The sequence below is a fragment of the Phyllobates terribilis genome, unplaced genomic scaffold (genome assembly GCF_046119375.1).
Source record: "Phyllobates terribilis strain yellow unplaced genomic scaffold, ASM4611937v1 Scaffold_3__8_contigs__length_932513732, whole genome shotgun sequence".
In the NCBI taxonomy this organism is placed as follows: domain Eukaryota; kingdom Metazoa; phylum Chordata; class Amphibia; order Anura; family Dendrobatidae; genus Phyllobates; species Phyllobates terribilis.
Window position 1 is genome coordinate 534,742,490 of NW_027362763.1, and position 144,179 is coordinate 534,886,668.

Below are 144,179 nucleotides of genomic sequence, written 5' to 3' on the forward strand. Positions count from 1 at the left end.
CCCATCTCCTGCTCTCTCACACGTGCCTCCGCCCCCACTTCTAGAAAAGTCATACGTGGGTTGGCGCGCAGCAGCTCCCGAAAGGCCTGCTTCAGCTGCACATCCCTGAGGCCTGCCACAAACTGGTCCCTTAAGATCACGTCAGGGGGGCCCATTCCCAAATTCCCCATGTCGTCTTTTCTAGTGATATAGGAATGCACCCTCTGTAAGGCATTATCATACTGCGTCACAGTCTCCCCCTCCTGCTGCACTTGCTGAAACAGCCGTATCCTCAGCTCTCCTACATTAGTGGGATCCCCATGCATCTCCTCCAGTATCCGCAACACTTTTTCTACAGTATCCCGGTCATGGGGAGGGCGGTACATCACGGATTGTCGGGCCTCGCCGTCCAGGGCCAGTAAGGCTATTTCGGCTTGCATAGCTGGGGTCATCGGATGCATACGTAACATACTCCTAACTCTCTCAACCCAGTCCCACAGCATCATGTTGCTCCCGGTGAACTTTGGGAGATTGCTGAGCATGGCCCCCAGCAGCAAGCTAGATTTAGGATCTCCCAGGATGGGCTGCTCTGCAATGTCTGTGTCTAACGAATGCATCCTGCCGACTACGCCAAATGTAACATGGGTACTTTAGATGCAGCGACACAGAAACACAGAGCAGCCAATACAGGGTTAATAAACAGGGGAAGTTTATAATAAATCTCCACACAGTGAGTATCAGGGGAAAATATGGGGGAAAACAAGGGAAGTAGCAGGTAATAGTCTTTAACTGACAGTTCACAGTTTAACTAGATATAGCAGAGTCGAACCGGTTGTAAACGACAGTTTTTACTCTTAGCTGACTCTTTTCCTCCACAAGGCAGTTGCCAGCTGAGGCCGGTGTTGATTTCTTCAGGCTTCCCCGCCCAAAAAATGCTCCGTCTTCTGGCGGCAGTGGGCGGTCTCCGGTTTTACCCGCTGAGCCCCTAGTCCATAACACGGCACCTCACGTGCTTGGCTCCACGGACCCTGCGTCTCTTCTCTAGTTGGCTCGACTCCTCCGGTCCACTGCACTCGGCTCTTGCTCCCAGTCCTGGAGCCAGAAGCCTGGACCCTCTCACACTGCTCTGCTGAGCAGGACCCAGCTCCGCTTTCCCGAGCAAACGTCCTCGTCTCTTCCTCTCTCTATCCACGCCACCAGTCTCTCGGTCACCTGACCTCCCAGCTCACTCTGGACACGCCCCCAGCTTCCCAGTCACCTGACTCCTGTGCTCGCAGTCTGTCTTCCCCCTGCATCCAGAGGCACGGCCACGGCAGTTCCGGATGCCTTGCTCTGACAGTACTTACACCCCGGTCTTCCCCCTTACAACGTGATGCCTGTGAGCGGCCAGTGATAGCACCGCTCACAGGCAGAGGGACTCTAACTTCACACTGCACGAGCAGGGAGGGGGGCACATCTCTGTCTGCTGCCTACCTGCAAACTACTAAGTACTACTAAATTAAACCCTACAAGGTACAGCTGCCTGCCTTAAAGGGGATATTTTAGTAACCTAATACTTATAACCAGTTCACATGGCGGATCTTCAAGTAGTTTGGCGCGGACAGCCATGCCGATATTCTGCTGAATATTCATGGCGGCCGCCTCCTTTATGCCTCCTGTTCATTTCTATGGGAGACAGCGATGAGGATTGCAGAACAGCGGGTTTTAGCCGCAGCCGTGCCAAGAAAAGACCTGTCCGCACCAAAATTCTGCTTGAAAATCTGCCGTTTGAGCTGGCCCTTACAATCGAGCAGCTGCACACATGCCCAACCAGCTGCTCCGCTCATTTCAGGGAGAGATGAGATTTACGGGGCCCTGTTCTTGTTATCAGTGGGGGGTCCCACAAGAAGAACTTCCACTAATTCCGAGAACAGGGGCCCCGTAACTCTAACCTCGCCCTAAAATGAACGGAGCGGCTGGTCACACATGCGTGCAGGCGCTCGATTCATTTAACTGGGAGTTCTGAAAATAGTTGAAACTCGCACTGAAATGAAGCGGCCACACACGTCTGGCCAGCCGCTCCGTTCATTTCAGGGGGAAATGTATGCGACACATTCTCTTAAAAACAAATAAAAATATACCTAAAAAGAGTATTGGGTATTATAAGAAATGTTTAATAGGTTAGAGTAGAGTAGGGCCCGGCCAGAAGAGTCTACCTTGTCGTGGTGGCCAAAGCAAAAACTGCTGGCTATGTGTGTGATATGGTGTTCTATGGGTACTGTTAAAGTGTGATTGGTGAGGACATGGTGCAGAAGTGGAGTTTTTCCAAGAGTGGGCGATGGGACTGTGGAAGGTTGAGGGGTGGAGGTGGAGCCTGGGCGGAGTATCAGGGGCCTGAAAATTTTGCCAATATGGGACCCTGAAATTCCTGGTGGCAGCCCTGCCCCCCATGGGGCCCTAGACAGCTGCCTGCTACACCCACCCTGGTGCCAGACTTGGTGTTCTGAAAGAAGTTTCCAGCAGCTGCTGTCAGGCGTTGTGAGTAACTGTACTCCTAGGTAAAATCACATACTGCAGCATAAATGGGCACTATGTCAGTCCAGGTCCTCCGTATTAGTCTCCCTTCTAGTGATGGGTAGCTCCTGAACGAGCCGGCTCTTTATAGTGAATCATATGAGTCGGCTCCTGGCAGGGAGCCAATTGAAATTTAAACGGCTCATTGCCAGTTCACGTTCCACAGTCAGTCCCCTCTTGCCCCGCCCCTCCCGGCAGTAGTCACTCTGATCTTATCCAGGAGACTGAGAATGCCTGCTCCTCCTGCTGCTGCACATAGCACTGACTCACAGCCCCGCCCCCCTCCAATCTGTGACAAGCAAGCAGCAGTCAGGCACTTTATTAAAGGAACACTGACATCTGGATTTAGCCTGATTATAGTTATTTACCGCCAGCTTGTAAATCCTCGCTGAGCGAGGGAGAAACAGCGGATGTAAATGTGCGTCCCTTGTTCTCTCCCATTCACTTGAATGGAAGAGAACAAATGATCCAGCGATGCATATGGGCAGGGCAGATAAGGATCTCCTCTGCAAACATACCATCGCTGGATTGAGCAGCATCACTGGATCGCAGGCTCGGGTGCTGCATCGACTGTGTAAATGCACCATTAGCTAGTGCAACTTGGAATGGTTATGTTGTTTCTGGTATGTGAATAACCTCCCAGCAGCCCCTGTTACATGATAGCAGTGCCAATCTGAGGGACCAACTTCATGCTCAAAACTAGTACTATACAAGGCAGTACAGCACTCTCAAATCACATCCGATTTTGCATACAATTGCCAGTAGTGTTGAGTTAATTGAATTGCACTTGTTTGATTTCTGCACTTTTTTTTATCAAACATTTCTCGTTTTGTGCAGTGCTGGCAATTTCGAACACTTTGTGCGGTCCAATTTGAATGTTTAAATTAAACCGCATTGTGAATATACGCGATACTGCGGCTAAAATCGCTAATATTCGCTATTTTAGTGGCCGCATTGTGTTTATTTGCAATGCGGTTCAATACTGACCTGTACAAAAATGGCTCTCGGCCACTGTGAGACTAGTAGAACCAAAGCGAATGTACGCTCGCGATTATGAACGTTCGCAATTATGAACGCATGCTGTTGCGTTCGCAATTGCGAGCGTAATATAGCAAAACTGCTATCGAACAATGTTTGAATTCAATTCGATAATGGAATCGAACAATATTATGTTCGCTCATCTCTAATTGCCAGATATGACAATCGTATACATAATTACAGTGTGGACGCAGCCTCTGCTGCATAGATTGGCATTACTTGTGAAGATGTGGGCCCAGCCGAACCCAATTGTGCAGCAGCTGTTGCATGTGCCTGAGCTGTGAGTTTAGTGGCTTTTAATCACATGCAGGACCTCATTAATATGTCAGACCACTGTCGCACCAATGCAGGAAGCTGCCTGCCCATTTACATGAAAGTTCAGAAAAACTACCAAACTGGGCCCTAATGGTGACAGTGTTGGAATTAGTGTATCTGTCAATTCTTAATGTTGCTATCACATCTTCTTCTTGAGACCAGCATAAAAGTACCTCACAGGTTCCCTTTAATGTAGATGAAGAAGGAGCATGTGACCACTGACCAGCCAGTCACAGCTCACTGACTGTACTGTACTCTGCATCCTAAGCCTTGCCCTCTTGTGATTGTTTTTAAATTAACACCCACGCTGTGTTGCTGGCAGCCTGCCCTACCCTGGATGGACGTGGACGGATACAGAGTGTAACAAACAGTAGTGCATGCAGATTGAGGTGCGTGTCATCAAATCAAATCCTCCCAATTTTGCAACCATATTGGTGACGGTGAGGAACTTGGGTATTAATTTCCTCACAGACTATTTTTAAAATACCCACAAATAAATAAAGAGGGAGGTTGATAGCCTGCAGAGAGAAGAGGAGTGCACGTACAGTGGATAAGATGAGTGACAGCCGCAAACGAAGTAGGATTTGGTCGCATTTTGATTACATCGACAACACAAAAACAGAATGTAAAATTTGTAAGATAAAATTGTCATACCGAGCAGGGTCTACCACCAACCTTCACAGACATATTAGAGATGTACATCCAACAGTGCAGATTGAGGAACATGAAAGCACCACTGCAACTACTGGAACTGCTGCTGCAGTGTCTGCAACCACCTCTGAGGCATCAGCTAGACCACGACCTGCAACAACCCAGAGATCTATACTCCAGTTTATGCCAGATAAAGTCATGACCCCAGCAAGAAAGAGTGCAGTTGATAGAGAGTTGGCTAAGATGGTTGCAAAAGACTTCCAACCAATGACAATTGTGGAGGACAAGGGATTTAAAAATTTTGCCCATGCTCTCAATCCGACGTATGTTCTTCCAAGCAGGAAAACACTCAGCCAAACACTTATTCCAAAGCTATATGAAAGTGAACGTGCCTCATTATAAGAAAAGGTTCAAATGGCTGCAGCAGTTCGCCTGACAACTGACTGCTGGACATCCAGAGCCACCACGTCCTTCATGTCAGTAACATGTCATTTCATTGACAATTATAAAATGGTCTCTTGTCTTCTGGACTGTTTTGAGTTTACTGACAAGCACACTTCAGAGAACTTGGCAGATGAACTTCTAAGGGTGGCAAAAGAATTGGGAATTGAAAGCAAAGTCATTTGCTGTGTTACTGATAATGCAGCTAATATAACCAAAGCCATTAAAAACCTAAAATGGAACCATCACCCGTGCCTTGCACACACAATTAACCTAATGGTAAGAGATGCTCTGAAGGAGATAAAACCCACTGTGGACAAAGTAAAATCAATTGTGGAATTTTTCCATAGGAGTACAACAGCCACAATGAAGCTAAAGTCTACTCAACAGCAAATGGGTATGCCTGAACTGAGGCCCAAACAAGAGTGTGTCACAAGATGGAATTCCACATTTCATATGCTTAAACGGCTTCTGGAGTCCAAGGATGCAATCATATCTACCCTGGTCATTATCAACACACCTGTTGAAAATCTGAGCCGAGAAGAATGGGAAGTCGTGAGAGAGGCATGCACTATTCTGGAGCCCTTTGACCAGGTCACTGTGGAGATCAGTTCAGAAAGGTAGAGTAACAACTACTGTTATATTATTTGTATTGTTGAAAAAAAAAGACACACGTCCATCATTTAATCTTGGGACCTTTTTACACATCACAGTTTAACTTTCAGTCAGGCAAAAATGTGCCAGACTGAAAGATAAATTGTTCTGTATAAATGCATAAAACGATGGCCGACTGAATGACTACTAATCGTTCAGTGGGACATTGCTCTGTGTAAAGGCAAGTGGTTCCTGCTGGCTCATTACTCATGAGCCAGAAGTAATGACCTGCAGCGCTACCTCCCAGCACTCCCCTGGTATCTGGGTCCAGCTGTCGGAGGAGCAGGGCTCAGCGGCTTCTCCTCTGCCATGGCAACCCGACAAGAGCCAGCATGTGGACCCAGATACCAGACAGGACCCAGATACCAGGTGCTGGAAGGTAAATATCTTGTTGCACCCCAGGCCCAAGCTATCCTATGAGGCCATATTGTTTCGGCTCATAGGATAGTACAGATTTACTATAAACGATGTCTGTGCATGGAAACAGATAGTTTAAAAGCAAACGATGGGAGAAATTATTGCACAAACGATTTCTCTGCTCATGGATTAGCCGGGCAGCAGAGTTGAGGATAGATTGAAGGGGTGATTAGAGCGTTGGAAGGGAGACCGCCGAGGAGGGTGTTGCAGTAGTCTAGGCGGGTGATAATGAATTAGTTAGCACATTGTGTGGCAGAGTGATCTATAATCTCACTGCTCTTACAGTAAAGAATCCCCTGATGATGGTGAAACATTTTTTCTCTAGAAGTATAGGATGCCAATGCCACTAGTACAGGAGTAGAAGGCAAAAGATCAGTAGGAAAATCTCTGTACTGTCTATTTATATATCTGTAGATTAGATCGCCCCAAGCCATCTTTTTTCCAGACTGAATGACCCCAAGTTTCATAACCTGTTTTGTCAATGCAATACTGCAAATTATCATCATATAACTGTATGGTAGAGGTCAATGGCAGTAATACTACATAAGAAATAAAGTTCACATTACAAATTTCTGAGTAACTGTTTTATCCATTTGCAGCTATGTTACAGCCTCTAAAATGCTGCTGCTGTGCAGGGGTTTGCAGAGAGTGACAGCCAACCAGGGAGATGGAGCAATAAATACAGAGAAAGTAAAAGAGTTGGTAGCTGCCCTGTGTGCCTCTATGGAAAGAAAGTTCCAAAGGATGGAATATAACACTATACTGTCAGAAACTACACTACTTGACCCGAGGTTCAAAAAGCTGGCCTTTAGTGATAATAGAGCTGTTGATGAGGCACTGCAAAGAATAACAGCACAGCAGCGAGATGCAGCCTCACCAGCCAGCCACCTCCATCAGATGAAGATGAAGTGGGAGCAGGGGCTCCACAAGTACAACAACCACAAATGTCTGCTGTTTGGAGGGTCTTTGACGAAAGGGCAACAGGAGATGCTGCAAGAAGAAACCCCTCAGCAGATGCAATGCTAGAAGTAAGATCATATCTTGAGGAACCCTTGATCCAAAGAGCAGCAGACCCATTGACGTGGTGGGAGAGCAAGGCTTCAATATACCCACGGCTTGTCAAGGTGATGACCAGAAGACTGTGCATCGTAGTGACATCAGTCCCTTCAGAGAGGATTTTCTCCAAAGCAGGGCAAATAATAACAGAGAGAAGAAATCGGATCAGCCCATCCAAGCTCCAGCACTTGGTCTTTCTTAATGCCAATCTGCCCTAATGACAATCTTAACATGTTGCACTTTTAAAAATGGTTTTCTGCTGCTGTTTTGAGCATTTGTTATATTTTTGCACATTTTATATTTGTTAATGTTTTCATACTAAACAGAATACACAAAATGTTATTTTGGAAATTATCAGGTTTAAAGGGGTAGGCTCAATTCTTACCTTTCCCGGCTCCAGCGCTGCATTTTCTCTTACGCCCCTGCCTCAGGGGGCGGGGCCGGAGATGCGACAAGCAGTTCTGTGCGCAAGCATGACATGCGCACAGAACTCTGTGATTGGCCTCCGGGGACCGATCGCACAGCTCCGTGCTGTCACCGCCCGGCCCACAACGGGTGCTGCATGGTCCATGCGGTCAGTCAGCGAGCGCTGGCCGACAACATGATCGCATTCCGTGTGTCTTTTGCTGAATAGGGCTCCGACACAGGACAACTTCCATGGAAACCCATGTAAACAGTTACATAGGTTTTTATGGAATACCAGCAGGATTGAAGCAGAATTTTAAAATAAGTATATGGAGAATATACCTATTTTAAAAAGTTCTCTTCAATTAATGGCACTAATGCCCATGTGATCCAACCCCTTTAATGACATTATATTAGTGATGGCAAAAGACATTGGTCCTTGATGGGACACCAAAAAAACAGTCTTTTCCAAAACAGATAATAACAGAGGAAATAAACTGAATCAGTCCATCCAAGCTATGGCACTTAGTTTATCTATCCAATGGGCCCTAAAGACAATTTTAGGCTGCCTTCACACTTTGTGGATTTGCAGCGGAGTTTCCATGCAGATCATCAGCGTGGAAATTCCATGGCATTTACAGAAGCCAACAGAGGCAATGGTCTTTATCCAAAACACATTCTCACTTCGTGGAAAAATTCAGAATCTGACATGAGGCGTGAAATTGGCTTCAGCAGCAGCATGTCAGTATGTGCCGAATATCCGATATGCGAAATTCATTGCAGTCAATGGACGGGTGAATTCCGCAGCAAATTCCTTATCTAAATCCGCCTGGATGCAGATGTGACATTTGACACTGCAGTTTTGCTGCAGACTGTTTGCAGCAGACAGCCCACAGCGAACTCGCCAAGTGTGAAGTTAGCTTTAAAATGTGCCACTGATAATTAGGATCTTGTTGGTATTTTGTGTTTGTTAAAGTTTTTACAGCAAATAATATAAAATCTGGTTATTCTGGAAACTATTCTGTTTTATGTCATAAATTGGCACATGTGTAGATTTTTACTAAAAGGTATACAATCATGGGTTAAAACATACCAGAATCTGGCTTCAAATTTAAAATAGGAAATGAAGAGCCGTTTTGGGAGCCAAAAGAGCCGGCTCATCAAAAAATCGCATTTTACCCATCACTACTCCCTTCGGCCTCACTGCGCATGTCACCTGTGCTGGTAGAGTCTTCTCGCGGCTATGCAGCCCCTAAATACCACGTGACAACGGCGCAGCCGCAGTGTCGCCCTGCTCGCCAGTAAAATGCGGGATACTATACTATGTATTGGTATACTATATACGAGTATGTATTGGTATACTATATACTGGTATGTATGGCACTGTACTATGCAGGTGCCCTAGGAGACCTGCTCTACTTCCGGCCGCTTCTTCGTCCACCAACAGCCCTGCGTACAGTCAGTATAAGCTCCTCCCACCATGCCGGTCACATGACACGCACTTGTGTACGGCGCTGCGGTTGCCATGGGGACGCTGTGTCCCTGGGAGACGTCTCACTACATTACATTGGATGAGGTGTCTTCTACCTGAGGCCGAATCCGCCGAGGACAGGTGAGGCTGCCGGCTCCACAGCACTACTTTGGTGAGGGAGATGTCGCATCTTCCTCCTCCGCGTCCGAGGCTCGGGTCTACCCAGCTGACCGGTTCTGCAGAAGTGGGGGGCACTGGCAGAGCGCTGCGGTCATCACAGTGATGAACTGTCTATCAACTCCTATATGTGCCACTGTCCTATGTATCTGCATCGCCGGCCTTAGTAATGTGCGACCTATGCACAGGGCCACCTGACTGCAGGGGGGCGACAGCCCTGGATCCCTGCCCCCCACTGCTGTGCTGGCTGATCCACAGCTCTCAGCACATGGTTCTTCTACAGCTAGGAAACCTCTCACCAGGCGTGTCCCATAGGAGATAAGACCACCACCTTTCAGCCCTGATATACAGCATTCTATTATGCTGCTCTATGTATGCCCCCAATTTCCTGTGTATGTTCCTGTTTACAGGATTACAGGATGGGGGCCGGACGGGTGCCATTATTACAGGATGGGGCCGGACGGGTGCCATTATTACAGGATGGGGCCGGACGGGTGCCATATTACAGGATAGGGCCGGACGGGTGCCAATATTACAGGATGGGGCCAGGACGGGTGCCATTATTACAGGATGGGGCCAGGACGGGTGCCATTATTACAGGATGGGGCCAGGACGGGTGCCAATATTGCAGGATGGGGCCAGGACAGGTGCCATTATTACCATTATTACAGGATAGGGCCGGACGGGTGCCAATATTACAGGATGGGGCCAGGACGGGTGCCATTATTACAGGATGGGGCCAGGACGGGTGCCTTATTACAGGATGGGGCCAGAACGGGTGCCATTATTACAGGATGGGGCCAGGACGGTGCCATTATTACAGAATGGGGCCAGGACGGGGGACATTATTACAGGATGGGGCCAGGACGGGTGCCAATATTACAGGATGGGGCCAGGACGGGTGCCATTATTACAGGATGGGGCCAGGACGGGTGCCATTATTACAGGATGGGGCCAGGATGGGTGCCAATATTACAGGATGGGGCCAGGACGGGTACCATTATTACAGAATGGGGCCAGGACGGGTGCCATTATTACAGGATGGGGCCAGGACGGGTGCCATTATTACAGGATGGGGCCAGGACGGGTGCCATTATTACAGGATGGGGCCAGGACGGGTGCCATTATTACAGAATGGGGCCAGGACGGGTGCCATTATTACAGGCTGGGGCCAGGACGGGTGCCATTATTACAGGATGGGGCCGGACGGGTGCCATTATTACAGAATGGGGCCAGGACGGGTGCCAATATTACAGGATGGGCCCAGGACGGGTGCCATAATTACAGGATGGGGCCAGGACGGGTGCCATTATTACAGGATGAGGCCAGGATGGGTGCCATTATTACAGGATGGGGCCAGGACGGTGCCCTTATTACAGAATGGGGCCAGGACGGGTGCCATTATTACAGGATGGGGCCAGGACGGGTGCCAATATTACAGGCTGGGGCCAGCATGGGTGCCATTATTACAGGATGGGGCCAGGACGGGTGCCATTATTACAGGATGGGGCCAGGACGGGTGCCATTATTACAGGATGGGGCCAGGATGGGTGCCAATATTACAGGATGGGGCCAGGACGGGTACCATTATTACAGAATGGGGCCAGGACGGGTGCCATTATTACAGGATGGGGCCAGGACGGGTGCCATTATTACAGGATGGGGCCAGGACGGGTGCCATTATTACAGGATGGGGCCAGGACGGGTGCCATTATTACAGAATGGGGCCAGGACGGGTGCCATTGTTACAGGATGGGGCCAGGACGAGTGCCAATATTACAGGATGGGACCAGGACGGGTGCCATTATTACAGGATGGGGCCAGGATGGGTGCCATTATTACAGAATGGGGCCAGGACGGGTGCCATTATTACAGGATGGGGCCAGGACGGGTGCCAATATTACAGGATGGGGCCAGGACGGGTGCCATTATTACAGAATGGGGCCAGGACGGGTGCCATTATTACAGGATGAGGCCAGGACGGCTGCCATTATTACAGGATGGGGCCAGGACGGGTGCCATTATTACAGGATGGGGCCAGGACGGATGCCATTATTACAGGATGGGGCCAGCATGGGTGCCATTATTACAGAATGGGGCCAGGACGGGTGCCAATATTACAGGATGGGCCAGGACGGGTGCCAATATTACAGGATGGGGCCAGGACGGGTGCCATTATTACAGAATGGGGCCAGGGCGGGTGCCATTATTACAGGATGGGGCCAGCATGGGTGCCATTATTACAGAATGGGGCCAGGACGGGTGCCAATATTACAGGATGGGGCCAGGACGGGTGCCATTATTACAGGATGGGGCCAGGACGGTGCCATTATTACAGAATGGGGCCAGGACGGGTGCCATTATTACAGGATGGGGCCAGGACGGGTGCCAATATTACTGGATGGGGCCAGGACGGGTGCCATTATTGCAGAATGGGGCCAGGACGGGTGCCATTATTACAGGATGGGGCCAGCATGGGTGCCATTATTACAGAACGGGGCCAGGACGGGTGCCATTATTACAGGATGGGGCCAGGACGGGTGCCATTATTATAGGATGGGGCTAGGACGGGTGCCATTATTACAGGATGAGGCCAGCACGGGTGCCAATATTACAGGATGGGGCAAGGACGGGTGCCATTATTACAGGATGGGGCCAGGACGGGTGCCATTATTACAGGATGGGGCCAGGACGGGTGCCATTGTTTCAGGATGGGGCCACGACGGGTGCCAATATTACAGGATGGGGCCAGGACGGGTGCCAATATTACAGAATGGGGCCAGGACGGGTGCCAATATTACATGATGGGGCCAGAACGGGTGCCATTATTACAGGATGGGGCCATGACGGGTGCCATTATTACAGGATGGGTCCAGGACGGTGCCATTATTACAGGAAGGGGCCAGGACTGGTGCCAATATTACAGGATGGGGCCAGGAAGGGTGCCATTATTACAGGATGGGGCCAGGACGGGTGCCATTATTACAGGATGGGGCCAGCATGGGTGCCATTACTACAGGATAGGGCCAGGACGGGTACCATTGTTACATGATGGGGCCAGGACGGGTGCCAATATTACAGGATGGGGCCAGGACGGGTGCCATTATTACAGGATGGGGCCAGGACGGTGCCATTATTACAGAATGGGGCCAGGACGGGTGCCATTATTACAGGATGGGGCCAGGACGGGTGCCAATATTATAGGCTGGGGCCAGCATGGGTGCCATTATTACAGGATGGGGCCAGGATGGGTGCCATTATTACAGGATGGGGCCAGGACAGGTGCCATTATTACAGGATGGGGCCAGGACGGGTGCCAATATTACAGGATGGGGCCAGGACAGGTACCATTATTACAGAATGGGGCCAGGACGGGTGCCATTATTACAGGATGGGGCCAGGACGGGTGCCATTATTACAGAATGGGGCCAGGACGGGTGCCATTATTACAGGATGGGGCCAGGACGGGTGCCAATATTACAGGATGGGGCCAGCATGGGTGCCATTATTACAGGATGGGGCCAGGACGGGTGCCATTATTACAGGATGGGGCCAGGACGGGTGCCATTATTACAGGATGGGGCCAGGACGGGTGCCATTATTACAGGATGGGGCCAGGACGGGTGCCAATATTACAGGATGGGGCCAGGACGGGTGCCATTATTACAGAATGGGGCCAGGACGGGTGCCATTATTACAGGATGGGGCCAGGACGGGTGCCATTATTACAGAATGGGGCCAGGACGGGTGCCATTATTACAGGATGGGGCCAGGACGGGTGCCATTATTACAGAATGGGGCCAGGACGGGTGCCATTATTACAGGATGGGGCCAGGACGGATGCCATTATTACAGGATGGGGCCAGCATGGGTGCCATTATTACAGAATGGGGCCAGGACGGGTGCCAATATTACAGGATGGGCCAGGACAGGTGCCAATATTACAGGATGGGGCCAGGACGGGTACCATTATTACAGGATGAGGCCAGCACGGGTGCCAATATTATAGGATGGGGCTAGGACGGGTGCCATTATTACAGGATGAGGCCAGCACGGGTGCCAATATTACAGGATGGGGCAAGGACGGGTGCCATTATTACAGGATGGGGCCAGGACGGGTGCCATTATTACAGGATGGGGCCAGGACGGGTGCCATTGTTTCAGGATGGGGCCAGGACGGGTGCCAATATTACAGGATGGGGCCAGGACGGGTGCCAATATTACAGAATGGGGCCAGGACGGGTGCCAATATTACAGGATGGGGCCAGAACGGGTGCCATTATTACAGGATGGGGCCATGACGGGTGCCATTATTACAGGATGGGTCCAGGACGGTGCCATTATTACAGGAAGGGGCCAGGACTGGTGCCAATATTACAGGATGGGGCCAGGAAGGGTGCCATTATTACAGAATGGGGCCAGGACGGGTGCCATTATTACAGGATGGGGCCAGCATGGGTGCCATTATTACAGGATAGGGCCAGGACGGGTACCATTGTTACATGATGGGGCCAGGACGGGTGCCAATATTACAGGATGGGGCCAGGACGGGTGCCATTATTACAGGATGGGGCCAGGACGGTGCCATTATTACAGAATGGGGCCAGGACGGGTGCCATTATTACAGGATGGGGCCAGGACGGGTGCCAATATTACAGGCTGGGGCCAGCATGGGTGCCATTATTACAGGATGGGGCCAGGATGGGTGCCATTATTACAGGATGGGGCCAGCATGGGTGCCATTATTACAGGATGGGGCCAGGATGGGTGCCATTATTACAGGATGGGGCCAGGACGGGTGCCATTATTACAGGATGGGGCCAGGACGGGTGCCAATATTACAGGATGGGGCCAGGACGGGTACCATTATTACAGAATGGGGCCAGGACTGGTGCCATTATTACAGGATGGGGCCAGGACGGGTGCCATTATTACAGGATGGGGCCAGGACGGGTGCCATTATTACAGAATGGGGCCAGGACGGGTTCCGTTATTACAGGATGGGGCCAGGACGGGTGCCAATATTACAGGATGGGGCCAGCATGGGTGCCATTATTACAGGATGGGGCCAGGACGGGTGCCATTATTACAGGATGGGGCCAGGACGGGTGCCATTATTACAGAATGGGGCCAGGACGGGTGCCATTATTACAGGATGGGGCCAGGACGGGTGCCATTATTACAGAATGGGGCCAGGACGGGTGCCATTATTACAGGATGGGACCAGGACGGGTGCCATTATTACAGAATGGGGCCAGGACGGGTGCCATTATTACAGGATGGGGCCAGGACGGATGCCATTATTACAGGATGGGGCCAGCATGGGTGCCATTATTACAGAATGGTGCCAGGACGGGTGCCAATATTACAGGATGGGCCAGGACGGGTGCCAATATTACAGGATGGGGCCAGGACGGGTGCCATTATTACAGAATGGGGCCAGGACGGGTGCCATTATTACAGGATGGGGCCAGCATGGGTGCCATTATTACAGAATGGGGCCAGGACGGGTGCCAATATTACAGGATGGGGCCAGGACGGGTGCCATTATTACAGGATGGGGCCAGGACGGTGCCATTATTACAGAATGGGGCCAGGACGGGTGCCATTATTACAGGATGGGGCCAGGACGGGTGCCATTATTACAGGATGGGGCCAGGACGGGTGCCAATATTACAGGATGGGGCCAGGACGGGTGCCATTATTGCAGAATGGGGCCAGGACGGGTGCCATTATTACAGGATGGGGCCAGGACGGGTGCCATTATTACAGGATGGGGCCAGGACGGGTGCCATTATTATAGGATGGGGCTAGGACGGGTGCCATTATTACAGGATGAGGCCAGCACGGGTGCCAATATTACAGGATGGGGCAAGGACGGGTGCCATTATTACAGGATGGGGCCAGGACGGGTGCCATTATTACAGGATGGGGCCAGGACGGGTGCCATTGTTTCAGGATGGGGCCAGGACGGGTGCCAATATTACAGGATGGGGCCAGGACGGGTGCCAATATTACAGAATGGGGCCAGGACGGGTGCCAATATTACAGGATGGGGCCAGAACGGGTGCCATTATTACAGGATGGGGCCATGACGGGTGCCATTATTACAGGATGGGTCCAGGACGGGTGCCATTATTACAGGAAGGGGCCAGGACTGGTGCCAATATTACAGGATGGGGCCAGGAAGGGTGCCATTATTACAGGATGGGGCCAGGACGGGTGCCATTATTACAGGATGGGGCCAGCATGGGTGCCATTGTTACAGGATAGGGCCAGGACGGGTGCCATTGTTACATGATGGGGCCAGGACGGGTGCCAATATTACAGGATAGGGCCAGGACGGGTGCCATTATTACAGGATGGGGCCAGGACGGGTGCCAATATTACAGGATGGGCCTAGGACGGGTGCCATTATTACTGGATGGGGCCAGGACGGGTGCCCATATTACAGAATGGGGCCAGGATGGGTGCCAATATTACAGGATGGGGCCAGGACGGGTGCCATTATTACAGGATGGGGCCAGGACGGGTGCCATTATTACAGGATGGGTGCCATCATTATAGGATGGGGCCAGGATGGGTGCCATCATATTAGGATGGGGCCAGGACGGGTGCCAATATTATAGGATGGGGCCAGGACGGGTGCCATTATTATAGGATGGGGCCTAGGACAAAGGACATTAATGCAAGAGTGTACCACACAAGATAGGTTTAGCAGGCAATATCCACAAGGTTGGGTTAGGATATGTGCACACAGAGGTTTTTTAAAGTCCTTTAGTGCTCCAAAACAAAAAACCCACATGAAAATCAATAAAAAATGCATGAAATACTTGTTTTATTGCTTCTGCATATACCAATCAAAGAGCTTAATTTGGTTTTCCAATATTTAGATATTGATGGCATATCCTTATCTTTTGGATAGTCATCAATAGCAGCTCTTTTGGGTACTGATACCCATTATCCTAAGGCTGGGGTCACATGAGCTTAAGTTCTCTTGTGCGAGAGAATCGGGCTGATTATGCTAATGTCACTCAGCTCAAACTCTGGGAGAGTCTGATCCGAGTGTCATCTTAGTGTGATCCGATTCTGTCCCATGAGAGAATCACAGCACAAGTGCGGAGAAGATGGAGAATGTACTTTCTCCATCAGGGCCGGCGTACCCAGGCAAGTGCCGGGGTCTTGGACTATCAGAGGGGCCCACTCACTGTCGGGGCCCGAGCCGCAACCCGGCATCTGTGCAGGACCGCCGGAGCTGCTTGAATGCCGGCACTTCACCAGACATGGCCGCGCGCAGTTCGCTGTGTCTGGTAGTAATGACGCAACAGGGGCGACACTGCCCCTTCAATTGTGCTTGTGTGTCGCCCCTGCCGCGTCATTACTATCAGACGCAGCGAACTGCGCACTGCGCGCGGCCATGTCTGGTGAAGTGCCGGTAATCAAGCAGCCCACTTGAACAGGTGCTGGGGAAGCGGCAACTTCCTGAACAAGTGCCGGGGAAGCGGCCCAGGCCCCGACGGCGAGTGGGCCCCCCTGATGGTCCAGGGCCATGTCTGTGACACGCTGGCGGCCCTGCACTGCCACATACCTTTGGAGCTGCTGAACTGGACACAGGCTGGGGGCAGGTGCGAAAGGCTTGTTGCCAGCTTCCCCCCAAGCTTGCAGACATATAAAACAACAAGACTAGATAGTACTCTCCCTCCCCCTGTTCTTTCACTGGTTCTCCTCCGCTGCTCAGGTCTAAGTGTTTTGACATCCTGTCAACATCCCTCATTACCTGTGTAGCTAATCACTGAGCTCAGCGGCTCTGCTGTTGTAGACAGCACGAGTCTCTGAGCTCAGTGATTGGCAGTATAGGTGATTAGCGCTGTTGACATGATGTCACTGCTGCAGCCACACATTGAGACCCGAGCAGCGGCGGAGAGGAGGATGACTACTCTCTGGTTTTGTTACTTTACATAACTGCCACTGTTTGAAGTCCACAGTAATTAAAGTGAAAAGCCTCTTTAAGGGGGCAGTCAGTCGGCTGTGTTACATGGACGTCAATCGCATCGTAATGCTCAGACTGCCTGTCGGCTCTCCTAGCCTTTGTCGTGACCGCATGTATTTCTATACAGCTGTTACGCTTAGGTCTGGAGAGCCGACTGCAAGTCAGAGGACTGCGATGCGATCATCGTCCACGTTATACGGCCGTCTGACTGCACCCTAAGGGGAAGGTCCACTAATAGGTTCACTTTTCTTATTTTACTTGGAGGACTTTTCAGAAGGGTTTGAAGACCCGGGGTCTTCAGTGGGCGAAATATTACTACAACAACATAGGGTGAGTGTAAAACAGTGTGGCAATACTTTATTGAACCACAAAAGAGGCAATAAACAGACAGAACAGTCCAGCAAATACACGAGATGGTACAACATTACACAGTCTCACCCTTCCACTCCGCCCGTCTGGGATAGAACAGCTGCGACTTTGGGACTTCCACGGTCAACTATCTCAACCAGTGCCCCCCCGCTACTTGCTGGCACCCACAGAGAGAAGGTAGCAGCAAGCTTAGGAAGCTAGCAGTCCATCGAGGTACAAGGCCAGGAGACCCGAGGGTCCCACCCTGGCCTCTCTGAGAGTTTCTATGGGGCCAGATGACCGGCTGGTCCCAATCTGGCTTCTCCGAATGTCTTCTGGGCTCCAAGCGACCGGTGGGTCCCTCCTGGCAACCTCAAACAACATATCCATGGGGCTAGGTGACTTCATCGTCCCAACCTGGTCCCCCCAAATGTATCCATGGTCTCTCTGATGGTCACTGGAGCAGATCCGTATCTTTCCAGTCAGGGCTATAGACCCTTAGACTAGAATCATGTAGAATCCAAACCTGTGTCTCTTTGGGTAAAGCCATACTACTAAGCTGATGGTGTGAAGAGAGTGAGTGTACTCTTGCTTCTCCTTGATTCTCTGTTTTAAGTCTGACTGCTACAGAAGCACATGTCCTTTAAAATAATTACAGTTGTCCTTCAAGTACACATTTGCAGGTAAGGGGTTAGGTTGGGCATTACTCACAGGTCTCTGGTCTCATTGTTTGAGCTAATCAATTTACATAGTTGGTATACAGTGGGCTCTTCAAATCAACATTCATCTTGGCTTTTAGTACAATATGTAATTAGCATATTAGCAAACATCATTGTTTCCAAACTCAAGAGGAGATAACAATCAGGGTTATACAAATACTGGTCTGTTCTTATTGACCAGGCACATAAATACACATATTTGCAAGTCAACGCAAAGATAATAGTTTATTTCTCTTGGATTAACAAATCTAAACGTCTGGTTTATTAAGATTATAGGCTGTATCGTCACAAAAGGGGTTGTCCAAGTAGTGGTCAACCCCTTTAAATATAAACAAATGTCTTGAAGGTTGTTCATATCCATTAAATAGAACCTGTTAGACTTTCAAGGTTAGGGGGTGAAGAGCTAAATATTAATTAAAGGACCTTCTACTTAAAGGAAATTTGTCAGCACATTTTACTTATGGAAGTAATGATGGGACTATGTGAGTGTGACGCTGAGTCACTTTTCACAGCCAGGCCGTGAGGCGGGTTAGTCAAGTAGTCCAAAGTCAAAGCCAGGAGGGTACGTCATAAACAGAGGGAAGAGGCAAAGGCATAGTCAGGTAATGTTCCGTAGATCAGAATACCAGGAGGAAAGCAGATCAGAGCAGAAGGGGTTAAACAGACGGATGGTCAGAACAAGGTCCAAGGTCAGGCAACAGAAGATCACTAAACAAAAACGCAAGGCACAGAGCACAAACCACACACTACCTGAATGTACGTCTGGCAGAGATCTGGGGGAAACAGCTCAGTTAAGTAGCCAGGCATTCACCTGGGATAATGAACACCTGAAGTAATCCAGTGCTTCCCAGTCTCAGGTTGGACAGCCGAGCTGTCAATCACCACACTGACAGCTATTGCTCGCCCCTGTACCAGATTGGATGGTCGAGCTGTCAATCACAGTACTGACAGCTCCAGCACGCCCCTGTACAAGATTGGATGGCTGAGCTGTCAGCAACTGCGTCCCAGACACAGTGAGGGGTGGAACCGTGACAGTGAGCACTTATCCTCCAATAAAAATTATACTTTTTTTGTAGAGATCCAATGTGCCAGTCATGGGAAATTTATCATATAAGTCATATGCAAATCAAACTGGGAGTGCACTCTGGCCATGCCAATGCATTTAGAAGAAGCAGTCCAAGTGCACTGACACATCCCCAATGCACTTCCAGCCTGATTTGCATATTGCTTGTACGCCAGATTCGTTATGATTGGTGCACTGGATCTCTGCAAAAAAGGTATCATGTTGATGGGGGGATAAGCACCCATACAGTCATACCACTACTTCTATTTGTACAATGTGTTGACAAGTTTCCTTTAAGTAAGATGAAGGTCCTTTGATTTCCCTCTAGCTACCTTTCCCCTAAACTTGAAAATTGAATACTGAACAAAACATGTAGGTGTTTACATACTCAAGAGGAATTATCCACGTATAAGGAAAATGGTCAGAGACAGATGAATTGATCCTTTAGCTTGTTGATTATGCTGACAGCGTTCTCTTCTTTTCAGCAGCACCGGCATCATATTCTCTCTAAATCAATAAAGAGAAGACACAAACTGCAGCCATGACGTCCGTGTTACCCAGCCAGAAGGAGATGGGAAGTGGGACATATACTTTCTCCAGTCAACCCAGAGTTGTTCAGAACCGCAGGAAGTACAGAGGACCCCAGCCACTTATGTACGTAGAATATGGATTTATCTATACAGGCTGTATTTATTCCAAAGTGCGTTGTGGTGAGAATAGGGAAATTTGTTGAAGGGAATGAGAAATTCCAATGGCTGGAGATTTTCCATGAATATGCGCCCATTAGGTAGCACCTCAATGCATGTTAAAGGGGTGTACTAATCTCTATAAATGGGGCGCAGACCTTTGATTGCAATAGGATTAATTACTTAATGCATCCTGTATTCTGAGCTACCTCCGCTCTTCGTCTCCTTGGACACAAAAAGGTGGGAGAATACGTCATGGAGGACAATAACATGCACTCCTTCCCCCCCAAACCCTGGTATTACATAAATTCTTATTAGAAATATCTATATATTTTTTTTTATAGGGTTGAAGAGACCTACAATTATGGAAATATTATGTATGACCCAAGGGTGGTACGCGGCAGTACTTATGCCCAGCACATATTACCTTTGGTAAGTTGGACACACTTGACTTTGTCTGCATTTGTGCAATGTGTCCTGCCTGATTATTACCACTTGCTTTAATAACCATAATTAATAAAATTGAAGGAAAAATGAAATTAGCACGAAAGCCATTATGAGCTATAGTATTAGCATTAGGAACCAAAGAGATGCAGTAATCTAGTTTATAATACAGACATACAGGCCCGTTTCATCACGGCCGGCATTGTTCACACTGGTCTTGATGAGGTTTCATACGCTCCTGATTCTTTAAGAGGCGCACGCATTTTAGTGAATCAGGCGCGTCTGAAAAGTATCGTGTGTTTCCGTGTGCTTTTCCGGAAAACTTACTCCAGTCAGGGAAGAGTCAGACGAGCTGTGGTGTCATGCTTCAGCTCTGGGCATTTTGGCAAAATTGGAGTGAAAATTCCTAAAGTGACAACATTTTTGCTTAGTTCAGCGTTGTGCAAAAATTTTGCGACTTTTCAAACTTACAGTGGGTACGGAAAGTATTCAGACCCCTTTAAATTTTTCACTCTTTGTTTCATTGCAGCCATTTGGTAAATTCTAAAAAGTTGAGTATATGAGTGTCTGAGCAAAGGGTCTGAATACTTATGACCATGTGATATTTCAGTTTTTCTTTTTTAATAAATTTGCAAAAATGTCTACATTTCTGTTTTTTTTCAGTCAAGATGGGGTGCAGAGTGTACTTCAATGGGAGGGAAAAAAGTGATCTTTTTAGAATTTACCAAATGGCTGCAATGAAACAAAGAGTGAAACATTTAAAGGGGTCTGAATACTTTCCGTACCCACTGTATTTATGTCAGAATTCTGGGGTAGTGGCTTTGATAAATAAGGGCCACAGTGCAAAAAAAGTCTAAGACATTGTTAAAACTGACAATTTTTATGATTAGAAGCAACCAAATACTATAAATAAGTATTAAACAGTTCAGGAACGGGCCATTTTTTGCCATTCATGACCAGGCACATTTTAGTCTTTTATCGTTCCTACACTTTTAATGGTTCTAATAAATTTATATTCAATACATTTTTACCTCTTTTTTTTAACACAAGGGGCTTAATTTTAATGTAATTTTTGTTTCTTTTTTTTTTTTTTTGCTGTTATTGCAGGGAAAATGTAAAGAAAAATAGAAATGATGTGTCTATTCATATTTTGTTATACTTTTTTTTAAGACAAAAAGGACCCCTGGAAAATTCTGTAACATATTTTTAGGAGGGTCGGGGCAGGCCAGAAATAGTGACTGGTGGTGTCTCTCTTTTTTTTTTTTTTTTTTTTTTAAGTTTAGTTTTACTTATTTCTTTTTTCTTGCTTTTTTATTTACTTATTTTTTTTTTATTTATTTTACCCCAGGTAGTCCTAAAAGACCTTTAGTGGGAAGGGGCATTTTAATATATTAATATATTCTTTTTATTGCTGATTTCCCCTGTCTTGGGGCTGTCACATTAGGCGGGGAAATTCGGCCTCCGGCCTGCATAGTAGAACTCACTGGGTCTCCTAGGACCCAGTAGCTTCTGCTCTCTCCCCATGACCGCTGGGTCCAGAGGGGGAAGCACTGTTAGTGCTGTTTATACTGTATGCACAGCACTTGTTCAGCACTGTGTTTACAATGATTAGGAAGGCAGAGATGATAATAAACCCTGCCTTTTCCTATGAGGAGTCTGACCGTTTCTGACAGCCATCTTCCAACTACAACAGCTGCATGGATCTCGTGCAAGCAGAGTACTTTGCATTGATGTTTTAGAATACCAGTACAGAGTAAATTGTGGACTGCCCGGACTTTTAAGGTTTATGGGCTGCCTGGAAAAGGGGTTATCGAATTTTGGCGACTTTCTTTTTTCTTTAGCTTATATGCATGTATTTTGGGCTAAAAATTATTTTTGCTGCTGGGTTTCATTAAAATGTTTGCATCGCTTGCCTTCTATAACCTCTGGATTGCACTGTCTATTGCTGGTTCCAGAATTGATTAACTGAGAATCCTTTCGTGCGCTCATTATGACGGTTTGACGGGAGGGTTTGTAAAACTTTTGGATCTCTTATTTTCTGAGCTCCTCTCAGCTGATTTATGACCACAGACCACATCAAAGACGAATTGTCAATGAAACCAAGAGCCGGAAAAGACCAATGGTCCAAAATTTTTAATGAAACTCATTTGAAAAATGATTTTTATTCCCAAATACCTGCATTTGAGTAAAATATATATGTTTGCAAAGGTGAATCCCTTTAACTTTGGAGGGGTTTTCAAAGCAAGGACAGTTATTCGGTATACTGTGTTGTCTGCATAGCATTCTGCTCTGACTGCAGACAATAATCCATAGACACTTTTTGCACTTTCCCTTGCAAAAAGTGCGTCGTATAGTCTGAAAATTACTAACTACTGTTTTTTTTATTTAGTTGGCACAGCCAGATCCAGTAGAGATTCAGAGGAATCAGGAAGCTCGCAGGAGAGCACTTGCAAAAAGACGTGCAAAAGAAATACTGCGATCTAGGTCACCAGAACCTGTGGAAGGACGGAAACACATTGATGTGCAGACTGGTGAGAAGGACGATGTGACTTGTACTATTAAATGCTATTATGGCTATCCTTAGTTGTGACTGATATGAATTTAATCATTATGGCATAGCGGCATGTCTGAAGCGTCATGAAGATCCATGAATAGAACAGCCAGCACATGTTAGAATCAAATGAATCTAATGATTTACAATAGTGCTTAAAAGTTTGTGTACCCTTCAGAATTTTCCAAATATCTAAAAGTAGATAAAGAGAACCTAATCTAACAAATGAGTCAAAATACTAAACTTTCTCTTTTTTCCATTGAGGAAAATGATCAAATATCACATGTCTATTAGTGACAAAAGTCCAGACTTTTTTTTACAAATCTTTTACTGATGTCCTCAGAAATCTCCTTCAGTCGTGCTATGATATACGTCCACAAACATGTACTCTGAAGTTCAGACTTTGATAGATCTCTGTTCTTTAAATAAAACAGGTTGCCCACTCACACCAGATTGTCAACCCATTGATTGAAAATTCTAATTCTAATGGTTCACATACTTGATCCACTCACAGACATGTGATATTGAATAATTTTCCTCAAAAAAATGACAAAGTTGCATAAGTTTCACTCATTTGTTTGATTTGGCTATCATTATCTACTTTTAGGACTCTTTTGAAAATCTGATGTAGTTTTATGTCAAATTTATTGAGAAATATACAGGTTCATCTCACTAAATTAGAATATCATCAAAAAGTTAATTTATTTCAGTTCTTCAGTACAAAAAGTGAAACTCATATATTATATAGAGTCATTGCACACAGAGTGATCTACTTCAAGTGTTTATTTCTGGTAATGTTGATGATTATGGCTTACAGTCAATGAAAACACAAAAGTCATTATCTCAGTAAATTAGAATACTTTATAACAACAGCTTGAAAAATGATTTTAAAATCTGAAATGTTGGTCTACTGAAATGTGTGTTCAGTAAATGCACTCAATACTTGGTCGGGGCTCCTCATGCATCAATTACCGCATCAATATGGCTCGGCATGGAGGCGATCAGCCTGTGGCACTGTAAGGTGTTATGGAAGCCCAGGTTGCTTTGATAGCAGCCTTCAGCTCGTCTGCATTGTTGGGTCTGGTGTCTCTCATCTTCCTCTTGACAATACCCCATAGATCCTCTATGGGGTTAAGGTTAGGCGAGTTTGCTGGCCAATCAAGCACAGTGATACTGTTGTTTTTAAACCAGGTATTGGTACTTTTGGCAGTGTGGACAGGGGCCAAGTCCTGCTGGAGAATGAAATTTCCATCTCCAAAAAGCTTGTCGGCAGAGGGAAGCATGAAGTGCTCTAAAATGTCCTGGTAGACGGCTGCGCTGACTTTGGTCTTGATAAAACACAGTGGACCTACACCAGCAGATGACATGGCTCCCCAAACCATCACTGATTGTGGAAACTTCACACTAGACCTCAAGCAGCTTGGATTGTGGCCTCTCCACTCTTCCTCCAGACTCTGGGACCTTGTGGAGTGTGTCAATGACTGCCTTCTGGACATCTGTCAAATCAACAGTCTTCTACATGATTGTGGAGCCTACTGAAACAGACTAAGGGACCTTTTTAAATGCTTAGGAAGCCTTTGCAGGTGTTTTTTGTTAATTATTTTAATTTACTGAGATAATGACTTTTGTGTTTCATTGGCTGTAAGCCAAAATTATCAACATTAACAGAAATAAACTCTTGAAATAGATCACTCTGTTTGTAATGACACTATATAATATAGGAGTTTCACTTTTTGGTTTGAAGAACTGAAATAAATTAACTTTTTTGATGATATTCTAATTTGGTGAGATGCACCTGTAAGATTTTGTGAAGGGTTCACAAACTGTCACACACTACTGTTTGTTGGTTAATGTGTCTAAAACTTGGGTTGGGTAAAGCGGACATGGCAGATAGGTGACATGTTATCCCTGTACCATATTCATTGTAAAGTGCTGTGGAATACATTAGAGCCATAGAAATAGAAATTATTATTATTATATGGTCTATGTTTCAGAGCTTTACTTAGAAGAGCTCAGTGACCGTGTTGAGGAAAAAGACATTGAATGCCAGACAGATGCGTTCCTGGACAGACCTCCGACGCCCCTCTTCATCCCAGCCAAGACTGGTGCTGATGTTGCAACTCAGATCCTGGAAGGAGAAGTACATATCTATAACCAATTTAGTTTCTATAAGTTCTAAACAAATAATGTATTCTAAACCAGTAATGACCCTGTATAGGACTCTACAAGCTTTCTTTAATACTTTCAGATAGTGTAATACTGTATTATTTCAATTGCAAATAATTTAACAGCTTAAACTTTAGCTTCATCTTTTGTTTTTGCAGCATCCCAATCCTAAATTCCAAAGCCCAGTGTGTAAACAGTGTATGGCAGCTGCTGATATGTCCATGAAGATGGTGGTGGCCATATGATGTATAACAACCAAGAGGTATCTCTTAAAATATAACCTTTAATAAATCTCTAAAAAGAGTGTATAATAAATACCTCCGATATCTGATACCAGTCACTAATTACATCTTATTCACATCAAGTTGGACAAATATAACCTCTTAAATTACATCAAACGAGGCAGAAGATGTCAGAAACAGACAAATAGATCTAAGACATATAATGTCTAAACAGCCCTCTTAGAATGTATCCATATGACCCCAAAAAAAGACCAATAATTTCAAACCAATCCTGGTCAGTAAATGCAAAAAAACGGTGTTATCAAACGTTAGTGATATGTGTGGATCTCACCCATTTTTTGCATGCGGGCATCATCCAGGTTTCTTCATCCCATTCAATCGATTATTTCCTCAGAAAAAATCTACCCTCTCGTGCCCCTTGTGTTAGCTCCCGCCCTAACAAGGGCAGTACCCAAATATATCCCAAAACGTCACCCACAAAAAAGTCCCTCCCGACGCGTTTCTTCCTCCTTATATATAAATATATATAAATACACTCCTCCTTCATCAGGGAGTGTATTTGGTATTTTGGGGAGCACTAGCAATACAAAAGAGCAGAAAAAGTGACTCTGTGCCATAAAGTGCCAAGTGACTTAAAAAATGTAATGAACCTCACAATGGTGAGTGTCCATCTCAGTGGTACAGAATGCTGCTACGACTTTCCACAAATGCAAAATTGGGGGATCACTTTATGGCACAGAGTCACTTTTTCTGCTCTTTTGTATTCCTAGTGCTCCTCAAAATACCAAATACACATTTCCCTGATGAATCTCCCTTAAGGAGGAAGAAACACGTCGGGAGGGACTTTTTTTGTGGGTGACGTTTTGGGATATATTTGGGTACTGCCCTTGTTAGGGCGGGAGCTAACACCAGGGGCATGACAGGGTAGATTTTTTCTGAGGAAATAATCGATTGAATGGGATGAAGAAACCTGAATGAGGCCCGCATGCAAAAAATGGGTGAGATCCACACATATCACTAACGTTTGATAACACCGTTTTTTTGCATTTACTGACCAGGATTGGTTTGAAATTATTGGCCTTTTTTTGGGTCATATGGTTACATTCTGTTTAGACATTATATGTCTTAGATCTATTTGTCTGTTTCTGACATCTTCTGCCTCTTGTTTGATGTACTTTAAGAGGTTATATTTGTCCATCTTGATGTGAATAAGATGTAATTAGTGACTGGTATCAGATATCGGAGGTATTTATTATACACTCTTTTTAGAGATTTATTAAAGGTTATATTTTAAGAGATACCTCTTGGCTGTTATATGTTGTTAATACTGAGGGAATTTGTCTGCCGTATGTTAAGCAGATTATAGCTATTCTATTGGCCATGTGATGTCCCTAAAAGCGTTCAGCGTATGCACAGCAGAGTCTATTGCCTGTACCTGTGCATACCCTGACTGCTGTCACTGCCAGCGCAGAAGGGAAGCGGCAGCCGGATCTGTCATGTGGGTAAATTACCTGAACATCTCCTTTAACCACATGGATGCAGCGGCAGCCGTCAGCCTCTGTTTACACCCAGTGACTATGGGCAGCAAGAGGCCAGGAACTTGGATGCTGCAGTGAGGAAAGAGGTGAAGGTTAAGGTTTTCAGGTTTATGGGGCTTTAGGGATTTCAGAAAGCAACCAATGCCTTTTTGTGCATTTTTATTATTTCTGTTGATTTTTGGTGACTATTGACAGGCTGCCCAGTGCTTTGTACTAGAAAAGGGGTGCTCACAATGTAGACTTTTATAGCATTTCAACAGGTTATCTGGTCAGTGGAGATCCCACTTCTGGTATGATCTGAGATAAGATACGAAATGAAGAGTTGAATACGCTTTACATTAATATGTATAACAGTTATGAAACCAACCTACTTATTAACCAAATTTTTCCACTCAATATATTTTTGTCATATCTATACTGTAGTATCGGCGTCTCTGCCCCCTAAGAGGCAGAGACGCCGTCCCCCTTACCGCCGCGCTCCCGGCCCGACGTCTTCCGGCTCTCCTGCTGCTGCTGCTGCCGGCGCGCGCAGCTTCCCGGGCACTGTGCTTAGGGCGCACGCGCGCTCCCTCCGTCTTAAAGGGGCCGCGCGCGTCGTCCTAAAGAGTCCCCGGCCAATGGCCAGAGGACCTCCCATATAAAAGGCACCTCCTCCAAAATGGAGGAGCCCGTGCAAGGTTGTAGCTTTGTGTCCTAAACTCTGCTTCAGCCCTCAGGTCCAGTCCGCCAGCCTGACTACAAGTCCAGTCCGCCAGCCTGACTACCTGCCAGTCCGCCAGCCTGACTACCAGTCCAGTCCGCCAGCCAGACTACCTGTCTCCGCCAGCCTAGTGTACTCTCCAGCCCGACGGTCTGCCTATGATCCAAACCCGCCAGTCTGTCTATGGGCCTGGCTTGCCTGCCTACCCGGAGAACGTACCAGTTACCTGCTGTGCCTATCAGCCAGCCTACCTGGAGGCTCCTACCAGTTACCTGCCGTGCCTATCAGTCAGCCTACCTGGAGGCTCCTACCAGTTACCTGCCGTGCCTATCTGGAGGCTCCTACCAGTTACCTGCCGTGCCTACCCGGAGGCTCCTGACAGTTACCCGTGGGAGTCACCTGCTCTCATACAAGGACAGGCCCAGAGTAGCACCTGGTCCCTCTGCTCGGTCCTTCCCTGGTTCACGGAGTCGATTGAGCCGCCGTGCGACCTTGGTCAGTCCGAGTTGATACCTAGTTACGCCCCTCTGGTCCCTCCTTGCTCCGCAGCACAGGGGTTCCACCACCCGGACTCGTAACAGTTTGCAAGGGCCCTGGAACCTGGTCGCCCCCAGGCTCCTTCGCTTGCTGACCTGTACCAGGAGGTTTCTCGTCAGAGATCCCAAGAGGAAACCATCCTGACCTACCTCCGGTCTGTCAACTCTCGCCTGGACACGCTGTCTGTCCCATCTGTGCCCGCCTCGAGCCGAGCGACACATGCTCCCGTGGCGCCGCTGCCTACCAATACTACGGCATCCAGCCTAGGACCCTGGCTTTCTGCGCCTCCTCGTTTTGGGGGTGACCCCATCTTATGTCGGGGTTTTCTGAACCAGTGCACGCTGCACTTTGAACTTCTGGCTCATCAGTTTCCCTCCGACCGGGCCAAGGGGGCGTTCATCATGTCTCACCTCACCGGGGAAGCATTGGCATGGCTAAACCCTCTATGGGAGAGAGGGGATTCCCTGGTGTCCGATCTTCCGGCTTTCCTCACTGCCTTCCAGAGGGTCTTCGATGAGCCCGGACGAAGAATTTCTACTGCCTCCTCATTGCTCCGTCTCCGCCAAGGGAGTCTCACCGTGGGCCAGTATGCCATACAGTTCCGTACCCTCGCTTCTGAGCTTGCCTGGGACAACGATGCCCTGGTGTCCACCTTCTGGGAGGGTCTTTCCGGTCGGATTAAGGACGAGCTAGCCGGCCGGGACATTCCTACCACCCTGGATGACCTGAAGTCACTAGCTACCCGGATTGACATCCGTTTCCTAGAACGTGCTAAGGAGACTACCCGGGAGAGAAGATTTCCTTGTCTTGCTCCTGTTTTCCAGAAACCTGCCTCCCAACCAGCAACTCCCCGGGCATTCTCGCCCGAACCCATGCAGATCGACCAGACCAAGATAGTCAAGTCTCGCCAAGAAATACGCCGAGCCGAGGGGAGCTGTTTCTACTGTGGTAGTAAGGAGCACCTGATCCATTCCTGTCCGGTGAAGCCGGGAAACTCCAGTGTCTAGGACCGCTCGGAGAGGTCGTCCTAGGCAAGAGTAAATCCTCTCCGTTCTTGACTTTATCCATCTCTATTTCCTGTGGAGAGAACCGCTTCTTTGAAACCGCCCATCTGGATTCTGGAGCTGCTGGGAATCTCATTTCCCAGTCCCTTGTAGAGAAGTATCAGATTCCTACCAAACCTCTGGCTGAACCATTGGCAGTCGCTTCCATGGATGGAAGACTCCTTCCGGTGACCATCTTGCTCGTCACTGAGCCCGTAACCCTTCAGGTGGGAATGCTGCACGCAGAAAGGATCTCCTTCCATGTGCTTTCCGGACTCTCTCACTCCCTTTTGCTAGGCCTACCCTGGCTGCAGAGACATGAACCCGTTCTGAATTGGCAATCCGGTGAGGTGCTCCGTTGGGGGCAGGATTGCCATGAGACCTGCCTGGTGCCGTTTCGCCCGGCTCGACCTCCGTCTACTCCGGCTAATTTACCTGGTCTACCGGCACCTTACTGGTCCTATGCAGATGTCTTCGACAAGAAGGATGCAGAGACACTGCCACCTCATAGGCCATATGATTGCCCTATCGACCTGATACCCGGTGCCACTCCGCCCCGTGGGCGTATTTACCCGTTGTCGTTGGCCGAAACCCGGAGTACATCGAAGAAAATCTGGCTATGGGATTCATCCAGAAATCTACCTCCCCGGCTGGAGCCGCATTTTTCTTTGTAAAAAAGAAAGACGGTTCACTACGCCCCTGTATCGATTATAGAGGACTCGACCAAATTACTATCAAAAACAAATACCCCCTGCCGCTCATCTCTGAGCTGTTCGACCGCCTTAAAGGCGTGAAGATCTTCACTAAGCTTGATCTTTGTGGGGCGTATAACTTGGTCCGGATCCGCCAAGGAGACGAGTGGAAGACGGCATTCAATACCCGGGACGGACACTATGAATACCGTGTGATGCCCTTCGGCCTCTGTAACGCTCCAGCCGTCTTCCAAGAATTAGTTAACGACCTCTTATATTCTTGCGTGGTGGTGTACCTGGACGACATCTTGGTCTTCTCTCCGTATCTTCCCACACACTGGAGGGATGTTCGTCAGGTTCTGCTTAGGCTCAGGCAGATTCACCTATACGCAAAATTTGAGAAATGCCTCTTCGAGAAGACCTCTCTTCTGTTCCTCGGCTATATTATCTCTAAGACAGGTCTACGGATGGACCCCGAAAAGGTCTCTGCCATCTTAAAGTGGCCCCGTCCGGAGGGGTTGAAGGCGATTCAGCGATTCCTGGGCTTCGCCAACTATTACCATCTCTTCATCCCACATTTCTCTTCCCGGACTGCGCCCATCTCTGCGCTCACCCGTAAGGGAGCAAATCCTAAGGAATGGCCGTCCGAAGCGGAGGAGGCCTTCCTCTCCTTAAAACAAGCCTTCTCTTCTGCCCCAGTGCTGCACCGTCCGGATTGCAACAAACAGTTCTTTCTGAAGGTTGATGCTTCCGGAGCCGGAGCGGTGCTCACCCAGAAATCTCCGTCCGGGAGAATGGTAACCTGCGGCTTCTTCTCCAATCTCTTCTCCTCGTCCGAGCGCAACTACTCCATAGAAGACCGAGAACTGCTAGCCATCAAATTGGCGCTGGAGGAGTGGCGTTACCTGCTTGAGGGGGCTCTGCACCCGGTGGTCATCTACACTGACCGCAAAAACCTGGCATATCTACAGAATGCCCAAAGACTCAATCCGCATCAGGCCCGGTGGTCTTTGTTCTACGCCCACTTCAACTTTACCTTACATTACAGACAAGAACGTTAAAGCTGACGCCTTGTCCCGATCCTTCCTGTCTTCCGATCAAGAGGAGGAGCCTATGCATATCATCGATCCCTCCAAAGTGATGAATGTGGGCCCCTTAGACCTGTCTCGTCTCCCACCCGGTAAGACGTTTGTAGCGGTTCCGGATCGTAAGAAGGTTCTTCACTGGGGACATTCATCTAAACTAGCCGGCCATGCTGGCCAGAAGAAGACCTTCCTGCTCATTACCCGGCATTACTGGTGGCCTACCCTGCGCAAGGATGTGGTAGACTTCGTCACGGCCTGTTCGTCCTGTGCCCGCAACAAGGTTCCCAGACATCTTCCAGCTGGCCATCTCCTGCCTCTTCCCGTACCTGCTGCCCCGTGGCAACACATTGCTATGGACTTTATTACTGATCTCCCTGTTTCTGCCGGTTGTACTGTCATTTGGGTGGTCGCTGACCGCTTTTCTAGAATGGCCCACTTCATCCCTCTGCCTGGTCTCCGGTCTGCATCTGTGCTGGCTAAGGACTTCATCCATCACATCTTTCGTCTCCATGGCCTACCCCTCCACATTGTGTCTGATCGCGGGGTCCAGTTTACTTCGTTTTTCTGGAGAGCTACGTGTGGGCTGCTGGATGTCACCCTGGATTTCTCCTCTGCTTACCATCCGTAGTCCAATGGCCAAGTGGAACGTATCAACCAGATCCTTACCAGCTACCTCTGGCACTTCGTCAACGCTCACCATACCGATTGGGTAGAGCTCCTACCATGGGCCGAGTTCTCCTATAACAACCATGAGAGCGAATCTTCTTCCAAGCCCCCGTTCTTTGTGGTCTACGGTCAACATCCCCGGATTCCGTTTCCCGTCTCCGCTTCAGTGGACAACCCTGGTCTCTGGTCAGCGAATTTTCCACCATTTGGGAGGACACTAGATCCGCACTTCTTCAATCTTCCGAGCGGATGAAGAAACATGCTGATAAGAGACGCCTGGTCCCACCTCAATTCCGTCCGAGAGACAAGGTTTGGCTCTCCTCCAAACATGTTCGTCGCAAAATACCCTCTTATAAGTTGGGTCCATGGTTCATCGGTCCATTTGAAGTCCTCAAGCAAATCAACCCAGTGGTCTACAAGTTAAAACTCCCGGCCACCTTACGGATTCCCAACTCCTTCCACGTATCTCTCCTCAAACCAGTTGTGCTTAATTCTTTTTCCGACAATCCATGTACCTCCCCAGCTCCGGTCTCCGCTGAGGACGTCTATGAGGTAGAGAACATTCTTGCCACCAAGAGGGTAAGAGGAAAAACCTTTTTTTCTGGTAGATTGGAAGGGGTTTGGCCCAGAGGAGAGAACTTGGGAACCCAGGGAGAACATCCACGCCCCGCTTCTCCTTAGAAAATTTCTTTCCGGCCTAAAAAGAGGGGGCGTAAAGAGGGGGGTACTGTAGTATCGGCGTCTCTGCCCCCTGACAGGCAGAGACGCCGTCCCCCTTACTGCCGCGCTCCCGGCCCGACGTCTTCTGGCTCTCCTGCTGCTGCCGGCGCGCGCAGCTTCCCGGGCACTGTGCTTAGGGCACGCGCGTGCTCCCTCCCTCTTAAAGGGGCCGGGCGCGCCGTCCTAAAGAGTCCACGGCCAATGGCCGGAGGACCTCCCATATAAAGGGCACCTCCTCCGAAATGGAGGTGCCCGTGCAAGGTTGTAGCTTTGTGTCCTAAACTCTGCTTAAGCCCCCAGGTCCAGTCCGCCAGCCTGACTACAAGTCCAGTCCGCCAGCCTGACTACCAGTCCAGTCCGCCAGCCTGACTACCAGTCCAGTCCGCCAGCCAGACTACCTGTCTCTGCCAGCCTAGTGTACTCTCCAGCCCGACGGTCTGCCTACGATCCAAACCCGCCAGTCTGTCTATGGGCCTGGCTTACCTGCCTACCCGGAGAACTTACCAGTTACCTGCCGTGCGTATCAGCCAGCCTACCTGGAGGCTCCTACCAGTTACCTGCCGTGCCTATCTGGAGGCTCCTACCAGTTACCTGCCGTGCCTACCCGGAGGCTCCTGACAGTTACCCGTGGGAGTCACCTGCTCTCATACAAGGACAGGCCCAGAGTAGCACCTGGTCCCTCTGCTCGGTCCTTCCCTGGTTCACGGAGTCGATTGAGCCGCCGTGCGACCTTGGTCAGTCCGAGTTGATACCTAGTTACACCCCTCTGGTCCCTCCTTGCTCCACAGCACAGGGGTTCCACCACCCGGACTCGTAACATATACCAATATGATATAGACTTCTAAAGTGAGAATATGCAATCTTCTGTGTAAATCATGTCCATTGATGACCAATTACTGTGAGAAGATAAACTACAAATGTTATGAAACAGTTAAAACATGTCCAGACTACGCAACAGGAGAAATTATATCTTTGTTTTACGATCTACAATACTAAAACTATGTTTACAGCAGTCGACTTGCGGCGTTAAACAACCACTGATTAGCAACTCGCTTGCCGGTCATTTAACAACCTGTTTTGACAGGCAGACAACGCTTCAGATGTGCACAGAACGATCAGTAATGGATCGGTCAGTGCCGCACATGTACTCTTTACACAGGACATTGCTCTGCTGAGAACGATGATTTTTTTGAAGCCAGCTAAATAAAATTTCACCTGATGAACAAATGTTTTGCTCTTTTACTGGGTAACCTTTTTACACTGGTCAACCATTGGGAATGCTTGCTTCTGATAGCCGTGCAGTGTAAATGTACCTGAATACACTTAATGACAGTCTGCATCTAAGAGCTGCCCATGCTCTTTATTATTCTAGAGAAGGATATTTCCTATCTTATTTTTTTATATTATTCTTTCAGCTTTTTGACTTTGATCTGGAAGTAAAGCCGATATTGGAGGTGTTGATTGGAAAGACAATTGAGCAGGCTCTTCTGGAAGTGATGGAAGAAGAAGAACTGGCAAACTTACGGGCACAGCAGCGTGCCTTTGAGGAACTGCGTAATACTGAGCTTGCTGAAGCACAGCGACTTGAAGAACAAGAAAGACGGCATCGAGAGGAAAAGGTAATCTCCAAAACGTTAATTTAAAGCTTATTAAGATCATTGTCAAGAAGTCTCCAAGTATTGGAAAACTACAGTGTATTATTCCTTTTCTTTTCAGGAACGGAGAAAACAGCAACAGAGAGAAATGCTACTAAAAGAAAAGGAGACGGCAGAGAAAGTGGCAGCTAGAGCCTTTGCCCAGCAATACCTGGCTGATCTTATTCCTTCTGTATTCAGCAGCTTAAGGGACAATGGATATTTCTATGATCCTGTGGAGAGAGGTTAGTCAATGTCAAACAAAGCATTGCGTATTTATTATATTGTAGCTGTTGAAGCATAGGTTATATGCACACGACATCTTTTTCAGTTGCATCCGCTCCTGAAAAAGCACTGAACACTAAAAAGAATCAGCATATGCACTGCGATGTAAAAACGACTTGCTGTGCATGTGTTCAGTCTTTTCAGCTTTTCTTTAACTGCGCCAGGTTTCCAAAGCTGCAAAGTGGTTAAAAGAAGCAACTAGACCATTCTTGAAACCCGCTCACTATTTTATTCATACAAGTTAAAAAAAAAGCCCTTGCAAAAAACGGCCAAAAAAACATAAAAAAAATAACTCCAGGAAAAACACTACCAGCGTTTTCCTTAAAGTGTCTTATCCTTGAAAAACTCGGGATATATATGCAGGTGTCTAGAAGATGTCATGCCCATACCCTTAAGATGATCTCGATTTCCTTATACAAGACTTTTTTGTTCATTAAAACCAGTGTTAGTATATTTCATGGTGAAATATGGTCGATTGACTTACTGGTTGATTCATTGTACTGTAGGGACCCCTATACACATTAGAATTTTTATAGCCAAACATATCAAATTTGGCCAATCATCTGATGTGTATGGGGAAAATAATGATCAGGTGGTTGAATTTAATTGCCCTATCCTTCTGTTCTCACTGTAGATAAGCTGCCCCCCTCCCCACTGAAAACACATGAACACTTCATGAGTGGCATGTTCAAATATGGGGGGAGTCGGGAGAGATAACATAATGTTACCTAATTGTTATTGACTGTATACTGTTAGTCTGTAGTGCCTTTATAAATGTACACATTCAGCTTTAATCATATAATAATGTGTAGTTGGTATTTGCTTGCTTCTTCTATTCATGTTTGCCTTCTCAAGGTATGTGCACATGACGTCTTTTTCAAACAGATTTTGGCTGAAACCCACCTGAAAAACGCCCCAAGACCACTGCAAAAAACGAACATAAAAAACAGTAATGTAAAGACGACATGCACATCTTCAATCTTTTGTTACTTCTTTTAACCACTTCAGGGTTCGGAAACCAAGAAGCCTTTTAAAGAAGTAGCACGCTCATAGTGCCGGCAGCGTCCACTGGGAAGTGGCTTGTGGCATATAATTGAAATAATAGATAAATAGGTAACAACAATGGCAAAACCGGCAACAAAGATACTGCAGGTAAAAGATCACCAGTTTTTTCCTGAACGGCTTTGCCTAGGAAAACCTTTGTGGGTGCGCCGGCAACATAAAGACGTCATAGGCACATACCCTTATTGCGCATATTTATAAAGCTTTCCACTTACCAAAGTATTTATATGTTTAACAGATGTTGAGACAGGATTCATGCCATGGCTAATGGGTGAGGTGACGAAGGCACTAGAGAGGAATGAGCTGGGCAGGACGGTGCTTGACAGTAAGTTATGTCTTGTAGTAAGTATTTCAAGACAAATGTTTATTAGTTATGTAAAAGTATCCTTAAAGACTTCTTCAGACGTCCGTGCAATCTGTCCGATGACGGACCACTGTGCATAGACTGGCTGTGGCTCTCCTGACCCGATATCACAGCCCCATTGAGATATATGAGACTGTGATGTTCGGGTGATCTGCGGTCCGTCCATGCATTGCGGTCCATGCTGGGACCAATTTTCACGGACGTCTGAAGCAACCTTTATGGTGTCGAAGGAGATGTGGATGTAATACAGAGTGAAGTTCTTTGCTCGACACCCCCTGCATAAAGTGTTACGAATAATAACCCTTGTGGTAGTGAAATGTGATATATTTCAAAATAGTGAAGTATCTTTTGGTCTGCGCCCACTTTTCAAGAATAGCACTGCATATTTAGTTATCTACACAGTAAAGATCTAGTATGACATATTGATTTTTAGTTTCCTTAAATATCTTCCAAAAATCTAGTTTATTAGTATAATTTAGCTTAGTTGTCTGCACCAATAATAATCGATTATTAAAGTAAAATCCCAGTGCATGGAAAATGTAGTTTTTGTATTTTTGTTATTAATTCATTTTCTTTTCATTACTTTTAGTATTAATTCGTGAAGTAGTTGAAAAGCGGATTGATGATTACAGCAAGTTGGAGCAAAGTGATCTGACATGAAGAGACATCTGAAGGTATATGCTTGCTGTGACGTGACATAGAATACATATATCACCCTTCACCAAGTCCACATTTTTACATATACTCTGCCAAACAAGCAGACACTCAGGGTGGATTTGATTTAAATCTAACTGATTTAAATCACGATTTAAATCACGATTTAAATCAGTAGTCAGTAAGGCTTGATTTAAATCAGTGATTTAAATCAAAGTTTCTACCTAAACTAGTTCTTGCTGCTTTACTTTAACATGCAAGTAGATGAAGATTTTTAGAATCACTTTTTATATTACTTTTTTCTCCCCAGTTTAATGGGTTAATCATTCATATTTGGACACCACTGTTCTGTTGTACTTAGGAAGGAGAAAAATAATCCTGACCTTAATAACAATTTAAATAGATTTATTCAACTGAAACAATAACAACATTACAGCATAAGTTATTTGCTTAAACAAACATCCATGTTTGTTAACTAATTTGGCTAAACAAAATATATATATATTTTAAGAAACTTAGACTGTCAGCCCAGCCGACACATGAAAAACTTAAATACTACTGTCCCTGCTGTCCTCTGTAGCTCACTCGTCGTCATCTTCATCATCATCATCTTCTTCTTTGTTCCTATTCATAATCTGGAAAAGAAAAACAAGCTTTCCTGCTTTATTGGGTCCCAACCGATTTCTCAATTTAGAATGAATGAGTCCAAAGGAAGAGAATATTCTTTCAATGCCTGCAGAAGAAGCTACTGCTGTTAAAAGTGAAATCATTACTTGAACAGTCTCTAAATCCAAGCGCTTAAGTGACTTCCACCAGTTTACTGGTGTGACCTTCCTTAAAATATCTTCAGCAAACATATATTTCTTGAATGGTTCCCCTTTAGCTCTGAAGTTTATTATAGTTGGCATTAAAGATGGATGATTGCTGGATACCCATGTCATAGCTAACTCCTCTTCCTCAGCACTTAGGTTTTGACCCTGATATTGGATATTGACAATATTTCCCAAAAAATGAGCTGGAGTCAGTGCTTGTCCCATTCGTTTGTTTACTGCTTGTAATTTAATTCTGTCCATGTGTAGTTCTGTTTTTAAGTGTTTACTCAGTTCCTTCCAAATTTCAACAGCATCCGCAATAAAACAGCTATTTTTCTGTATTTTGTTTAAAGCTTGAGAGATGGGTTTCAGGAAGCTCAGCATATGTTCAACATTTCTCTTAAGCCCAATGTTGAGGATTTTGGCCGTGACAGTGCCATCTATTTTATCTCGATTTTCTTCACAAAGTGTCATCAGAATAGGCCAGTTTTTGATATACTGCTCAAAACAGTCCACCACAGAGTTCCATCTAACATCTTGTGGGAGCGTTAGCTTGGTTCCACCCATCCTTTTCAGAGCTGCTGCAGCAAAATGATTATTATGGAAGTATTTAGCAATTTCAACAACATTAGCCTTTATTTCTGGAACACTTAAGTCTTTGGCTAAGAGGTGCAGCAAATGAGCACTGCAACCATATGTTATTAGCAGCTTTGTATTCCCTCCCTGCTCTTCTAAATTTCTTCTCATCTTGGATACGTTTGCAGCATTGTCAGTGACCAAACTGCGTACTAGACATTTGAATTTTTGTTCACATGTTGTTATAGCTTTTACTGCCACTTCTTGTAAGTATTCTGCTGTGTGTGCATTTCCTGACGTATCAGTTGTTTGTGCAAGGAAGACTTTACCTTCTTCTGTTGTTATACAAGCACATACAATAGGATCATTGTGGACATTACTCCACCCATCAATACATAGGTTAACAATTTTACCCTCCAGAGCTGTTGCACATTGCTCCATTTCTCTGTCATACACTTGATCCAGCAGTTTCCCTGCAACATCAGCTCTGCTGGGTGGACTGTATCCTGGTCTCAGTGACTGAACCTTATTAATGAAATGTGGGTTCTCAGTCAGACGGAAAGAAGAGTTCGTTGCATAAATAAACTGGGCAATTTTTTCATCAATCAACTCTTTTTCTAATCTGCTAGTTCTTATCACAAACCTATCTATGGTGGTTCCAGGAGGTAAAGGTTTTTTCTTCCTTTTGGGTGATGGTGATATGTGGCTGTGGGTGTCTGATGATGATGCTGCTGCTAATGAAGCACTATCCTGGATGGATAACTCTGAAACTGTAGAACAGGATGATGGTGATCTTGGAGGTGGATAGTTTCCAGAATCCATGAATTCCCCTAAACAAAAAAAGTCAATGCTGTTATTTTATTGTTTCTACAATTTCTGCTTATTGTACACAACACATCACTGCCCCTGCCCCAAAAGGAATATTTGTTTTTCTTCATAACTGTACCAAATGACAGTAACATGCAGTAATAATAAGAAATATAATTTTTCTCACACATGACAGTTCAGTCTTTAGAAATAGGATTCAATAAAAATGTTTACCAACAGATCCTGCCTGTTCAGAAGTGTTTCTTTGGTCATCTTCATCACCGCACTTCTCATGATGTTGCCTCATTCGCGCCACCAGGCCTTGCATCTCTTTGTTGCATCGTTTGCATTTTGCACGCATGCCTGCCTTACCGATAGGCGAAGGAGCTTCATTAAAATATTCCCAAACTAGGTCTCTTTTACGGCCTGCTACCATTATAAGGAAAGAATGTAATAAACCTCAGATTGTACACACAAACAGATCCAGACTTGTCTGTCTGTGGCTATGCTGCAGTATTGTGCTCAAAGTTTCACTTTCATTTTCTTGTCTGCTTGCCCTTCCTCCTCCTCACACTTAGATTCACATTCTTCTTGTGTTGTGCAGATCTATTCCACTCCAAACAATCAGAAACATATTGTCTAACTTCTTGGACTTGGCACTGAAAGGGTTGATTCTGTATTCATAGGTTTGTAGAACAATAGGATTAAGGTCTTTTTCTCAACTCTGTTCATGTTGTAACATTTTTGCCCTGAAGAAGAGGCTGGGACCTCTGCGGAGTCAAATTCAGTTTTGAGAACTGCGTAAGTAAAGCGAGCGTCTGTGATAATATAGGCGAGAAACTGCCCACTAATCCTACAGAAACCTCTGGAAGAGCATGGCATTGTGAATGTTACACATATACAGCCTTTATTCTACTGAGTTAAACAACTCAGCTTTATCTCATGATGGAAGAACCTTTGGATGGTAAAATATTTTCCTCAAAAAGCAGTTTATTGAAAAAAATCCGATTTAAATAAAAAAAATCCAATTTAAATAAAAAAAATCCAATTTTTTTGATTTTTTAAAAAAAAACATTGATTTTTATCCACCCTGCAGACACTACAAACTAGGCACAGTTCAATCAAAATACACATCAGTCCAATACAAAGTTTGGTGGAGCAATTGTGGGTTTGAAAAAGGATAAGTTCTTCAACCCCAACTGCAAACAGAAAAACATTGTATTGTGAAGCTGTATGGTCACAGAAATAGGGATGCATCCCACTCAACACCGCTTTATGGTTCAGATGAAATGAACTTGATGTGGAAATGGCAGCAGGTCTCTGTATGTTGGTACTGATGTTGAAAAAATCTTCGACAGGTGTCTGTGCAGAAGGACTTAAGATCCAATGGAGTCATTGATCAAATATAAAAACCAAAATCGAATCCATGAAAGAGGACATCATGAAAATCCACCATTATTTGTATCTAAGTAACAAATACTTTATTAGTTATAGTCACAAATATAGATAGAAACTTGAAAATGAATAATCCATATACAACCACTTTGTGGCAATGCTGATTGATCAGCTCAAGACTGGGTTTCGTCTGCAATTTCAGCTTCTTCCAGGGCATCACATGAGGAAATTAGCAAGTTGAATGTTTTGTATCTGCAGCTTAAAGATTCCAGCAGATATTTTTGAGACAGGAGGTTGGCAAACACCCCAGATGGGACTTGAATTCACAATTCCTGGTTTAGGAGGCTATTGCCTTAACCATTAGGCTACTGTTGCTGGATGATGTAAAAGGGGATAGGGAAGTTCATTGTGAAATATATTGTCTGGGATGATTTACATCTCCAGTCCATGTAGAAGATTATTTGCCACTACCTTCATAACTTCATCAATTTAGGTTGTAGAGTTGCTGGTTGCAGGCTTATGCTATTCGGCTAGTTGTTCTCTGTATAAAAAAGTTCATAGACAAGTAGATATCCAAGGCAGAAAGTAGATGGATAGCTAGTGAGAGCCATATCTATGTCTTTAAATAGTAAAATCACTTTATTCAATGCATATGGACATAGGTGATATGTGAAGCTGTTTCATGCTGTCAGCTATATCTCAAGATGTATTTTTCAGCTGGGAGTCCACAAAATTGAGTTTAAAAGTAACCTGTCACTCTCAAAAATGCTATTTATCTGCAGGTGTAGTGTTAAAATCATGTTAGGCTGTCTTGCTGGAGCAGCAGCTATAGGGAAAATTAAGTTATGTTCTCCCTGCAGCCACTCGCTTCCAGTCATTGAGGTGGTTGAGGGGGCAGTTACAGTCACCACTAATTACACAATGAGAACACTGTGTAACATTGGTGGCTGTGGACCCACTGCGCCTCGGGCCAGGCTGCCCTGGAGGGGCGTGACTAAGTGTCTACAGGGTATTCACGAAAGCCTCTGATGGTGAGGATAAGCTTGGCTGCTGGTAGTCACCGGGTACAACTCCAGGGTAGTCCCTGGGTCTTCAGCAGCCGACCGGAGGGTCAGAGACACAGGCACGAGTTACAGGAGGGCTAATGCAGAGACGTAGTCAGACAAGCCGAGGTTAGGACAGGCAGCACAGGTTAAATACACGTAGCCGAGGTCAGGAGCGGAAAGGTCAGACAGGACGGGTAAACAAGCTGGGTCGATAACGGGAGTAACAATAAAAACAAGTGCAGGGCACTTTCAGATGAACTAGGAGCCAATATTCAGGCAAGAAGTGGTGGGAGGAGCTGCTTCAAATATACCCTACTCTCATGGGATATGCCAGGGAAAATAATCTCCGCAGGACACAGCAGGGTTAAATTTCTGCAGAGACTGGCAGCGTCCCCCTATAGCCAGGTGGAACTAGCAGGAAGAAGCTGCAGTGATGAGGAGTGCTGCAAGAGGCAAGACACAAGGAGAAGCAGTGCAGTGACTGTGGTGAGTAGGGCGGCACTGAGGAGACGTGCGGGTTACCACCGTGACACACTGTAATCACTTTACCTTGACTGATATCTTGCTCTGCACACACACACTGCGGGGACGGCTATCAATCAATGTGTGTGTGGGATTTAGAAGTGACTGTAACCACTCCCTGCACCACCCCGATTACTTGAAGTGAATGGCTGAAGGGAGAATATAACTTCATTTTCTCCTTGTATCTGTTCTTCTAGTAAACTAGCCTAACATGAATAAAGGGGAACCTTTCACCTCCAAAAACACTATTTATCTGTAGATTACCACTACACAGTGTCTGCAGGTAAATAGCGTTTTTGGATATGATAGGTTCCCTTTAAAAAAAAATAAAGAAATACAAGTGTCTGTGTCATAGTACATTGCGGTAAACTAGGTTTAAATCTGGTCGTACACAAGATAACTGAACATTTGTTTGGCAGACATCTTTCTCTCCTGACTCCCTCATACTCATGAATGTGTAGCTCTGCCGGAGTGGCAGTGACTTATCTCCCCTGAAAACAAAAGGATTGTTTGAAATAACAATGGCCTGATCCTTCTCTTCCTTAACATCTGTCAGAGAGGAGTCGGGAGGCTTCCATAAACATGTGATGGTCACCACTGTAGTTGATATCAGCATGTTCTACTGACTTTCATCTGGTTTGTATTTACTCTGCATTCACTTTCTTTTACTTTGCTTTTACTTTGAAATAAGTCAAACATTGGGCATGGGGAGGAGTGCCCACTAAGTTGCTCTCCTCTGCTCGGCTCTGCTTATTTGACAGGTATATACAAATAGAGAGAAACCTGTCAATCAACCTAAGCCAGTCTGGGAGAAGCCAGCGGTGAGCTGCCCAGTAGAAAACTGCATATCAAAGGGTCTAAGAAGGAATGAAGATTGACGCCCGAAGATAGTGGCACTCTTTGTAAATGAATGTTACCACTAAAATATGTAAAAGAAAAAAAATCAATGTGACAGGTGTCTATAGCCTTTAATGTACTGATCAGATATACAAAATGCAATTGACCTGACCTAATACACTAAAAGAATATCTTGATATACTCGTATAGAAAATGATACATATTCTGTAGTTCTAACATCTGTCCTTAGCATACAGCGTCATGAAATGAAGAGTTCATGAACAAAATGTTATGTTTTAGAATTAATGCAGCAAAACTATTAAAATCTGCAAGTCCTCAGTGGTTGATACCTTTGAATGGCTTACTGAAAAGATGGTAACAAATAGCAAGCTTTCGAGGCTACTCAGGTCCCGTCATCAGGCACAGTACTATGCCTGACGAAGAGACCTGAGTAGTCTCAAAAGTTTGCTATTTGTTACCATACTTTCAGTTAGCCATTAAATGGTATCAACTACTGAGGACTCTCAAATTTTAATATTTTTCTATTTACTGGGTAACACGGTACAAAGATATATTTTTCCTGCAGCAAAACTATAAGCCCTTACTATTATGTTATATGTGTTAAAATTGATAATAAAATAATTTTATGAATACATGTTAAACACAGTTTGCTTCTTTGCAGGGGACGCTTCAGCTACATATATGAAACATCAGGAAAACCATTAGACTTGCAGACAAGAAGTGCGAAGACAAAATATTTTCACAAGTTTGGCAATAAATAAAATTATATTATTTTACACATTTTATATATACTGTTGCTGTTCACCTTCAGTCTAGTATTTCCACCACTCAATTATGGCAGATCAGTATGTAAACCAAAAGCCAAGTCTGAACAGTACAAACCAAACTCCTTTAGATTTTGATGAAATCCGCCGCACGTGTTCACTCATGGAGAAGGCTCAAGAGCATATTAACACGATATTAGGATTAATTTTCCTGCGGGGACTAATTAAAAAAATGGAAAAATATTTTTAAAAATATTAGAAAAATCCCAAAATATAAAAGGTCAAATCAACCAACTTTTTCTAAACTACTAAATTATTGGTATTGCTGTATGTGTAGCTGTCTGAACAATAAAAAATTAAAAGAAAAAATATATTAAAATGGCAGAGCCACGCGCTTTTGATCATTTTGCCTCCCAAAAGAATGGAATAAAAAGATATCAGAACTATAGCTCGTACTGAAAACAAAGCCCATATACAACTCTACCGACCTAAAAAGTTATGGCTCTCAGAATATGGCAACACAAAACAATTTTTAAATTGTTTTTTTTTTTTAAATAGTAAGAATAAAAAAACGAAATAAATTTAGTAGGGTAGAAACCAAACATCAATGGTGATGTTGCTTATTTTTTCTTTGAATTCCACACCATTTGGAATTATTTTTCTATTTTTAGCACATTATATAGTAAAATGAATGGTGTCATTAAAAGCTTCAACTCATCCTGCAGAAAAACAGGTCATCATATAGCTATGTTGACAGATAAGTAAAGTTCTGGAAGATGAGGAACAAAAAATAGCCATGTCTCTAGGGTGTAAAAGGGCATTTGTGTACATGTTTTTTAACCCCTTAACGACAGTCTATACGCATTAAAATGGCAGCTGCTAAGGGGCCTTATTCCCTCATCGGCGTATTAAAATGGCAATCGGGAATATGTTTATAACGCCCCCAGAGTCAGAAAATCTCTGGGGTTTCAGCTATTGATCACGTGATCAGGGCTGGTTTTTACTGTTTCCAATCACATGTCACGGGTGTATCAGAGGTGACTGACAGTCGACCTGCAGTTGGTTGTAGGAGATCTCTACGTTTGGCATTACTAACATTTTCTTAGATGAGAGGCTGTCTCTAGGACCTAGCGGCTACCTCTGTCTGATAATTAACTCCCTGGCCTGGGTGTATATATACCTGGTGTTTCTGAGAGGGAGGTGCCGGCTATATTCATTTCTACTTGGCAAGAGCAGTACTTCGTCCTCTCTGGAGCTTGAGGCCGAGTTTCCATTTGTCTGGAGTCGTCTAAAGCTAAGCATTCTCCCCGTTTGTCTACCCTTGTTGTCTATAGAGTTTAGTGGAGATCGACTAGTGCTCATCTCCTCCCATCCATAGCGTTAGCCATACTCCAGGGAAAGACAGGGCGAGGCACGCGTGCGGCGATTGCTGAAGAGGCAATTTAGGGACAGTAGTTGAGACAGGGTGACACTAGACCAGACTAGGAGGTCTCCACTTACCCATTTCCCTAGTATCTGGGCTCCCTTTCCCTCTTCCCTCTGTGTTGCACTAAGTCTTTCCCACACCTGGCGTGACATCACATGTTCGCCATTATTCAATGAATAATGACAGTCACATAAAAAAAATGAAATTCAATGTAAAAATCATTTCTCTCTCTTCTGACATGATCTAATATGTCAGGGGATAGAGAAATGGTGTGCCCAAGCCACCCATGACACTTTGGTACCGGTACCGCCATCCCCCGACTTCCTCTCTTCTTCCCGATGTAAAATTGCGGATGCATGCACTGTGCACCCACCAACATCTGCCGGCGGCACCCGGCAACATCAGGAACCAAGTTCATTAGTTCCTGATGTTTGATAAGTGTGATAGCTCGTATCACAGAGACCAAAATCAAAAATGTTTATAAAACAAGACAGCACTTGGGCTGTACCTCTCTCTTCTCCCCTTGTAGTTGTTCTGGGAGAGAAGAGAGATACACTACGCTCAAGTGCTATCCTGTCTGAAGGAAGAATCACATTTCTGGATCAATTTCAACAAACCCTTCCCCAATCTCCTAATTCAGCCCCACTGATCATCTTCCCCCCATATCATCCACCTAGTCAGATTAAATTTTTTTTCTTAATATTAAATTTTTTCTCTCTTATTTTTTTGCCGCTAGGGTTTGTATTTTTTTAAAAGTGTAAAATGGCTGCCAGATAGGTCCTTGACGGGAGATATGTATCACCCAGGTTGGTAGCTTTGGTGATGTAAAACTGGGAAAGCATGCTCCAGCACATTTAGTGCTGAGAGGATTAATATGGTGTGTCAGGGCCATTTTTTACGAGCAGTCATAAGAGTTGGGCGGGATTGGCTGCTCACATATCCCCACCCCAGGGCCTGTGTATAAAATGGAGACTGAGTGTCTCATAGAGTGTCTGTGGCTGGAGGTGTGGAGACCTCCAGCGTGTCTGTGCTACAGGACACTGACTGACTGTGAGCGGGCGAACCCGCAGCACTGTATGGACTGTTTTCTTGTTTTGTCACTTTGTGCCTGACAAGACGGTGTTTTATTTACTTGGAGGGTGTAGTTTATGAAGTCCGAATAAACCTACCTTGAACATTTTAAAGAAATTGACTCCTGTGACTACCTCAAAAGCGGTTGAGTGAGTACCTAACCCCTTACAATTTGTGCTAGAAGTGCAGGCAAGATTCTAAGAAAACGTGTACCTGTCACAAAGATTGGTGGATGTTCTGGGTAAAGGCCGCCAGCCAGCCAGAGATGTCCGGCAGCATGGAGGAGCTCCTCAAACACCTGCTGCAAAGCCAACAACAGCACCACTTGCAGAACCTGCAACAGCAGCATCGGGAGCAGCAACAGATGCAGCAAGAGACTAATAAACTCCTGATGCAGCAGATTCAGCAGCAACAAAGGCAGATGGAACTTCTAGCGGGGGAAGTTCGCAGCTGAGAGGCTGCCCCTCCCCCAACTCCAGGTGATGATTCGCAAGTCAGGAAGACGGTAAGAAGAGCATTGCAAAAGATGACATCGAGGCGTTCCTGACGGTCTTTGAGAGGGTGGCGGAGCGGGAGAGATTGCCTCCGGAGCAGTGGGACGACGTGCTGGCGCCATATTTAACGGGCAAGTCGCAGAAAGCCTATTATGACTTGGCCCTGCAGGACGCAAATGAGTACGCCAAATTAAAAACAAAAATTTTGGCGCGCTTGGGAATGACTCTGACTGTCAGGGCGCAATGAGTGCACCGCTGAGCCTATTGCAGTGACAAACCTCCCCGGTCCCAAATGTTCGACCTCCTACACCTTGTTCAAAAGTGGTTGCAACCTGAATCTTCCTCCCCAGCACAGATGGTGGAAAGGGTCATCATGGACAGGTTCATCCACTCCCTTCTGAGGTCGGTGCAAGCCTGGGTTGCCCAGGGAAATCCTCATAATGCCGATGACCTGGTGAGGTTGGGGGAAAAGTCCCTAGCGGTGGAAAGTTCCTTGGGAAAGCCCGGGGTAGTAGCGTCTCCATACTGGGGTTCCCAAAAGGTGGCGGACACCCAAAAGAGGGGAACTAGGGCCACATCTGGGGGCGCCCCTTAACATAGTATGTTGGAGATTTCAAAGGTCCCGCCCCTTAACAGTATGTTGGAGGTGTCACACCCTAGGTCATATAGCCACCTGGTGCCCCATGACAACTGAGCCAATGGACTACAGTGCAGGACGGCGTTGCTCATATTTTGCTTATCTTGCCTGCAGTGCTGTCCCTCAACCAGACGAGGGACCGCAGGCATGCTTTGTGTCGGTGAATGGTATGCAAGTGACTGCTCTGTTAGACTTGGGGAGTTTAGTAACCCTAGTGAGGGCCACAGTTCTTCATCGGCCTGGAAAAAGGTTGGCATCCGTTGTATCCATGGGGATGATAAGGACTACCCTGTGGCCCGAGTGGTCATAGACACACACTGTGGCGCTGAGTCCCATGAGGTCGGAGTAGTCAAGGACCTTTTGCACACTGTTATAACAGGGCGTGACTTTGCCTTGTTTCGGGACTTGTGGGAGAATTGGAGGAAGCTGGGTTGTCCGGACAACAACCAAGTCGCCCCTGAAGAAACCTCATCGAAGGCTGCAGCCAACGAGTTTCCCTTTTGTGTGCTTGTTGGGGATGGGGATGAGGATGAGGCAGCATCCCCGGAGGCCCACATCCCTCAACTGGAAGCGTCCGGGGAAAACTTTAGAACTGCCCAGCTCAGGGACTTAATGCTAAAAGGGACGTTTAATAATGTAACTGTTCTTATGGGGGCTGACACCCGATATCCGCACTTTGCCGTAAATGTGGCGTTACTATATCGGGTCACCAAGTTCAGAGGGGAGGTAATTGAGCATTTACTAGTGCCAGGGCCGTACAGACGCAGGGTGTTAAATTTGGTCCATGCACATGTGTTGGGTGGTCATCTGGGGGTAGAAAAAACCCAGGAAAGGTTCCTCCAGAGGTTCTACTGGCCTGGGTGTCACAGAGAGATCGTGAGTTAATGTAGGTTATGTACCACCTGTCAGCTCACCTCCCCAGTGGCTCACTTCCGTGGCCCTTTAGTGCCTCTGCCTGTCATCGAGATCCCATTCGAGCACATCGCCATGGATCTAGTGGGACCCTTGGTCAAGTCCGCCTGAGGATATCATTACATCCTCATCATACTGGACTATTCTACGCAGTATCCGGAGGCCGTGCCACTACGAAACTCCTCAAAGTGTATAGCCTGTGGGTTGGTCCATATCTTTTCCAGGACGGGGTTGCCTAAAGAGATTCTAACAGACCAAGGGACTCCGTTTATGTCAAAGGTGATGAGGGAGTTGTGCAGGATCCTGAAAATCACTCAGGACCTCAGTCTAACACCCACAGACAGATGGCTTGGTGGAGCAGTTTAATAAAACCTTGAAGGCCACGTTGAAGAAGGTCGTAGAGAAAGATGGCCGGGACTGGGACTGCCTACTGCTGTACCTACTGTTCTCCATCAGAGAAGTCCCACAGGTCTATACTGGATTCTCCCCTTTCGAGCTGTTGTATGCCCGACAGCACCGTGGACTCCTGGACGTAGCAAATGAGGCCTGGGAGGCTTTGTCTACACCCTACAGGCGTGTAGTCGAACATGTGGCACAGATGCGAGAGAGGATTGGCGAAGTAATGCCCATTGTGAAAGAACACCTCAAAGCACAAGAGGCAAAGTCGAGGGTGTACAATAGGTCGGCGAGGGTGAGACACTTCAACCCTGGAGATCGGGTACTGGTGCTGGTACCTACAGTGGAGAGCAAATTCCTGGCTAAGTGGCAGGGCCCCTATGAAGTAGTGGAAAAGGTTGGCGATGTCAATTATAAAATTCACCAACCAGGGAGGAGAAAGCCCTACCAGGTGTACCACGTCAACCTGATCAAGCCATGGTGAGATAGGGAGCCCATGGAAGCTCTGTGTTTGGTGGCGAAGTCTGAAGCCGATGTGGAAGAGGTTAAGGTGGCTGAGTCGCTGTAACGTGCCCAAAAGCAACACCGCCCGAGAGTTGCTGCAGTGGAACAGGAACCTGTTCTCCGAACTACCAGGTTGTACCCAGATCATAGAGCATGAGGTCCTTACAAAGCCTCATGTCCAGGTAAACCTGAAGCTGTATCGGATTCCCGAAGCCCGCCGAAAGGTAATCTTGAAAGAAGTGAAGCGGATGCTAAGTCTGGGAGTCATTGAAGAATGCAAGAGTGGCTGATCCAGTCCCATAGTCTTAGTGCCAAAACCAGATGGAGAATGGCGGTTTTGCAATGACTATAGGAAACTGAATGAGGTCTTTAAGTTTGATTTGTACCCAATGTCCAGGGTAGATGAACTAATTGAAAGGCTAGGGCTGGGCAGGTACATTACCACCCTTGACCTCACAAGGGTATTGGCAATTTCCTATGGCCCAAGATGCCAAGGAGAAGACAGCCTTTTCAACTCCAGATGGGTGTTTCCAGTACACCAAGATGACGTTTGGGATGCAGGGAGCTCCAGCTACCTTCCAGAGAGCCATGAACCGGATCCTAGCTCCCCACAAGAAGTATGCCGCGGCCTACCTGAATGATATCATGATCTGCAGCCAGGATTGGGGAAGCCATTTGAGCAAAGTCCAGGCAATATTTGATGCTCTGCGGAAGGCTGGGTTTTCCATCAACTCGAAGAAATGGGCATGGAGGAAACCAAGTATTTGGGCTATGTCGTGGACAGAGGCGTGATCAAGCCTCAAATAAATAAAATTGACGCGACTCAGGGTTGGCCACAACATCTCTCAAAATAGGTCAGAGCGTTCCTGGGCATCGTGGGCTACTATCGCCGATTCATCCCCAACTTCACTGTGGTAGCCGCCCCTTTGACAGACCTCCTTAAAGAGACAAAGTCTGCTATGGCTAAGTGGTCTCCAGAAGTGGAGACGGTTTTCCAGCAACTAAAGCCGGCTCTGTGTAAACAACCAGTGGTGGTGTCTTCGGATTTCTCAAAGGAGTTTGTGGTCCAGACGGACGTGTCAGATGTCAGACTGGGTGCTGTCCTATTACAAGAGGTGAACGGGGGGGAGCACCCCATAATGTATTTAAGCCGGAAGCTGACATCCTGTGAGAAAAATTACTCCATAGTGGAGAAGGAATGTTTGGCCATTAAGTGGGCCTTGGACACAATAAGGTACTACCTGTTAGGCAGGAAGTTCAGGCTTGTATCATGCCCCACTAAGGTGGATGAGCGAGAAGAAGGGGAACAATGCTCGAGTGACCAGGTGGTTCCTAGCCCTTCAGGATTTTAGCTTCCTTGTAGAGCATAGGCCCGGGAAACTGCATGCAAATGCTGACGCATTGTTGAGTGTCCACTGTTTATTAGTGGAAGATGCCAAGCCCCCCGGCTTTGGGCAGAGGGGGGGTATGTAAGATGGTCGCCGGACAGCTTCAGTGATGTAAAACCGGGAAAGCATGCTCCAGCATGTTTAGTGCTGAGAGAGTTAATAGGGCGTGTCAGGGCCAGTTTTTACGAGCAGTCATAAGAGTTGGGCGGGTTTGGCTGCTCACATATTCCCACCCCAGGGCCTGTGTGTAAAATGGAGATTGAGTGTCTGTGGCTGAAGGTGTGAAGACCTCCAGAATGTCTGTGCTACAGGACACTGACTGTGAGTGGGTGAACCCGCAGCACTGTATGGACTGTTTTCTTGTTTTGTTACTTTGTGCCAGATAAGGCGATGTTTTGTTAATTTGTGCCGGACAAGGCTATTTTTCATTTACTTGGAGAGTGTGGTTTATGAAGTCCGAATAAAACCCACCTTGGACATTTTAAAGAAACTGACTCTTGTGACCTCAAAAGCGGCTGAGTGAGTACCAAACCCCTTACAAGAGTTACAAAAGAAAAAAATAAATAAAATAAAAAAATAATTTAAAAAAAGTACTAGACTAGATTAGATTAAGGTTTACTAGTGTTAGATTAGATTTAGGTTTTTTTTTGTTAGGCAGTCATAAAATATAATAATGGCCCCAAGAATGTTTAATTCCGGAACACCCTGCTTTGCTTTGTCAGTTCCGGGAGTTAAACAGAATTTGCTGCAGAAGCAGAACTGTTTTTAGCCAGTGAAGACTCCTCTTCCTCCATGGAATCCCACAGCCTGATGGTAGATGCAGTCAGTCATCACTGCCAAGATCCGCAGTCAATCTTCCATTGTGGTTTCCAACAATTCCTTTTCCCTTCAAATTCCCCCTTTTTTTTAGCAGCCGCTGGTATAAAAGTTGATGTCAATAATTTTACCCTCTTTGATTTTTTCCAAATTTATGTCACCCAAGAAATTTTACAATTAATTGCCCATCAAACAAATTTATTTGCCGACAATGCATTTTCCAAAAACCCACGGCCTTTCATTCCCATTCATGGATGTCCCTGAAAAAAAATATTTGGGGGTATTACCCTAAACATGGGTTTAGTAAGAAAAAAAAAACACTCTCTGCTCCTACAGGGCAACAAAATCTGTCCACAGTATCCCTGTATTTGCAGCTGCCATGTCCTGAGCCCATTATTAAGCCTTAATGAGATCTCATTTTAAGACCATTCCCAAGCCCCCCAAGAAATTACCTGAACTATGATCTCCTTAATAAATTGAGACCCCTAATTTCCCTCCTAAAAGATTCATTTTTAAATTCCTATATCCCTGAGCAAAATGTTGCAGTTGACGAGCCCTGAGTCCCTTATGAGCTTCAAAGGCCGTCTGTCTTTCCACCAATTCATCCCCTCCAAGCGAGCCAAATATTCTGTCAAATTATGCAGCATTTTTTATAGCAGAGCCTGGTATAAAAAGGGTAGCAATGTACCTCATCCAGATTGCTACCTACAACAGATTTGTTTACTACAAAAAGTCTCAGGGAGCGCTCACTTTCCCCCAGTTCTAGAAGATTGTCAAGTGTTTCCTATTTGACTCTATGGCACAGGAGGCAGCCTTTGAATCCGAGGAAGTCCGTAGACTTTCAGAGCCGCATTTTATTCGATTATTTTATTATCCCCGTTTTGAGCTCTGCCACACATCTTCCCATTATTAAATTACCATGAATGACACCAAATTGTGTCGTTCTTTTTTTATATTTATATTTTCTGCTTAGTGGGCTCCAGTAGAGAGGAATTTTTTTATTGGACAAGTAATAAAAAGAACATTTGTATCAGTAAAACACATTTTACCCCATTTCACAATTAATTCCAGGCCACAGCCATCACGTACCAAACTATTATTCAGACAAATGCTTATCCACATGCCCACGTCTGTATACTCCAGAATGTGGACCCCACAAATGTTCTTGAAAATTCAGGTCAGGTTTTCACTACATGTGAGATATCGCTGCGCTCATAAGAAAGTGGATAACAAACTGTGGGGTCCACTTTTTGGTGTTCTCTTTTGCAAAAGGAAGAAATTTGGAGCCAAAGTAACATTTTAGATAAAAAAAAATGAAAATTTTCAATATGACGACCTAATGTTTCAAATTCTATGTAGTACCTGTGGTTTCAAAATGCTCACTGTACCCCTGGATAAAATCCTTGAGGGGTATAGTTTCCAAAATGGGGTCACTGCTGTACCCGCAATCTATTTCAGCCAAATTTGTGTTCCGAAATTCAAATGTTGCTCCTTCCGGAGCCATTACCACATAAAGTGACACTGGTCAGATTTCTAAAATTTGGCTTGATCATTAAAGCGCACCTGTCAGTAGGATTGTGCTCAGTAAACCACATACACTGTCAGGTGGGTGACATTACACTGATTAATATGATACCTTGGTTGATGAAATCTGTCCTGTGGTTGTTGAGTAATCTTTATTTTCATTTCTGAGATAATGAGATGCTCGTGCTTTGGGGCGGCCTGTGTGTGTGTGGGGGGGCTTTATCTGGTGCTCTGCTTATGTGTTCCACTGTATGGTTTCTGGCATGTCACTGTGCCTTCACTGCCTCCTATTTTAAATACTGCCTGGGTAATTCTGTGGTGCAAATCAAATCCAGAAATTTGCCTGCAGCAATATGGCGCCAGCCCCCACGCATGCGCAGTAGAATCTCTCACTTTAACCCAATTTGTTAAAACTAAAGAGAAATTGAAACGCCTGAATTGCATTTATTTGGGTCACAGCTCAGCAAAAAAATGCAAAAGAAACAATCAAAATGTCGTATTGACCCCAAAATGATATCGATAAAAATGTGAGGTCACCCTGCAAAAAACAAGCCCACACAGCCCCATCGACAAAAGAATAAAAACGTTACGGTTCTTAGAAAATAGGAAAATTATTTATTTTTTTTGAATTTCCAAATTTTTTTCACTACTTAATAAAATAAGTTTGGGATCATATTCGTACTGACCTGGAAAATCATATTTTCAGGTCATTTTTACTGAGCAGTGAACATCATAAAAACAAAACCCAGAAAACAAATGCGTAATGGTGTTTTTTTCACAATTTCACCTTACTTGGAAATTTTTCCCCGTTTTCCAGTACATTATATTGTAAAATGGATGAAGTCATTCAAAAGTAAAACTCCACCCGAAAAAGAAAGCCTTTATATGGCTATGTGGGCTGAAAAATAAAAAAAATTGTAGAAGAATTGGAAAGAGAAAACGAAAGCGCAAAAATGAAAAATCGACCAGTCTTTAAGGGGTTAATATGGGAAAAAATACAGTTATGCTGTAAGGTAGCATGCCCTGACACCCTTTGCTTGATAGGCCCATTTATCAGATTTGATCTATGCTTGATGATTCTTGCTCTCTAACTTACATTAAGCAGCCCAGTAAGTGATACATCGCGGGAATCAGGGTCTATGCCCCTACCTCATGCTGCTCTCAGATTAGGTGTCAAAAATCTGGTGACAGATTCCCTTTAAGGCTTGAATTATATGATTGGAAGCGAAGAAGACTTTTGTTGCATAGGTTAACATGAAGCCCAATTTGGTTAAGCCTTCATATATCATTACTTTCCCCTAATTACTTTAACATTATATATGTTTTGCTTTGAAAAATGACTGGATATTCACTTTATGCTTTATTTCAGCAGCCTGAGAAAGTCATATCTCCACTGTGAAAGTTCAATATAAATTAGTGAAATGATGGTAAATCAATAAGATGGTTTTATCTGTGGGCGATGCAGAGCAAAAAAGACTTTTCGTAGATCAGAATTTTGAATTGCAATGGTAGAAGTTATTCACATATAATGCAGTCTGGTAAACCACAATGCTATAAGCAATACTAAAACCACAATTTTCATGCAAGAAGTCCTAATTTTCTTCGACAAGTCCTTAGAAATGTGTGATGTTGGTATTATCCACTAGATGGCGCTCCAGCATTGATCTGCAACTTTTTGTGATTGCATGCAGGTATCTACTTCAAAATGCACAGACATTGCTGATAAAGGAATATTGGAAATGAACTTATTTTTGTTTGCAATACTGTTAATATTTCTTACTTATATGGTGTCATAGCACTATATGTCATTTATTAAAGACATTGAATGAATATGGCTACAAACGCTTGGGTGGGAAAAGCTTTTAAGGAGATAAATCAAACCAAACAAAATAATGTCCCCACAATTTGCCAGCACTGCCAACCACAATTACCCTGTAAGAAGTTCTTCCAGCCTGATAACTTTTAGGCCCTCTCCTGACAAAACAGACCCATGGAAGCATGGACACCACAAGAAGTTGTCCTAAGAGTGCCAAAGTTCCCACATTAGACTGCCAGCCATAGTGTCTTCATAAACGTTCCCTATATAAGCAATGCTGGGTGCATATCCACAATATGCCATGGTTCTTAACCCTTTCACGAGATCCGCCGTACATGTATGGAAGCGGGTGTATGGAGCGGGCTCACACAGCAAGCTCGCCCTATACACGGTAGGTGATGGCTGGACCTGCCGCTAACAATCACGGGTGGAGAGGTGAGTTTTTTTCAAATTTTCCAGTACACTATTTGGTAAAATTAATGGTGTCATTCAAAACTCGTCCTGCAAAATACAAGCCGTCATATGTCTATGTGGACAGAAAAATAAAACAGTTATGGCTCTGGGAAGAAGTGGAAAAAAAAAGGAAACATAAAAATGGAAATTGACCCCGTCGTGAAGGGGTTAAAGGGAATCTGTCAGCACATTTGAACTATCTAAACTATTAATATGGGCATACTGGTTATAGACTGCTGAAAAAAGTCTTACCTCTATGCCTCAGTTGAGAAATCATCTTTTATCACGTTATGTAAATGACCTCTTCCAGGTTGGGGAGGATGTTGTCTGGAAGATAACTCTGCCTCCAGAGATTATTATAAATAAAAGGGGAAGATACCAATGTGAGACAGGTAACTAACACAGGACAGGAGAACTGAAATTTGTCTTCTTGCAAACACATTTTTTGCAGATCTCTGAGTTCTGCTGTCTTGTAACCCTGTCTGCCTGTGAGATGGACGCTGAAGCTAAGAGAAACCTGCAGATGTGTCAGTAAGGCCACGGCTCCACTATCAGTATTTGGTCAGTATTTTCTCCCAGGAGTGGGTGATAAATGCAGAATTGGTGCACTTGTTTCTATTATACCTTTTCTCTGATTGTTCCTCACCTGGTTTTGGCTCCCACTCCTGAGAAAACATACTGACCAAATACTGATTGTGGGGCCGTGGCCTTATAATCACACACAGCTCTGCAGTGAGATCAGGAGAGCAGAGCGTGGCCATTACACATCACACTGGTAACTCCACCTTCATGTAAAATAAGCATGTTTTATAGTATTAAGGAGCTATGCCATGAGAAAACCGGAAGGATATTTTAAAAATTATTAAACTTACTCAATTCTATCAAACACAATCATTTTTATTTTATCTTGTGACTGATTTATGGGAAGGTGATTCATAGGAAGGTTTTATGAAAATATCTGTAAGATCTGTGTTCACAGTAATGTCCTACCAGTTTAACCCCTTAACGACCACCAATATGCATTAAAACGGCGGCGATAAGGGGCCTTATTCCTTCATCTCTGTTTTAAATCAGTGATTGGCAATAAGTGAATAGCACCTCAGAGTCCGAAAATCTCTGTTATCCTGGAGAATACAATCATGGCCGTTTTTTCTGGTCCCCGATCACATGATAACGGCGATCACGTAAAAAAAAGTATGATCCAATATTAAAATCATTTCTCTCTTCTGACATGATATAACATGTCAGAGGAGAGAGAAATGATGCCCCCAAGCCACCCGCGGCACCTTCGCTATCCCCCAGCCCGTCTTCTCCATCCCTTGGCCCTATGCTTTCTCTTCATGAAGAAAAATGGCGGGCGCATGAAAGATCTGCTGGCCGGCACCCAGCAACAGAAGGGATTTTTCTTTTTGGTTCCTGACTTTTCATCGCTGTGATAGACCCAATCACAGTAATCAAAAGCCTAATAATTAATAAATCATTCCCCCGTGTCATCCTGTAACGGGTCTGGGAGGCGGAATCTCTGAGCTACTATACAAGGGGGCGGTCCTTGTAAGGAAGCGGGTGGTGACCAGGGAAGACGGGCAGGTAGTCACAGCAGGTGACCGGGACAGTCTCTGGGTAAACGGGCAGGAGGTCACGGCAAGTGACCGGGACAGTCTCTGGGTAAACGGACAGGAGGTCACAGCAAGTGACCGGGACAGTCTCTGGGTATAGGGTAGGTACGACCTGTGATGGCTGAGCCTCCAGGTAGGCTAGAAGGCGGATGACAGATGAGTGCTCCCAGGTGAGCAGGCGAGAGTCTCTGGATAAGCAGGTGGTCACAGCATGTGACGGCGGAGCCTCCAGGTAGGCTAACAGGCGGATGCAGATGAGTGCTCCCAGGTGAGCAGGCGAGAGTCTCTGGATAAGCAGGTGGTCACAGCATGTGACGGTGGAGCCTCAAGGTAGGCTAACAGGCGGATGCAGATGAGTGCTCCCAGGTGAGCAGGCGAGAGTCTCTGGATAAGCAGGTGGTCACAGCATGTGACGGCGGAGCCTCCAGGTAGGCTAACAGACAGGTAGCAGGTGAGCGCTCCCAGGTGAGTGGGCAAGCTGGTCCATAGACAGACTGACAGGAGTCGGAAGGCAGACCGTCGGACCTCAGGCTAGCAAGCAGGTAAGCGGATGACAGGCAGGAATCAGGCAGCAAGCTGGCAGGAAACTGGCAGGTAACAGGCAACGGGACCTGAGGGCTGAAGCAGAGTAGTGAACAGTGCAACAACATTGCTCGGGCACCTCCATTTTGGAGGAGGTGCCTTATATATGGTGAAGTCCTCCAGCCATTGGCCGGGGACTCCTTAGGACGGCGCGCGCGGCCCCTTTAAGAGGAAGGGAGCGCGCGCGCGCGCGCCCTAAGCACCATGGCCGGGAAGGAGGGCGCGCTGCCAGCAGAGCGGGAGGAAGACGCCGGACCCGGAGCGGAGAGGTGAGGGGAACAGCGTCCCTGCCTAGCAGAGGGCAGGGACGCCGACGCTACAGTACCCCCCCCTTTAGGCCCCCCCTTTTTTAGGCCAGACAGAAATTTAGCAAGGATGAGAGGGGCATGGATGTTCTCCCGGGGCTCCCACTTTCTCTCTTCAGGACCAAACCCCTTCCAATCTACAAGAAAAAAGGTCTTTCCTCTTACCCTTTTGGTGGCAAGAATGTTCTCTACCTCAAACTCGTCTTCAGCAGAAACCGGAGCAGGAGGCGTACCTGTAGACTTGGAAAAAGAGTTAAGTACCACAGGTTTGAGGAGAGATACATGGAAGGAGTTAGGGATCCGCAAGTTGGCCGGGAGTTTCAATTTATAGGCCACCGGGTTGATCTGTTTGATAACCTCCAGTGGACCGATGAACCGAGGCCCTAACTTGTAAGAAGGAATCTTGAGCCGGACATATTTAGATGAGAGCCAGACTTTATCTCCAGGACGAAATTGTGGAGGATCCAGGCGTTTTTTGTCAGCGTGTCTTTTCATCCGCTCGGACGACTGAAGCAGTGCGGATCGGGTACTCTCCCAAATGGAGGAAAATTTGCTAACGAGAGATTCCGCAGCCGGGTTGTCCACAGAGGTGGAGACAGGAAAAGGGATCCGAGGATGCTGACCAAAGACTACAAAAAATGGGGATTTGGAGGAAGACTCGCTCTCGTGGTTATTGTAAGAGAACTCGGCCCATGGCAGGAGATCCACCCAGTCAGAATGGTGGGCATTAACGAAGTGCCGGAGGTAACTGGTCAGGTTCTGATTGATCCGCTCCACTTGACCATTAGACTGAGGGTAGTAAGCGGAGGAGAAGTCCAGGGTGACGTCTAGCAGTTTACAAGTGGCTCTCCAGAAGCGTGAGGTGAACTGTACCCCACGATCCGACACGATGTGGAGGGGCAGTCCATGAAGACGGAAAATGTGGCGGATAAAGTCTTTAGCCAGCTCGGGTGCAGACGGGAGGCCTGGCAGGGGAACGAAATGAGCCATCTTGGAAAAGCGGTCAGCGACCACCCAAATGACCGTACAACCGGCAGAGACGGGGAGATCAGTTATAAAGTCCATTGCTATATGCTGCCAGGGGGCAGCAGGTACTGGAAGCGGAAGGAGGCGACCGGCTGGCAGATGTCTCGGAACCTTGTTGCGGGCGCAGGACACACAGGCAGAAACAAAGTCTATTACGTCCTTGTGCAGGGTAGGCCACCAGTAGTGCCGGGTAATAAGCTGGAGGGTCTTTTTCTGACCGGCGTGGCCAGCTAGTTTAGACGAGTGACCCCAGTGTAGGATCTTCTCCCGATCAGGTACTGATACGAACGTCTTACCGGGAGGGAGACGATTTAGACTCACGGGAGCCACCTGCATTACTCTGGCGGGATCGATGATGTGTTTCGGTTCTTCCTCGAGATCAGACACCAGAAAGGATCGGGATAAGGCGTCCGCCTTGATGTTTTTGTCAGCCGGGCGAAAATGAAGAACAAAATCAAAGCGAGCAAAAAACAAGGACCACCGGTCTTGGCGCGGGTTAAGTCTCTGGGCATGCTGGAGGTAAGCCAAGTTCTTGTGGTCAGTGTAAATTATTACCGGGTGAAGAGCCCCTTCGAGCAGGTAACGCCACTCCTCCAATGCCAGCTTGATGGCCAATAACTCTTGATCTCCTATGGAATAGTTGCGCTCAGAAGAGGAGAAGAGTTTGGAGAAGAAGCCGCAAGTTACCATTCTCCCGGAAGACGATTTTTGGGTAAGTACCGCTCCGGCTCCAGAGGAGGAGGCGTCAACCTCCAGGAAGAACTGCTTGTTGCCATCAGGGCGATGCAGCACCGGGGCGGAGGAGAAGGCCTGTTTTAAGGAAAGAAAGGCCTCCTCTGCTTCGGGCGGCCACTCTCTGGGATTAGTGCCCTTATGGGTGAGCGCGGAAATTGGGGCAGTCCGGGAAGAGAAGTGCGGTATGAAGAGGCGGTAGTAGTTGGCGAAGCCCAGGAACCGCTGAATGGCCTTCAACCCCTTTGGTCGAGGCCACTTCTCGATGGCAGACAGTTTCTCAGGATCCATTCGTAGGCCGGTCTGAGAAATTATGTAGCCCAAAAACAGAAGCGAGGTCTGCTCAAAGAGGCACTTCTCATATTTAGCGAAGAGGTGGTTCTGCCTAAGCCTGAGCAGGACCTGACGAACATCCCTCCGGTGAGTCTGGAGATCCGGAGAGAAGACCAAGATGTCGTCCAGGTACACCACCACGCAGGAGTAGAGAAGGTCCCGGAAGATGTCATTGACCAACTCTTGAAAGACGTCGGGAGCGTTACAGAGACCGAAGGGCATTACCAGATATTCGTAGTGGCCGTCCCGGGTGTTGAATGCCGTCTTCCATTCATCCCCCTGACGGATACGGACCAGGTTGTACGCCCCACGAAGGTCCAGTTTGGTGAAGATTCTAGCCCCCCTCAGACGATCAAATAATTCCGGAATGAGCGGAAGGGGGTACTTATTCTTCACCGTGATCTGGTTTAGGCCTCTATAGTCTATGCAGGGACGGAGAGAGCCATCCTTCTTTTTAACAAAGAAGAAGCCTGCTCCCGCCGGGGAGGTAGATTTCCGGATAAATCCCCTGGCCAGATTCTCCTCAATATACTCGGACATAGACCGGGTCTCAGCAGCGGACAATGGGTAAATACGCCCACGGGGAGGAGTAGTACCGGGTAACAGGTCGATAGGGCAGTCGTATGGTCTATGAGGGGGTAGTGTCTCTGCCTCCTTTTTATTAAAGACATCAGCATATGACCAATAAGGAATCGGAAGTCCAGGTAGATTAGCTGGGGTAGGAGAAGGACGGACGGGATGGACGGGAACCAGACAAGTCTTATGACAGTCCTGTCCCCAGCGAAGGACCTCTCCGGTCTGCCAGTCAAGCACGGGTGCATGTCTCTGGAGCCAAGGTAGGCCTAGCAAGAGGGCGTGAGAGAGTCCAGGCAGAACATGAAAGGAGATACTCTCAGAATGCAGCATTCCCACCTGCAGAGTAATGGATTCGGTGATGAGTTGGATGGGACGTGGTAAGAGGCCCCCATCCACGGCAGCAACAGACAAGGGTACAGCCAGAGGTTTGGTGGGGATGCGGTATTTCTCTACCAGGGACTGTGAAATAAGATTCCCGGCTGCTCCAGAGTCAAGTTGGGCTAGTTCGAAATAACGGTTCTCCCCGCAGACGATTGAGACTGACAGCAGCAGAGATGGAGAGGATTTATTCTTGTCTAGGTCGACGTCTCTGAGCGAACCTAGACACAGGCGTTTCCCGACCTCTCCGGGCAGGTACGGATCCGGTGCTCCTTACTGCCACAGTAGAAGCAGCTCCCCTCGGCACGGCGTAAGTCCTGACGGGTTTTGACCATCTTGGTCTGGTCGACCTGCATAGGCTCAGGAGGGTGTACCTGGGGAGAAACGGAGGGAGTGACGGGTTTCTGGAAGGAAGGTGCTAGACGTGGAAACCTCCTCTCACGGGTGACCTCTTTGGCACACTCCTGGAACCGTAGGTCAATCCGGGTGGCAAGAGTTATTAAATCATCGAGAGTGGTAGGAATGTCCCGACCGGCGAGTTCATCTTTAATACGGCCGGACAGACCCTCCCAGAAGACAGATACCAGAGCGTCGTTATCCCAGGCCAGCTCCGAGGCAAGGGTACGGAACCATATGGCATATTGGCCCACTGTGAGATCTCCCTGACGGAGGCGTAGCAGAGACGATGCGGATGAGGTCTTCCGTCCGGGTTCGTCGAAGACTTTCCGGAAAGCCGTGAGAAAGGCAGGCAAGTCGGACACCAGGGGGTCTCCTCTCTCCCATAGAGGATTCAGCCAAGCCAGTGCCTCCCCCGTGAGATGGGACATGATGAAGTCTACTTTGGCCCGGTCGGAATTAAACTGGTGGGACAGGAGTTCAAAGTGCAGGGTGCACTGGTTTATGAAGCCCCGAGCCTGAGCGGAGTCGCCTCCGAAGCGAGGAGGTGCAGAAAGCCGGGGTCCGGAGCAGGATATCATGGTATTGGTGGGCAGCGGCGCTGCCGGGTTGCGAGTCATGACACTAGCGGTGGTTGCTGGTGGAGCAGTCAGAGTGTCCAGGCGTGAGTTGACATTCCGCAGGTGACCCAGGATGGACTCCCGTTGGGACCTCTGACGGGACAGTTCATGACATAGGTCCGAGAGCGAGGGAGCTTGGGTACCACCGGGTTCCATGGCCCGAGCAAACTGTAACGGGTCTGGGAGGCGGAACCTCTGAGCTACTATACAAGGGAGCGGTCCTTGTAAGGAAGCGGGTGGTGACCAGGGAAGACGGGCAGGTAGTCACAGCAGGTGACCGGGACAGTCTCTGGGTAAACGGGCAGGAGGTCACGGCAAGTGACCGGGACAGTCTCTGGGTAAACGGACAGGAGGTCACAGCAAGTGACCGGGACAGTCTCTGGGTATAGGGTAGGTACGACCTGTGACGGCTGAGCCTCCAGGTAGGCTAGCAGGCGGATGACAGATGAGTGCTCCCAGGTGAGCAGGCGAGAGTCTCTGGATAAGCAGGTGGTCACAGCATGTGACGGCGGAGCCTCCAGGTAGGCTAACAGGCGGATGCAGATGAGTGCTCCCAGGTGAGCAGGCGAGAGTCTCTGGATAAGCAGGTGGTCACAGCATGTGACGGCGGAGCCTCCAGGTAGGCTAACAAGCGGATGCAGATGAGTGCTCCCAGGTGAGCAGGCGAGAGTCTCTGGATAAGCAGGTGGTCACAGCATGTGACGGCGGAGCCTCCAGGTAGGCTAACAGACAGGTAGCAGGTGAGCGCTCCCAGGTGAGCGGGCAAGCTGGTCCATAGACAGACTGACAGGAGTCGGAAGGCAGACCGTCGGACCTCAGGCTAGCAAGCAGGTAAGCGGATGACAGGCAGGAATCAGGCAGCAAGCTGGCAGGAAACTGGCAGGTAACTGGCAGGTAACAGGCAACGGGACCTGAGGGCTGAAGCAGAGTAGTGAACAGTGCAACAACATTGCTCGGGCACCTCCATTTTGGAGGAGGTGCCTTATATATGGTGAAGTCCTCCGGCCATTGGCCGGGGACTCCTTAGGACGGCGCGCGCGGCCCCTTTAAGAGGGAGGGAGAGCGCGCGCGCGCGCCCTAAGCACCATGGCCGGGAAGGAGCGCGCGCTGCCAGCAGAGCGGGAGGAAGACGACGGACCCTGAGCGGAGAGGTGAGGGGAACAGCGTCCCTGCCTAGCAGAGGGCAGGGACGCCGACGCTACACATCCCCTAAGTGAGATTACATTTTTTTATTTTATAATTTTTATTTCTTTCATTTTTTCCCAGTAGGGTTAGGGTTTGGTTTAGCGTTAGGGTTGGGCTTAGGGTGAGGGTTGGTGCTAGGGTTAGTGTTGGGCTTAGGGTTAGGTTTAAGGGTTGGATTTTTTTCAAAAGTAAACAAAAAAATTATGAAGATATGATGACATATTCAATGTGATGACCTAATGTTATCAAATTCTGTGTAGTACCTTTCAAAATGTTCACTATACCCCTGGATAAAATCCTTGAGGGGTTTAGTTTCCAAAATGGGGTCATTTGTGGGAGGAGGGTTCTGCTGTTTAGGCACCTTTCAAGCAGGGCTGTGGAGTCGGTAAGCCAAACCTCCGACTCCTCAATTTCCATGACTCCGACTCCACAACTCCGACTTCCTCATACATGGCTCATGTTTAAGTGATAAATTTACTGTAGCACAGATTCATCTCAGCTAAAAGTCTAGACCTTTAAATCAGGAATAGGACAGACATTTATAGGACATTTCATAACTTTCCCAAATTCTTATGAAAAAATATTCCCCACAAACTGCATTGAACTACTTTACTCAATTTATTATATATCTTAAGAGTCAGAGTCGGTACATTTTATGCCGACTCCGACTACACCAAAATGGGCTCCGTCTCCACGACTCCAACTCCACAGACCTGCTTACAGGCCCTGCAAATGTGACATGTCGCCCCATGCAATCACTTTCAGCCAATTTGTGTTCCAAAATTCAAATGGTGCTCCTTCTGTTCTGAGCCCTGCCTTTTGTCCAAAAAGAACTTTTTGACTACATATGGGGTATCGCTGTGCTCAAAATAAAGTGGGTAACAAACTGTGGAGTTGACATTTTGGTGTTACCTCTTACAAAAGTGAAAATATTGGGACTAAAGCAACATTTTAGAGTTAAAATTTATATATATTTTTTTTTAGTTCAACTTTGATTTAATTCCTCTGTAGCATGTGAAGGGTTAAAAAAATTCCTGACAGCAGTTTTGAAGTATTTGAGGTGTGTGGTTTTTAAAATGCTATCACTTTTGGGGCATTTCCATTATAGGTCCATTGAAATCTAAATAGGTCCCTAAAGAAAGAGGTTTTATAAATTTGTTGAAAAAATTAGAAATTGCTGCTAAACTTTTAACCCCTCTAACATCCTAACAAAATTAAAATAACGTTTAAAAAATGATGCAGATGTAAAGTAGACATGTGGGAAATGTTATTTATCAATTATTTTGTACAACATGACTTACTGGTTTAAAGATATAAAAGATTAAAAGTTTGAAAATTGCAATTTATTTCAAAACTTTCACCAAAATTGTGATATTTTCACAAATAAACGTAAGTCGTATCGAACAAATTTTACCACTATCATGAAGTACAATATGTCACGAAAAAACTGTCTCAGAATCACTGGGATCAGGTGCATTGCTAGGGTCCTAATAGATCAGGGGCCCAAGCCCCAAAGTACATATTTCCCCATACAACCTCCCCGCCACTTAAAAGAGGATCTATACATATTGTGGTAAGACGCCACACTCGGCTGCTTCCGGAAGTAGACTCGGGGACCGTGTTTTCTCTGCAGGATTTATTTAGTGGCATAAAGCCCTGCAGCTCCAGCAAAAATAAACACAGCCATACTGGCAAAACAACAAAACGAAAGATAAACTTTAGCACAGTCCATAGCAGTGTGGGATTAGCCACATAGGTTGTAGTCCCAGCTTTCAGCTCATCTCTGAGCTGTGGCCTTCCAGTCTGGAGTCTTTGCCACTCCAAACTCAACAACAGAGAAAAAAAATCAGGACTGGACATTTAAACGTTGCTCAGCCACACCCTGGGGTGGAGGTATGGTGAATGACGTCCCTCCCATCTATATGTCATTCTCATAAAACCACGCCCTTTAAAAGAGTTAACCCCCCAGCATATAACATGCTGGCAGAAAGTTTATTGGTTCTAGTTCTCACAGGCTAGCAACCTGTGTGACACATATCTCCCCTCATATACCATACCAGTGACTCTGTCACATATTCCCCCCCTCTGCCCAAAGCTGGGGGTTTGGGTACCTTCCATGCAACTTCCCGGGCTTATGTTCTATGTGAAAGCTGAAGTCCTGTAGAGCTAGGTAACCATCTAGTTACCCTGGCATTTTTACCTCTCTTTTGCCTCAACCATCTCAAACACTCATTTTCTACTATTGCATAGTTTTTCCTCACAGGAGGACAGCTTCCGGCTCAGATAGAGAATGGGCTCCTCTGAAGCGTCTGTCTGGACCACAAACTCTCAAAGTCTGGTGCGACCAGGACCGGCTGCTTACACAGTGCTAGCTTCATCTGTTGAAACGCGGTCTCTGTTTCATCCATCCACCTCACCATGGTTGATCTGGTGCCTCTTAGGAGATCCGTCAGTGGTGCAGCCATCATGGCAAAAGTTGGCATAAATCGCCGGTAATATCCCACCATTCCCAGGAATGCTCTCACTTGCTTTTTGGAGAGTGGTTGCGGCCAGGTCTTGATTGCCTCCACTTTATTAACTTGCGGCTTTATTTTGCCTCTCCCAACGACATAGCCCAAGTACTTGGCCTCCTCTTTTCCAACGGCGCATTTTTTCAGATTTATTGTAAATCCCACCTTCCTTAGAGCATCCAAAAAGGCCTGTAGTTTAGGTAGATGACTAGCCCAATCTGGGCTAAAAACTACAATGTTGTCAAAGTAGGCTGCGGCATACTTCTTATGTGGGGCTAGGATCCGATCCATAGCCCTCTGGAAGGTGGCTTCGGCCCTTTAGCCCAAATGGCATCCGAGTGTATTGAAAGCACCCATCTGGTGTCGAGAAAGCCGTCTTCTCCTTGGCCCTCTGGGACATGGGGATCTGCCAATAGCCCTTTGTCAGGTCGAGTGTGGTGATATATCTCGCCGGTCCAAGCCTCTCAATGAATTTGTTGACGTGGGACATCGGGTACACGTCACACTTGGACACCTCATTCAGCCGGCGTTGGGTTTTGGCATGAGGACGATTGTGCTCGACCACCCACTCTTTGATTCCTCTATCACACCGAGGTCTAACATCCTCTTCATCTCAGCTGAGATCACCTCCCGGCGTGCTTCTGGAATCCAATACGGCTTCAGATTCAGTCTTGCATGTGGTTCTGTTAGCATGTCATGCTCTACCACCTGAGTATGCAACTCTGAGAACAGCTCCTGATTCCGCTTTAGTAGTTCTCGACACTCTTTTGCTTCTGGGCTGGCGAAAGAGTCTCTGCTCTAGTGACCTCTTCCACCTTGCCTTCGGGAGCCGCTCCCAGGCAAGGAGTTTCCACAGACTCCCGGTCCCACCACAGCAAGTTCACATGGTATATTTGGTGCGGCTTTCTTTGGCCAGGCTGGTGTACTCGGTAGTTCACTTCACTGAGTTTCTCCACCACCTCATACGGGCCTTGCCCCTTGGCCAGCAACTTACTTTTGACAGTGGGAATGAGAACCAGAACGCGATCCCCAGGCTGGAACTGTCTCAGCCTTGCCGACTGGTTATACACCCTCGCCTGGGCTTCCTACACCCAGAGGAGATGTTCCTTCACAATGGGCATCACTTTCACCATTCTCTCCTGTAACTGGGCGACATGTTCTATGATGCTCTGGTGGGGCGTGACCTTGGCCTCCCAGGTTTCCTTGGCGATGTCTAGGAGGCCCCTTGGATGCCGGCCATATAGAAGCTCGAACGGAGAGAAACTTGGGGAACTTCTCTGACGGAGAAAAGTAGAAATGGAAGCAGGTAGTCCCAGTCTCGACCATCATTCTCGACGACCTTTTTGAGCATCGCTTTCAGGGTCTTATTGAAGCTCTCCACCAGGCCATCGGTCTGCGCATGGTAAACGCAGGTTCGCAGCTGGGTAATCTGAAGCACTTTACACAGCTCCTTCATCACCTTGCTCATGAATGGGGTTCCTTGGTCCATCAGGATTTCCTTCGACAGGCCAGTCCTGGCAAAGATGTGGACAAGTTCCCAAGCTATGCTCTTACTGGACAAGTTCCTTAAGAGTACCACTTCGGGGTACCGGGTCGCATAGTCCATGATGACCAAGATGCATTGATGGCCCTGGGCCGATTTAACTAAGGGACCCACGAGGTCTATGGCAATCCTCTCAAAGGGAACTTCTATCACAGGTAGTGGAACTAAGGGACTATGGATGTGGGAGGTGGGCGCAGTTATCTGGCAGGTGGGGCAGGACCTGCAAAAGTTTTAAGATCTCCCGGTAATATCCTGGCCAATAAAACCTCACTATTCGCGCCTGAGTTTTTTCAACCCTTAGGTGTCCCCCCAGAATATGTGAGTGGGCCATGTCTAATACCCTCTAACGGTATTGCCCTAGAACTAACAGCTGTTCCACTACCTCTTCACCGTTCAGTTTGTTTACCCGGTGTAACAGCTCCCCCTGAACTGCAAAGTGTGGGTACCTGGTGTCCGCCCCCGGCTCTTGGGCAACACCATTACAAACCGTAACATTGTCCCACTCCCCTTTCAAGGTCAAGTCGCGAACTTGAGCTGCCCCAAAGTTCTCTCCGGGCACCTCTAACTCAGGGGGGTCGGCCTCCTCAGTCACAGTCTCGTCCTCGTCAATGACAAGGACACACAGTGGAAACCCACCCACTTCCGATGACGACAGGGGTATTCCTCTAGGGTCCTGGCTTTTGTCCCCGTGACTGAGTCTGGATCCCTTCCCCCACAAATCGCAGAACAAGGTAAAATCGCGCCCCAATATGACGGGATGTATCAGGTCCTTGACCACCCCGACCTTGTGGGATTGGGTGCCACAGTCTGTTCCGACTGTCACTCTGGCCACCGGGTAGTTCTTGGTGTCCCCATGTATGCAGCGGACACCCACAGATCTGGCAGGGATCAGCTGGTGGGGAAGGGTGGCACTGATCAAGGTCACTAGACTCCCAGAGTCCAACATCCCCAGCACCATCACTTCATTAACGGACACGGCACACACCTGTGGCCCCTCGCCGGGTTGACAGTCCACACTGCAGGCTGGGTAAGTGTAGTATGAAAATCGTCTGCCTAGGCTGCAGTCCATTAACTCAGCAGACGTATGACACTGGGCGGCTACGCGTCCCAGATTGTGACATCGCTGTAGTATCGGTGTCTCTGCCCCCTGACAGGCAGAGACGCCGTCCCTCTTACTGCTGCGTTCCTCGCCCGGCGTCCTACGGCGCTCCTGCTTCTGCTGCTGCCGGTGCGCTCAGCTTCCCGGGCATTGTGCTTAGGGCGCGCGCGCTTCCTCCCTCTTAATGGGGCCGCACGCATCATCCTAAGGAGTCCCTGGCCAATGGCCGGAGGACCTCTCATATAAAAGGCACCTCCTCCAAGATGGAGGTGCCTGTGCAAGGTTGTAGCTTTGTGTGTAAAACTCTGCTTCAGCCCTCAGGTTCCGCTGCTAGCCTGACTACCAGTCCAGTCCGCCAGCCTGACTACCAGTCCAGTCCGCAAGCCTGACTACCAGTTCAGTCCGCCAGCCTGACTACCAGTCCAGTCCGCCAGCCTGACCACCGGGCCAGTCCGCCAGCCTGACTACCAGTCTGGTCCGCCAGCCTGACTACCAGTCCTGTCCACCAGCTTGTATATTCTCCAGCCCGATAGTCTGTCTACAGTCCAGTCCGCCAGTCTGTCTATGGACCCTGCCCGCCTGCTTACCTGGAAGCACCTGCCTGTTACCTGCCGTGCCTACCAGCCAGCCTACTGTTACAACTCTCCTGTTAGGTTTTTTTTAGTTTGCTGGTCACATGACCATTTTGCCTATTTAATCCGGCTCCGCCCTCCTGGCTTTGCTGGACTTCATTTGTATTTACTACTGTTGAGCTAGCTTGTTGCTCTGTTGCCGTTCTCTGTTAGTTTTGCTAGGTCTTCTGACCCCTATGCCTTTTTGTTGTGTGTTTGTCTTTGACTGCTACTATTTCTGCTAGGAGGTGTCCAACTTTTCCCAGTCCCTAGATCTTGTAGGGATCCCTCCCTCACATCTATAGGTCTGCGTTCAGACTAGCCGAGGACTTTAGCGGGTCTGATCGCAGGATCAGGTTCCCCGTTACATCGTAGGGATCTAGTTTAGTTCTATTGTAGGGACAGATCTCCTCTCTTTCCTTAGTCTCTGTAGCAGATCATAACACCTACCTGGAGGCTACTGCTTGTTACCTGCCGTGCCTACCTGTCAGCCTACCTGGAGGCTCCTGCTTGTTACCTGCCGTGACTACCTGTCAGCCTACCTGGAGGCTCCTGCTTGTTACCTGCCATGTCTGCCAATCCGTCTACCCGGATCACCCGTCAGCCTGCCTGCCGTGCTCATCTGCTGTACCGGTCAGTCCCTGCCTTCTGACCTGTGGGAGTCACCTGCTCTCATACAAGGTCTGGCCCAGAGTAGCACCTAGTCCCTCTGCTCGGTCCTTCCCTGGTCATGGAGTCTATTGAGCCGCCATACGATCTTGGTCAGTCCGAGTTGATACCTAGTTCTCCCCTCTGGTCCCTTCTTGCACCGCAGCACAGAGGTTCCACCACCCAGATCTGTAACAATCGCCAACAGACCTTGCAGCCACTTCAGTGGAAGTTGTGGCTCTGAACCCATTCTGTGGTGAACCCACCCACTTTTGGGCACTCCAGTAAGGGGAGGTGGCTATGTCAGGTTTCCCCAGGGATTTTTCGACCACTTGGTATCTCTCTACCAGACCTACGAGGTCGCCTGCATTCCGAGGGTCGCCCTAGGCAACCTAGGTCTGCACCGGCCTGGGTAGGGAATGGATGAACCTGTCCATCACCACACGCTTAACCATCTGGGCAGGAGAGGAAGACTCTGGCTGCAGCCATGTCTGTACAAGATGTAACAAGTCAGACATCTGTGAGCGTGGAGGTCTGTTGCCAGCATACTCCCAGTGGTGGACTCTTTGTGCTCTGACAGACATAGTCACTCTTGAGCGTGCCAATAATTCGGATTTTAATTTGGCGTATTCCTTTGCGTCCTGTAAAGTTAGATCATAATAAGCCTTCTGCGGCCCCCAAGTCAAATATGGCGCCAGAACTTTCACCCCTGCTCCGGCGGCAATTTCTCCCGTTCCACCACCCTCTCAAAAACAGTCAGCCTCAACATCATCCCCCGGAGTCATCTTCTGTAACACTCTCCTTACCGTCTTCTTGACATATGCGTCATCACCTGGACTTGCCGGAGCCGTCGCCTTGTCATGGATCGCCTCTGCAAGTAACTCAATCTGCTGTTGCTGTTGGCGATGTTGATCCTGTTGCTGCTGTTTCTGGAGCTGAACCTGTTGTATCAGTGGCTTAGTAATCTCTTGTTGCTGCTGTAGCTGCTCACGGTGCGACTGCTGCATGCTCTGCTGACTCTGCTGCATGCTCTACTGGCTCTGCTGCTGTGTTCCCACACCCTTGGTCCCTGACAAAGAACAATGTCCCATTTCTCATGTGCTGTGCGTGTGGTGCATAACACTCACATTTTGGTCGCAGATCTCTGCTTTCTTTGATTCTTCCACTTCAGGGACCGCTGCACACATAATAGGGAACTTCCACTCCATTTTATAAAAAAGAACTTTACTTAACTGTCCGAATTCAACATAATGAAACATGCAGTATTGGGTACATACAGCACGTAGTGATGTTTAGTGTCCTGAGTTGTCCCTTCCTTAGCTGACCCTTTTGGCTTCTGAGACTATCTTCTCTGTGCTATTACCCGTCCAACTTCCCCTTTAGGAAGATTTTTGGAAACCCACCGCTCTGTTGTTCCTGTGGACCGTAGGCCCTGAACGTTAAGGGAATGTCCGCTTTAGAGTTTCTGGCAGATGTTCCTCTGCTGGTGGACAGCCCCTACTCCTGGTGCCCCCTGGAACTCCAACCACTGATGTTTCACACCTCTCACTGTGACTCTAACTCTGAACAGGAAGTGTCCCAGTTCTTCACTCAACCTGATCCTTCCACACTGGAGCAGCTCCTCACCCCATTAACTATTTCGTAACTTATAACTGTTACGGGTCCGGGAAGTGGAACCTCTGAGCTGCAATACAAGGGGGAAGTCCTTGTAAGGAAGCGGGTGACTCCCAGGGAGGGCAAGCAGGTAGTCACAGCAAGTGACGGGGACAGTCTCTGGGTAAGCGGGCAGGTGGTCACGGCAGGTGACGGGGGACAGTCTCTGGGAAGACAGGCAGGTGGTCACGGCAAGTGATGGGGGCAGTCTCTGGGTAGATAGGCAGGAGGTCACGGCAAGTGACCGGGGCAGTCTCTGGGTAGATAGGCAGGTGGTCACGGCAAGTGACCGGGGCAGTCTCTGGGTAGATAGGCAGGTGGTCACGGCAAGTGACCGGGGCAGTCTCTGGGTAGACAGGCGAGGCGGGTACCTGACAGGTAGCTGGCGGGCGCTCCCAGGTGAGCGGGCAGACTGAGACAGCAGGAAACAGTCAGGTAACTGGTGGACGCTCCCAGGTGAGCAGTCTGACAGACGAGGCAGGAGACAGGCAGGTGACTGGTGGGCGCTCCCAGGTGAGCAGTCAGCAGACAAGGCAGGTAACAGGCAAGTAACTGGTGTACGCTCCCAGGTGAGCGGTCTGACAGACGAGGCAGGTAACAGGCAGGTAACTGAAGGACGCTCCCAGGTGAGCGGACTGGCAGACAAGGCAGGTAAGTAGAAGATGCTCCCAGGTGAGCGGTCTGACGGACTAGGCAAGTAACAGGCTGGCATGCAGGATGGGAAGTCAGGCTAGCAGCGGAACCTGAGGGCTGAAGCACAGGTGAGACACAGTGCAAACAACATAGCTCGGGCACCTCCATTTTGGAGGAGGTGCCTTATAAATGGGAGGTCCTCCGGCAATTGGCCGGGGACTCCTTAGGATGGCGCGCGCGGTCCCTTTAAGAGCGGGGGAGCGCGCGCGCGCGTGCCCTAAGCACACTGCCGGGGAAGGAGCGCGTGCCGGAAGCAGCGGGGAGAGAAGCGCTGGAGGACGCCGCGCCAGGAGTGGGGAGGTGAGAGGGACGGCGTCTCTGCCTAGCACGGGGCAGAGACGCCGATGCTACAGTACCCCCCCCTTTAGGCCCCCTCTTTTTTTGGCCAGAAAGAAATTTTTCAAGGAGAAGCGGGGCGTTGATGTTCTCCCTGGGCTCCCAAGTTCTCTCCTCAGGACCAAACCCCCTCCAATCTACCAGAAAAAAGGTCTTTCCTCTTACCCTCTTGGAGGCCAGAATACTCTCTACCTCAAAGACGTCATCAGCGGAAACCGGAGCAGGAGGGGCACCTGGATTATTGGAAAAAGAGTTAAAGACAACGGGTTTGAGGAGAGACACATGGAAGGAGTTAGGAATCCGTAAGGTGGCCGGGAGTTTTAGTTTGTAGGCCACCGGATTTATTTGCCTGAGGATTTCGAATGGGCCGATGAAGCGAGGACCTAACTTGTAGGAGGGTATCTTGAGCAGTACATGTTTGGAGGAGAGCCAAACCTTGTCTCCCGGACGGAATTGAGGCGGATCCAGACGTCTCTTATCAGCATATCTCTTCATCCGCTCGGAGGACAGAAGAAGTGCGGATCTAGTACTCTCCCAAATGGTAGAAAACTCGCTGACAAGAGACTGCGCGGCAGGGTTGTCCACAGAGGCGGAGACGGGAAACGGAATCCGGGGGTGCTGGCCAAAGACAACAAAGAACGGGGATTTGGAAGAGGACTCGCTCTCGTGGTTATTGTAAGAGAACTCGGCCCAAGGGAGGAGGTCCACCCAATCAGAATGGTGGGCATTAACAAAGTGCCGGAGATAGCTGGTAAGGATCTGATTGATCCGCTCCACTTGACCATTGGACTGAGGGTGGTAAGCGGAGGAGAAGTCCAGGGTGACGTCCAGCAGTTTACATGTGGCTCTCCAGAAGCGCGAGGTGAACTGAACTCCTCGATCCGACACGATGTGGAGGGGTAGGCCATGAAGACGGAAGATATGGCGGATAAAGTCCTTAGCCAGCTCAGGTGCAGATGGAAGACCAGGCAGGGGAATGAAGTGGGCCATTTTAGAAAAGCGGTCAGCGACCACCCAAATGACAGTACACCCGGCAGAGACAGGAAGATCGGTAATGAAGTCCATAGCGATGTGTTGCCACGGGGCAACAGGTATGGGAAGCGGCAGGAGATGACCAGCTGGTAAGTGTCTGGGAACCTTGTTGCGGCCACAAGATGAACATGCAGAGACGAAGTCTACCACATCCTTACGCAGGGTAGGCCACCAGTAATGCCGGGAAATGAGTAGGAAGGTCTTTTTTTGGCCGGCATGGCCAGCAAGTTTAGAAGAATGACCCCAGTGAAGAACCTTCTCACGGTCAGGAGGCGCCACGAACGTCTTGCCGGGTGGAAGACGAGTCAAATCCAGGGGGGCCACATTCATCACCTTGGAGGGGTCGATAATGTGCATAGGCTCCTCCTCTTGGTCGGAGGACAGGAAGGATCGGGACAAGGCATCAGCTTTGACATTCTTGTCCGCCGGGCGGAAATGAAGGATGAAATCGAAGCGGGCAAAAAACAAAGACCACCGGGCCTGACGTGGATTAAGTCTCTGGGCATTTTGGAGATATGCCAGGTTTTTGTGATCCGTGTAGATGATCACCGGGTATAGAGCCCCTTCAAGCAGGTAACGCCACTCCTCCAGCGCCAATTTAACAGCTAACAGTTCTCGGTCTCCAATGGAGTAATTGCGCTCAGAGGAGGAGAAGATTTTAGAGAAGAAGCCGCAGGTTACCATTCTCCCGGAAGAAGACTTTTGGGTGAGCACCGCTCCGGCTCCAGAGGAGGAAGCATCAACCTCCAGGTAGAACTGTTTGTTGCAGTCCGGACGGTGCAGCACAGGGGCAGAGGAGAAGGCTTGCTTCAGGGAAAGGAAGGCCTCCTCAGCTTCGGGTGGCCATACCTTGGGATTTGCTCCCTTACGGGTGAGCGCAGATATGGGCGCAGTCCGAGACGAGAAGTGAGGAATGAAGAGACGATAGTAATTAGCGAAGCCCAGGAATCGCTGTATCGCCTTCAAGCCCTCCGGACGGGGCCACTTTAGGACAGCAGAGAGCTTCTCGGGATCCATTCGCAAACCCGTCTGGGAGATAACATAGCCCAGGAATGGAAGAGAGGTCTGCTCAAAAAGGCACTTCTTGTATTTAGCATAGAGGTGGTTCTGCCTGAGCCTCAGCAGGACCTGACGAACATCCCTCCGGTGTGAGGGAAGATCCGGAGAGAAGACCAAGATGTCGTCCAGGTATACCACCACGCAGGAGTAAAGAAGGTCACGGAAGATGTCGTTGACCAGTTCTTGGAAGACGGCGGGAGCATTGCAGAGACCGAAGGGCATCACACGGTACTCATAGTGTCCGTCACGGGTATTAAATGCCGTTTTCCACTCGTCTCCCTGATGGATACGGACCAGGTTATACGCTCCACGAAGATCCAGCTTGGAAAAGATCCTGGCGCCTTTAAGGCGATCAAATAACTCGGAGATGAGCGGAAGGGGGTATTTATTTTTAACCGTGATCTGATTGAGTCCTCTATAGTCAATACAGGGGCGTAGCGAGCCATCCTTTTTTTTGACAAAGAAGAATCCGGCTCCAGCCGGGGAAGTAGACTTCCGGATGAATCCCCTGGCCAGATTCTCCTCTATGTACTCAGACATGGCCCGGGTTTCGGCCGCAGACAACGGATAAATACGCCCACGGGGTGGAGTGGCGCCAGGAACCAGGTCAATCGGGCAATCATATGGCCTATGAGGTGGCAATGTCTCTGCTTCCTTCTTACCAAAGACGTCAGCATAGGTCCAGTAAGGAGCCGGAAGACCGGGTAAATTAGCTGGGGTAGGTGGAGGACGAACCGGAACCAGGCAGGTCTTATGGCAGTCCGGCCCCCACCGGAGTACTTCACCGGAATGCCAGTTCAACACGGGTTCGTGTGTTTGGAGCCAAGGTAGACCTAGCAATAGGGAGTGGGAGAGTCCGGGCAACACATGGAAGGAGATTACCTCAGACTGCAGCATTCCCACCTGCAGGGTTATGGGTTCTGTGGCGAGCAGGATGGTCACCGGAAGGAGTCTTCCATCCACTGAGGCGACCGACAAGGGTTCAGCCAGAGACTTGGTGGGAATATGGTATTTCTCAACCAGGGACTGGGAGATGAGGTTTCCAGCGGATCCAGAATCCAGGTGGGCGAGTTCAAAGTGACGGGTCTCTCCCCAGGAGATAGATACAGACAAAGTCAGGGTTGGAGAGGATTTATTTTTGTCTAGGGCGACCTCTCCGAGCGGTCCTAGACACTGGAGTTTCCCGGCCTCTCCGGGCAGGAACGAATCAAGTGCTCCTTACTGCCACAATAGAAGCAGCTCCCCTCGGCTCGGCGAGACTCTTGGCGAGATTTGACCATCTTGGTCTGGTCGACCTGCATGGGCTCGGGTGAGTGTGCCCGGGGAGTGACAGAAGAGGAGACAGGTTTCTGGAAAGTAGGAGCTAGGCGGGGAAACCTTCTCTCACGGGTGGTCTCTTTGGTGCGTTCTTGAAACCGGATGTCAATCCGGGTAGCCAACGACACCAGGTCATCCAGGGTGGTAGGAATATCCCGACCGGCGAGCTCATCTTTAATCCGACCGGAAAGGCCCTCCCAGAAGACGGACACCAGGGCCTCATTATCCCAGGCAAGCTCAGAAGCGAGGGTGCGGAACCGTATGGCATATTGGCCCACGGTGAGACTCCCTTGACGGAGACGTAGGAAAGAGGAGGCAGATGAATTCTTTCGTCCCGGTTCATCGAAGACTCTCCGGAAAGCAATGAGGAAAGATGACAGGTCGGACACCAGGGGATCCCCTCTCTCCCACAGGGGGTTAAGCCATGCCAGTGCCTCCCCAGTGAGATGGGACATGATGAATGCCACTTTGGCCCGGTCGGAGATAAATTGGTGAGTCAAGAGTTCAAAGTGCAGGGTGCACTGGTTTATGAAGCCCCGAGCTTGAGCGGGGTCGCCTCCGAAACGAGGAGGTGCAGACAGCCGGGGTCCGGGACAGGATGCCATGGTATTGGTGGGCAACGGTGCTGCCGGGGTGCGAGTCGTGACACTAGCGGTGGTTGCTGGTGGAGCAGACAGTGTGTCCAGGCGGGAGTTGACATTCCGCAGGTGGTTCAGGATGGACTCCTGCTGGGATCTCTGACGGGAGAGTTCATGGTATAGGTCAGAGAGCGAGTGAGCTTGGGTGCCACCGGGTTCCATGGCCCGAGCTAACTGTTACGGGTCCGGGAAGTGGAACCTCTGAGCTGCAATACAAGGGGGCGGTCCTTGTAAGGAAGCGGGTGACTCCCAGGGAGGGCAAGCAGGTAGTCACAGCAAGTGACGGGGACAGTCTCTGGGTAAGCGGGCAGGTGGTCACGGCAGGTGACGGGGGACAGTCTCTGGGAAGACAGGCAGGTGGTCACGGCAAGTGATGGGGGCAGTCTCTGGGTAGATAGGCAGGAGGTCACGGCAAGTGACCGGGGCAGTCTCTGGGTAGATAGGCAGGTGGTCACGGCAAGTGACCGGGGCAGTCTCTGGGTAGATAGGCAGGTGGTCACGGCAAGTGACCGGGGCAGTCTCTGGGTAGACAGGCGAGGCGGGTACCTGACAGGTAGCTGGCGGGCGCTCCCAGGTGAGCGGGCAGTCTGAGACAGCAGGAAACAGTCAGGTAACTGGTGGACGCTCCCAGGTGAGCAGTCTGACAGACGAGGCAGGAGACAGGCAGGTGACTGGTGGGCGCTCCCAGGTGAACAGTCAGCAGACAAGGCAGGTAACAGGCAAGTAACTGGTGTACGCTCCCAGGTGAGCGGTCTGACAGACGAGGCAGGTAACAGGCAGGTAACTGAAGGACGCTCCCAGGTGAGCGGACTGGCAGACAAGGCAGGTAAGTAGAAGATGCTCCCAGGTGAGCGGTCTGACGGACTAGGCAAGTAACAGGCTGGCATGCAGGACGGGAAGTCAGGCTAGCAGCGGAACCTGAGGGCTGAAGCACAGGTGAGACACAGTGCAAACAACATAGCTCGGGCACCTCCATTTTGGAGGAGGTGCCTTATAAATGGGAGGTCCTCCGGCAATTGGCCGGGGACTCCTTAGGACGGCGCGCGCGGTCCCTTTAAGAGCGGGGGAGCGCGCGCGTGCCCTAAGCACACTGCCGGGGAAGGAGCGCGTGCCGGAAGCAGCGGGGAGAGAAGCGCTGGAGGACGCCGCGCCAGGAGTGGGGAGGTGAGAGGGACGGCGTCTCTGCCTAGCACGGGGCAGAGACGCCGATGCTACAGTACCCCCCCCTTTAGGCCCCCTCTTTTTTTGGCCAGAAAGAAATTTTTCAAGGAGAAGCGGGGCGTTGATGTTCTCCCTGGGCTCCCAAGTTCTCTCCTCAGGACCAAACCCCCTCCAATCTACCAGAAAAAAGGTCTTTCCTCTTACCCTCTTGGAGGCCAGAATACTCTCTACCTCAAAGACGTCATCAGCGGAAACCGGAGCAGGAGGGGCACCTGGATTATTGGAAAAAGAGTTAAAGACAACGGGTTTGAGGAGAGACACATGGAAGGAGTTAGGAATCCGTAAGGTGGCCGGGAGTTTTAGTTTGTAGGCCACCGGATTTATTTGCCTGAGGATTTCGAATGGGCCGATGAAGCGAGGACCTAACTTGTAGGAGGGTATCTTGAGCCGTACATGTTTGGAGGAGAGCCAAACCTTGTCTCCCGGACGGAATTGAGGTGGATCCAGACGTCTCTTATCAGCATATCTCTTCATCCGCTCGGAGGACAGAAGAAGTGCGGATCTAGTACTCTCCCAAATGGTAGAAAACTCGCTGACAAGAGACTGCGCGGCAGGGTTGTCCACAGAGGCGGAGACGGGAAACGGAATCCGGGGGTGCTGGCCAAAGACAACAAAGAACGGGGATTTGGAAGAGGACTCGCTCTCGTGGTTATTGTAAGAGAACTCGGCCCAAGGGAGGAGGTCCACCCAATCAGAATGGTGGGCATTAACAAAGTGCCGGAGATAGCTGGTAAGGATCTGATTGATCCGCTCCACTTGACCATTGGACTGAGGGTGGTAAGCGGAGGAGAAGTCCAGGGTGACGTCCAGCAGTTTACATGTGGCTCTCCAGAAGCGCGAGGTGAACTGAACTCCTCGATCCGACACGATGTGGAGGGGTAGGCCATGAAGACGGAAGATATGGCGGATAAAGTCCTTAGCCAGCTCAGGTGCAGATGGAAGACCAGGCAGGGGAATGAAGTGGGCCATTTTAGAAAAGCGGTCAGCGACCACCCAAATGACAGTACACCCGGCAGAGACAGGAAGATCGGTAATGAAGTCCATAGCGATGTGTTGCCACGGGGCAACAGGTATGGGAAGCGGCAGGAGATGACCAGCTGGTAAGTGTCTGGGAACCTTGTTGCGGCCACAAGATGAACATGCAGAGACGAAGTCTACCACATCCTTACGCAGGGTAGGCCACCAGTAATGCCGGGAAATGAGTAGGAAGGTCTTTTTTTGGCCGGCATGGCCAGCAAGTTTAGAAGAATGACCCCAGTGAAGAACCTTCTCACGGTCAGGAGGCGCCACGAACGTCTTGCCGGGTGGAAGACGAGTCAAATCCAGGGGGGCCACATTCATCACCTTGGAGGGGTCGATAATGTGCATAGGCTCCTCCTCTTGGTCGGAGGACAGGAAGGATCGGGACAAGGCATCAGCTTTGACATTCTTGTCCGCCGGGCGGAAATGAAGGATGAAATCGAAGCGGGCAAAAAACAAAGACCACCGGGCCTGACGTGGATTAAGTCTCTGGGCATTTTGGAGATATGCCAGGTTTTTGTGATCCGTGTAGATGATCACCGGGTATAGAGCCCCTTCAAGCAGGTAACGCCACTCCTCCAGCGCCAATTTAACAGCTAACAGTTCTCGGTCTCCAATGGAGTAATTGCGCTCAGAGGAGGAGAAGATTTTAGAGAAGAAGCCGCAGGTTACCATTCTCCCGGAAGAAGACTTTTGGGTGAGCACCGCTCCGGCTCCAGAGGAGGAAGCATCAACCTCCAGGTAGAACTGTTTGTTGCAGTCCGGACGGTGCAGCACAGGGGCAGAGGAGAAGGCTTGCTTCAGGGAAAGGAAGGCCTCCTCAGCTTCGGGTGGCCATACCTTGGGATTTGCTCCCTTACGGGTGAGCGCAGATATGGGCGCAGTCCGAGACGAGAAGTGAGGAATGAAGAGACGATAGTAATTAGCGAAGCCCAGGAATCGCTGTATCGCCTTCAAGCCCTCCGGACGGGGCCACTTTAGGACAGCAGAGAGCTTCTCGGGATCCATTCGCAAACCCGTCTGGGAGATAACATAGCCCAGGAATGGAAGAGAGGTCTGCTCAAAAAGGCACTTCTCGTATTTAGCATAGAGGTGGTTCTGCCTGAGCCTCAGCAGGACCTGACGAACATCCCTCCGGTGTGAGGGAAGATCCGGAGAGAAGACCAAGATGTCGTCCAGGTATACCACCACGCAGGAGTAAAGAAGGTCACGGAAGATGTCGTTGACCAGTTCTTGGAAGACGGCGGGAGCATTGCAGAGACCGAAGGGCATCACACGGTACTCATAGTGTCCGTCACGGGTATTAAATGCCGTTTTCCACTCGTCTCCCTGACGGATACGGACCAGGTTATACGCTCCACGAAGATCCAGCTTGGAAAAGATCCTGGCGCCTTTAAGGCGATCAAATAACTCGGAGATGAGCGGAAGGGGGTATTTATTTTTAACCGTGATCTGATTGAGTCCTCTATAGTCAATACAGGGGCGTAGCGAGCCATCCTTTTTTTTGACAAAGAAGAATCCGGCTCCAGCCGGGGAAGTAGACTTCCGGATGAATCCCCTGGCCAGATTCTCCTCTATGTACTCAGACATGGCCCGGGTTTCGGCCGCAGACAACGGATAAATACGCCCACGCTGTGGAGTGGCGCCAGGAACCAGGTCAATCGGGCAATCATATGGCCTATGAGGTGGCAATGTCTCTGCTTCCTTCTTACCAAAGACGTCAGCATAGGTCCAGTAAGGAGCCGGAAGACCGGGTAAATTAGCTGGGGTAGGTGGAGGACGAACCGGACGAACCGGAACCAGGCAGGTCTTATGGCAGTCCGGCCCCCACCGGAGTACTTCACCGGAATGCCAGTTCAACACGGGTTCGTGTGTTTGGAGCCAAGGTAGACCTAGCAATAGGGAGTGGGAGAGTCCGGGCAACACATGGAAGGAGATTACCTCAGAGTGCAGCATTCCCACCTGCAGGGTTATGGGTTCTGTGGCGAGCAGGATGGTCACCGGAAGGAGTCTTCCATCCACTGAGGCGACCGACAAGGGTTCAGCCAGAGACTTGGTGGGAATACGGTATTTCTCAACCAGGGACTGGGAGATGAGGTTTCCAGCGGATCCAGAATCCAGGTGGGCGAGTTCAAAGTGACGGGTCTCTCCCCAGGAGATAGATACAGACAAAGTCAGGGTTGGAGAGATGCCGATGCTACAATAACTACATACTTCCTATCCTATAGTGCCCACCTCTACACTATCCCCTACCTAACTTTTAGCTATATGTTATTCTAGGTCTTATGTACTAATCTCTATCCTTTCCCTACATCTGACACATAAATACATTATACATTTATCAGAATGCATTTAAAAGCAATACCTTAACTATGCGACTTAGTGCTTATAAAGTTTTATGCAGAATGAATAATACTTTCTAATACACAAGTTAAAAACATTTTTCTACGCAAGGAAGAAGCACATGACCGTCCCGGTCACCCTCTTACAGTCACAGACTTTTAGCATAAGACTGGACAACATCTACAACTGAACTGAGCCTGCACTATAACGCGCGCTCAGCCTGAGAGCCTGCTCCCGACTTACACTGTACATGTAACATGAATGTTGGGAAGGGGTTAAAGTGAACATGATACCTAATAACTGATATGAGTGAGGGCTGGTTTCGTGTAGGATAAATGAGGGTTTTTATTGGTAACATCCTGGGGTACATAATATTTTTTGATTGCTTCCATAATAAAGCTGGATCATCTTGTGTTCTACTCTGAGCATTTACGTTGGAGTTTCCATGTAAATCACACAAAAATGCAATTCAGACAAAACCCCTGACTAAACCACCCACCATAATGAGGCAGATGGAGACACTTTGGACTCAGTTTGGCGTCTGCTCCGGTGGTATCCATCTTTTTAGGTGTTCACAGATCTGTAGTCGCCCACACTAGTGCACTAGAAAGACACCTATAATGATGAGACACCGCCGAAACAGAGACCCGTCTAAAGTGACTCCATCAGCCTTGTAAGTGAGTGGTTCCGTCGGGGATTTTGTCTGAATCGCGGTTTTTGGGATTTTCATGAAAACCCTGATGTCAGTAGAGGGTATAGGATAAATGTGAGTTGAGCCTTTTTCCGATTTTTGGGAGGTAGAATGAACAAATAGACAGCAGTACAAGAATAGTACTTTCTTTTATTTTTCACGGTTTGCCGTGCGGTATAAGTGATAAGGTGGATTTATTCTTCGGGTTGATGCGATTACAGCGATACCAGATTTATATTTTTTTGCTACTATCATACAGTGAAAATACTTTTTTTTATAAAAATTTGTATTTTCGTCGCCATATTCTGAGAGCTGAAAGTTTTTTATTTTTTTGGTAAACAGACCTGTATGAGATTTTTTTGGCAGCATTGTGCGTCTGAAAAATATGAATAAGAAGCGCTCAAAAAATGTTAAAATTGTTATGCACCGTAAAAACCAGCAATTCAATTTTTATTTATTTATTTTTTTGCACGGATCACCAGGCGGTAAAAGTGACAAGGTGGCTTCATTCTTCAGGTCAGTGCAATTACAGAGATACCAGATTTACATAGTTTTTTATGCTTTGCTACTTTTACACACTAAAAAACAATATTTTACAAAAATGTATTTGTTTTTGCATCACCATATTCTGAGAGCTATAACTTTTTTTTTCTGAATGAGCCATATTAGGGCTTGTTTTTTTGCAGGACAATTTGGTGTTTTCATTTATGCCATTTTTTTTACACGACTATTTGATCACTTTTTATATGATGAGAAAGTGACATTTTTGGAGTGTTTTTTTACTAACTTTTTCACCGTATGAAATAAATAATATGACACTTTTATAGGTGGAATTGTTTCGGACGTGTCGATACCAGTTATGTGTACGTTTTTTGTTTATATTTATTTTAACACAAAGGCTGCGTTTTTAGTTTTGAAACAGCTTTCGTGATTGTTGTGCGGATTTCTTTTCCTTTTTTTCATATTTTATTTAACTTCTTTGTACTTTTTCACTTAGTCTCACTGTGAGACATGAATATTTTTTACTTTGATCGCTGGTCTCATACACTGCAGTACTTCTGTGCTGCGATACCTGAGACCTGTCAATTCTATACTGATTCAGCCTGATAGAACTAGCTTATAGCTGGGTCTAACAGGCCACTGTACCCTGGGGTCATCAGATGACCTCGGGGTACCATGGCAACGATCAGCACCCGCGATTAAGATCGCAGAGGAACGATGGTGTTAAGGAGGTGTTTTAACCCCCTTTTAACAACTTAGATGTCGCTGTCGTGATTGACAGCAACATTTAAGGATTTGCTGCAGGGTGTCAGCTGTCATATATGGGATTTTCACCCACTGGGGGGCGCGTTACACTTGATCCTCTGGGCCGTGAGAAAGCGGCGCTAAGGATTAAGGTCCCTTAATGACCGCTGTAATAAGATGTATTGGCGGTCGTTAAGGACTGGTGTTTACACATGTTACATGTGCTTCTGCCCATTACATGCCACCATAAATCCACAAACTCACACATACATTCATATATAAAAACACACACACTCATATACACACACAATGATATACACTCATACACAGAAAAACACACTCGTATAGATACACACACTGATATACACTTATACACACACACGATGATACATACACACACCTTCTAAATCAGACCTGTCACACTGGGCAGATCACAGCCTCCTGTCTCATCCTCCTGAGCTCTGCTCTCCTGTGACTTCAGCCCCTCCCCCTCCTGAGCGGACACTAGAGGCTGATCAGTCACTGAGGAAGGAGGCTGCACTGTACGGCACACGCGTCCTCCTCTCTACAGGCAGCCGTGCTCCTCTCCCCCACAACTAGGGAAAGATAATGCCAGGCAGGGATCACAGCAGTGGGGGCGGCAGCGGTCTGTGCACAGAGTAACTTTCACCTGACTCGCTGTCGCCCCCATTGCAGCCTGGCAGGAGATCCGGGGCTCTGAGCTAAACGTTTGGGGCTGGGACCCCGGATCTTTCACGCTAGCAACGCCCCTGGGTATAGTACAAGGCCAAAGATTTCACTTACTTCTTACATTTCATAAGTGATATCTATTCTAAATTCTACAATAGCTCAGAAACCGGCGAATCCCCGCAGCGCACCGTGCGTGCCCTGGGGGAGTCAAAAGTTTTCATTTTAGATCGGACAGTATACTCCTTCATACAGTATTATGGGCACTACATAGTCCTCCATACAGTATTATGGGCACCACATAGTCCTCCATACAGTATTATGGGCACCACATAGTCCTCCATACAGTATTATTGGCACCACATAGTCCTCCATACAGTACTATGGGCACCACATAGTCCTCCATACAGTATTATGGACACCACATAGTCCTCCATACAGTATAATGGGCACCATATAGTCCTCCATACAATATTATGGGCACCACATAGTCCTCCATATAGCATAATGGACCCCACATAGTCCTCCATACAGTATAATGAGCCCCATATATTGCTTCATACAGAATTATGGACCCCATATATTGCTCCATACAGAATAATGGACCCCATATATTGCTCCATACAGAATAATAGACCGCATATATTGATCCATACAGAATAATGGGCCCCATATAATGCTCCATATAGACTAATGGACCCCATACAATGCTCCATACAGAATAATGGGCCTCATACATTATGGGCCCCATATAATGCTCAATACAGAATAATGGGCCCCATATAATGCTTGATACAGAATATTGGGCCCCATGCATTATGGGCCCCATATAATGCTCCATACAGAATAATGGGTCCCATATAATGCTCCATATAGAATAATGTACCCCATATAATGCTCCATACATTGTAGGCCCCATATAATGACACATATAATGCTCCATAAATTATAGGCCCCATATAATGCTCCATACAGTATGGGCCCCATATAATGCCCCATATAATGCCCCATATAATGCTCCATACATTATAAGCGCCATATATTGCTCCATATATAATGGGCCCCATATATTGCTCCATACAGAAAAAAAAATTAAATACTCACCTCTTCTTGTTGGCTGCTTCTCCGGACTCCTCAGTGTTGCCATCTTCCCGCTCGCTCTCTGCACTGTGACTGCTCAGCAGAGGGCACACTGTAGTGACATCTTTTTGCCCTCTGCCCTGTGATGTTATAGTCAAGAGACGTGGAAGAGACAGGACCTGTGGAGGAAAGGGGAGAGGTAAGTATTCCAAGTGTCGGGGCCCTGAGTAAGCAGGGGGGCCCCCCTCCCTCTTGCTCAGGGACCCAGCACTTGTCCGGGCCTGCTATTAGGTAATGATATCATTTGAGGGCAAAGTGCATTATCTATGACCTCAATACAGGTTGAAGCTTATTGTCAGGAAGTGAACTTCCTTGCTAACAATTGAAGGCGAAGTGCAATATCTGAAAATACCTTGAAATTTGATAAGCATTAGTGATGAGCGAGCACTAAAATGCTCGGGTCAAGCAAATCGTAATGCTCGGCTGCTGGACCTGAGCAACGAGCCCAATGTAAGTCAATGGAAAACTCGAGCATCTTTCCAGCGGCCCCACTGGAGGTCTCCAGGGGGCCTAAAAATTGCCCAAATCGATGGGAATTGTGCTAAAATGACATGGGAACAACATGGGGAAAACCCCTGGAAGCATCTCTGACTCCCAGGTCACTGCTGTGAACAATGTTGTCAGAGTATTACGCCACTTTTATGGACTCACAATAAAACATACAAAACATACAAAAACTAAACCATAATGGATATTCCTGGAAAAAAATGTTAAGGAACATTCTTTCCAGGGTAATGACTTGCATGTAAGGCAAAATAATTAACCCCCCAAAAAAATGCTCCTCCACACCTTGGGCCATGTTCACACGTAGTGTTTTGACGCGTTTTTGCACTTTTGCATTGCTTTCAACAGTGAAAATTACATTCCGGTAAATGTCATTTTATCATTTTACTACCTTATCTGGCCATGTTATGTGTGAGACATGATCATACACATCCATACAGTGCTGAGATGACATGGTAACAGCATGGGGAAGACCCCTGGAAGCATCTCTGCAGCCTAGGTCACTGCCTAAAACCATGGTCATCAAACGTGATCCTATATTACTGCGGTAATAATACAGACATTTTTGGCAAAGGGACAAATATTAAACTCCATTTAAAATGTGCAAGGCGCATGGCAAGGGACGGGGAAGTGCATGTAATGGAGATATTGCATGCAAAGGCCGAGGCCGTGGACAAAATGAAACTGTGCCTGCTGAGGGAGCACAACAAGCACCCACATCATGTCGACCTAGCTTCCTGTCCCACTTTCTAGGGGGCTGCGGAATACCACTCTTGAAGCCAGACCAGTGTGAAAAGGTTATTGGTTGGATAGCAGATAAATAAATAATGCTTCCAGTCAGTTTGCCACCACCACCACTCTGTCTTCCACACGGTCCAGTCTCAGTAGCCGTGAGTCTGGACCACATTATTATTATTATTTATTATTAGAGCGCCTTACATGTGAAAAAGGGGTATACATAGCAAAAACAATTACAATAATCTTAAACAAAAATGTGACGGCGACTGGTACAGGAGGAGAGAGGACCCTGCCCACGAGGGCTCACAGTCTACAAGGGATGAGTGAGGGTAGAGCTGGTCGTGCAGCGGTATGGTGGAGTGAGGGTTACTGCAGGTTGTACGCTTGTCGGAAGAGGTGGGTCTTCAGGTTCCTTTTGAAGGTTTCAACAGTAGGCAAGAGTCTGATATGTTGGGGTAGAGAGTTCCAGAATAGGGGGGATGCATGGGAGAAATCTTGTATGCGATTGTGGGAAGAGGAGATAAGAGGGGAGTAGAGAAGGAGATCTTGTGAGGATCAGAGGTTGCGTGCAGGTAAGTACCGGGAGACTAGGTCACAGATATATGGAGGAGACAGGTTCTGGATGGTTTTGTATGCCAAGGTTAGGGTTTTGAACTGGAGTCTCTGGGAAATGGGGAGCCAGTGAAGGGATTGACAGAGAGGAGAGGCCGAGGAATAGCGGGGGGACAGGTGGATTAGTCGGGCAGCAGAGTTTAGGATAGATTGGAGGGGTGCGAGACGTTGCAGTAGTCGAGGCGGGAGATAATGAGGGCATGCACTAGTGTTTTTGCAGATTCTTGTTTGAGGAATGTGAGGATCTGGGAGATTTTTTTAACTTGGAGTCGGCATATTCCTCAGTTGTCCCTCAGCGTTCAGTTGTCCCTACCCCAGTCCTTGGAACGCAAGCGCAGATACGCAGCCACACACCCACCCACAGGCCACAATACTAAACTGCCACATTTCTCGACTGCTTGCACTAGAAATTTTGCCTTTTAGGCTCGTGGAGGCGGAAGCTTTCCACAACCTCATGGCGGCGTCTGTCCCTCGGTACTCGGTCCCCAGCCTCCACTATTTCTCCCGGTGTGCTGTCCCCGCCTTATATAAGCACAGGTCCCAGAACATTACCCGTACCCTCACCGACGCAGTTACTGGGAAGGACCACCTAACCACAGACACGTTGACAAGTGCTTGTGGTCAGGAACGGTACATCTCACTGACGGCACACTGGGTTAATATTGTGGAAGTTTGACCCTGGGATGGAACACGTCCTCCCGATGCAGAGGAATGCGGGCCTTCGGTCAATCAAGCTTCAACACAATGTTCACAAGATAGACAACAGCGGTGGTCGGTCTTGTAGAAAACAAGCAAATTCTTCATGATGATAGGGGCCACCATCTCCTTAGCTTGCTGGTACTTTTATGTGGGAATTGGGCCTGATCTGCAATGCATTTGGAGAAATAACATGCATAAGCAAAACCATGGTTTAGGCCACTGAAGGTCATCATTAAGCGAAACTCATACAGCTTTCCCGTACACTGAAAGAGGGGTATCAAGACTTCCAAGACAGTCAAGACTTCCCTATCCTCACCAAGAGGACGACTGTCCATGTTCTCCTCCTCATCCTCCTCATTATCACCCAATCCGCTTTTAGATGAGATGAGGCTGGGCTGTGTAGCATCACCCTGTATAGTTCCTTGATCCGCCTGCAATGCCTCCTCTTTAATTGTGAGCAGCGAGTGTTTCAGTAGATAGAGAAACAGGATGGTAATGCTAATTTTGGCGTCATCATCGCTCACCATCTTGGTGGAGTCCTCAAAGTTTTGGAGTACAGCACAGATATCAGACATCCATACCCACTCATCAGCTCTTATGTGCAGAGGCTGACCTGAATTCCAAAGGACGTGTTGAAGCTGGTACTCAACAATAGAGATGAGCGTTGTTCTACTCGAACTGTTCGCCAATCTCAAATTCGAGCTGTTTTGGGCGGTGTTCGAGCCGGTCGGCGAACACGAACAATTTGAGAAAAATTCGGCTGTTCGAGGTTATGTTCGATAACTGTTCGTGCACCAAAATCATAACTGGATTTTTTCTCAGTAATGATGAAAATTAATGTTAATACGCAGTTTGAGTGTACAGCGGGGCGGGGGGAGGGGCAGGGGATGGATCTCTGCAGGAACAATGAAGATCTCCATTTTTTTTTCTCTTTCCCGCATTTGCAGTGGGGAGGTGCAATCTGTCAGCCTATCAGCAGCGCACACACGGAGCGAAGTGCTTTTTTTCACACAAGCAAGGGCATGTGTGATTGGCAGTGTATGTCACATGTCCTTGCCCTATAAGACCAAGCCATTTTCCCCGTCGCCACCATTTTCTCACTGCTGCAGCTGCGTGTTAGACGGCACCGCTGTTGCTGTGTGCGCTATACCTTGTTAATTTCAAGCCAATTTTCGCACAAATATACAGATAGCTTGGGAGTAGGGAATAGTTGTGATTGCAGTCCTTTTAAGGACTAGGTTACAGCATTTCCTACGACTTTTATCAGGCAGGTCTGTGCTCTTAAATAGATAGATTGTGGGAGTAAAGACTAATTGTAATTGGAGTCCTTTTCAGGACTAGGTTACATCAGTTCCTATCAGTTTTTGCCAGGCAGGTCTGTGCCAGTGCTGTGCAAGTTTTTTTCACAGCATTTGGCTGAATCTAGCAAAGCTAATCCTTTTTGGCCTATTGCAGAGTGTGTTAGTCAGTGGAGTAGCCTATCTGTGTTGCAAGATATACCACCTGTGTATAGAATACCAATTTTTTTACTGCACCTAGTGAAGTAAAATCTTTTGGGCATAGCATCATTCTATTAGTCCATCTATACTGACCTCCATCAGGTTGCAAACTGAATATAATTTTTTTCTGCATCTAGCTCTGAAAAAATATTTGGGCTTCTAGCAGTGTGTGGGACTTGGTCTATTAGTCCATCTATACTGACCTCCATCAGGTTGCAAATTAAAAATAATTTTTTTCTGCATCTAGCTCTGAAAAAATATTTGGGCTTCTAGCAGTGTGTGGGACTTGGTCTATTAGTCCATCTATACTGACCTCCATCAGGTTGCAAATTAAAAATAATTTTTTTCTTCATTTATCTCTGAAAAAATATTTGGGCTTCTAGCAGCGTGTGGGACTTGTTCTATTAGTCCATCTATACTGACCTCCATCAGGTTGCAAATTAAAAATAATTTTTTTCTGCATGTAGCTCTGAAAAAATATTTGGGCTTCTAGCAGTGTGTGGGACTTGGTCTATTAGTCCATCTATACTGACCTCCATCAGGTTGCAAATTAAAAATAATTTTTTTCTGCATCTAGCTCTGAAAAAATATTTGGGCTTCTAGCAGTGTGTGGGACTTGGTCTATTAGTCCATCTATACTGACCTCCATCAGGTTGCAAATTAAAAATAATTTTTTTCTGCATCTAGCTCTGAAAAAATATTTGGGCTTCTAGCAGTGTGTGGGACTTGGTCTATTAGTCCATCTATACTGACCTCCATCAGGTTGCAAATTAAAAATAATTTTTTTCTTCATTTATCTCTGAAAAAATATTTGGGCTTCTAGCAGCGTGTGGGACTTGTTCTATTAGTCCATCTATACTGACCTCCATCAGGTTGCAAATTAAAAATAATTTTTTTCTGCATCTATCCCAGCCAATAGTTTTGGCCTAATACCACAGTTTGGCCACTCAGCTCTGCTCGGTTACCATCCATTGTTTTTTTGTGCAAACAACTCCAGAGTTGTGAATTAGTTAACCACCAAAATGAGTGGAAAAAGGCCTGCTGCTGGTGGAAAGGGGAATAGGCGTGTTGGGAAGGGGAAAAAAGGTTGTGTCCATGGGGTAGGTGCAGAAGAAAGACCATCTTCCAGCCAAACTAAAATGTCTACTTCTTTTAGCGGACAATGTGATAAGATCCCTTTCTTACGGCCACGCCAATCGCTACAAATTCCAGATGAGGCACAAAAACAGCAGGTGCTTCAACGGATATCAAGTGCTCCTTTAAGTGGGCTCTCCTCCACATCAACTTCAACATCACAAATACTCCAGTCCTCAAAGGTGTCACCCAAATCGCACTTGCTTCCTCACAGCTCCCAAATCTCCAGCTGCCCGTCTGAGTATGAGGTAGAACAGATGGTTGAGTCTGCAGAGCTGTTTACTCATACTATAGCCTGGGAATCAGAGGTCGACTCCAGCGCTTCTGTGAATCCAGACGAGGAAATGATCTGCACTGATGCCCAGAATCTTTATGAGTCGGATCCAGGACCAGACGCAGAAGGTTCTGACCATAATGTAGACCCTCATTCCCAAACTGTAACTCCTGTTGGTGGAGACAATGAGGAAGACGATGATAAGACTCAAATACCTGATTGGAGCGACAACTTTAGTTTTTTGTCAGGGCAGGAACAGGTTGGCTCTGAGGACGACGGGTGTGATAACGCACAGGGTGATGATGATGAGGTCGGAGATCCCACTTACTGTCAACCCACAGTCAGCCAAGAGATGAGGTCAGCAGAGGAGGTGGAGGAAGATGCTAGTGACGACGAGGTCAGGTTGCGCCTTCCTGGACAGAGACGTAGTACTGGAAGCACGTCAACAACTGCATCCTCAAACACAACTCTGCCTCTCACCACAAGTCGTGGTGGCTCTTCAGGTCGCATGGGTGCTAAGCCTTGCATAGCCTGGGCATTTTTTCAGATCGATAAAGATGACCCAACTCGTGTTATCTGTAACATTTGTCAGCAAAAGCTAAGTAGAGGCCAAAAAATACATAGTTTGAGTACTTCATGCATGAACCGGCACATGGACATGAAGCATAAGTTGCAGTGGGAAGCTCAGTGTGCTACAATGCGGCCTAGCCGGCCGGGCCAATCACCGTCTGCCATATCTTGTGCATCCGCGGCCTCTTCATCCTCTGTGACTGGGGGGACAGCAGTCACACCTGTTTTGGGGCGCAGACCTGCCACCTCTTTACCCGCAACAGCCAGCGTGATTGGCAGGTCATCATTTTCTTTGGAGGTGGTAACACCAGCTGGTGTTGAGCGCTGTCCGACATCGATAGCACCACCTTTGGATCAAGGCAACCTAACATGTCCGCCTGCATCTTCCTCACAGACCGGCAGTTTGCCGGGGACACCCTTATCAACCCCGTCTAAGCACAATAGCCAGCCCTCGGTCCCTCAGATGTGGACAAGTAAAAGACCATTTCCTCCTAGCCATGAGAAAGCTAAGAGGTTGAATTTCACCATCTGCAAGCTCTTGGCTACAGAAATGCTGCCTTTCCGCCTGGTGGACACAGAGGATTTTCGAGACCTTATGTCCGTCGCAGTGCCCCAGTACCAGATGCCCAGTCAGCACTACTTCTCAAAGAAAGGTGTGGCTGCGCTCCACCAGCATTTCGCACACAACATCACCGCTTCTTTGAGAAACTCTGTGTGTGACAGGGTGCATTTCACCACAGACACTTGGACGAGTAGGCATGGACAGGGGCGTTACATGTCGCTGACTGGGCACTGGGTAACTATGGTGACAGCAGGACAAGGGGCTGCTGTCCAAGTCTTGCCGTCCCCACGAGTTGTGCGTCAATCCTCTTTATGTCAAAGTTCCTCCACTGCTTCTGCCTCCTCAACCTCCTCTCGGTCTTCCACCTGCACCCAAAGCCTGTCTGGTCATGCCACAAGCTTTCTAACTGCGCAGAAGGGATCCTGCACACCTCCTTACTATGCTGGCAGTAGGGCTCAACGTCATCAGGCGGTTTTTACATTGAAATGTCTGGGAAATGTGAGTCACACAGCTGAGGAGTTGTGGTCAGCTCTGGAGAACCAATTTCATGAATGGTTGTCTCCACTGGACCTGAAACCAGGGAAGGCCGTGTGCGACAATGCTGCAAACCTGGGTGCGGCCCTTCGCCGGGGCAATGTCACACACGTGCCTTGTATGGCTCACGTGTTGAACCTGGTTGTCCAGCAATTTTTAGCCCACTATCCCAGACTAGATGGCCTTCTGCAGAGGGCACGGTCGCTGTGTGCTCACTTCCGCCGTTCGCATCCCGCAGCTCAGCGACTTACATCTCTACAGAAGTCGTTGGGCCTGCCACTTCACCGGCTAAAATGCGATGTGCCTACCCGGTGGAATTCAACTCTGCACATGTTGCAGCGACTGTGGCAGCACCGACAAGCCCTGGTGCAATACGTTATGACGTATAGCCTGGGCCAACGAGATTCAGAGGTGGGGCAAATCACGCTGGAGGAGTGGTCTCAGATCAGGAACCTATGCACCCTTCTGCACAGTTTTGAAATGGCGACGAAGATGTTTAGTGCTGACGATGCCATTATCAGCATGACTATTCCGGTAATTTACATGCTGGAGCACATGTTAAACAGAATTCGGAGTCAGGTGGTGGCACAAGAGGAGGTGGAGGAAGTAGAGGAGGAGGAGTTGTATGCGGAAGGGCTAACATCTGCAAGGTCCAGACGGTCGGCAGCACCAAGGCGGCAGGCATGTGAGGGTGGGGGAGATGGTTTTACCAGGGCGCATGGTAGCAGCCAAACTAGTGAGGAAGGTGCAGGAGCCCAGGAAGAAGTGGAGGACGAACTGATGGAAGACTCATCAGATGAGGGAGACCTTGATCACATTTCTGTTGTGCGAGGTTGGGGGGAGAGGACAGAGGAAGGAAGCATGATTGTTACCTCGCCACCAACACAACAGGGACTTGGTGCTCCTGGATGCACAACACACATGAGTGCCTTCTTGCTGCACTACCTGCAACATGACCCTCGAATTGTGAGAATTAGAAATAATCCTGACTACTGGGTTGCCACACTGTTAGATCCCCGGTACAAAAGTAAATTTGCAGAAATTATTCCTGCCATAGAAAGGGATGCACGCATGCAGGAGTATCAGCAGAGACTGTTGCAGAATCTTACATGTGCTTTTCCACAAAATACCAGTGGTGCACGTAGTGAATCTCACAGTTCCAACTTGCCAACCGTGGGACCGTCAAGTGTTCAGCACTCAAACCGTAACAGAACCACAGTATCTGCTGGTAACATCAATTTTGCGGAATCATTTCACCACTTTTTTAGCCCATCCTTTGCAAGGCCACAGGAGACAAGAAGTCTGACACATAGTCAACGCCTAGAGACGATGGTACAGGAGTATCTCCAAGTAAACATTGAAGCCACGACTGTGTCACTGGACCCTTGCTCTTTTTGGGCTTCCAATCTGGATAAATGGCCGGAGCTAGCCACTTACGCCTTGGAGATCTTGTCATGCCCCGCAGCCAGCGTTCTGTCTGAACGTGTGTTCAGCGCTGCTGGTGGTGTGCTGACAGATAAGCGCACGCGGCTCTCCACTGATAATGTAGACAGACTCACGTTCATAAAGATGAACAAATCATGGATCCGAAACGACTTTTCTACCCCTGTGTCATCCTGGGGAGAGTAAAAGCTTGATGATTGGTTAAAATCACCCTACCAACCGTTTTAAGCTTTCAAATTACTAATCATGTTTATCTGTATCTTGACTGGAAAATAATTTGGGCTTTGTAGCAGTGTGCAGCACTGATCCTATTAGGCCATCTATAATAAGCTTCACCAGATTTAAAATTAAAAATAATTTTTAGCTGCATCTAGCCCGGAAAATAATTTTGGGGCTCCGAGATGCGCAAGACACATAAGTGCCTTCTTGCTGCACTACCTGCAGCATGACCCTCATATTGTCAGAATTCGAAGTAATCATGACTACTGGGTTGCCACACTCTTAGATCCCCCAAACTTTTCGATCAACCTTTTCATTTTAATAAAGACCAAAAAAATGGTCATTTTTGAAATTATAAGCATTAGCAGGTTGTTAGAAACTGAAATCAAACAGTTTTCAACTCAAAACTTTATTCTAGGTGATGTTACATTTTCACATAGGACCCCTTGTTCGAAAGGAGCTTCTGAACTCTCTCGTCCATTGAATTTGTCAGGTTTTGGATGGTTTCTGCTTCAATTGTTTTGCATGAGGACAGAATACCCTCCCAGAGCTGTTGCTTAGATGTGAACTGCCTCCCGCCATCATAGACACTCCTTTTAATGATGCTCCAAAGGTTCTGAATGGGGTAGAGGTCAGGGGAGCATGGGGGTCACACCATAAGTTTGTCCCCTTTTATGCCCATATCAGCCAGAGATGCAGATGTTTTATGTGCAGCATGAGATGGTGCATTATCATGCAGAAAAATGATCTTGCTGTGAAATACACGGTTCTTCTTCTTGAACCATGGCAGGAAGTGCTGTTTGAGAAAATCCACATGCATTATGGAGTTCATCTTTAGCGCCTTCAGGGATCCTAAAGGGGCCGACAATCTCTCTCCCCATGATTCCAGCCCAAAACATTACTCCACCTCCTCCTTGTTGGCGCTGTAGCCGTGTTTGCGTGGGGTGTCCATCAACCAGCCATCCTCCACTCCATTCATCTGGACCATCGAGCGCTGCACGGCACTCATCCGTGAACAAAACAGTTTTGAAATCAGTCTTCATGTAATGTTTGGCCCACTGGAGCCGTTTCTGCTTGTGTGAAGTGGATAGAGGAGGTCGACAGGATGGCATATGCACAGCTGCAAACCTCTGAAGGACCCTGCATCTTGTTGTTCGGGGGACGTTGGAGGCACAAGCAGCTTCAAAAACTTGTCTGCTGCTATGACAAGGCTTTTTTGCCGCTGCTGTTTCAACCTGACGTAATTGCCTGTAGGAAAGAGTCCTCAATTTGCCCTTATCAGCACGCACACGTGTGTACTGTGAATCAGCTACATACTTCTTGATTGCCAAGACACTTCATCCTGATCATCGCACAATGTTGATTGTAGTCATGCCTTGACCTAAACACTCCACAATTTGTTGCTTCTCAGCAGCCGACACATCCTTTTTCTTTCCCATTTTGGCAGAAAATGTAGGCTGCTTAATAATGTGAGAGAGCCTTCTTAAGTAGTCTTGCCTTTCATTGGACACACCTGCCAAACTAATTAGCACAGGTGTCTGCAATTGCTTACAGTGATATAAAGAGCCCTGACACACATCACCATCAATGAGTTTAACTGACAAACAAACAAATTCTTCCCTTATCACTCCTAAACACTTTTTGCATAATAATTTGGAACGCGGTGTACATGTGCTTTTCCACAAAACACCAGTGGTTCACGTAGTGAATCTTACAGTTCTAACTTGCCAACCGTGGTCTGTATGGAATTGTTCAATAAAGGGCCCAAAATTAAGATAACATAGATGGGAGAGGTCTCTATGAATAGGAATTCCTAAGTATTTGATACCCTGTGAGGGCCAGGCAAAGGGAAAGTTGGACTGGATGGAATCCTATATGGATTTAGGAAGGGAGACATCGAGGGCCTCAGACTTCGCTGCATTGATTTTAAAATTTTACCATGTAACAAAGTGATCTATTTCAGCCATAACAGCAGGGATGGATATATGTGATTGAGTGATATATACTAGGACATCATCAGCAAATAGAGAGCACTTGTACTCGGTGCCTCCCACCTCAATCCACCTAATATTGGGGTTATGGCGAATTGATGAGAGCAGGTGCTCCGTCACTAGGATGTATAAGAGAGGGGACAGAGGACATCCCTGCCTTGTCCCATTGGTGATTGTGAAAGGTGATGAAAATGTTCTGACGCACCCCCTGGGCCTTGGGACACCCGGAGCCGGACACTTTTTGGTGGATGCTGGTGGTTGTAGTCTTCGTGGCGGCGATCCGGTTCCATGGCTCAGGGCGGTCAAACCAGTGGCGGAACTATTTATGTGGTTTTGATGTTTAAATGTCCGACTACGCCACCCGTGGATTGCGGTCAGAGTGAACCGCCGCTACAGGGCAGACCGCTAAGGCTGGTGTTGTGGGTGCAGCAGAGCGTAGCATAACTCCCCACGGGAGGAGTATAGCCTCAGGGCAGTGTATGCGGAGGATGGGGGTGATGGTGCAGGGCAGCAGCAGTAACGACACGGAGTCAGTGATGCAGTTCAGGGCCTTTACTCACAGTTCTTATTATCCAGACCACGTCTGCAGGTAACGGCTGCCCACGTCGTACTGTGCTCACCAGGTAAGGGGCTCAGACAACTCCCAGATAACTTTGGAGCGCTTCACAGGACCCCCTTTGTGTGTCCTTTGTCTGGCCTTTCTTACCAACACTTCTGTCCGGCTGCCTCGGGCCTCCTCTTGGTAAACTTGGCGCCAGTTTCCCTGACCCTATGTGGTGCCTTCCTAGCGGGTGGAGCAAGGGGCTGCGCCACATAAAATGTCAGAGCCTCCGGTTTCTAGCTGAGGGTCGTTTCCTGCCTCCACTAGTTCGGGGACCGGTCTCCCCCTTTGGCCTGACCCCTCCACGCAGGTGGATTCGGGCGTGCGGTGGCGACTCGCCCGTCCGCACCCCTGGGATCCCTTCATTCCTCGTTCCTGGAGCCTTCTCCGCTCCTCTTCCTTCCTTCTCCCTCTTGCAGGCCTGGGCCTCTGTTACTAGGCCCGCCTCCGGAGCAGAGCTCATGCAGAGCCCCTGCTCCCTGCCACTTCTGCTCAGACTTCTCTGCACTGAACTAAGATGGTGCCCACCTTTTATACTCCCTTCTCAATGCACCCAGGAACTGCTTCCTCCCTGCTCCTGCACTGCAGGGTTCCCCTTCCTCAGTGTTCCCTCCCCCCACTCCAGCCAGGGACAGGGACTGTCATGCCCATCTCAGGGGCATATTGGTCGCCCTGCCCCACGGCAATGTGGTGTAATGCATGCAGGTGTCGGGTCCTGATCCACACTCCATCCTTATCTGAGAGTGAGATATCACACCTCTGGGTGAGGTGCAATACGTCTGTAGCAACCGAGCCCTCGGTGCTACAGTTCCATTTATCTTCAGCCTAGGTGACGTATTGTGATACAGGGCCGTGATTTTGGCTATAAAAGGGTCCCCTAGACCCCTACCCCAAGCTTTTTAAGAGAATCATATATGGCGTGCCAGGAGACTCTATGGAATGCTTTCTCAGCATCCAATGAGAGTATCTACTTACAAATTCTTAACTGCATCTAGCCCAGGAAATACTTTGTGCCTAGTAGCAGTGTCTGCTAGTCAGCGGATTATCCCGGCTGTTAAGCAAGCTACACCACCTGTAGTTTGGACACTTAATTTTTTCAAAGGAAATTCTTCGGGACCACGGGATACTTAGTGAAGAGCATCAGGAGGCACCCCAAGGCATAGGGGCTGGGACTGGCACTAGGATGCCTTGCGGTGGACAGCCGAGCTCGATCCTTATAAAAGCTTTTTAACTGCAGCAGCTTTAGTGGACGCTACTGGAGCTGGAATTACGCGGCTGCTGGCATGAGACTTGCCCTCCAATAGATCCTTGTAAATGGATTTAAAGTGTATTCATTCAAATTAGAGGGACAATTTAAATTAAAAAGCTTAGAGCTGCCTCCACCACAGGGGGGCTCTCTCGACCCACCAGCGGACAGGCACCAGTATTGGGAGAGGGGGGCTGGCCGTCAGGGTTCACCGCGGCTCTGGCACAAACCCGGCGACACGGAGGTGGCACGGGCAGGAGCGGACTGGCCGTCTCGGCTTCTCACTTTTTGGATTTTAGAAGGGCATGACATGCCTATATCTGTGTCTCCCCCTCCTTTTACTCCTCCACCTCTTTTCTTTTCGCATGACTATATGTACTTGTCACTTTTCCATGTGTTAGTTGTGTCTTCTGAGCAGTTTGTCAGCTTTTGGACACCTTTGAAGGTGTTTTCTATGTGTTTCTATGTGTTTTTGTTTGCCAGCCATTGGTTTTAACGGTGTTCGAAGGTGTTCGACGAACAGTTCGACGAACAGTTCGGCGAACACACGGGTGTTCGACGAACCGAACCGAACTCGAACACTACGGGGGTGGCTCAACACTAATGCTGAGAAAGCATTCCACTAGTGTTGAGCCACCCCCGTAGTGTTCGAGTTCGGTTCGGTTCGTCGAACACCCGTGTGTTCACCGAACTGTTCGTCGAACTGTTCGTCGAACACCTTCGAACACCGTTAAAACCAATGGCAGGCAAACAAAAACACATAGAAACACATAGAAAACACCTTCAAAGGTGTCCAAAAGCTGACAAACTGCTCAGAAGACACAACTAACACATGGAAAAGTGACAAGTACATATAGTCATGCGAAAAGAAAAGAGGTGGAGGAGTAAAAGGAGGGGGAGACACAGATATAGGCATGTCATGCCCTTCTAAAATCCAAAAAGTGAGAAGCCGAGACGGCCAGTCCGCTCCTGCCCGTGCCACCTCCGTGTCGCCGGGTTTGTGCCAGAGCCGCGGTGAACCCTGACGGCCAGCCCCCCTCTCCCAATACTGGTGCCTGTCTGCTGGTGGGTCGAGAGAGCCCCCCTGTGGTGGAGGCAGCTCTAAGCTTTTTAATTTAAATTGTCCCTCTAATTTGAATGAATACACTTTAAATCCATTTACAAGGATCTATTGGAGGGCAAGTCTCATGCCAGCAGCCGCGTAATTCCAGCTCCAGTAGCGTCCACTAAAGCTGCTGCAGTTAAAAAGCTTTTATAAGGATCGAGCTCGGCTGTCCACCGCAAGGCATCCTAGTGCCAGTCCCAGCCCCTATGCCTTGGGGTGCCTCCTGATGCTCTTCACTAAGTATCCCGTGGTCCCGAAGCATTTCCTTTGAAAAAATTAAGTGTCCAAACTACAGGTGGTGTAGCTTGCTTAACAGCCGGGATAATCCGCTGACTAGCAGACACTGCTACTAGGCACAAAGTATTTCCTGGGCTAGATGCAGTTAAAAATTTGTAAGTAGATACTCTCGTTGGATGCTGAGAAAGCATTCCATAGAGTCTCCTGGCACGCCATATATGATTCTCTTAAAAAGCTTGGGGTAGGGGTCTAGGGGACCCTTTTATAGCCAAAATCACGGCCCTGTATCACAATACGTCACCTAGGCTGAAGATAAATGGAACTGTAGCACCGAGGGCTCGGTTGCTACAGACGTATTGCACCTCACCCAGAGGTGTGATATCTCACTCTCAGATAAGGATGGAGTGTGGATCAGGACCCGACACCTGCATGCATTACACCACATTGCCGTGGGGCAGGGCGACCAATATGCCCCTGAGATGGGCATGACAGTCCCTGTCCCTGGCTGGAGTGGGGGGAGGGAACACTGAGGAAGGGGAACCCTGCAGTGCAGGAGCAGGGAGGAAGCAGTTCCTGGGTGCATTGAGAAGGGAGTATAAAAGGTGGGCACCATCTTAGTTCAGTGCAGAGAAGTCTGAGCAGAAGTGGCAGGGAGCAGGGGCTCTGCATGAGCTCTGCTCCGGAGGCGGGCCTAGTAACAGAGGCCCAGGCCTGCAAGAGGGAGAAGGAAGGAAGAGGAGCGGAGAAGGCTCCAGGAACGAGGAATGAAGGGATCCCAGGGGTGCGGACGGGCGAGTCGCCACCGCACGCCCGAATCCACCTGCGTGGAGGGGTCAGGCCAAAGGGGGAGACCGGTCCCCGAACTAGTGGAGGCAGGAAACGACCCTCAGCTAGAAACCGGAGGCTCTGACATTTTATGTGGCGCAGCCCCTTGCTCCACCCGCTAGGAAGGCACCACATAGGGTCAGGGAAACTGGCGCCAAGTTTACCAAGAGGAGGCCCGAGGCAGCCGGACAGAAGTGTTGGTAAGAAAGGCCAGACAAAGGACACACAAAGGGGGTCCTGTGAAGCGCTCCAAAGTTATCTGGGAGTTGTCTGAGCCCCTCACCTGGTGAGCACAGTACGACGTGGGCAGCCGTTACCTGCAGACGTGGTCTGGATAATAAGAACTGTGAGTAAAGGCCCTGAACTGCATCACTGACTCCGTGTCGTTACTGCTGCTGCCCTGCACCATCACCCCCATCCTCCGCATACACTGCCCTGAGGCTATACTCCTCCCGTGGGGAGTTATGCTACGCTCTGCTGCACCCACAACACCAGCCTTAGCGGTCTGCCCTGTAGCGGCGGTTCACTCTGACCGCAATCCACGGGTGGCGTAGTCGGACATTTAAACATCAAAACCACATAAATAGTTCCGCCACTGGTTTGACCGCCCTGAGCCACGGAACCGGATCGCCGCCACGAAGACTACAACCACCAGCATCCACCAAAAAGTGTCCGGCTCCGGGTGTCCCAAGGCCCAGGGGGTGCGTCAGAACATTTTCATCACCTTTCACAATCACCAATGGGACAAGGCAGGGATGTCCTCTGTCCCCTCTCTTATACATCCTAGTGACGGAGCACCTGCTCTCATCAATTCGCCATAACCCCAATATTAGGTGGATTGAGGTGGGAGGCACCGAGTACAAGTGCTCTCTATTTGCTGATGATGTCCTAGTATATATCACTCAATCACATATATCCATCCCTGCTGTTATGGCTGAAATAGATCACTTTGTTACATGGTAAAATTTTAAAATCAATGCAGCGAAGTCTGAGGCCCTCGATGTCTCCCTCCCTAAATCCATATAGGATTCCATCCAGTCCAACTTTCCCTTTGCCTGGCCCTCACAGGGTATCAAATACTTAGGAATTCCTATTCATAGAGACCTCTCCCATCTATGTTATCTTAATTTTGGGCCCTTTATTGAACAATTCCATACAGACCACGGTTGGCAAGTTAGAACTGTAAGATTCACTACGTGAACCACTGGTGTTTTGTGGAAAAGCACATGTACACCGCGTTCCAAATTATTATGCAAAAAGTGTTTAGGAGTGATAAGGGAAGAATTTGTTTGTTTGTCAGTTAAACTCATTGATGGTGATGTGTGTCAGGGCTCTTTATATCACTGTAAGCAATTGCAGACACCTGTGCTAATTAGTTTGGCAGGTGTGTCCAATGAAAGGCAAGACTACTTAAGAAGGCTCTCTCACATTATTAAGCAGCCTACATTTTCTGCCAAAATGGGAAAGAAAAAGGATGTGTCGGCTGCTGAGAAGCAACAAATTGTGGAGTGTTTAGGTCAAGGCATGACTACAATCAACATTGTGCGATGATCAGGATGAAGTGTCTTGGCAATCAAGAAGTATGTAGCTGATTCACAGTACACACGTGTGCGTGCTGATAAGGGCAAATTGAGGACTCTTTCCTACAGGCAATTACGTCAGGTTGAAACAGCAGCGGCAAAAAAGCCTTGTCATAGCAGCAGACAAGTTTTTGAAGCTGCTTGTGCCTCCAACGTCCCCCGAACAACAAGATGCAGGGTCCTTCAGAGGTTTGCAGCTGTGCATATGCCATCCTGTCGACCTCCTCTATCCACTTCACACAAGCAGAAACGGCTCCAGTGGGCCAAACATTACATGAAGACTGATTTCAAAACTGTTTTGTTCACGGATGAGTGCCGTGCAGCGCTCGATGGTCCAGATGAATGGAGTGGAGGATGGCTGGTTGATGGACACCCCACGCAAACACGGCTACAGCGCCAACAAGGAGGAGGTGGAGTAATGTTTTGGGCTGGAATCATGGGGAGAGAGATTGTCGGCCCCTTTAGGATCCCTGAAGGCCCTAAAGATGAACTCCATAATGTATGTGGATTTTCTCAAACAGCACTTCCTGCCATGGTTCAAGAAGAAGAACCGTGTATTTCACAGCAAGATCATTTTTCTGCATGATAATGCACCATCTCATGCTGCACATAAAACATCTGCATCTCTGGCTGATATGGGCATAAAAGGGGACAAACTTATGGTGTGACCCCCATGCTCCCCTGACCTCTACCCCATTCAGAACCTTTGGAGCATCATTAAAAGGAGTGTCTATGATGGCGGGAGGCAGTTCACATCTAAGCAACAGCTCTGGGAGGGTATTCTGTCCTCATGCAAAACAATTGAAGCAGAAACCATCCAAAACCTGACAAATTCAATGGACGAGAGAGTTCAGAAGCTCCTTTCGAACAAGGGGTCCTATGTGAAAATGTAACATCACCTAGAATAAAGTTTTGAGTTGAAAACTGTTTGATTTCAGTTTCTAACAACCTGCTAATGCTTATAATTTCAAAAATGACCATTTTTTTGGTCTTTATTAAAATGAAAAGGTTGATCGAAAAGTTTGGGGGATCTAAGAGTGTGGCAACCCAGTAGTCATGATTACTTCGAATTCTGACAATATGAGGGTCATGCTGCAGGTAGTGCAGCAAGAAGGCACTTATGTGTCTTGCGCATCTCGAAGCCCCAAAATTATTTTCCGGGCTAGATGCAGCTAAAAATTATTTTTAATTTTAAATCTGGTGAAGCTTATTATAGATGGCCTAATAGGATCAGTGCTGCACACTGCTACAAAGCCCAAATTATTTTCCAGTCAAGATACAGATAAACATGATTAGTAATTTGAAAGCTTAAAACGGTTGGTAGGGTGATTTTAACCAATCATCAAGCTTTTACTCTCCCCAGGATGACACAGGGGTAGAAAAGTCGTTTCGGATCCATGATTTGTTCATCTTTATGAACGTGAGTCTGTCTACATTATCAGTGGAGAGCCGCGTGCGCTTATCTGTCAGCACACCACCAGCAGCGCTGAACACACGTTCAGACAGAACGCTGGCTGCGGGGCATGACAAGATCTCCAAGGCGTAAGTGGCTAGCTCCGGCCATTTATCCAGATTGGAAGCCCAAAAAGAGCAAGGGTCCAGTGACACAGTCGTGGCTTCAATGTTTACTTGGAGATACTCCTGTACCATCGTCTCTAGGCGTTGACTATGTGTCAGACTTCTTGTCTCCTGTGGCCTTGCAAAGGATGGGCTAAAAAAGTGGTGAAATGATTCCGCAAAATTGATGTTACCAGCAGATACTGTGGTTCTGTTACGGTTTGAGTGCTGAACACTTGACGGTCCCACGGTTGGCAAGTTGGAACTGTGAGATTCACTACGTGCACCACTGGTATTTTGTGGAAAAGCACATGTAAGATTCTGCAACAGTCTCTGCTGATACTCCTGCATGCGTGCATCCCTTTCTATGGCAGGAATAATTTCTGCAAATTTACTTTTGTACCGGGGATCTAACAGTGTGGCAACCCAGTAGTCAGGATTATTTCTAATTCTCACAATTCGAGGGTCATGTTGCAGGTAGTGCAGCAAGAAGGCACTCATGTGTGTTGCGCATCCAGGAGCACCAAGTCCCTGTTGTGTTGGTGGCGAGGTAACAATCATGCTTCCTTCCTCTGTCCTCTCCCCCCAACCTCGCACAACAGAAATGTGATCAAGGTCTCCCTCATCTGATGAGTCTTCCATCAGTTCGTCCTCCACTTCTTCCTGGGCTCCTGCACCTTCCTCACTAGTTTGGCTGCTACCATGCGCCCTGGTAAAACCATCTCCCCCACCCTCACATGCCTGCCGCCTTGGTGCTGCCGACCGTCTGGACCTTGCAGATGTTAGCCCTTCCGCATACAACTCCTCCTCCTCTACTTCCTCCACCTCCTCTTGTGCCACCACCTGACTCCGAATTCAGTTTAACATGTGCTCCAGCATTTAAATCACCGGAATAGTCATGCTGATAATGGCATCGTCAGCACTAAACATCTTCGTCGCCATTTCAAAACTGTGCAGAAGGGTGCATAGGTTCCTGATCTGAGACCACTCCTCCAGCGTGATTTGCCCCACCTCTGAATCTCGTTGGCCCAGGCTATACGTCATAACGTATTGCACCAGGGCTTGTCGGTGCTGCCACAGTCGCTGCAACATGTGCAGAGTTGAATTCCACCGGGTAGGCACATCGCATTTTAGCCGGTGAAGTGGCAGGCCCAACGACTTCTGTAGAGATGTAAGTCGCTGAGCTGCGGGATGCGAACGGCGGAAGTGAGCACACAGCGACCGTGCCCTCTGCAGAAGGCCATCTAGTCTGGGATAGTGGGCTAAAAATTGCTGGACAACCAGGTTCAACACGTGAGCCATACAAGGCACGTGTGTGACATTGCCCCGGCGAAGGGCCGCACCCAGGTTTGCAGCATTGTCGCACACGGCCTTCCCTGGTTTCAGGTCCAGTGGAGACAACCATTCATGAAATTGGTTCTCCAGAGCTGACCACAACTCCTCAGCTGTGTGACTCACATTTCCCAGACATTTCAATGTAAAAACCGCCTGATGACGTTGAGCCCTACTGCCAGCATAGTAAGGAGGTGTGCAGGATCCCTTCTGCGCAGTTAGAAAGCTTGTGGCATGACCAGACAGGCTTTGGGTGCAGGTGGAAGACCGAGAGGAGGTTGAGGAGGCAGAAGCAGTGGAGGAACTTTGACATAAAGAGGATTGACGCACAACTCGTGGGGACGGCAAGACTTGGACAGCAGCCCCTTGTCCTGCTGTCACCATAGTTACCCAGTGCCCAGTCAGCGACATGTAACGCCCCTGTCCATGCCTACTCGTCCAAGTGTCTGTGGTGAAATGCACCCTGTCACACACAGAGTTTCTCAAAGAAGCGGTGATGTTGTGTGCGACATGCTGGTGGAGCGCAGGCACACCTTTCTTTGAGAAGTAGTGCCGACTGGGCATCTGGTACTGGGGCACTGCGACGGACATAAGGTCTCGAAAATCCTCTGTGTCCACCAGGCGGAAAGGCAGCATTTCTGTAGCCAAGAGCTTGCAGATGGTGAAATTCAACCTCTTAGCTTTCTCATGGCTAGGAGGAAATGGTCTTTTACTTGTCCACATCTGAGGGACCGAGGGCTGGCTATTGTGCTTAGACGGGGTTGATAAGGGTGTCCCCGGCAAACTGCCGGTCTGTGAGGAAGATGCAGGCGGACATGTTAGGTTGCCTTGATCCAAAGGTGGTGCTATCGATGTCGGACAGCGCTCAACACCAGCTGGTGTTACCACCTCCAAAGAAAATGATGACCTGCCAATCACGCTGGCTGTTGCGGGTAAAGAGGTGGCAGGTCTGCGCCCCAAAACAGGTGTGACTGCTGTCCCCCCAGTCACAGAGGATGAAGAGGCCGCGGATGTACAAGATATGGCAGACGGTGATTGGCCCGGCCGGCTAGGCCGCATTGTAGCACACTGAGCTTCCCACTGCAACTTATGCTTCATGTCCATGTGCCGGTTCATGCATGAAGTACTCAAACTATGTATTTTTTGGCCTCTACTTAGCTTTTGCTGACAAATGTTACAGATAACACGAGTTGGGTCATCTTTATCGATCTGAAAAAATGCCCAGGCTATGCAAGGCTTAGCACCCATGCGACCTGAAGAGCCACCACGACTTGTGGTGAGAGGCAGAGTTGTGTTTGAGGATGCAGTTGTTGACGTGCTTCCAGTACTACGTCTCTGTCCAGGAAGGCGCAACCTGACCTCGTCGTCACTAGCATCTTCCTCCACCTCCTCTGCTGACCTCATCTCTTGGCTGACTGTGGGTTGACAGTAAGTGGGATCTCCGACCTCATCATCATCACCCTGTGCGTTATCACACCCGTCGTCCTCAGAGCCAACCTGTTCCTGCCCTGACAAAAAACTAAAGTTGTCGCTCCAATCAGGTATTTGAGTCTTATCATCGTCTTCCTCATTGTCTCCACCAACAGGAGTTACAGTTTGGGAATGAGGGTCTACATTATGGTCAGAACCTTCTGCGTCTGGTCCTGGATCCGACTCATAAAGATTCTGGGCATCAGTGCAGATCATTTCCTCGTCTGGATTCACAGAAGCGCTGGAGTCGACCTCTGATTCCCAGGCTATAGTATGAGTAAACAGCTCTGCAGACTCAACCATCTGTTCTACCTCATACTCAGACGGGCAGCTGGAGATTTGGGAGCTGTGAGGAAGCAAGTGCGATTTGGGTGACACCTTTGAGGACTGGAGTATTTGTGATGTTGAAGTTGATGTGGAGGAGAGCCCACTTAAAGGAGCACTTGATATCCGTTGAAGCACCTGCTGTTTTTGTGCCTCATCTGGAATTTGTAGCGATTCGCGTGGCCGTAAGAAAGGGATCTTATCACATTGTCCGCTAAAAGAAGTAGACATTTTAGTTTGGCTGGAAGATGGTCTTTCTTCTGCACCTACCCCACGGACACAACCTTTTTTCCCCTTCCCAACACGCCTATTCCCCTTTCCACCAGCAGCAGGCCTTTTTCCACTCATTTTGGTGGTTAACTAATTCACAACTCTGGAGTTGTTTGCACAAAAAAACAATGGATGGTAACCGAGCAGAGCTGAGTGGCCAAACTGTGGTATTAGGCCAAAACTATTGGCTGGGCTAGATGCAGAAAAAAATTATTTTTAATTTGCAACCTGATGGAGGTCAGTATAGATGGACTAATAGAACAAGTCCCACACGCTGCTAGAAGCCCAAATATTTTTTCAGAGATAAATGAAGAAAAAAATTATTTTTAATTTGCAACCTGATGGAGGTCAGTATAGATGGACTAATAGACCAAGTCCCACACACTGCTAGAAGCCCAAATATTTTTTCAGAGCTAGATGCAGAAAAAAATTATTTTTAATTTGCAACCTGATGGAGGTCAGTATAGATGGACTAATAGACCAAGTCCCACACACTGCTAGAAGCCCAAATATTTTTTCAGAGCTAGATGCAGAAAAAAATTATTTTTAATTTGCAACCTGATGGAGGTCAGTATAGATGGACTAATAGACCAAGTCCCACACACCGCTAGAAGCCCAAATATTTTTTCAGAGCTAGATGCAGAAAAAAATTATATTCAGTTTGCAACCTGATGGAGGTCAGTATAGATGGACTAATAGAATGATGCTATGCCCAAAAGATTTTACTTCACTAGGTGCAGTAAAAAAATTGGTATTCTATACACAGGTGGTATATCTTGCAACACAGATAGGCTACTCCACTGACTAACACACTCTGCAATAGGCCAAAAAGGATTAGCTTTGCTAGATTCAGCCAAATGCTGTGAAAAAAACTTGCACAGCACTGGCACAGACCTGCCTGGCAAAAACTGATAGGAACTGATGTAACCTAGTCCTGAAAAGGACTCCAATTACAATTAGTCTTTACTCCCACAATCTATTTAAGAGCACAGACCTGCCTGATAAAAGTCGTAGGAAATGCTGTAACCTAGTCCTTAAAAGGACTGCAATCACAACTATTCCCTACTCCCAAGCTATCTGTATATTTGTGCGAAAATTGGCTTGAAATTAACAAGGTATAGCGCACACAGCAACAGCGGTGCCGTCTAACACGCAGCTGCAGCAGTGAGAAAATGGTGGCGACGGGGAAAATGGCTTGGTCTTATAGGGCAAGGACATGTGACATACACTGCCAATCACACATGCCCTTGCTTGTGTGAAAAAAAGCACTTCGCCCCGTGTGTGCGCTGCTGATAGGCTGACAGATTGCACCTCCCCACTGCAAATGCGGGAAAGAGAAAAAAAAATGGAGATCTTCATTGTTCCTGCAGAGATCCATCCCCTGCCCCTCCCCCCGCCCCGCTGTACACTCAAACTGCGTATTAACATTAATTTTCATCATTACTGAGAAAAAATCCAGTTATGATTTTGGTGCACGAACAGTTATCGAACATAACCTCGAACAGCCGAATTTTTCTCAAATTGTTCGTGTTCGCCGACCGGCTCGAACACCGCCCAAAACAGCTCGAATTTGAGATTGGCGAACAGTTCGAGTAGAACAACGCTCATCTCTACTCAACACTACTCAACAACTGCCCTCTGCTGCTCACAAATCCTTCCCAACATCTACATGAAGCATTGGGAGGGTAGCATAACTCACTTTCTTAAATTGGCACAAGATAGACAGCAGTGGTGGTCCGTCTCCTAGACAATGAGCAAATTCTTCATGATGATAGCGGCCACCATCTCCTTAGCTTGCTGGTACTTTTCTGTGGGAATAAGCTTGTCTCCAACCAGCCAGGAATACTTCCAGTGAATTATGGCACTCCATAGTTTAGTTTTAGCACCCAGTACCAGAAGCGAAGCCATCCACAATTTCTATATCTCAGGAATTTTATTTGGTAGACTGGCTTCCCAAACATTAGTTTCTTACAAAGGAGCTGAAGACACGTGTGGCAGCAGGTGCAAGTTTCTCCAGCATGACCTGTTTGTTAGATATCAGAGGGAGAACAGAATTGGGCTTTGCCAAGGTGCCAGATTGCATCTTAACTTAAAGCGCACCTGTCAGCAGGATTGTGCTCCGTAAACTACATACACTGTCAGGTAGGCAACATTACACTGATTAAAATGATACCTTGGTTGATGAAATCCGTCCTGTGGTTCTTGTGTAATCTTCACTTTCAGTTTGGAGATAATGATATGCTCGTGCTTCGGGTTGGCCTGTGGGGTGGGCTCTATCTGGTTCTCTGATTACTTATTCAGCTATATGCTCTGATGACAGGTCAGTGTGCCTTCACTGACCTGCCTCCTATTTTACATTATGCATCTAGTAGTGCATGGCTATTTAATTAGTGTATGTAGTTTACTGAGCACAATCCTGCTGACACGTGCGGTTTAAGTCTTATAGATTGCTGGAGCCAATCCACAGTGTGAAGACCCAGGGTCTTCCGTGGGCGTAACACTACTCAGACAACACAGGGTGAGGGTAAAACAGCGTGGCAATACTTTATTGAACCACAAAGCGGACAATAATCATATAGAACAGGCCCAGCAAGTACCTAATATTTTGCAATATTACACAGTGCTTACCCTTCCACTGGCCCGCCTGGGATAGAACAGCTGCGATTTGGGGGCTTCCAGGGCCGACTACCCCCACCAGTGGCACCCCGCTTTTGGCAGGCCCTCAAAGAGAGAAGGTAACGACAAGCTTAGGAAAATAGCCAAGAGCAGTGAGGTCTGGGGCCAGGTGACCTGTTTGTCCAACCTGGATTCTTCAAGACATCTCTGAGGGTTCAGCAATGGTCAATGGAGTCGATCTGTATTCCTCCAGCTGGAGCCAAAGTCCCCTAAGCTGACATGCTGTAGAATGACACCGAATAGAGGCAGAGACCGCTTTTTTATACATCACAGTTGTCCTTGCAGCCATCATTCACAGGTCAAGGGTCAGGGACCAAGGTGGAAGGGACCAATGACTCATTATTTGAGCATTTAATCAACTTGCATGGTTTGGTATAATACATAATCAGCATATTATCACAGTATTGCTCCATGTCTCTATCTTGCAAGATTTGCAGACAATATGTTACAGTACATCTCAACTCAAGTGTCAACATTCAGGATTATTCAAACAATAGCCTGTCTTTATCAACCAAAGTAGAACACCAATGCGAAAGTCAAAATGAAGATAAAAGCATATGGCTCCTGGCTTACTGAATTTGTCTGGCATAATTAAGAAGAAAAGCTGTGTTGTCACACACAGTAAAAAACAGCCATGGAGTGTCCGGGAACCTTCACACAGACTTTTCTTAGCCAGGGCTGCTTCTTGGTGACAGTTGTATTTCACCACAGCTATATTCTTTAGGTCGGTGAAAGGACTGGCATAGAGGGAAACTGTATCTACTGTGGCTGTCATTTCTATGCCACCAGGTTCCGGCAATTGTCACACACGACCATGCCTGGCTGTATGTTCATCGGTGAGAGCCACAGATCTGCCTGCTGTGTAACAGCTTTCAACAACTCGGCAGCGGTGTGCGGTTTGTCACCTAAGCATATAATCTTCAGCACAGCCTGTTTTTGCTTGGCTGAGGCAGTGCTGCAGTGCTTCCAGCTTGTAACTGATGTGGCCATTTCGGTGATGGAGGCCAAAGAGGAAGAGGAGGTGCAGGAGCTGTACAATGTGATTACATTGAGGTTACATTGGCGAGTCTGTTTTTATACTAAAGATCCTGCTGTTTTTTTAAATGTAATTATTTTTTTTACGTCTCTTCAAATGTGTATTGGAGTGCGACCTAAGTTTTGGTTGCCCTTGAAATTGCAGCATACGCAATAACAGTATAGGAGACCCACTCCTTAATAATGGGAAGGACAATTCAAATAGATTCTATATTCTAGAATATTACCTATCTTATCTGAAATTCGTTTACAGGTGAGCTATCACAGTATGGATAGCGTATTACACCGATCCAGACAAGTATTATTGCCTTATACTGTGTGCTACTGGAGCTGCCGAAAAAAAACTAAAAATATATTCTATTCCCTAATGATACCGCTGTTACAATAGGGACAGGTCCTGCTAGTTTGTATCATCAGCTCGAGGTGAGTGTTCATTCTGGTCGCAAAAATCTTTTCCACAGTCCATAATTTTTTTTTCATTTATTTGGTCTTGTATACAAGTCATGACCCTGAAAAGAATGTTTCTTAACATTTGTTCCAGGAAAATCTAGTTTAGCTTAGTTTTTGTATGTTTTATTGTCAGTCTGTAAAAGTGGCGTAATACAGATATGGTACAGTATTTATCAGTGACCAACTGTAAATAGGTTTGAACAACACACAACTGCCAGACTTTGCACACTCGCAAAAAAATGATGGATTATTAGCGCAGTAATATCGGATCACGTCTGATGACCATGGTTTTAGGCCGTAGTATGATATTGGTCAGCGACCAAGTATGAATAGTTTGGAACAACACACAGCTGCCAGACTTTAAATGGAGTATAATATTTGACACACTCACAAAAATTTCAGGATTATTACTGCAGTAATATGGGATCACGTCTGGTGACCATGGTTTTAGGCACTGGCCTTGTAGTATGGTATTTGTCAGCGACCAAGTGTGAATAGGTTCAACAAAAAACTGCTGGCTGGCTTTAAATGGAATTGGATATTTGGCACGCTTCACAAAATGTCTGGATTATTACTGCACCAATATGGGATCACGTTTGATGATGGAAAAGTTTCTCTGCTTCCACAATACAGCAATGCGATTAAAATCCAAAAAATCTGGCTGTATTGGGCTAACAAGCAAATGGAGCAGTAAAATGGTGTACTGTATTGCTTCTTAAGCAAATAATCAGGATTAAGAGCAAAAAAAAAATAGCCTTGATATGTAGGGCTATGCATATATGTAGCAGCAGCGGCATACAGAATGTGCAATTGACCTTATTGTGCTGTATACACTATCCACAAACCCTGATATGCAGCTGGATTAGTCCTCGGAAGGACTGTTAGTTCAGATAGATATATATCTTGCTGTGGAATACCTATACCTAACTAAAGGGGTGTGCGCGCATGTGTTTATTGTGTGTGTTGAGGTGAGAATACATGTGTGTGTGTGTGTGAAGGCACACGTGTACATGTCTCCTGAAATGCAGCACTGAAGGGCTGTGTGTTTGGCCCCAGCGCTGAAAGGTTGTGTATGTGTTTTTGGGTGACCCCCAGCACTAAAGGGATATGTATCTGTAACCCCTGCACTGAAGGGGTGTGTGTCTGTGACCCCTATCAATAAAGGGGGAGGCTGTGTGATGGTTTGTGTGTCCCTGTACTAATGGGGTGTGTGTTTGTGTACCCAGCACTGCAGCACTGAAGGGGTGTGCGTGCACGTGTGTTTATTGTGTGTGTATTGTGGTGAGAATACATGTGTGTGTGTATGCACACGTGTACATGTCTCCTGAAATGCAGCACTGAAGGGCTGTGTGTTTGGCCCCAGCACTGAAGGTTGTGTGTCTCTGACCCCCATCAATAAAGGGGGTGGCTGTGTGATGGTTTGTGTGTCCCTGCATTAATGGGGTGTGTGTTTGTGTCCTCAACACTGCAGCACTGAAGGGGTGTGCACACGTGAGTTTATTGTGTGTGTGTTGAGCTGAGAATGCATATGTGTGTGTGTGTGTGTTGAGGTGAGAATACATGTGTGTGTGTGAAGGCACACGTGTACACGTCCCCTGAAATGCAGCACTGAAGAACTGTGTGTTGGCCCCAGTACTGGAGGTGTGTGTGTTTGTGTGACCCCAGCACCAAAGGGATGTGTGTCTGTGACCCCAGCACTGAAGGGGTGTGTGTCTGTGACCCCAACAATAAAGGGGATGGCAGTGTGATGGTTTGTGTGTCCCTGCATTAATGGGGTGTGTGTGTCCTCAACACTGCAGCACTGAAGGGGTGTGCACACGTGAGTTTATTGTGTGTGTGTTGAGCTGAGAATGCATATGTGTGTGTGTTGAGGTGAGAATACATGTGTGTGTGTGTGTGTGTGAAGGCACACGTGTACACATCCCCTGAAATGCAGCACTGAAGAACTGTGTGTTGGCCCCAGTACTGGAGGTGTGTGTGTTTGTGTGACCCCAGCACCAAAGAGACGTGTGTCTGTGACTCCAGCACTGAAGGGGTGTGTGTCTGTGACCCCAACAATAAAGGGGATGGCAGTGTGATGGTTTGTGTGTCCCTGCATTAATGGGGTGTGTGTTTGTGTCCTCAACACTGCAGCACTGAAGGGGTGTGCGCACGCGTGTTTATTGTGTGTTGAGGTGAGAATACATGTGTGTGTAGGCACACGTGTACATGTCTCCTGAAATGCAACACTGAAGGGCTGTGTGTTTGGCCCCAGCACTGAAAGGGTGTGTATGTGTTTTTGTGTGACCACCAGCACTTAAGAAATATGTGTCTGTAACCCCAGCACTGAAGGGGTGTGTGTCTGTCACCCCATCAATAAAGGGGGTGGCTGTGTGATGGTTTGTGTGTCCCTGTATTAATGGGGTGTGTGTTTGTGTCCTCAACACTGCAGCACTAAAGTGGTGTGCGCACATGTGTTTATTGTGTATGTGTTGAGCTGAGTGTGTGTGTGTGTGTGCGTGTGAAATGCAGCACTAAAGGGCTGTGTGTTTGCACCAGTACTGAAGGGCTGTGTGTGTTTGTGTGACCCCAGGATTCAAGAAATGTGTGTGTGTAACCCCAGCACTGAGGGGGTGTGTGTCTGTGACCCCATCAATAAAGGGGTGGCTGTGTGATGGTTTGTGTGTCCTTGCACTAATGGGGTATGTGTTTGTGTACCCAGCACTGCAGCACTGAAGGTGTGTGTGCACGTGTGTTTATTGTGTGTGTGTTGAAGTCAGTGTGTATTTGTGTCTGTGTGTTTATGTGTGTGTATGTATGTGCGAGTTGAGGTGATTGTGTATGTGTGTATGTGTGTACTTGTGTGTGTGTACTATATCCGTAATAATTCGGCTCCCCGCATTTCTTGCGGGCTCACACGCCGAGCCTGCATCTTTCTCGGCAGATGATGGCTGTGTTATACAGTCGCGGGTTGAGCAGAGCTCTGCCCACGACTGTTAACGCATTAAATCTCGCCGTCAGTCTGTGATAGCAGCATTTAATTTGCGCCAGCCCGGCGCACCCGTGACTTGATCACTGAAGATTCCTGTGTCTGACATCACTGTACTCCTGTGACAGCCAGCCTGTGGCTGGTTTTCATGGGAGACTGTGATTCCTGCTATATATAATAATGCTGTGGCAATGCTGTATATAGCACAAGCAATCTGATGATTGTGGGTTCACGTCCCCTAAAGAGACTAACAAATAAAGTGAAAAGTTGAAAAAAAAATATATATGAAAAAAGTATAAAAGTTCAAATCGTCCCAGTCCCCCCCCCCATTAAAGATTCAGCTGCGATCCAGCCTGTCATCTCAATGCCATCCCAGCATGGGAGAATTCTCCTGCTCAAGCGCTGAGCGCAGGAGAATTCTCCCACGCTGTCAATGAAGTGCATGAGGTGAGCTGAGTTCATTGGACATGAGCTCACCTCATGCACGTCACTGACAGCGTGGGAGAATTCTCTCACGCTCACCGCATGCGCAGTAGAATTCTCCCACGCTGTCAGTGACGTGTATGAGGTGAGCTGAGTTCATTGGAAATGAATTCGGCTCATCTGGATGCCGTCACAGCCAGACACTGAGGAGCGCAAGCATGCCTGCGCTTCTCAGTGTCTGTGGCATGGCAAGCTGGATGGCAGCTTTCGGCTGCGATCCAGCCTGTCATGTGAATGTAGCAGAGCTGAAGCCGTCCTGGGAACCATCGAAAGGTATGGATGATGTTGCTTTATTATTATACTTTTATTGAGATCGTTGGCTTCAGCTGGAATGGGCGTGATGGTAAGTATGGTTTAATTTAGAACAATAAAGAATTGTGTGTTTATTTCAATTAAAGGACTTTATTCTGGGTGTTTGTGTTTGTTTTTAACTCTGACTATGGGGTTAGTAATGGGGGTGTCTTATAGACGCCTCTCCATTACTAACCTGGGCTTGATGTCAGCTGGCATTATAAGCTGACATCAACCCCAGCCCTATTACCCCACTGCCACTGCTACAGGGCAGTGGGAAGAGCGAGGCTAAGTGCCAGAATTGGCGCATCCTATGGATGTGCCATTTCTGGGGCAGCTAGCGGCTGGTGTTTCTAGCCTGGGAGGGGGCCAATATTCATGGCACCCTCCCTGGGCTATTAATATCAGCCCTCAGCTGTCTGCCTAGCCTTTGCTAGCTATTAAAATAGGGGGGACCCCACGTCATTTCTTTGGGGGTCCCCCATTTTAATAGCTAGTAAAGGCTAGGTATTCAGCTGGGGGCTGATATTAGTAGCCTGGGAAGCTCCGTGGGTATTACCCCCTTCCCAGGCTTCAAACATCTGCCCCAGCCGTATGCTTAACCTCCGCTAGAGACTAAAATTACGGGGAACCCCACGCCAATTTTTTTTTAAATCCTTTATTTTAACACTAAATGACAAGTACAATAATCAACACTGTCACTGTACTTATTATATATGTGACTGACATGTTTCTATCTATCTAATCTATGTGTGATGCTCTATTCTTTCTATTCTAAATTGTCGGGTACCGGTGTATGCCGCTGATGAATTGCCGGCCGGCTTTTTTAAAGAGACGGTGCATGAAAACACTATTATTTTTTTTAATAAATCCTTTAACACTAAATGACAAGTACAGTAAGCTGAGCGCTGCCGTCCAGCTTGTCATCCTTCAGAGACACTGCAGAGCGCAGGCATTATGGGAACTTCCGATTCCGGTATTCGATATTCTAAAAGTATCGGAACTCAGTATCGGAACTCCGATACCGCGAATATCGGTCGATACCCGATATTTCAGTATCGGAATGCTCAACACTAGTGGCGACACAAGCAAATTATTATTTTTTTTTTAAAATTTCTGAATTTTTTTTCATCACTTAAATATAAATCATCACTTAAATATAACAAATGAAGCTTCACTACCTCCTGCTGCTCCAGATCCAGCACTTCACTGCTGCCGCTGATCTTTAGTCACTGGCTTCAAGGGTGACATCATGACTGCAGTTCTGCAGCCAATCACTTGGCTCAGTGGCCCATGCCAACAGAGCTTCTAAGCTCAGTGTTTGGCTGCAGCAATGATGTGTGCTGAAGTTGAGCCATCACCGCTGCAGCCTGTCAAACTAGACCACAGGAAGCGCTGAAGATGCAGAGCTGGAGCAGCAGGGAGAAAGTAAAGCTCTGTGTGTTTTCTCTACCACTGGTAACCGCCTATATATTTAAAAAAAAACATTCCTGAAAACCCCTTTAACCTGACTTCATAGGAAAAGTCTATAACCAGCTACTGTCCTCCTCTCATGAATCACAAAATATGCCAAGTGTGAACACCTGTCCCTAAATGAGGACTTCATGGCGATCAGTTGATAGTCGCGGGTCTGACTGGCAGTGGACACCCTCAGCAATCAGCTGTTATTTGCTGGAAGAAGTAGTGGCCTCTCCAGGACACATGTGGTATTACATAGTGCTCTTTCAAAATAATATGTAATATGTAATGCATGATATCTTGAAGTCTTCCAGAACAAGATATTGGAAGACAGGTAATGATTTATTACCTACCAGCCATTTTCTCCTTTATCTCTCGCTAGTTCTTATACACATTTGGATAATTTCACATCTTCGTTAGAAACCCTATTAGAAGCCTCCATCGCAGATTTTATCATATAGGACGAGTGTTCAGCCAACAGCTATTTGGCCATTGTTCACATGACATAAGCTTATGTTATATATAGCAATATGCAGCAGGACACATGCGATCCAGGGAAATATCCGATCGTCAGAAATGGGGTCAGGAAGGAATTCCCCCCCCCCCTGAATCAGAATTCTTTTGGGGGGTTTCTTTGCCTTCCTCTGGATCTTTGGGTCCCAATGTCTCTCGGGTGGTCCCCAATTTCCGCAGCGCGTTTTGTGGTCTCCACCGAGGCCAATCTGAAAGTGACTGTGACCACAGTTTAATTTCTTAAAGGACCAGTAATATTTTCATTACAATGTTGCTTATTGCTATTTCCATCAAAAAAATTAATTATATATATATATATATATATATATATATATTGTGATTTGTGTTTTTTGCCTGGATTTCATCTTACACAGTGAGAATGATGGGAGTAATCACTACTACCCTGAATATTCCACAACTAGACCTGGAAGTATATGGGGGCTCCATACACAAAGAGAAGATGTCATAATATCAACTCTGGTACCAAATTACATTACAATTGTTATAGGGTTCAGTCTGTGATGGGGCACTAACATTGTATACAGGATGTCCTACACAACATGACACAGAAAGATGACTGAAGACCGGAACACAGAGCTGCTGAATACAGGAGATACAGGGTCTTGTGTAAAAGTAAAATACAGTAAAGATGTTCAACAAGTGGCCAGGGGGCTCCAGGATCAAACCAGGAGGGAGGCCTCAGTCATCAGTGGCCACTATTCGCATGAAATGGCCCACATTTATAAACCGTTCAGCAGCCACTAGTTTACCTTTGTCCAACACCTCTGTCGATCCTTGTGTAAGGGGGAAGACCGGGGTGTAAGTACTTTCAGAGCAAGGGATCCGGAACTGCTGGGGCCGTGCCTCTGGTTGCAGGGGGAAGACGGACTGCGAGCACAGGAGTCAGATGACTGAGAAGCTGGGGGCATGTCCAGAGTGAGAGCTGGGAGGTCAAGTGACCGGGGAACTGGTGGTGTGGCTAGAGAGAGGAAGAGACGAGGACGTTGGTGCGGAAAAGCGGAGCTGGGTCCTGCTCAGCAGAGCAGTGTGACAGGGTCCAGGCTCCAGGATCCAGGACTGGGAGCAAGAGCCGAGTGCAGTGGACTGGAGGAGTCAAGCCAACTAGAGGGAGAAGAGACGCAGGGTCCATGGAGCCGAGCACATGAGGTGCCGTGTTATGGACTAGGGGCTCAGCGGGTAAAACCGGAGACCACCCGCTGCCGCCAGAAGACGGAGCATTGTTTGGGCGGGGACGCCTGAAAAGAATCAACACCGGCATCAGCTGGCAACTGCCTTGTGAGGAGTAAGAGTCAGCTAAGTGTAAAAACTGTTGATTACAACCGGTTCGACTCCGCTACATCTAGTTAAACTGTGAACTGTTTATAGAGTTTTACCTGCTACTTCCCTTGTTTTTCCCCATATTTTCCCCTGTTACTCCCTGCGTGGAGGTTGACCCTGTTATCATATGCCTCCCCTGTTTATTAACCCCATATTGGCTGCTCTGTGTTTCTGTGTCCCTGCATCTAAAGTACCCGTGTTACATTTGGCGTAGTCGGCAGGATGCAGTCGTTAGACACAGACACTGCAGAGAAGCCCATCCTGGGAGCTCCTAAATCTAGCTTGCTGCTGGGGGCCATGCTCAGCAATCTCCCAAAGTTCACCGGGGACAATATGATGCTGTGGGACTGGGTTGAGAGAGTTAGGAGTATGTTACGTATGCATCCGATGACCCCAACTATGCAAGCCAAAATAGCCTTGCTGGCCCTGGACGGCGAGGCCCGACAATCCGTGATGTACTGCCGGGATACTGTAGAAAAAGTGGTGCGGATACTGGAGGAGATGCATGGGGATCCCACCAATGTAGGAGAGCTGAGAATACGGCTGTTTCACCAAGTGCAGCAGGAGGGGGAGACTGTGACGCAGTATGTTAATGCCTTACAGAGGGTGCATGTCTATATAACTAGAAAAGATGACCTGGGGAATTTGGGAATGGGCCCCCCTGATGTGATCTTAAGGGACAAATTTGTGGCAGGCCTCAGAGATGTGCAGCTGAAGCAGGCCTTGCGGGAGCGCCTGCGCGCCAACCCACGTATGACTTTTCTAGAGGTGGGGGTAGAGGCACGAGTGAGAGAGCAGGAGATGGGGATGACGGTCCTGGCAGGGATGGTCCGGAGTAACGAGGTACCCACCCCACCTGCAGCTGAACAGGAATGGGCTCGAGAGATGCGAAAGGAGATACAGGAGATGCGGGATGAATGGTCCAGTCTCAAGAAGACCCCTACCCCGACACCAGAGATACCCAGATCGATTGCCCCAGTTATGGAAAGAATTGAATTCAGGCCCCGCCCTGCAGAAGAGTTCTGTAGAGAAGTGAGGCAGCCCTACACAGACAGAGACACCACCTGCTGGAAGTGTGGAGGCGCAGGACATTACGCCAGGGGCTGTGCTAGCCGAGGGCGGTCCCTGTCACGGCAGCCGTTAAACTAGCAGGCTCCGTGTTTGGGTGACACAGCCCGGAGCCTGATAAAGGGGAAAGAAAAAGAGGAAGTCCCAAGGACCTGGTTTCCACCAGCCCGACTGTTTGGGCCAAAATAAATGGTCGGTCTGTTCACTGCCTGATTGACACGGGATCCCAGGTGACTACGATGACAAGCCTACTTTCAACAGCGATTTCCAGAGATAGCACGGCCTGAATGGGGACCAGTAATTAGACTCACGGCAGCTAATCAATTACCCATCCCGGTCGCAGGGGTGGTGTGGATGAAGATCCATGTGTGTGGAAATGATGTGGGAAAAAAAGGAGGCGTCCTGGTCGCATGGGGAACCGAAAGTGGACCCCCGGTGACCATCGGAATGAATGTGCTGAAAGAGATCGGGCAAATTCTGCTTAGTGAGCTGAAGGAGATTCCTCTAGACCAGTGGGACCCGCGAACTCCCCAAAGGAGGGTCTTTCAACAACTAATCCGAGCTGCCCAGGCTCAGGAGACGTCGAGTGAAGGTAAGATCCTGGGGAAAATAATAGTGCTAGCAGCTACGGCGCTCACCTCGGACAAACTGTACTCACCTTACCCACACGGGCCTGCACACCTCTTGAGGGGGTCAAAGTTCAGATAGAACCAACATCGATGGACAAAGTACCCCCCGGACTCTTGGTGGCTCGGACACTGGCCACCGTCCAGGGTGGCAATGTTACAGTGCGTTGTGTTAATCTGGGTTAAGATGATATCACACTCCCTCCCAGGGCGGAAATAGCCCAGATTCTGGGAATGCCTGGGAAGTTGGTGCGACCTGATGTGGTACAGCTGTCCGCTGTACGAGGAGACCCCTGGACTCTGGCGGTCACCATGCCGCCGGAATCCCACCGGACTAGTGCGAAGGGGCGACGAAGAATCCTAGAACGAATGCGGACTGAATTGACGGGACTTACACCTCGACAGGTGCAGCAGGTTGAGGAGGTGCTGGAGCGGTACCAGGAAGTCTTTTCTCGCCATGAGGATGATTTTGGTTGCACCGAAGCCATTACCCACGAGATTCCCACGGGGAGCGCTGTCCCAGTGCGGGAGAGATATCAGCAGATTCCTCCCCAGATGTATAAAGAGGTTAAGGAGATGCTAGCCCATATGTTACAGAATTTTGTGATACGGGAGAGTCAGAGCCCGTGGGCAGCCCCGATTGTCCTGGTCCGGAAGAAAGATGGGACCCTGCGGTTCTGTGTGGACTATAGATGACTGAATGCCTGTACAGTACGGGACTCTTACCAACTACCCCGAATCGAAGAGTCCCTGTCGGCCTTAGGGAAGGCAAGATACTTCTCCTCCTTGGATCTGGCCAGTGGGTACTGGCAGGTGCCCATGGCCGAACATAACCGTGCGAAGACGGCGTTCATATTACCCATGGGACTGTTCAAGTTCAATCGGATGACCTTCGGCCTGACTAACGCCCCTGGGACGTTCCAGCGTCTGATGGAGACGTGCCTGGGTGATTTAAACTTCGAGGCGACACTGATTTACCTTGACGACATAATTGTCTATGCTGCCACCTTCGATGAGCACCTCCAGCGACTGGAGCAAGTACTGAGTCGCCTACAGAGTCATGGCCTAAAGGTGAAGACCCAGAAGTGCCACCTGTTCCACAAAAAGAATATCTCGATCATACAGTGTCCGGTGAAGGAGTCAGGCCCACCCAGGAAAAGGTGGCCGCCGTACAGGAGTGGCCTACACCGAAGACAATGAAGGACGTTCTGGCCTTCCTGGGATTTGCCGGGTACTACCGAAGATTCGTGAAGAACTTCACCCGCATAGCCAACCCATTGCTGGAGCTACTTAAGGGAGTGCCGGCGGGCTCCAAGAATCAGGCGATTCGGTGGGGAAGCAGCCAGGAAGAGGCCTTCCGTACCCTAAAAATGGCCCTGACCGAGGCCTCAATTCTTGCCTATGCAGATTTCTCCCAACCCTTCATATTCCACACTGATGGGAGCCTAGATGGTCTGGGAGCCGTGTTATCCCAAGTACAGGAGGGGAAAGAGCGCGTGATTGCGTACGCCAGACGCTCCCTTCACGACTCCGAGAGGAACCCGGATAATTATAGCTCATTCAAATTAGAGTTGCTGGCTCTGGTTTAGGCAATGACCAAGAAGTTTGCAGAGTATTTGTCTGGGTCCGAAGTACTGGTGAGAACAGATAACAACCCACTGGCCCACCTGGAGAATGCGAAATTGGGGGCCCTGGAGCAGCGGTGGGTGGCCCGCATGGCCAGGTACCGGTATAAGATTGCCTACCGGCCTAAGGCAGAAAATACTCATGCCGACGCCCTCTCCAGAGTGACATATGAACGGCCTGATCATGACCGCGATGAAGATTTGGAGGTGGATGAGACCCCTTTCTTCCGAAGTTTCGTGGGACAGCTGGCCGCGGCGCAGGGACAGATCAGAGAGACACCGGAAGAACAAGTGCTAGGGCGGCCAAGAGATGACTGGATCCGACTTCAACAGACTGACAGAGAAGTTGCTCAATTACGTCAATGGGTGGCTTTGCGGCAAGTCCCCAGTCGAAAAGAGAGGAGTACCCTGTCCTCGGGAGCACTGAAGATGCTGGGACAATGGGAGAGACTGTGTTTGCGAGACGGGCTGCTGTACCGACAGGTGCAGCTACTGTGAGAGTTCGGGACCACCTGGCAAGTGGTGATCCCAGAGAAGTTGGTCGGAGTAGTGGCTAAGGAGGCTCATGAAATAGGGGCTCACTTTGGATCAGAGAAGACGTTTCAGTGGTTGCAGAGGCTGGTGTATCATCCCCGACTGCGAGCAACAATAGAAGACACTTGTCGAAGATGTCGGAGCTGTGAGCTGGTTAAGCCCCCGGAGCAGCGGGTTCCCATACAAACCATTGTAACTTCTGCCTCCTTGGAGGTGCTGATGATCGACTATTTGACTGTTGGACCGGCGCATCTCGGGTATGAACATTGCCTGGTAATGACAGACCACTTCACAAAGTTTGCGGTAGTGACCCCGACCAGAGACCAGACCTCTAAGTCAGCTGCGCAGGCCATCTGCCAAGACTTCATTCGGGTGTACTGCTGCCCAAAGAGGATTCATTCCGATCAAGGCGCCTGCTTCCAAGGCCGTGTGATGGAAGAGCTGCATCGGTTGTACAAGATTGAGAAGTCACGGACTACTCCTTACCACCCTCAAGTAAATGGGACCTGTGAAAGCTTTAATCGGACACTGATCCAAATGCTCCGCACCTTGGAGGAAGATCGGAAGGTACGGTGGCCTGAGTTTGTGGCCAAGCTGGTGTGGGTCTACAACAACCGAGTGACTAGTATGACGGGGTTCACTCCTTATACCTTGCTGTTCGGGTGAAAGGGGCGAGAGATTACCGAGTTAGAGCTGGACCCCGAGGAGGACTACCCACGGACGGGGGTGTCTTCCTTGGTCCGGGAACATCGGCATCGACTGCAGACCCTCCGACGGTTGGTGCAACAAATGTTTCAGGAGCTCAAACATTATGAGACATTGCCTCTTCGAGGGACAGCTCTGAGGCCCAGGGAGCGGGTGTTGGTTCGGGACAGGCGGCCTTGGGGCAAATTGAGTAGGCGGTGGGAATGGACCCCGCACCAAGTGAAGCGTGGAATTGGCGCGGAAGGACCTGTGTATGAAGTTCAACCCGAGGGGGCTGAAGGAGCCCCTACCAGAGTGGTTCATCGTAGTATGCTGCGACCTTGTCTGTCTAAAGATGACGAGGATGGAGAAGAATCACCTACTTCTGGAGAGGGTCCTGTCACAGTTGCCCCAAGCCACGAAGAAGAGTTGTTGATTCTACCTCTGAGCCCCCGCACTCGATTGCCTGCAGTCCCCAGTGCAGGCGGCGAGGGAACAACATCGGTTGAAGCCACCGGGCAGGCGGAGATTGGAAATCCGAGTGACCCTGCACCCCCTATTGGTCAAACTGAGTTACGCCAGTCAGAACGGACAACAGCAGGAGTGCCTCCTCACCGTTATGAACAAAATCAATTCATATGGTACCGTATCGTCCAGGAAGTCCAAGAATGTGAACGTTTGATGAAGGAACTCTCGCTTGTGGAATTGCGAGTTAAAGGAGAGTGGGAGTGTAAGGGGGAAGACCGGGGTGTAAGTACTTTCAGAGCAAGGGATCCGGAACTGCCTGGGCCGTGCCTCTGGTTGCAGGTGGAAGACAGACTGCGAGCACAGGAGTCAGGTGACCGGGAAACTGGTGGCGTGGCTAGAGAGAGGAAGAGACGAGGACGTTGGTGCGGAAAAGCAGAGCTGGGTCCTGCTCAGCAGAGCAGTGTCAGAGAGTCCAGGCTCCTGGCTACAGTACTTGGAGCAAGATCCGAGTGCAGTGGACCGGAGGAGTCAAGCCGACTAGAGGGAGAAGAGATGCAGGGTCCGTGGAGTCGAGCACATGAGGTGCCGTGTTATGGACTAGGGGCTCAGCGGGTAAAACCGGAGACCACCCGCTGCCGCCAGAAGATGGAGCATTGTTTGTGTCCATACCACGGGTGGCGTCACAAACTTTATCCCCAAACACTTTATTCCCCAATTTGACTTTTCTTTATTCGACCGCCCTGAGCCATGGACCGGGTCACTGCCACCGTGACTACCCCAATAGAAAAGGACCGGCCCGGATACCAAGTACCCCATGGCCCCAGGGGGCACGTCGTAACAGACCTAAGCAGGAGTGAATATGATGGACTAGTGGGAATCACGAGTGCAAGGGTTCGAGGGCGCCAGTAGTGGAAGAAATAGAAAGAGCAAGTAAGCAGACTTGATGATCAGCACTGCAGTGCTGAGGCTGAGTTGTGGCGAAAGAGGGAAAGACGGTGTGTCTCACTAGCCCTGGAGTATACTACAGAGGAAGTATACTGTATGGAAATGCTTCATGCTGTAAAGGAAACGTCCATAACACTTTGTACCCGATATCACTTGTATTTGGATACATTGAAGCGTTCCAGAGTTATTGCCACATAAAGTGACACTGGTCAGATTTCTAAAGGGGTTGTGCCACGAACAAAAGTATAATTAAAGAAGTTGTCCAGTACTTTAGGTTACCCCCCCAATGTATTCCCCCGGGGCCCCTAAGGATTTTTGTAATTAGCTTATGTTGCAGATACTGCCTGTGAGCGGCGCTATCTTTGGCCGCTCACAGGCATCACGTGACCCCGCGCTGATATCACGACAAGTGAGATGTGACCCCGCTCTGGGGTCCCCGCGGTGGCTGCTGATTTGTGGGCGGGGTTACCCCCCCAGGGTTACCCCCCCGCGTCACACCCAGCATTCACCGTGCGCTTTCCTAATGAATGGGAAAGCACACACACAGCATTTGCACATTTATAAGATTATTTCAGCACAGGAACATTTTATTTAAAGACATCCAATTGTGGAATTTATTTTTATTCCAAGATATGCTGATAAAAATATACTTTTGTTTGTTACACAACCCCTTTAAACCCTTCAGCCCAGTACCTTCATGATCGGGCTAAATTTTACAAGTGACCACTGTCACTTTATTAGTTAATAACTCTGGAACGCTTCAACAGACCCAACTGACTCTGAGACTGTTTTTTCGTGACATATTGTACTTCATAATAGTGGTAAAATATCTTCTATATAATGTTTATTTGTGAAAAAACAGAAATTTGGTGAAGATTTTGCAATTTTCAAACTTTCAATTTTTATGCCCTTAAATCAGAGAGTTATGTCACACAAAATAGTTAATAAATAACATTTCCCACATGTCTACTTTACATCAGCACAATTTTGGAAGCATATGTGTCACCCTACCTGGATGCCACAAGTGTAATAAAGCTGTGTCTGAAAGCAAGGGGGAGGTTCTCTGGTTAGGGGAACATTAGCATGCAATGCCTCCTGTCTCAGGCCAGTAGGGGGAGCAGGCTGCCCCTATAAAAGCTGGTACTGGGGACAGGGTTAGGGAGAACTGGATTGCCTGTCTCAGCTTTGAGACGTGTCCCAGAGTGGAGCAGGGACAGAAAGTTGATTGCACCTAAGAGGAAGTGTGGCAGGAGGAGAGCCACAAGCCAGAGACAAGAGGCAAAGAGAGCCTGTCTTGGCAGAAAGAGGACTTCATTTACCAGACTTTGGTGTCTGAGGCTGGAAGGATTCCACATCCCCCAGCAGAGAACCAGTCCGCAAGGGACTGTACATTCCTTGGCCTAAGAAGCCTGGAGGCCCTGCCACAACCGAAGGGACCAGTGAAGCCGTACAAGGCTGGGAGCAGAAAGGAACCCACGTCGCAGGCCATACAGGCGAGAAAGCACGGAAAGCTCGGAAACGTGGGCTGTTACCCTATAATGAGGAGATAGCCAGAAGGAGCGCAGAAAGCACGGTAGGCCTACACCCTCACCCTGACCAGGGCCAATTTCCCCGTTGCTCTCAGACATCCAGGTCCCCTCCTAGCCGGGACTGTTTATGGGTCAGTTTACCTGTTTCAGTAAAGACCCTGGACTGCAACCTGTTGTCTGTGTGCTCCTTGCTCCTCCAGCACTATCATCACTGGGACTCTCACTATCATCACTCCCACCATCCATTATACTGCCCTGGGGCCGCACTCTTCCCGTGGGGAGTCACACTACCCTAGCTGCACGCCTCATCAGCCCCAGCGGTCTGCAAGCAGTGGCGGTTCCTAATAACCGCAAATCCACGGGTGGCGTAGTCGGACATAAACAACACATAACGGACTACCACTGGCCTGACCACCCTGAGCCACGGAACCGGGTTGCCACTACTACTCCCATCGTTCCCCCTATTGCCCGGATCCGAGTGCCCCACGGCCCAGGGGGCGAGTCAGCTTTGGCGTAGTCGGCAGGATTTCGTGCCCGCAACCACCGGGTACTGCGTGCCTGAAAAAGACTTTTGTAACTTACCTGTGGCAAAGTTTCCCGCCGTCCGGAGTCGTTTCCCGCCATCCGGAGCCGATTCCCGCCATCAGACGCCATCTTGGACCGTTTCCCGCCGTCTTCTGCCGTCTTCCCGCCATCCGCAGCTGTTTCCCGCCATTGGACGCCATCTTCAGGACGCCGCGCGGGAAGAAGAGGGGCCTGGACGTCAAAACCTCGCGAGATCCAAAGCTCCGCCCCACGCTCCGACGCTGCGCAAGGTCCTGGAAGGGAGAGAGAGAGACGCTGACGTCATCAGGACGCGACGCAAGGTCCTCGTCCAGAGCAGCAGCAGCGGAGCCGCGGCCTACAGAAGAGGATCGTCGGAAGGTAGGCCACGGTCCACTAGGGGGGTAGAAAGATGTCGGACACAGAGGCGCCCACTACCACCAACACAGCTGCAGCAGCGGTGATGCCCTTTTCCTTGCCCTACATCCCTGGAGCGGCCTGGCTGCCCAAATACTCAGGGGAGCCCCATGCCCTAACTGACTTCAAGGAAAGACTGTATAGTTTGTTCCAAGTTTACCCCCTGACAGAGGAACAGAAGGTCAGCATATTGACAGGGCAGTTAACTGGCGCAGCCCAAAGGGAGGTAAAATCATGGCCCATTGAGGAGAAAGGGACTGTGAAGGGTATTCTGGCCCGGCTGCGGGGTACCTTTGATACACGTACCTCTGCTGAAATTAAAATGAGGTTCTATGGATGTAAGCAGCGGGCACAGGACAGCATCAGAGACTATGCCCTAAATCTGCAGGAAGCCTTGAGGGCTATTCAACAAACTGACCCTGGCAGTGTGCAGGAAACCGATAAGCTGCTAACAGAACAATTCATAGAGGGTCTGCTGTCCAGCGCCCACAGGGCCCAGCTGCGCCTCATGTTCTTTCAGAACCCCGACCTGACCTTTGCCCAATTTAAGGACAGGGCCATAAGGGTGCTCCGTGAATCTGCAACCAGTGGCGCTATAAACCCCCGGCGCCCTGCTATCACCTACCACCAGGAGGCGGCGCCCTCCTCTATGGACTCCGTGGAGGCTGATGCACAGGCCCTGAACCAAGCCCCATCGAAAGGCCTGCACCACCAAGTCCAGGAGCTGACCAGGAGCGTCGCGGCGTTGACCAGGACCGTCCAGGCGTTGCAAGTGGACCCGTCAAGACCCATCAAGCTGGCTTCAAGTCCGGAGGATGTCCCGTGGCGTCGACAGAGGAGGATCCCGTCGTTCCGAGGGAGGCCCACAGACCGCTACACAGAGGATGGACAGCCCATTTGCCGTCGTTGCAACCAGCCGGGACACATTTCCAGGTACTGTAATTTAAACGGGTCCAACCTGGGGCAGAGGGCCGACCCCCAGGCATAAGATCACCAGGCCCTTACAATTGGCGTAATAAGTACGTTGGGGGGCGCCCGGTTTTACCCGTGGTGCTGGACGGTATCCCCATGAGCGCCTTGCTGGATACTGGGTCGCAAGTAACCACAATCCCTTATGTACTTTTTAAGCAGTATTGCACTGATGCTGATATCACACGGTATCCAGACAGTAACTTGAGCATCATCGCCAGTAATGGCTTACCCGTGCCGCAGATGGGGTTCAAGGAGATGACCATTAAAATTGGTAAAGTTGAACTGCCGGCACAGGGAGTGATTATTGTGGACATTGACCGTCATGAAAGTCACCCTAAAATAACTGTGGGTACTAACATAATTGAAAATTGTCTTTCAGAAGTAATTGTAATTCTACAACAGGTGGCGGTGAATGCTAGTTCCAGCCAACAGAGAGTCCTCAACAAGGAGATAAAAGCCCTGATGAGACGGCAGCAGGTAGAACTGTCTGGTGGTGAGATCGGTAGCGTAAGACTCCGTGATCCATTCCCCATTTCCATGCCTCCCAAAAGTGAAATGATGATCTGGTGTCGGACTGCAATCGGGTTGAGAGGTAGAGACTACCAAGCCATGGTAGAACCCGTGTACTCAGACAGCAGGCCCACCATTTTGACAGCCCGGGGGGTGGTTGATGTCCGTCATGGGAGGGTGCCCGTCCGCATCCTCAACATTGGGGAGAGGGAAGTACACTTACCCAGGTACGCTACACTCGCCAAACTGTTTGTCGTCGAACACCAAGCTATCAGGGCCGTGGAACCCTTGCCTCCATCTCCACAGGCGGAGGGTAATGGCTCCCAGAAACAAAAGGAGGACTGGTGCCAGAAACTCCATGTGGGTGCTGACTCCACTCCCCTGCACCAAAAACAAGGAGTCTACCGGGTGGTACAGGAGTACGAGAGAGTCTTTAGTAAGCACCCGCTAGACTTCGGCAGAGTAAAAGGGATAGAACACCACATCCTCACAGGGAGCCACCCACCAATAAAAGAGAGGCACAGACCTGTACCCCCTGCACATTATCAGAACGCCAAGGGTATGCTAAGGGAGATGAAAGAAGCTGGGGTCATTAGAGACAGCTGTAGCCCCTGGGCAGCCCCCTTGGTTCTGGTTAAAAAGAAAGACGGCACCATGAGAATGTGCGTGGACTATAGACAAATCAACCGTATCACCCACAAAGACGCATATCCGCTGCCTAGAATAGAAGAGTCTTTAGCCGCACTAAAATCTGCTAACGTCTTTTCTACTTTGGACCTTACTAGCGGGTACTGGCAGGTTCCTGTGGCAGAGGCTGACAAGGAGAAGACCGCCTTCACCACCCCGATGGGACTGAGCGAATTCAACTGTATGCCTTTCGGGCTCTGCAACGCACCAGGGACCTTCCAGCGGCTGATGGAATGCTGTCTAGGGCACCGAAACTTTGAGACGGTCCTCCTTTACCTGGACGACGTGATCGTCTATTCGAAGACCTACGAGGACCACCTAAAGCACCTGGCCGAGGTGTTCGAAGCCCTGGCAGGCTATGGCCTGAAGGTGAAACCATCGAAGTGCCACCTGCTGAAACCAAAGGTCCAGTACCTAGGGCACGTGGTAAGCGCGGAAGGAGTGGCCCCCGACCCTGACAAGGTCACGACAATCAAGAGCTGGCCAAGCCCCTCGAACATCAAAGAGGTGAGACAGTTTCTCGGGTTGGTAGGCTACTACCGAAGGTTCATCCCCGGGTTCACTAAGAAGGCAGCTCCTATGCAGGACCTCCTGATTGGACAATCTAAGTCCCGAAGTCAAAAGCCACCCTTCAAGTGGGATAAAGTTGGCCCTCACTGGGGATGAGATCCTGGCCTACCCTGATTATGGCCAGCCTTTCATTCTCCACACTGACGCCAGTAATGTGGGACTGGGAGCCGTACTGTCCCAAAACCAACAGGGCAGAGAACGGGTGATCGCATACGCCAGCCGGAAGCTGAGGCCCACCGAGAGGAACCCGGAGAATTACAGCTCCTTCAAGCTAGAATTCTTGGCGGTGGTGTGGGCCGTGACGGAACGCTTCAGGCATTACCTGGCCTCCGCAAAGTTCACCGTGTACACGGACAACAACCCGTTGACACACCTGGACAATGCAAGACTGGGTGCCCTGGAACAGCGGTGGATGGCCCGTCTCTCCAACTATGACTTCGTGATCAAGTACCGGGCAGGCAAAACCAACGCCAACGCGGACGCCCTATCAAGAATGCCTCACTTACCTGAAGGTGACGAAGACCCAGAAGAGCTGGAAGAGGTAGAACTCCCCGCGTTTCACCGGTATGGAGCCGCTCAACACTCTCACCGTGTGAAGGAGGAGGATCTAACAACGGTGATGATGAATCCCCTACCTCACCACAGCTGGGCCGAGACCCAAGATAGTGACCCTGCAGTCCGCCTGGTGAAAGATCTGCTGACCTGGGAAGACGCCCGCATAGATCCAGATGCCCCAGAGGAAGCCAAGCAGCTATGGAAGGAGAAGAGCAAGCTGTTCCTCTACGAAGGCAAGTTGTGCAGAAGGATTGTTAACCACCGGACGCACGAGCTGACCTGGCAAGTCGTGGTCCCAAGGCGAGATGCAGCTATGGTCCTGGGGGCTTACCATGACAGAGCGGGACACTTTGGTTGGAAGAAACTGGAGTTCCTGCTAAGAGGAAGATTCTTTTGGGTCGGCATGAGAGGAGCTGTAGAAAAGTGGTGCAGAGACTGTGGCCCTTGTCACCTGAGGAGGAAGGACCGCACCAGCCAGAAGACACCCTTGAGGCCCATCGTCACCACGCAGCCTCTTGAGCTGGTAGCTCTGGACCACGTCAAATTGGCTCCAAGCCGGTCCGGATACATCTACGCCCTGACAATCGTGGACCACTATTCCCGTTTTCTAGTGGTGGTCCCGGTAAAGGACTTGACAGCCCAAACAGCGGCTCGAGCCTCCAGCAATACTTCTGCCGTCCACACGGGTATCAGGAACAGGTCCTGACAGACCAGGGTCCAGCGTTTGAAGCTGAAATCTTCCAGGAGTTCTGCAACCTCTATGGCTGTAAGAAGATTCGGACAACGCCTTACCACCCCCAAACCAACGGGATGTGTGAGAAGATGAACAATATAGTCATTGATCTCCTGAAGACGTTGCCCCTGGAGGAACGCAGCCTGTGGCCAGAAAAACTGCCGGACCTGGTAGACATGTACAACAATATCCCGGTGAACGCTACAAACTGCACCCCGGCTTACCTGATGCGAGCCAGACCGGGTAAGCTGCCCGTAGACCTGGAGATGGGAGTCCTAATACCTGAGGACACCTCCCCGGATGCGGACTGGGATACGGAAAGGCAACTGCAGTACAAGAAGGTACAGGAGAGTGTGGAGAAGAGCCTGGCCCAGGTGAGAGAGAAGCAAGAAAGACTCTTCAATCAACACGCCCCTGCTAGTCCCCTAGAACCTGGTGAGCAAGTCCTAAAGCGAAAAAGAAGGCTACATAAGTTGGACGACCAGTGGGAAAGGGAACCCTACACCGTACTGCAGTCTGACCACGACAACCCAAAGGTGTGCGTAATCACCAAGGACGGAGGAGAAACCACTAGTGTCGTCTCCAGAGACCACCTCAAAAGGTGCCCCGAGCAACTCCGTAGTGCAGAAGAGGATCAGAGTGACCTTGAACCCGCAGAGGACAAGGAAGAAATGATCAGCACCGTTCTCGGAGAGTTCCCTCAGTCCTGGACTCGCATAAATGATGCCATAGTGGTACCCGTCCTGCATTTCCTGCAACCGACACAGCAACAACCAACACCAGAGCCGGAAGGTGAAGAGGAGCAAGCGGTTCCAGAGGCAGAAGAGCCTGTATCAGCAGCCCAGGAGAGTCAACCCTCTGCTGACAGTGAGCCTGCCATGCCTGCGGTAAGCCAAAGAACCCGCAGACAGCTGCCTGCCCTACCTGTACACCCAGCTGGTAGCTGTAACCCTAACGCTAGTGGGGAAAGCCAGGTTGGTCCACCACCAGACAGTGGGCTACGTAGGTCAACCAGGAGCACAAAGGGGCAGATACCCGCTCGCTGGAGAATATAGTGTGCAATAAGATTGTAAATAACCCTGTTGCCAAATGTTAAAATGTTTGCCAAAGTTACCTGCATGTTTATTGATAGTGTGTTTCAGTTTCTTGCAGCTACCGTAAGGACTCGAAGGTTATGGACTTTTTATAACCGGGACCTTGTATGGACTGCGTTCGGAGCCTAACCCAGGAATGAACTAAGACTGTGAAGGACTTGGGGTAGGACAGACCCCCACCTGGTTAAGGCTCCCGTTGTACTGGTGATATGGACACCCGGTCACAGACCACACTGTGACCTTAAGAACTCAATTTGTGCGTCGTCTGTCTATTAATGTTTTATTGTTATGCATATTGTCTTTGTTTATTGTTTAGTCCCGGAGTACTAAATTTCACTAGGGGGGAATGTGTCACCCTACCTGGATGCCACAAGTGTAATAAAGCTGTGTCTGAGAGCAAGGGGGAGGTTCTCTGGTTAGGGGAACATTAGCATGCAATGCCTCCTGTCTCAGGCCAGTAGGGGGAGCAGGCTGCCCCTATAAAAGCTGGTACTGGGGACAGGGTTAGGGAGAACTGGATTGCCTGTCTCAGCTTTGAGACGTGTCCCAGAGTGGAGCAGGGACAGAAAGTTAATTGCACCTAAGAGGAAGTGTGGCAGGAGGAGAGCCACAAGCCAGAGACAAGAGGCAAAGAGAGCCTGTCTTGGTAGAAAGAGGACTTCATTTACCAGACTTTGGTGTCTGAGGCTGGAAGGATTCCACATCCCCCAGCAGAGAACCAGTCCGCAAGGGACTGTACATTCCTTGGCCTAAGAAGCCTGGAGGCCCTGCCACAACCGAAGGGACCAGTGAAGCCGTACAAGGCTGGGAGCAGAAAGGAACCCACGTCGCAGGCCATACAGGCGAGAAAGCACGGAAAGCTTGGAAACGTGGGCTGTTACCCTATAACGAGGAGATAGCCAGAAGGAGCGCAGAAAGCACGGTAGGCCTACACCCTCACCCTGACCAGGGCCAATTTCCCAGTTGCTCTCTGACATCCAGGTCCCCTCCTAGCCGGGACTGTTTATGGGTCAGTTTACCTGTTTCAGTAAAGACCCTGGACTGCAACCTGTTGTCTGTGTGCTCCTTGCTCCTCCAGCACTATCATCACTGGGACTCTCACTATCATCACTCCCACCATCCATTATACTGCCCTGGGGCCGCACTCTTCCCGTGGGGAGTCACACTACCCTAGCTGCACGCCTCATCAGCCCCAGCGGTCTGCAAGCAGCGGCGGTTCCTAATAACCGCAAATCCACGGGTGGCGTAGTCGGACATAAACAACACATAACGGACTACCACTGGCCTGACCACCCTGAGCCACGGAACCGGGTTGCCACTACTACTCCCATCGTTCCCCCTATTGCCCAGATCCGAGTGCCCCACGGCCCAGGGGGCGAGTCACATATTTTTTTTGTAAGGAAGTTATAAAGGTTAAAAGTTGACCAGACATTTCTCATTTTTCCAATAAAATTTACAAAACCATTTTTTAGGGACCACGTCACATTAGAAGTGACATTGAGGGGTCTATATGACAGAAAATACCCAAAAGTGACACCATTCTAAAAACTGCACCCCTCAAGGTGATCAAAACCACATTCAAGAAGTTTATTAACCCTTCAGGTGCTTCACAGGAATTTTTGGAATGTGGAAGGAAAAAAATAAACATTTAACTTTTTTTCACAAAAATGTTACTTTAGACCCCAATTTTTTTTCATTTTTGCAAGGGTAACAAGAAAAAATGGACCCCAAAATTTATTGTGCAATTTCTCCTGAGCATGCTGATACCCTATATGTGGGGGAAAGCCACTGTTTAGGCGCACAGCAGGGCTTGGAAGGGAAGGGGTGTCATTTGACTTTTTGAATTCAAAATTTTCTGGAATAATTAGCGGACTCCATGTTGCATTTGGAGAGCCCCTGATGTGCCTAAACAGTGGAAATCCCCCACAAGTGACACTATTTTGGAAACTAGACCCCTCGAGGAACTTATCTAGATGTGCACCTTGAACCCCCAGGTGCTTCACAGAAATTTATAACATTGAGCTGTGAAAATAAAAAATTCACATTTTTTCCACAAAAAATGTTTTTCAGACCCAAATTTTGCATTTTCGTAAGGGTAACAGGAGAAATTGCACCATACAATTGGTTGTGCAATTTCTCCTGAGTACGCCAATACCAAATATGTGAAAGAAAACTACTGTTTGGGCACACAGCAGGGCTTTTAATAGAAGGAGCGCCATTTGACTTTTTGAATGCATAATTTGCTGGAATAATTAGCGGATGCCATGTCACGTTTGGAGAGCCCTTGATATGCCTAAACAGTGGAAAAAACCCACAAGTGACACCATTTTGGAAACTAGACCCTTCAGGGAACTTATCCAGATGTGTGGTGAGCACCTTGAATTCTCAAGTGCGTCACAGAAGTTTATAACGTAGGGCCGTGAAAATAGAAAAATCCAATTTTCACACAAAAAAGTTCTTTTAGTCCCATTTTTTAATTTTCAAAGGGATAACAGAAGAAAATTGACCACCAAATTTTTGTTCAAAAAATTTCTCCTGAGCATGCAAATACCCCCATATGTGGGGGGAAACTATTGGGTGGGTGCACGGCAGTGCTCAGAAAGGAAGGAATGGTGTTTTCGAATGCAGACTTTGATGGAATGGTCTGCGGTTGTCATATCACTTTTGGAAAGCCCCTGATGTGCCTAAACAGTGGAAAACAACCACAAGTGACCCCATTTGGAAACTAGGACCCTCAAGGAATTTATTTAGATGTGTGGTGAGCACCTAGAACCCACAGGTGCTTCGCAGAATTTTACAACGTTGATCTGTAAAAATGAAAAAAAATATTTTTCCACAAAAATGTTTTAGCCCCACATTTTTTCATTTTCACAAGGATAGCAGGGAAAAATGGACCCCAAAATTTGTTGTACAACTTTTCCTGTGTACGCCGATACCCCATATGTGGTCAAAAACTACTTTTGAGGCACACTGCAAAGCTCAGAAGAGAGGAGCACCATATTGGAATTCATATTTTGCTGGACTGGTTTGAAGGTGCCATGTCACATTGGCTGAGACTCCGAGATGCCAGAACAGCAGACCCCCCATAAGAGACCCCATTTTACAAACTACACCTATCAATGAATCTAGGGGTGCAGCGATCATATTGACACCACAGATGGGTCACCGAATTTTATACCATTGGGCAGTGAAGAAAGAAATAATTACATTTTTACCACCAAAATTTAGTTTTAGCCCTAGATTTTACATTTTCACACTGGGAAATGGGTAAAAATGGCACCAAAAATTGTCCCACAATTTCTGCTGAACATGGCAATACCCCATATGTGGCTGTACAGTACTGCTTAGCCACACGACGAAACTCGGGAGGGACGGAGCGCTATTTGCCTCCTGGAGGGCAGATTTTTGTAAAATAGTATGTGGACTTCATATACAGAGCTCTTAAGTGCTATAATAGCAGAATCACCTCTCAAGTGACCCCATTTTGGAAATTATACCCCTTTGGGAATTTATCTACAGGTGTAGTGACGATTTTGACTCCATGGGTCTTTTCCAGAAACAAGCAGCAGCGGATGTTACTGAGTGAAAATTGCAAACTGCCGTTGTAGTGATCAGTACGTTGTAGTGACCAGTACGTTATGCCCAGCTCATGCTTCTGGAGACATGCACATGTAAATTAGGCGGGCTCTCATCGCTACAGAAATGCCAAACATGTGGACGCTAACTGCGGTTTAGGCACACACTGGAGCTCAGAAGGGAGTGGGGGCATGTGGATTTGGGAGTGCAGAATTTGCTGAATTTCTTTTGGGGGATGAGAAGCCATGGCACTTTTTCCAGAGCCACCAATAACATGGAAGGCCCCTATATTTCTGATAACAGATGACAGACCTGAGTGGAGACTTGTTTTTTTTGTGGAATAACTCAAAGCTTTTGTTGGGAACATTTTACGTAACATTTTGGATCACATTTATCCTGCACTCCACCAGTCAGGCCTTTAAGGCAGAGTGGCTGACAGAAGCCTCTCCTCAGTGCAAGACATATGAAAGCCTGCATAGAGTTTGCTCAAAAACACATGAAGGACTTCCAGACTATGAGAAATAAGATTCTCTGGTCTGATGAGACGAAGATAAAACTTTTTGGTGATAATTCTAAGCGGTATGTGTGGAGAAAACCAGGCACTGCTCATCACCTGCCCAATACAATCCCAAATGTGAAAAATGGTGGTGGCAGCATCATGCTATGGGGGTGTTTTTCAGCTGCAGTGATAGGATGACTGGTTGCAATTGAAGGAAACATGAATGTGGCCAAGTACAGAGATATCCTGGATGAAAACCTCTTCCAGAGTGCACTGGACCTCAGACTTGGCCGAAAGTTCACCTTCCAACAAGACAATGACCCTAAGCATACAGCTAAAATAACAAAGGAGTGGCTTCAGAACAACTCTGTGACCATTCTTGACTGGCCCAGCCAGAGCTCTGACATAAACCCAATTGAGCATCTCTGGAGAGACCTGAAAATGACTGTCCACCAACGTTCACCATCCAACCTGACGGAACTGGAGAGGATCTGCAAAGAAGAATGGCAGAGGATCCCCAAATCCAGGTGTGCAAAACTTGTTGCATCATTCCCAAGTAGACTCATGGCTGTACTAGCTCAAAACGGTGCTTCTACTCAATAATGAGCAAAGGGTCTGAATACTTATGACCATGTGATATTTCAGTTTTTCTTTTTTAATAAATTTGCAAAAATTTCTACATTTCTGTTTTATTCAGTCAAGATGGGGTGCAGAGTGTACATTAATGAGAAAAAAAAGAACTTTTTAGAATTTACCAAATGGCTGCAATGAAACAAAGAATTAAAAATTTAAAGGGGTCTGAATACTTTCTGCACCCACTGTATATTTACATCACAATTTGATCTTACCTTGGACCTTTTCACCTTTGTGTCTTGATTTTCTCTTTTTTCACCTCTTTGCGCTGTCTTATTGACACCGCACTTTGTAATGTATTTTAATATATTCAATAAAGAAATGTGTTTTTATACAAGTTGCAAGTGGTTGTTGGATGTTCCTTATATCCAAATATAGGTTTAGATACTTGATTACCCACTGCATATATGTGAACTTTTCTTACAATGGAGAGATAGGATTGTGTTTGGGGTTCCGGCTTGTTCGCACAAAAAAATGGGCTCTGCCCATGAACATCCCAGATTTGCTACGCTGTCACACAGATGTTATCTGCGTGACAGCGTGGCAAATCAGGGATGTTCATGGGCGGAACCAATTTTTTGGCGCGAACAAGCCGGAACCCCAAACAGGAACACGAATTTGAAATGCCGAACAAATTCGCTCAACACTACTTAGTAGAGCCCCCCTGGTTGTTATGATTGGATGCAACCTTAATACATAGCCAGAGCCCAGAGTATGGCAGGGTTCCAGAGGAGTCATAGCACATTCCTCATCAGCGATGTCACTAATAGTTTTTGTTTTGTATGCTGCAACTACGTTCTACAAATCCCACCAAAGATCTTCTATTGGGTTCAGTCACATGACTGTAATGGCCACTTTAGAATGTTCCAAGACTTGTTCTGAAACCAAGCCTTGGTGGACTCTGAGGTGTGCTTGGGATCATGGTCCTTTTGGAAGATCCAATGTTACCCAAGCATCTGTTCTTCACAGAAGACATGCTGTTTTCTCCTGATGTTTTCTTGAATCAATCTTGCTCATCAAATTTTCAAAATTTGAATTTTCACACCCTTAAATCAGAGAGATATGTCACACAAAATAGTTAATAAAGACCATCTCCCACATGTCTACTTTACATCGGCACTATTTTGGAACAAAATATTTTTTTTGTTAGGAAGTTAAAAGGGTTAAACGTTGACCAGTCATTTCTCATTTTTCGAACAAAATTTCCAAAACTATTTTTTTAGGGACCACATCATATTTGATGTGACTTTGAGGGGCCTTTATGACAGAAAATACCCAAAAGTGACACCATTCTAAAAACTGCACCCCTCAAGGTGCTCAAAACCACATTCAAGAAGTTTATTAAACCTTCAGGTGCTTCACAGGATTTTTTGGAATGTGGAAGAGAACAATGAACATTTAACTTTTTTTCACAAAAATGTTACTTTAGATCCAAATTTTTTTATTTTCGCAAGGATAACAGGAAAAAATGGACCCCAAAATTAGTTGTGCAAATTCTTCTGAGCATGCTGATACCCATATGTATGAGAAAACCACTGTTTGGACACATGGCAGGGAAGGAGTGCCATTTGACTTTTTGAATGTAAAATTTGCTGGAATAATTAGAGGGCGCCATGTCACGTTTGGAGAGCCCTTGATATGCCTAAACAGTGTAAAAAACCCACAAGTGACACCATTTTGGAAACTAGACCCTTCAGGGAACTTATCCAGATGTGTGGTGAGCACCTTGAATTCTCAAGTGCGTCACAGAAGTTTATAACGTAGGGCTGTGAAAATAGAAAAATCCAATTTTCGCACAAAAAAGTTCTTTTAGTCCCATTTTTTAATTTTCAAAGGGATAACAGGAGAAAATTGACCACCAAATTTTGTTCAAAAAATTTCTCCTGAGCATGCAGATACCCCCATATGTGGGGGGAAACTATTGGGTGGGTGCACGGCAGGGCTCAGAAAGGAAGGAATGGTGTTTTTGAATGCAGACTTTGATGGAATGGTCTGCGGTTGTCATATCACTTTTGGAAAGCCCCTGATGTGCCTAAACAGTGGAAAACAACCACAAGTGACCCCATTTGGAAACTAGGACCCTCAAGGAATTTATTTAGATGTGTGGTGAGCACCTAGAACCCACAGGTGCTTCGCAGAATTTTACAACGTTGATCTGTAAAAATGAAAAAAAATATATTTTTCCCACAAAAATGTTTTAGCCCCACATTTTTTCATTTTCACAAGGATAGCAGGGAAAAATGGACCCCAAAATTTGTTGTACAATTTTTCCTGTGTACGCCGATACCCCATATGTGGTCAAAAACTACTTTTGAGGCACAGTGCAAAGCTCAGAAGAGAGAAGCACCATATTGGAATTCAGATTTTGCTGGACTGGTTTGAAGGTGCCATGTGACATTGGCAGAGACTCTGAGATGCCAGAACCGCAGACCCCGCCATAAGAGACCCCATTTTACAAACTACACCTATCAATGAATCTTGGGGTGCAGTGATCATATTGACACCACAGATGGGTCACAGAATTTTATACCATTGGGCAGTGAAGAAAAAAATAATTACATTTTTACCACCAAAATTTAGTTTTAGCCCTAGAATTTACATTTTCACACTGGAAAATGGGTAAAAATGGCACCAAAAATTGTCCCACAATTTCTGCTGAACATGGCAATACCCCATATGTGGCTGTACAGTACTGCTTAGCCACACGGCGAAACTCGGGAGGGACGGAGCGCTATTTGCCTCCTGGAGCGTAGATTTTTGTAAAATAGTATGTGGACTTCATATACAGAGCTCTTAAGTGCTATAATAGCAGAATTCCCTCTCAAGTGACCCCCATTTTGGAAATGATACCCCTTTGGGAATTTGTCTACAGGTGTAGTGACGATTTTGACTCCATGGGTCCTTTCCAGAAACAAGCAGCAGCGGATGTTACTGAGTGAAAATTGCAAACTGCCGTTGTAGCGATCAGTACGTTGTAGTGACCAGTACGTTATGCCAAGCTCATGCTTCTGGAGACATGCACATGTAAATTAGGCGGGCTCTCATCGCTACAGAAATTCCAAACATGTGGACGCTAACTGCGGTTTAGGCACACACTGGAGCTCAGAAGGGAGGGGGGGGTATGTGGATTTGGGAGTGCAGAATTTGCTGAATTTCTTTTGGGGGGCGAGAAGCCATGGCACTTTTTCCAGAGCCACCAATATCATGGAAGGCCCCTATATTTCTGATAACAGATGACAGACCTGAGTGGGGACTTGTTTTTTTTGTGGAATAGCTCAAAGCTTTTGTTGGGAACATTTTACATAACATTTTGGATCACATTTATCCTGCGCTCCACCAGTCAGGCCTTTAAGGCAGAGTGGCTGACGGAAGCCTCTCCTCAGTGCAAGACATATGAAAGCCTGCATAGAGTTTGCTCAAAAACACATGAAGGACTTCCAGACTATGAGAAATAAGATTCGCTCAACACTACTTAGTAGAGCCCCTCTGGTTGTTATGATCGGATGCAACCTTAAATCATAGCCAGAGCCGAGAGTATGGCAGGGTTCCAGAGGATTCATAGCACATTCCTCATCAACGATGTCACTAATAGTTTTTGTTATGTGTGCTGCAACTACGTTCTACAAATCCCACCAAATATCTTCTATTGGGTTCAGTCACATGACTGTAATGGCCACTTTAGATTGTTCCAAGACTTGTTCTGAAACCAAGCCTTGGTGGACTCTGAGGTGTGCTTGGGATCATGGTCCTTTTGGAAGATCCAATGTTACCCAAGCATCTGTTCTTCACAGAAGACATACTGTTTTCTCCTGATGTTTTTTTGAATCAATCTTGCTCATCAAATTTTCAAAATTTGAATTTTCGCACCCTTAAATCAGAGAGATATGTCACACAAAATAGTTAATAAAGACCATCTCCCACATGTCTACTTTACATCGGCACTATTTTGGAACCAAGTATTTTTTTTGTTAGGAAGTTAAAAGAGTTAAACGTTGACCAGTCATTTCTCATTTTTCGAACAAAATTTCCAAAACTATTTTCTTAGGGACCACATCATATTTGATGCGACTTTGAGGGGCCTTTATGACAGAAAATACCCAAAAGTGACACCATTCTAAAAACTGCACCCCTCAAAGTGCTCAAAACCACATTCAAGAAGTTTATTAAACCTTCAGGTGCTTCACAGGATTTTTTGGAATGTGTAAGAGAACAATGAACATTTAACTTGTTTTCACAAAAATGGTACTTTAGATCCAAATTTTTTATTTTCGCAAGGATAACAGGAAAAAATGGACCCCAAAATTAGTTGTGCAAATTCTTCTGAGCATGCCGATACCCATATGTATGAGAAAACCACTGTTTGGACACATGGCATGGAAGGAGTGCCATTTGACTTTTTGAATGTAAAATTTGCTTGAATAATTAGAGGGCTCCATGTCGCGTTTGGAGAGCCCCTGATGTGCCTAAACAGTGGAAACCGCCCACAATTGACCCCATTTTGGAAATTAGACCCCTCATGGAACTTCTTTAGATGTGTGGTGAGCACCTTGAATTCTCAAGTGCGTCACAGAAGTTTAAAAAAACTTTTTCCACAAAAATGATCTTTTAGCCCCAATTTTTCTATTTTCACAAGAGTAAGAGGAGAAAGTGGACTCCGAAAACTGTTGTGCAATTTCTCTTGAGTACGCCAATACCCTATATGTGAGGAAAATAGACTGTTTGGGCGCACGGCAGGGTTCAGAATGGAAGGAGCACTGTGTGACTTTTTGAACTCAAAATTGGCTGGAATTGAGAGCCGACGCCATGTCGCGTTTTGAGAGCCCCTGATGCACCTAAACAGTGGAAACCCCCCACAATTGACCTCATTTTGGAAACTAGACCCCTCAAGGATTTTATTAAGGGGTATAGTGAACATTTTGAACCCAGATGTACGACACAGAATTTGATAACATTAGGTCATCATATTGAAAAAGTTGTCATTAGTCTTAAGCGCAAGTGCTCCCTACTTGAGTTTGCATCGGGCACTCGGGTATGCACCAAGTATCGCAGGTGCTCGATTGACAAGCTTGAGTCCCTGCCCCGCATGTTTCTCAGTTGTTAGACACCCCCCAAAAAATATGCGGGGATGGGTTCGTGCATGGCAGGCAATCCCCGAAGATTTTTTTTGGCATTATAACAGCTGCGAAACATACGGGGCGGAGACTTGAGCATGTCACTCGAGTAGAGATGAGCGTTGTTCGACTCGAACTGTTCGCCAATCTCAAATTCAAGCTGTTTTGTGCGGTGTTCGAGCCGTTCGGCAAACACGAACGATTTGAGAAAAATTCGGCTGTTCGAGGTTATGTTCGATAACTGTTCGTGCACCAAAATCATAACTGGATTTTTTCTCAGTAATGATGAAAATTAATGTTAATACGCAGTTTGAGTGTACAGCGGGGTGGGGGGAGGGGCAGGGGATGGATCTCTGCAGGAATAATGAAGATCTCCATTTTTTTTTTCTCTTTCCCGCATTTACAGTGGGGAGGTGCAATCTGTCAGCCTATCAGCAGCGCACACACGGAGCGAAGTGCTTTTTTTCACACAAGCAAGGGCATGTGTCATTGGCAGTGTATGTCACATGTCCTTGCCCTATAAGACCAAGCCATTTTCCCCGTCGCCACCATTTTCTCACTGCTGCAGCTGCGTGTTAGACGGCACCGCTGTTGCTGTGTGCGCTATACCTTGTTAATTTCAAGCCAATTTTCGCACAAATCTACAGATAGCTTGGGAGTAGGGAATAGTTGTGATTGCAGTCCTTTTAAGGACTAGGTTACAGCATTTCCTACGACTTTTATCAGGCAGGTCTGTGCTCTTAAATAGATAGATTGTGGGAGTAAAGACTAATTGTAATTGCAGTCCTTTTCGGGACTAGGTTACATCAGTTCCTATCAGTTTTTGCCAGGCAGCTCTGTGCCAGTGCTGTGCAAGTTTTTTTCACAGCATTTGGCTGAATCTAGCAAAGCTAATCCTTTTTGGCCTATTGCAGAGTGTGTTAGTCAGTGGAGTAGCCTATCTGTGTTGCAAGATATACCACCTGTGTATAGAATACCAATTTTTTTACTGCACCTAGTGAAGTAAAATCTTTTGGGCATAGCATCATTCTATTAGTCCATCTATACTGACCTCCATCAGGTTGCAAATTGAATATAATTTTTTTCTGCATCTAGCTCTGAAAAAATATTTGGGCTTCTAGCAGTGTGTGGGACTTGTTCTATTAGTCCATCTATACTGACCTCCATCAGGTTGCAAACTGAATATAATTTTTTTCTGCATCTAGCTCTGAAAAAAGATTTGGCCTTCTAGCAGTGTGTGGGACTTGTTCTATTAGTCCATCTATACTGACCTCCATCACGCTGCAAATTCAAAATAATTTTTTGTCTGCATCTAGCTCTGAAAAAATATTTGGCCTTCTAGCAGTGTGTGGGAATTTCTCTATTAGTCCATCTATACTGACCTCCATCAGGTTGCAAATTAAAAATAATTTTTATCTGCATCTACCTCTGAAAAAATATTTGGGCTTCTAGCTGTGTGTGGGACTTGTTCTATTAGTCCATCTATACTGACCTCCATCAGGTTGCAAACTGAATATAATTTTTTTCTGCATCTAGCTCTGAAAAAATATTTGGCCTTCTAGCAGTGTGTGGGACTTTCTCTATTAGTCCATCTATACTGACCTCCATCAGGTTGCAAATTAAAAATAATTTTTATCTGCATCTAGCTCTGAAAAAATATTTGGCCTTCTAGCAGTGTGTGGGACTTTCTCTATTAGTCCATCTATACTGACCTCCATCAGGTTGCAAATTAAAAATAATTTTTATCTGCATCTACCTCTGAAAAAATATTTGGGCTTCTAGCTGTGTGTGGGACTTGTTCTATTAGTCCATCTATACTGACCTCCATCAGGTTGCAAACTGAATATAATTTTTTTCTGCATCTAGCTCTGAAAAAATATTTGGCCTTCTAGCAGTGTGTGGGACTTTCTCTATTAGTCCATCTATACTGACCTCCATCAGGTTGCAAATTAAAAATAATTTTTATCTGCATCTAGCTCTGAAAAAATATTTGGCCTTCTAGCAGTGTGTGGGACTTTCTCTATTAGTCCATCTATACTGACCTCCATCAGGTTGCAAATTAAAAATAATTTTTTGTCTGCATCTAGCTCTGAAAAAATATTTGGCCTTCTAGCAGTGTGTGGGACTTTCTCTATTAGTCCATCTATACTGACCTCCATCAGGTTGCAAATTCAAAATAATTTTTTGTCTGCATCTAGCTCTGAAAAAATATTTGGCCTTCTAGCAGTGTGTGGAACTTTCTCTATTAGTCCATCTATACTGACCTCCATCAGGCTGCAAATTAAAAATAATTTTTATCTGCATCTATCTCTGAAAAAATATTTGGCCTTCTAGCTGTGTGTGGGACTTGTTCTATTAGTCCATCTATACTGACCTCCATCAGGTTGCAAACTGAATATAATTTTTTTCTGCATCTAGCTCTGAAAAAATATTTGGCCTTCTAGCAGTGTGTGGGACTTTCTCTATTAGTCCATCTATACTGACCTCCATCAGGTTGCAAATTAAAAATAATTTATATCTGCATCTAGCTCTGAAAAAATATTTGGCCTTCTAGCAGTGTGTGGGACTTTCTCTATTAGTCCATCTATACTGACCTCCATCAGGTTGCAAATTAAAAATAATTTTTTGTCTGCATCTAGCTCTGAAAAAATATTTGGCCTTCTAGCAGTGTGTGGGACTTTCTCTATTAGTCCATCTATACTGACCTCCATCAGGTTGCAAACTGAATATATTTTTTTTCTGCATCTACCTCTGAAAAAAATATTGGGCTTCTAGCTGTGTGTGGGACTTGTTCTATTAATCCATCTATACAGACCTCCATCAGGTTGCAAACTGAATATAATTTTTTTCTGCATCTACCTCTGAAAAAATATTTGGGCTTCTAGCTGTGTGTGGGACTTGTTCTATTAGTCCATCTATACTGACCTCCATCAGGTTGCAAACTGAATATAATTTTTTTCTGCATCTAGCTCTGAAAAAATATTTGGCCTTCTAGCAGTGTGTGGGACTTTCTCTATTAGTCCATCTATACTGACCTCCATCAGGTTGCAAATTAAAAATAATTTATATCTGCATCTAGCTCTGAAAAAATATTTGGCCTTCTAGCAGTGTGTGGGACTTTCTCTATTAGTCCATCTATACTGACCTCCATCAGGTTGCAAATTAAAAATAATTTTTTGTCTGCATCTAGCTCTGAAAAAATATTTGGCCTTCTAGCAGTGTGTGGGACTTTCTCTATTAGTCCATCTATACTGACCTCCATCAGGTTGCAAACTGAATATATTTTTTTTCTGCATCTACCTCTGAAAAAATATTTGGGCTTCTAGCTGTGTGTGGGACTTGTTCTATTAAGGCATCTATACAGACCTCCATCAGGTTGCAAACTGAATATAATTTTTTTCTGCATCTACCTTTGAAAAAATATTTGGGCTTCTAGCTGTGTGTGGGACTTGTTATATTAGTCCATCTATACTGACCTCCATCAGGTTGCAAACTGAATATAATTTTTTTCTGCATCTAGCTCTGAAAAAATATTTGGCCTTCTAGCAGTGTGTGGGACTTTCTCTATTAGTCCATCTATACTGACCTCCATCAGGTTGCAAATTAAAAATAATTTTTATCTGCATCTAGCTCTGAAAAAATATTTGGCCTTCTAGCAGTGTGTGGGACTTTCTCTATTAGTCCATCTATACTGACCTCCATCAGGTTGCAAATTAAAAATAATTTTTTGTCTGCATCTAGCTCTGAAAAAATATTTGGCCTTCTAGCAGTGTGTGGGACTTTCTCTATTAGTCCATCTATACTGACCTCCATCAAGTTGCAAATTCAAAATAATTTTTTGTCTGCATCTAGCTCTGAAAAAATATTTGGCCAATATTTGGCCTTCTAGCAGTGTGTGGGACTTTCTCCATTAGTCCATCTATACTGACCTCCATCAGGCTGCAAATTAAAAATAATTTTTATCTGCATCTACCTCTGAAAAAATATTTGGCCTTCTAGCTGTGTGTGGGACTTGTTCTATTAGTCCATCTATACTGACCTCCATCAGGTTGCAAACTGAATCTAATTTTTTTCTGCATCTAGCTCTGAAAAAATATTTGGCCTTCTAGCAGTGTGTGGGACTTTCTCTATTAGTCCATCTATACTGACCTCCATCAGGTTGCAAATTAAAAATAATTTTTTGTCTGCATCTAGCTCTGAAAAAATATTTGGCCTTCTAGCAGTTTGTGGGACTTTCTCTATTAGTCCATCTATACTGACCTCCATCAGGTTGCAAACTGAATATATTTTTTTTCTGCATCTACCTCTGAAAAAATATTTGGGCTTCTAGCTGTGTGTAGGACTTGTTCTATTAGTCCATCTATACTGACCTCCATCAGGTTGCAAACTGAATACAATTTTTTTCTGCATCTACCTCTGAAAAAATAATTGGGCTTCTAGCTGTGTGTGGGACTTGTTCTATTA

At 47.6% G+C, this 144,179-nt stretch overlaps 2 protein-coding genes across 3 annotated transcripts; one reads left to right on the forward strand and one right to left on the reverse strand.

Moving 5' to 3' along the window:
- The first annotated feature begins 8,962 nt into the window (after positions 1–8,962).
- Positions 8,963–43,147, forward strand: RSPH3 (radial spoke head 3). 2 transcript variants are annotated; one of them, XM_073671321.1, is made up of 10 exons: positions 8,963–9,121; positions 19,766–19,931; positions 20,308–20,395; positions 22,797–22,938; positions 24,953–25,098; positions 33,763–33,966; positions 34,064–34,226; positions 35,567–35,653; positions 36,282–36,366; positions 43,024–43,147. In XM_073671321.1, exons 2-9 carry the CDS (start codon positions 19,819–19,821, stop codon positions 36,350–36,352), a joined length of 1,014 nt encoding a protein of 337 aa, XP_073527422.1. In that variant the 5' UTR covers positions 8,963–9,121; positions 19,766–19,818; the 3' UTR covers positions 36,353–36,366; positions 43,024–43,147. The 2 variants fall into 2 exon arrangements, with proteins under 2 accessions (XP_073527422.1, XP_073527423.1); XM_073671322.1 differs by having other exon boundaries at positions 8,988–9,121; positions 19,763–19,931.
- On the reverse strand, positions 36,735–39,226 carry LOC141257142 (uncharacterized). The gene is made up of 2 exons (XM_073671320.1): positions 38,776–39,226; positions 36,735–38,564 (listed from the first exon to the last, which is right to left on the reverse strand). The coding sequence occupies exons 1-2, from the start codon at positions 38,975–38,977 to the stop codon at positions 36,928–36,930; spliced, it is 1,839 nt and encodes a 612-aa protein (XP_073527421.1). The 5' UTR covers positions 38,978–39,226; the 3' UTR covers positions 36,735–36,927.
- Positions 43,148–144,179: the final 101,032 nt, after the last annotated feature.

Bases quoted from the DNA above. Each gene is read 5' to 3' on its own strand.
- RSPH3 (XM_073671321.1), top strand. From the start codon at position 19,819: ATGACGTCCGTGTTACCCAGCCAGAAGGAGATGGGAAGTGGGACATAT. The intron at 20,396-22,796 runs GTAAGTTGGACA...TTTTTTATTTAG, and splicing joins CCCAGCACATATTACCTTTG to TTGGCACAGCCAGATCCAGT. The intron at 34,227-35,566 runs GTTAGTCAATGT...TATGTTTAACAG, and splicing joins CTATGATCCTGTGGAGAGAG to ATGTTGAGACAGGATTCATG.
- LOC141257142 (XM_073671320.1), bottom strand. From the start codon at position 38,977: ATGGTAGCAGGCCGTAAAAGAGACCTAGTTTGGGAATATTTTAATGAA. The intron at 38,565-38,775 runs GTAAACATTTTT...TTTTTTGTTTAG, and splicing joins TGAACAGGCAGGATCTGTTG to GGGAATTCATGGATTCTGGA.